This window comes from Cervus canadensis, chromosome 21 (assembly GCF_019320065.1).
Source record: "Cervus canadensis isolate Bull #8, Minnesota chromosome 21, ASM1932006v1, whole genome shotgun sequence".
NCBI classification, from domain to species: Eukaryota; Metazoa; Chordata; class Mammalia; order Artiodactyla; family Cervidae; genus Cervus; species Cervus canadensis.
The window spans coordinates 49,124,100-49,268,278 of NC_057406.1; the positions used below are offsets into that span (position 1 = coordinate 49,124,100).

Consider the following 144,179-nt stretch of genomic DNA (forward strand, 5'->3'; position numbering starts at 1 on the left):
AACCACTTTGTTTTTTTAGGGCGATACGCTGTGCCTGGGTCTGGATCATTTTCATCCAACCCGGAGATAGGAGATGGGTTGGTGATAAAAACACATGGACTGAGAATAAGTCAAGAGGGGGTTCCCTAAAAGAAAATTAAAGTAGTGCTATCAAAAGAATAGATGAATACTATGCATGATCTTGGCTTCCCAGGTGGCACTGATGGTAAAGAACCCACCTGCCAATACAGGACACATAAAAGATGCAGGTTCAATCCCTGGGTCAGGAAGGGACCCTTAGAGGAAGGCATGGCAACCCACTCTAGCAGTCTTGCCTGGAGAAGCCAATGGACAAGGGAGCCTGACAGATTACAGCCCACAGAGTTGCAAAGAGTCGGACACGACTGAAGCGACTTAGTATACATGCGTGCATTGCCTTGGCTCTAGATGACTTGGATACAAGGCTTTCTTCATGTAGTCTCTCATCACCCAAAAAGCTAGCTTGGGCTTTTCGATTGCCCTGGTAGAGGCCTGAGAGAGCCTGGAACAGTGCAAGACCTAGATTCACAACTGTCACATGCTACTTCCACTGTATTCTATTGAATGTACTTCTATACTCGTCTATATTCTTCTATACTCCTTCATATTACTAATGAATTAAAGAAAACGAGAGTGAAGCAATGACTTCTCAGCACTAATTCCTTTGCAGAACATATGTGGTTCACTATCTGTAAAAACTTTTCAACACTGATGCCAAAATAGCTGTAGTTATGCACAAGTTTTCTTCCATCCCACCCAGAAGAATGGTCTACAAATCAAATCTTGATTACATCTATCATATAAGTAGATAATGATCAAGAGGCCATTCACATTAAGGTAGGGCTTAGGACAGTCACTAGAACTATGAGGTATCTTAATTTCATCTCACAGACTCCTGATGTGTGCCCATGAGCTACCTGAATCATAAAATTGCTTCAGAGTCATAACTGAAGAGGTAGCACAGTGCAGTGGCCAAAAGCGCAGGTTCTGGATAGAGTCTACATATGTTTGGGTTCCAGCTCTGACTGCTTTATGAAACTGCGACTTTGGGTAAGTAACTCAGTCTCAGTTTTCCCATCACTAATGGGAATAACAACAGCATTTACCTTGTAAGATGAGTAAATGAGTCATAATATGTAAAACACAGAACAGTACCTGATTCATAGCAAGAGCTATAAAGTATCAGCTATTAATCATCTGGGTGGATGCATGTTGCAAGAAGTCTTTTGAACCTGGAGCGAGAAAATCTGGCATCATCAGTCAGAGATGCATGACCTCAGCTGAGTCACTTCGCATGTTCTGGGATTACTTTATTTCATCTGTAATGTGACAGAACTTATATTTACCCTGTTTACCTTACAGGGATGCTGTAAGGATCAGAGGAGTTGACAGATGTTAAATTCCTTACAAATCTTCAAGTCCTTTATAAATAAAAGGCCTTATTAACACTATCTCCATCAAGATTATCTGACTGTGTGCAATCAAGGCAGTTTTTCATTCCATGGTGCTTTGGACAAAGAATCATTGGGGGAAGAAAATCTGCTGCTGACAAAAGAATGGATCCCTCAACCGAAGTGTTGTTAAATCGCTCGGTTGTGTCCAACTGTTTGTGACCCTATGGACTGAGCCTGCCAAGCCCACCAGGCTCCTCCGTCCATGGGATTTTCCAAGCAAGAATACTGCCAAATCCAGTGGCAAATGTCATTAGGATTGTTTTGTGATTTGAAATACCCACCATCACCTTTTGTAGTTACCATGAAGTAAAGTTAATTGTAATGGGAAGCATACTAAATTGGGGGTCAGGACACCTGGATTCTAGTTCCCAATTCTGCCATCAGTTTCCTGTGTCATCTCAAGTGAGTCATTTGATTTCTCTGGGTTACCCTAGCCTGTAAAATGGGGAATGCCTGTAACACTGTGACTGCATAGTTCTTGTGACAAAGATGTTCCTGGGCATTGGGTTGTGGTTATTCTTGGTGGAAGATTACTCATCACTGAATCTCTGGAAAATGCACCTGCTCAGACAGCATTTGATTACAAATACAGTATCTGTTTAATAGAATACATCCAAGAGTATATACTGAAATCATAATGTCTTTGTCTCTATAATTCCCCATGAATATAAGCATAATCAACTTACAGATGATCGAGAAATGCATAGCAGTCTTCTTTCACTGCTCCTACAAGGCATCTGGTGATTTCCTCTTCCATGGACCTTCTTTCACTGTCCTTGCCCTGGGACCCTGGCCACTCTCTAAGAAGCCATTTCAGCAGTCTCCTAGTATGATCTATAACCCGCTATATGTGATCTGCTCCTCAACTCTCTGACTTCCTCTCCTACCTGCTGTGTTCCTGACATGCTAGACTTCCAGCTATTCCTGGACCAGACTGAAGCTCGATACCACCTCAGGGCCTTTGCACTTGTTGTTCTTCTGCCTGGAGTTATCTTCATGTCCATGGCTCCCTCCCTGTCTTCCTTCAAGCTTGTTTCCCTGATTACCTTATATAACACTGTAAATCCTCCCCACTTTGCTCTGGTGCTCTCCAAATTAAGTACCAGCTAAGCTGCAATGAAAGTGAAAGTGAAAGTTGCTCAGTCATCTCCCACTCTTTGCGACTCCATGGACTATGCAGTCTGTGGAATTCTCCAGGCCAGACTACTGGAGTGGGTAGCTGTTTCCTTCTCTAGGGGATCTTCCCAACCAGGGATTGAACCCAGGTCTCCCACATTGCAGGTGGATTCTTTACCAGCTGAGACACTAGGGAAGACCAAGAATACTGGACTAAGTAATCTGTCCCTTCTCCAGCAGATCTTCCTGACCCAGAAATGAGATCCAAACCCAAAGTGGCTTATGTTAGTTTACTTCCTTCTTGTGTAATAGTCAGTAATTGAGCACTCGAAATCTGCGGGCTCTGTCATCTTCCATACGGGGCTTCCAAGGATGCTCCGGTCAGTGCCATCTCCCAGCCAGCTGGAAGGAGAAAGACAGGATACGAGGAAAGTGGCTTTATCCTTCAGTTAACGACCTGAAAGTTACACAAAACACTTCCACTCATACCCCACTTAACTGAACTTGGTCACAGCACTATATATCCAGATGCAAAATGAAGGCTGACTAATGCCATGGGCATGTTATCAGTTAAAAGCTGAGACAGGGGTTCTTTTTCTAAAAAATGAAAAGGGGAATGAACTCTGTGGAATAATAGTTAAAAGTTTCTGCCACACTCTTCACTTGGTATATTCATCTCCATAGCATTTATTGCCATCTGATAATCTACTATTTTTTATTTCCCCACACTGGAACACGAGCCCCATGAAGACAGGGAATTCATTTGTTTACTGTTGTCTCTTAAGCTTTTAGATCAGTTTCTGACATATAGCTGGCACTCAATAGAAATTCACTGAGTATGTAAATAGACTTTTTTCCATATTTGGCATCGTGAGTCACTTGCTTCTCTTTCATTCTGAATCACACAGATCCAAATTTTCTTGGTTTCCAGTGTTAATAAGATTCTGGTCCGACTTCCTCTTGGAGTGCCCAGGATTCAAGAGCAGGGTGTTGTCTTTCCAGATTCCATCTCAAGTAGTCATGATGTTCTCCAAAGAACTCTGGGTTTACAAGAAGGAGTTAGGAGGAGATGCAATTTTTTTTTAAGCTAATGGTCTTTATTTTTGGAGCAGCTTTAAGTTTACAGAAAACTTGAACAGAAAGCATAGAGAACTCCTGTATGCCAACTTTCCCTTCCCGTACAATTTTCCCCATTTTTTGTTTTATTTTTATTTATTTATATATTTGGCTACACTGGGTCTTATTTGCAGGCATGCAAGATCTTTGGTTTTTGTTGCAGCATGCAGGTTCTTTTTCTTTCCTAGTTGTGGCACGTGGTATTTTTTATTAATAGTTGCAGCATGCAAACTCTTAGTTGCAATATGTGGGATCTAGTTCCCTGACCAGGGATCAAACCTGGTCCCCTGCACTGGCAGTGCAGTCTTAGCTACTGGGCCATCAGGGAAGTCTGTCCCTGAGTTTTAATTGCACTGCATTACGTGGGATATTTGTTACAATGGATGAGCCAATACTGATACATTATTACTAACTAAAGTCTGTATTTAACCAAGGGCTCACTCTTTGTGTTCTACTGTTCTTTGAGTACTGACAAATGCATAAAGTCATGTACCCACCATCATGGTATGATACAGAATAGATTCACTGCCCTAAACCCCGCTGTGCTTTACCTATTTGGCCCCTCCTCCCAGCCCCTGGCAACCACCAATGTTTTTATTGTTTCTATAATTTTGCCTTTTCCAGAATGTCATAAAGTTGCAGTCACACAGTATGGAGCTTTTTCAAATGGGCTTTTTAAACTTATCAATATGTATCTAAGCTTCTTTCATTTTTTTTTTTAAACAAGATAGCTCATTTTTTTAATTGAATTTTTATTTTATATTGGGGTACAGTTGATTCACAATACTGTGTTATTTTCAGGTGTATAGCAAAGTGCTTCAGTCATATATATACATATATCCATTCTTTTTTAGATTAATTTCCTTTTATCAAAGAACAATACCAGATTTAACGATGTACCATAGTTTGTTCATCCATTCACCAATTGAAGGACATCTTGAATGCATCCAAATTTTGGCAATTATGAGTAAAGCTGTTATAAACATCCATATGCAGGTTTCTGTGTGGACATAAACTTCAAATTCATTTAGATAAATGCCTGGGAGAGTGACAGGTGTATCATATGATAAGCTTACGTTCAGCTTTACAAAAAATACGCAGCTGTCTTCCAAAGTGGCTGTACCACTGTGCATTACCACCAGCAATGAATAAGAGTGTGTGGTGCTCCTCTCCAGGATTTAGTGTTGCCAATGTTTTAGAGCAGTAGTCCCCAACCTTTTTGGCACCAGGGACTGGTTTCGTGGAAGACACTCACTCACTTCCTGTTGTGTGGCCCCATTCCTAACAGGCTACAAACTGGTGCTGGTCTGTGGCATGGGGGCTGGAGACCCCTGTTTTAGAGTTTAGTCAATCTAACACATAGGCAACTGTCTAGTGACATATGATGTTGAACATCTTTCATTCACTTATTTGCATCTGTGTATCTTCTTTGGTGAGGTGTCCACATCTTTTACCCATTTTTTTTCCATTCATTTTTATTAGTTGGAGGCTAATTACTTTACAATATTGTAGTGGGTTTTGTCATACATTGACATGAATCAGCCATGGATTTACATGTGTTCCCCATCTTGATCCCCCCTCCCACTTCCCTCTCCATCCCATCCCTCTGGGTCTTCCCAGTGCACGAGCCCCGAGCACTTGTCTCATGCATCCATCCTGGGCTGGTGATCTGTTTCACCCTTGATAATATACATGTTTCGATGCTGTTCTCTTGAAACATCCCACTCTCGCCTTCTCCCACAGAGTCTAACAGTCTGTTCTGTATTTCTGTGTCTCTTTTTCTGTTTTGCATATAGGGTTATTGTTACCATCTTTCTAAATTCCATATATATGTGTTAGTATACTGTATTGGTCTTTATCTTTCTGGCTTACTTCACTCTGTATAATGGGCTCCAGTTTCATCCATCTCATTAGAACTGGTTCAAATGAATTCTTTTTAATGGCTGAGTAATATTCCATGGTGTATATGTACCACAGCTTCCTTATCCATTCGTCTGCTGATGGGCATCTAGGTTGCTTCCATGTCCTGGCTATTATAAACAGTGCTGCGATGAACATTGGGGTGCATGTGTCTCTTTCAGATCTAGTTTCCTCGGTGTGTATACCCAGAAGTGGGATTGCTGTCTTTTACCCATTTTTAAACTCAGCTCTTTTTATTTCTGAATTTTAAGAGTTCTCTGCACATTTTGGATACACATATTTTTATCAGATATATGTTTTTAAAATATTTTTCCCAGTCTGTGACTTGCCTTTCCAAAGATGTATTTTTAAATGTATCTTTAAAGTATTCTATCACCCAGATCAAAGATCGGTACATAAGAAACCGAGAAGGGTCTCCTTCTCTACCTCCACCACTAAATTAACTGAAAACGTACCATTGTACACATGTAAGAAGTTTAAGGAGAAACTCTAATAATTATTTGACTTAAATGGAACATTCAAAGCACATATGTGTACATTACTTCTTTCAGAGCAGCATTAATTTACAAAGTCACACAGCTGAGTGAATCTCCCAGAATTAGAAACCAGGTTTTATGACTCCTGGTCTGATAGTCTTTCCAGTCCATCACACTGACTCCTATTATCAAGATTTTGTCCTTTTTTTTTTTTTTTTTTTGACTCTGACTCACCATATAAACATTTGTGTTGAGAGGAAGGCTTAAGTTTCCAGTCTTATTTATCAGCAACACAAAAAGTTTAAATCCGATGTGTTAAGTATCATTTTGGGTGAAAGTGACAGAACCTAATTAAAATTGACTTAAGCACACAAAGGGGGAATCTGTGAACCAGGGCAAGTGAAAAGACCAAAAACTGGATAGAGGGATCTGTTGGCTCACATAAGTTCATCTCAATCTCCGTCCCCCACCCCCCCACCCCTTCTCCCTGTCTCTCTCTCCCTCCTTTACTTTCAGCAGAGCTCATTCTCAGGCAGACTTCTCCATGAAGTCACACAATGGCCACCGACAGCTTAAGGCTACTATCATCTTGCAAAATCCAAGAAAAAGAAGCACCTCTTTCCCAACAGCACTAACAAAACTTCCAGATAGGGCCCTTGGCCCAGTTTAGGACACACACTCACCCCTGAAACAGTGAGTTGGTCAAAGAAATACTTCTTAGGACAGGCCCTCCTAGGTGTCTTATCTGAACTTCAAATAGTGAGAATGAGGGAAGAGTGAGTCCTGAAAAGAAAATCAGGATGCTGTTTTCAGAAGAAGAGAGAACAAACATTGTCGCGAAATCTACAAACATCTACCACAACATCCATGCATTTATTTCTCTAAGTCTGTCCCTCCTGGTTCACACCCTTAAGACGTGGGGCAGCAGTGCTCTATTTAAAATAGAAAACACGAACCTACTGTATAGCACAGGGAACTCTGCTCAATACTATACAACAAGGTAAATGGCAAAAATTTGAAAAAGAATAGAGATATGTATAGGTATAACTCTGCTGTACGGAAACTAACACATCATTGTTAATCAACTATATTCCAATATAAAGTAAAAAGTTTAAAAAAATGTGGGGCCGTAAAAAAAAAACAAAAAAACCACTGGAATTGGAAGACCCGAATTCAAATCCTTCCACTGCTTAGAAGTCCTCCGAGCTTCAGATCCCTTATATTTAAAGTGAGGATAATACAACCTACCCTGGTGATATGGATAGGAGAATAAAATAATGACAATAGCAAATATTTAATAGCAAATATCTCCTCCCCAGAGTTTCTGATTCGACACGTTTGGGGTGAAGCCTCAGAATTCACATGTCTAACAAGTTCCCATACAATGCTGATGTTGCTGGTTGGGGACCACAATTTGATAACCAAAGTATTAGGTTACTGACTCTTCACAACAACTGCGTGAGGGGCACTGGTATTACCCCTCACTTGTGGGTGAGTAAACTGAGGTTCACGCAGGTGGGCAAACTCCTTGTGTTCTTGTAGTCCCTGGGCTTTAAATTAGAGGGCACTGAGGAAACAAAGGTTAAAGAGCAAAATTTCCAAGACTTCCCAATCAAACTTATGAAGGAAGAAATGAAAGAATTATTGTCTAAGCAAACTGACTGGAAGGGATGGGGCAGGCAGAACCATTGTGGTAAAAGGAAACAGAGGACGGCATGGGGTATTGAAGACGTTGGCATAGAGGGCAATAGCTGGGGCCAGCAGATTCCAAAGTAAACAGTGGTGCTTTTCAGGGCTGCTTTGGATATTCTATAGAACCTAAAAAACAGCTTTGGGAGAAATATTAAAAATCCTGTGACACAAACCACGTCCAATGTAGGAAGTTACATTACTCTTGAGTTTGTCAGGGTTAAACAAAATGTTGTACACTTTGTTAATTCAACAAACGTTCATTCACCTCAAGTTCAGGGGAGGCACTGGTGATACAAGGTTGGAAAAGTCCATGGTTTCTGCCCTTAAGGAGCTCGTCAGGTTGCAAGTTAGCAGCCCATTCATCCATTCAGCAAACATTCATTCCATCCTCTGCATCAATACAATTCCTTTTAAAAATGGTATCATTATTAATGTAACTTCTTTTTAATAGGTCAGGAAGTTGGGTCTCAGGTTAGGTAATTTGTGAAAGGTTGTGCAGTTATGGTACCTGGTACCTTTCATCCATTAGCTTCTTTACTCTGCACAACAACCCCTATGAAGTATGTATTTTTTGTTAGCTCCATTTTACATAAAAGGAATTGATGCTCAGAGAGGGTAACTTTTCCCCAAACCACACCTGGCATACATGGCAGAGCTAGGATTCAATGAAATCCAGGTAAACTGGTTCTAGCATCTATGCTCTTAACCACCACGGTGTATTAATAAACAGTTCAACCAGAGCTGCTAATATATAAGGATCATATAAGGAGTAATAACACAATATACAACTTGCAAGTGTCAGCTTTTTGATTTTCATGTTTCTCTCTACTCCTTATTGTCCCATTAACTTCATTACAAAAAATAAATAACAAAGAAGGAAAAGGACACAATTATCTGGGGATAATTTTAAAAACAGGTTGAGAACATTGCTTAGAGTATGGGCTTTTACCCTCAGGTAACTGCAGACTTCTAACTCTTTGAAATCATCTATGCAGTTTAGCGTGAATGAGCTTATTAGCATTTTTTCTGAAGAGAAAGTCTACAACTTTCTTAGACTTCCTTAAAGAATCTGTGATCCAACAAAATAAACAACCACCTACAGAAAAAAAAAGTCAATTAGCCTACTAGAAGCCAACCAAACACTGGGTGCTTCTATATTTTATTATTAAAAAGTAAAACTCAATAGCACAGGGAACTCTACTCAATACTCTGTAATTAACTATAGAGGGAGAGAATTTTAAAAAGAGTGAGTATATGTATAACTGATTCACTTTGTTACTCACCTGAAACTAATGCAACATTGTAAATCAACTATACTCCTATAAAAACTTTTTTAAAAAGTCTCATACATGCTATAGAGACATTAAAAAATATTTTTTACAACCCTGTGACAACACAGAAAAACATGGATGCTGTAACATCAACAATATAAAAGTACAGTATCGACTTTATCTCTTTACCATACACATTTTGCTCACTTCCTTTCCTTCCTTTCCTCCATACTGGACAGTACTTCTCAAAGTCACCAGTGACCATAACCTTGTCAGACCCAGCACCTACTTCTCTCTCCTCGGTTTTCACTATAGTTGGTGACCAGCTCTGCTTCTAGGCCAGGACTAGTCTGTTTCTATGTCACTGACTCTCTTTCCTGTCACGCTTCTGGCTGCTGCTAAATGTTGGAGCATTCTATTGCTCAACTTGGGTTCTCTTCTCTTCTTCCTTCTCCTTTAATCATCTCTCTCCCTAAATCATCTTAATCAGTTCCATGGCTTTAAATAACTTCACACTTTCAGTTAAGTGTATTTAAGTCACACCTCCAGCCCTGACCTCTACACTGAGCATCAGGCAGGAATATATTCAGTTTGTCTACTGAATATCTTACATTTACGATGTAAGCACCCCAGAATAAACATTTCCAAACAAAATTATTATTAATAGTAATATTATTCAGTTCAGCTCAGTCGCTCAGTCGTATCTGACTCTTTGCTACACCATGGACTGCAGCACCCCAGGCTTCCCTGTCCATCACCAACTCCTCTGTCCACTACCAATTTCCTGAGCTTTCTCAAAGGTATGTCCACCCAATAGGCAATGCCATCCAACCATCTCACCCTCTGCTGTCCCTTTCTCCTCCTGCCTTCAATCTTTCCCAGCATCAGGGTCTTTTCTGAGTCAGTTCTTCGCATCAGGTGGCCAGAGTATCTGAGCTTCAGCTCCAATGAATATTCAGGGTTGATTTCCTTTGGAATTGACTGTATTCAGCTCCTTGTAATCCAAGGGACTCTCAAGAGTCTTCTCCAACACCACAGTTCAAATAGAACAGAGCACGGGCCATAACAGCCTCTCCAGAAATATTGAATGAAGTGAAAAAACATCTCTCTCTCTCTCTCACACACACACACCCCTGTTTAACAACAGGACATAAAACTGGTAGGAAAATAACAAAAAGCTAATTGGTTGTGCATGAAACCATGAGTTACTGTGCGATGTGTGCGTGCTAAGTCGCTTCAGTTTTGTCCAACTCTTCGCGACCCTACAGACTAGTAGCCCTCGAGGCTTCTCTGTCCATGGCATTCTTCAGGCGAGAATACTGGAGTAGGTTGCCATGCCCTTCTCCAGGCGAACTTCTCAACCCAGGGATTGAACCCGCTACTCTTACATCTCCTGCGTTGGCAGGAGGGTTAAAAATATCAGACTTTTAAGCTGAGTGACCTCTGTCAGACTGCCACTTACCGGCTGCTCGTCCTTGCTTTCTTCGTAGGCCAAAGAAACTTAAAAATATGTACCTCATTTCGAATCATGTAACGTTCACAATGCGTTTTACTGTGAAACCATGAAGGTAAAGAACTTTGCTTGGTGTAGGGTACATAGTGAGGGTTAGTGATGGTCAGCTGTTAATGACGACGGGCGGGTTTTCTTTTATGATAAAAATGCACATTTTTCTTATAAACCTTCGCTCAAGGCAGCTGATAAACTTCCACACCGACCTATTCACTCAGACACTCCGCCGTTCCCAGAAGGCTCTGGGGACTGGCGCGCCTGCTCCGTCCGCCACTTCCGTTCACGTGATCCGCCCAGGCTCCTCCCTGTTTCCAACATGGCGGCTCCCACGGACTCAAGCCGCACGTGAGATAGTCTAAATACGTGGGAGTGCAAGTGTGTGAACCAGTTTTCCTTCTCTACAGCCGGTAGCATCCCTTCGACCCTTCCCGAGATCCTCGCGGGCCGCTGCCCCTCTGCAGCCATGAAGCCAAAGCCGGTTTCCCACAAGACCGAGAACACGTACCGGGTGAGCGAGGGAACTTGCCGGTGGGCCTGATTCTGAGCGGGACTCTAGAAGTACCGTGCTCCGGACCGAGCCGGAGTCTCTTGTCCGCAGGCTCTGGCAAACGAGCCTTCCTCTCTCCTGGCGTAGTAAATAATGGGATGGGGAAGGAAGCCCGAACTTCAGATTTCCGCTGTGGTTTGTGGGGTCTGGCCTGCTTGAGAGGTCCCTTCAGACCAGAATTAAATTCAGTATCACAGACTAACCGGTTAGGAATAATTTTTTTGCTCTTTTATCCTTGAAGACCGAATTGGGGAGGCGGGCCGGTGGAGGAGGTAGGTGTTCTACAGTTTCTGGTTGATACACCACTTTCTGTTTGTTTCTTGAGGGTTTCTTTTGTTACTCCACAGCCATAGGTCTGTGTATATTTAAAAATACAATTGGTGAAACGACTTCGCCAGATTCTCTGCTTGCATTAGGATATGAATGAAACCTAGCAGTAGATCAGGCGAGGCCACATTGCTATCTTTTAACAGTCTAGTATGGGAATTTGATTTTAAACATTTTGCAAATAAACTCATGGAAATATTTCACTTTCTTCCTATGGTAGTGCAGTGCATTTGTTTAACCCTCGTTCCGTTTGTTTAAAGTTGTCTTTTGTGATTCATCAGTGATGTCTACTTCTAGTTGTAAAACTCAGTTATACATTTTATGATTGATTGAAAATACAAGTCTGAAATTGAAAGTAAAGCATATCATCATTTCTAATGATAGAACATGAGGCGGTGTATGGAAGCTTTAAACTTTATACTTTCACAAGGAAATTGTCAACATATGATTATATAACACTAAAACATATTCAAGATGTGAAACGTATAAAATGATAATGTATTTTAAATATACTCCTCCCCTTCAGTTTCTTACATTTGCTGAGCGACTGGGGAATGTGAATATCGACATTATTCACCGGATTGATAGAACTGCAAGCTATGACGAGGTAAGAGAATGTTAAATTAGCTGATCTTCAAGTACTCATAGTTGATTTCTCAGTCTGAGATGTGAATTATTTCTTAAGCAATTCTTTTATGAACGTGAAATGATTAGACTTGTGCTGTCTCAAACAGTAGCCACACTTGACAGATTAGATAGAATTAAATAAAAAATTGTGGTGCTCAGTAGCTGTATGTGGCTAGTTGATACCGTGTTGACCAAATGCAGATATGGAACATTTTCCATCGTTGCAAAAGTTCTATTGGATGATATTAGAAAATTGACTGGATTCTCAGGTGACCTCTGACTCCACTCTCTCCCTTCCCTTGTGCATTCTGAGCCCTGCTGCAGATCTGTATTCTTGAAACCACGGTTTTAAAGAGATTTTGAGCAAGTTACTTTACTGGGGCTTAGTTTCCTCCTTTATTTAAAAAAGGGGGGGGAGGGCCTTGACCATAAAACTTTTTTCCATTTTTGATCATGCTGTAATTCAGCCATAACTCTATTCAAAAAATCACTGCATCAATTTTCTGCCAACATTTTTATAACATGCCATCAACTTGATTCAACCTCAGTTTTTACAGTTTTTCACTTGACCCTAGTCAGGCTCTGCTCACTGTCACTTTGAATGCCTTGTCTTTAATATGTGAATTCAGTGTTATCAATATATGAATTCAGCTAAGTGATGTTATCCAGGTAGGCATATAATGCTTTGGGAGCTCACAGTGAAGGGAGCCTAACCAAGATTCTTCGGGGGTGAAAAGTGAGGTGTCAAAAAAGGTTAAATAGACAAGGTGTTACGTGAATTGAGTCTTGTTTCTACAGATTTTAGCATGGCAAAGAAAGCAAGAAAGGCTGATTCAGGCTGAGAAAGAAACCTTTATAAAGGAATAGAGGCTAAAGAGAGCATGTCACATTCAAGAACCTGCAAAGCATTTTGGTGTGCTCATAATTGGATGTGAGATGTTTGTGTTGATGGTAACTGTGAATGGGTGAAAGAGGTAGCTGGTGAAAGATAATGCTGAAGAGATATTCAAGGACCATGACAGACTTCATATCCAGCTAAGTTTGAATTTATCCTGAAGCTATGAGAAATCATTCTAGTATTATAAGGCAGGGGAGTGTGTGACATGATCCAAATGTAAGTTTTAGATCTCTTTGGCTTTAATGTGGAGGAAAGAGCATGGCTGGAGTCAGGGCAACCATTTTTGAGGATTTGACAGTCATTGAAGAAAGAACTTTAGTTTCATATAAATATGTGCAAACACTTAAAGAGGTTTTTTTTTTTTTCTCTCTCTTAAGAAAAATTGGTTCCTACCATATTCCTCACTATAAAACCTGCTTTTCTCACTTTGAAAGAATACTGTCAACATCCTTCTAATTCAGTAATAGATATAATTTTTTGATAGACACATGGTATATCTTATTATGTATAGACCGTGAGGTATATGTCAACCATTTTCCTATTGTTGGATATTTAGACTTTTTTATATTCCCCCCTACAATAAAGCTGAATGAACATCTTTATACTTATATATTCACAAATTTTATGAGAAAATCTCCAAAAATGGAATCGCTGGGTCAAAGGACATACCTGTTTTTAATTTTAATAGTAATGCCAGATTACTTCTCTGCAAGAGTGTAGCAATTCATATTTCCAAAAGCAGAATGAAAGAACTGTAAGTGAACATTTTTCTTGGCCTAAAATTGTGGAAAAAAAAAAAAATTTTTTTTAATGTGACTATTGCATGTGTTTAAATCTGCTGCCCATATTGTATACTTGATTGCTTCTTAAGGTGTGTTAGTTAATGCCCTTTTCTAAAAAAAAAAAAAAAAACTAAGAGGAGTTTTTCAACTCTTGTCTATCATCATTGTCTTAAAATATTAATATATCTTTGTTCTTATTTACCTTGATTATAGTTTTTCTTTGAGTTGTCTGATGGACTGCTTTAATCTTGGCAGGAAGTTGAAACCTACTTTTTTGAGGGTCTGCTGAAGTGGAGAGAATTGAACCTGACGGAACACTTTGGTATTTTCTGTTTTGTTTCTATTTTATTCATCTGTCATTTGCACTGAAAACGGTCAAAACAGCTAAAGAGTGATGTGATGGAAAAGTAGAACTTTTTTTTTCTTCACCCAGGGAAATTTTACAAAGAAGTTATTGACAAATGCCAGTCATTCAATCAGCTGGTGTATCATCAAAATGAGATAGTTCAGAGTTTGAAGACTCACCTGCAAATCAAGAACAGTTATGCCTATCAACCCCTTTTGGAGTAAGTATACTATAGGCACCTCATGCGAAGAGTTGACTTGTTGGAAAAGACCCTGATGCTGGGTGGGATTGGGGGCAGGAAGAGAAGGGGAAAACAGAGGATGAGATGGCTGGATGGCATCACCGACTCGATGGACGTGAGTTTGAGTAAACTCCGGGAGTTGGTGATGGACAGGGAGGCCTGGCGTGCTGCGATTCATGGGGTTGCAAAGGGTCGGACATGACTGAGCGACTGAACTGAACTGAACTGAGCATGTTGACAGAAAGGTGACAACATTTATCTGATTTTTAAGAAAGATTGCTTTATAGCTACATGTGCTTTAGATCTGGTGTTTGTAATGTAGAAGCAAGAATTTACCTTTTTTTGTTGTTGTTAGATTAAAATACTAGTACATTACTGTAAAGCAGAATCTTAGGGATACATACTCTTTTGCTTTCTCTACTTTTATAAGAACCTGATTTTTGACAGTCTTGGAATGATTGACCGTAACTTGTGATAGAATGTATTTTCTTGCTCTAGCCTGATTTCTTTGCTCAACTCTTAAAACATGAAAAATTTTATACTTCTCTTGAGACTTGGTTTAGAAGGTTCAGTTAATCCTTTCATCATAAGCAATTGGTTATCATTTGTGAACTAGATTTGTAGTGTTCGGTTTTTGGTCTTTATGTCTCAGAATCAGTTACCTCCTTTATTTTTTTCATCCAGTTTGGTTGTACAGTTGGCCCGAGATCTGCAGACAGACTTCTATCCCCATTTTCGGGATTTTTTTCTGACCATCACTTCAATCCTGGAGACCCAGGACACGGAGTTGTTAGAATGGGCTTTCACCTCTCTGTCGTATCTGTACAAGTATCTTTGGAGACTGATGGTGAAGGATATGTCCAGGATATACAGGTAACCCTTTCCTCTCATTCAGGTTTTTCTTTTTGTCCTCTTCTTTTTTTTTTCTTTAAAATTTTATTTTGTATATAATTCAGTGCTATTTAGTAAATTTATAAAGTTATGCAACGATCACCACAATCCAGTTTAAGAACGTTTCCATCAAATCCAAAAGATTTCCCATGCCCTTCTGCAGTCATTCCTGCTCCCCGTCTGTATCAGCTTTGAGAGCAAGAGCAATATGCACTTGTCGAACACAAGATTTCCTCTGTGGAAACAGCTGTGTGCTCAAAGCCCCTCGGAAGAGTGAGCCTCTTCTACAATGATAGTTTTTAGCGTTTCAGTTGTGTTAAGGTTTTATCTTTTGGTCAAGGGAAGTTATTTTTGTAGCTTTTGGCTACACTGGATCTTTGTTACTGCACACAGGCTTTCTCCGGTTGTGGCAAACAGGCAATACCCCTGAGTTGCAGTGTGCGGGCTGCTTTTGTGGACACAGGCTCTAGATGCATGGGCTTCAGTAGTTGTGGCACAGGGGCTAAGTTGCTCCGTAGCATGTGGAATCTTCCCAGATCAGGAGTTGAACCCATGTCCCCTGCTTTGGCAGGCAGATTCTTTATCCACTACACCACCAGGGAAGTCCAGGCAGTTTTTATTGGTACTGACAACAACCAATCCTAGAACTTTTAATGTCTGTTACCTTCAGTCTTCCATTTGACATGTGAGTGTCATGGTAATTGAATGAGATTTTAAACTGCTTATTTTATTATACCTTCCTTGAATTCCTTGCATAGTGTTGAGAACATAATTGACATGTACTATTAATACATCTTTATTAAAATGATTAATTAAATGTCTTATTTTCTCCTTTATAGCATGTATAGTACACTTCTGGCTCATAAAAAGCTACATATAAGAAATTTTGCTGCTGAAAGCTTTACTTTTTTGATGAGAAAGGTTAGTTTGATAATTATATGTTTATTGCTCATTAATCCTCAAGAATCTGATGAACAGAAGGCAATATCTTTTGTAATATGGTTATTACGGACTGACATATATGTAAAAATGGAAACCTATTACTGTTTTGAGGTTATCTAATCATAAGGTGGTTTTTGCTTTACTAATGTGAAATAATCTGGTTGTTTCTTTTATTGTTATTTGGTGTATATACGTTCTCTAATTCATGTCAGTCTAGACATGAACAGTGAGATTAACAGGGATTTTTATAATAGTTTCCTGTAAGCAACTGATTGTATAGGGTCATTTGTTTTTGTTTTTATGAGAGTTTTTATGATAAAATTATCGCTATTACATGTCTCTCACACTCATAAAAGGTCGAGTGTTGCCTTATACAGTGTTCCTCGGTACACACCTTCATACACCAGTGACCTCACCGCGCTCGGGTGATGTCACAGGTGTTGCTGTACTCCTGCAGTGGTTTGGAATCATTGCCAGTGTCTCTGCTTTTCAGAATTTTTGTCCTTATTACATTTAAATAGAAATCTGCAGAATAGCAAATAATAATTCTTCTCTTGGATATGTTTATGTTGTAAATGCAGTTTTCCATTTGCATTTTGTGTTTCAGGTTTCTGATAAAAATGCACTTTTCAATTTAATGTTTCTTGATCTTGATGAACATCCAGAAAAGGTAGAAGGCGTTGGACAGTTGCTGTTTGAAATGTGCAAAGGAGTTAGAAATATGTTTCACTCTTGTACAGAGAAGGTAAATAAGCTAGAGGAGTTCCTTGAGTCTTTGTGAAAAGGATTAAAAAGGAAATGGATGATATATACACAGGTGATTCAGAGAGAGGATTACGTAGAATAAATAGAAAACATTTGGGGAGCATTAGGGCTTTAAAAGCAGTGTTTATCTAATATAGGCCCTGGGTTATTAGGTATTTCTCATGTAAAATATCACTGCTCTCTTTTTCATCCTGCATGCTGGAAAGTAACGTAAATTGATCAGTGAGTGAAGGTGATGGGGGGTGGGCAGTTGTATGATAAAATTCCTAATCCTAGTTTTGAAATTCTTTTGGGACACATAGTTAACCACCCAAACTGTCATATCCTTGATTGTCCTGAATCAGATTTTAAGATAGAGTGGAGAATAATCAAGAGTGGAAATAACAGTGTAATACTTGAGACTAAGAGTGTACATATTCATTTTCATGGCTCTTGAATTTCCACAGGCAATAAAGCTAATTTTGCAAAAGCTCGGACCAGTTACAGAAACAGAAGCTCAACTTCCATGGATTTTAGTTGGAGAAACACTGAAAAACATGGTCAAATCCACTGCACTCTATATCTACAAAGAACATTTTGGAATATTCTTTGAATGTTTGCAAGTGAGTTCTGGTTTTTAAGTATTTGTGTGTAACTAGGAGTCCAAGAGTTGACTGCTGCTGTTCTTAGCTTAGCGGATTGCTGCTGGAGATTATATTTTATAGTTGTCATTACCATAATTTTACACACTTAACTAGGATTTTCATTCCCTCTATCCCCTGTGCTAATATTTTTACTTGCTTTCAGCATCTTGAGATGCATGCAGTAGAGCATAGTGGTTAAGAGCACAGGCTTTGGAGCTATACAGATGGCCTCTTTGCAAACTGGCTTTGTCACTTACTGCTTCTTTGACTTGGGAAGGTTATTTCAGTGTCTAGTCCTCAGTCTTTTCATCTGGTAAATAAGAGTAATAGTATTCTCTACCTGTGAGAATGGTGAGGAAATACTTGGAACAGTGTACTCAGAAACGTTCGTGGTTATGTCTATGGCCAGACCACCCTGAACTCACCCAATCTCATCTGATCTCAGAAGCTAAGCAGGGCCAGCCCTGGTTAGTACTTGGATGGGAGTAACATTCGTGGTTATCATTAGTGATTCCCAGTAAAGGTGTCTTTTTCTTTCATAGCAAAATAACATGAAAATTTGAGTGGCTTCACATAATATTTTCATTATTAACAGATGAGTTTGATAGTTGATAGTTTTTCTCTCTTAAATTCTTTGCAGGAATCACTCCTGGATCTACATACAAAAGTAACCGAAACTAACTGTGGTGAAAGTTCTGAACAGGTTAAAAGGTTGTTAGAAACATACCTGATACTTGTAAAACATGGAAATGGATCAAAGATAACCAAACCTGTTGATGTGTGTAAAGTAAGTTCCCAACTTAATTTGCTTAAAGCATGTTTGTTAGAAGCTGATTGCTAAGTGTGCATCATTTTCCCTTTTGTTTTACAGGTCTTGTCTCAAACATTACAAACAGCCCATCTCTCTACCTCTTGCCGGGAGACGCTCTTGGGTGTAGTTTCTGCTTTGATCCTAGGCGAAAATGTTTCCTTGCCAGAGACCCTCATCAGAGAAACCATAGAAAAAGTAATTTACTTCAGCAAATATTAATCAAGTAGTTAATATTATGTTTAGCATTGAGTAAGCCTTCAGCGGAATACCAGTGAAGCCTGACAAAGGCTCTGCCTTCATGGAATTTGTAATCTTGTTAAGGAGATGTGAATCACATGCTGTATTGGAAATAAAACAAACATGATAAAAGCTAAATCTGCTCAGCAAATATTCACCGAACAAGTATTTACTTAACCAGGTGCAGGCTATGGACTAGATATGGTAGGATGGACACTTTTTTTTTGCCTGTGATTTTTTTATGGTTAGGGAGGTGAGGTCCTGGTAGTATATAGTTCAAATCTGTTGAGTGAGTCTATCGACATTTGTGTCACATTGAAACATAAAGGTTAATTCTGTCTGGGATTGTGGAACAGTAAATGCTTTTCAAAGGACTTATATTTTGGATAGTCCTTAAAGGTTAAATATCAGTCTGCCAGTCAGAGAAGGGATTAAAAACTCTAGGAGAGAGAAGAACAAAGATGTGTTCAAAAATCTATGCCATATGGGCTCATGGGCACAGGAAGTGTGATGCATATCAGCAAGGCTCTGCTTGGCTTTGAAAAGTTAGGTTGGATTTTTTTCCTCTACAAGTAGTGGAGGGTCCTGGAAAAATGATAAACGGAAATAATTGAATGAGATTGGCATTTTAGTGAGTTAAGAAGATGAATTGGAGGGAGGTGGGACTGAAAAGTAAAATCAGTTTGGTTCTTCGTAGGGCAGCAGTATAAAGTTACAAGGAAGGTGTAAAGTGTTGCGCGCCCTTTGATGTTTCTGTGTAGCTGGGAAAGAATGAGCAGGTCTTAGGCAGAGTCCCTGTGTAGATCATTGGGAGAACAGTGCCCTTCGAATCTGTAAGTCCCTGTGGAGAAGGCCGAGCACTTAGAGCGCTGGTGGGAATGTGCCGGCCATTCCTCTACGTGGGTAGTTTCTCTCCTGTGGAGGAGGGCCCAGTGCCTGGGCTCAGACCTGGCATGCAGTGGCAGATTCAGCAAGCCAGTTCTTTCTGCTTCCCATGACTACTTTCACTTATACTGAGCATCCCAGTGCTTCCTATTGCAAGCTAGAGGACCTTGAAGATTTGGGGTGTTTTTATTTTCAGGAATGGGAGAGTACTCTCTTTGTACTTACATTAGTATTCTTTGCCACAGATTTTTGAAAGCAACTTTGAAAGACGCTTAATTTTGGATTTTTCAGAAGTCATGTTTGCTATGAAGCAGTTTGAGCAGGTGAGTGAGATTATTAAGTCTTGGATTTGACTCTGTCATGATGAAATGATCAGTTTTAAAAATCCTGTGATTTTTGTTTTTTTTGAAAGGAACAGAAAAGGATTTGATGTTGTAAGTTTTTTTTTTAAGCAATTATATTCCAGTTCTAGGTCACATGTGAAACTTTATTCCACATGCTAAGCATTTTAAATTATAATAGGCAACCAATTTGGTTTTAATAATCTTTTAGGAAGTTATAGCCTGTAGTGGTGGCCCAGAAGGTAAAGAACTCTGCCTGCAGTGTGGAATGCCTATGTTCAGTCCCTGGGTTGGGAAGATCCCCTGGAGAAGGGAATGGCTACCCACTCCAGTAGCCTGGAGAATCCCATGGACAGAAGAGCCTGGCAGGCTATAGTCCATGGGGTTGCAAAGAGTTGGACACAGCTGAGCGACAAACACTTTCACACTTTTCACTTAGGAAGTTACAAAACCATGTGTCATCAAATCCTGGGTTTATCTTTTCCCCTCACCCGCATCAAACATTTGCCACTCCTTAAAACTGGTGATCCTACTGTGTACTTCATAGAAATCTATCTCTGTATCTGTTCTCTCATTTTCCCCTTTAGTCTTTAATAATATATACTTTTGCTTGTCTCAAAAAAAAAACCACTTCTTTAGACATGTCCTAGCGCGCTCCTTTCCTGCCCAGTGAGGACCCTTTATATCTCTCTGATTTTCTTGGCAGCTGCATCTTTTCCTTCTCCTCTGTTCCTTTTGGTCTTTTTCTTTAAATAACTTATTTTTATCAGAGTATCCTATGCATGTAGTTTGAAAGGTCACACAGGGCTAAAAAACAGTTGCTGATTCCCACCCCCATCTTCCTCACCAGGAACAAGCACACCTAATGATTTTTTTTTTTTAAGCTATTTTTTTTTCTAGTATTTACTTTATATTTTTAAGTCATCTGAATATACTGCTTTTTCTTGACACATTAATTTTAGTCCTCATCTGTAGGCTTCCTCCTGGGTAGGTGGATTCTAGTTCTTTTATACTACTTTTCTCAATAGAGAGTTGACATCACAAAGTTTCGTTGAGGTCATTTTCAGTACTCCTTATAAGCAAGGAGTATTTTATATTTACATTTCCTTTTTTGTGTACTCTTTCATTTTTTCCAGTTGCCTCATTCTTTAAAAACTGGAAATTGCTTTTTTAAAATTGTTCGTCATAGAGCCTTCCAACAGCCTTGTAGGATGCCTTTCACACAGCAAACTAGCAGATCATTTAACAGATCTTTTCTCTTCTGGAGACAGTCTTCCCGGAGCCATTTAACTCTGAACGGGTTGCTTTCTCTGCCCACTGCACAGATGGCATGCTGGGACTTGCCTGTTTCCTGGGTCCCATGTCTTTCTCTTACTACAGCTTGCTTGCTTACGTTGTAGTTTACTTTCTTATTTTGGTGAAACACATCCTCCAGAGGCTCCTGAGAAAAGGTGAACAGTGGTAAAATTCTAGCTTTAGTCCATCTTTAGTCTTGTCTCCTCACTCTACGCCACCAGTTCCCCAGGCACAGCGTTTCAGATTCTTTGATTCTTCCAGTTTCTCAGGCCTTGCTCGATTGTCTTCTTGCCTCCTTTGCTCCTGTGGAGAGGTCTGGTGTCTTTGTTTATGATCTCTTTTTCTTTGTGGAAGTGTTAGAATATTCTCTTCATTAGGTGTTCTGAAATTTACATCTGTTAATAAGTGTGATTTTTCTTTTTTATTTTTAGCTTTTCCTACCCAGCTTTCTCTTGTATATTGAGAATTGCTTCCTGACGAATGATGCTGCAGTCAGAGATGAAGCTCTGGCTATTTTGGCCAAGCTCATTCTTAACAAAGCAGCACCTCCCACCGCTGGCTCCATGGCGATTGAGAAGTACCCTCTGCTTTTCTCCCAGCACACGGTGGGGTAAGTTCTAAAGTCCTAATTTCCTATATTCTTGGTAGGGTTACCCATTTAAAAATAATGCATTCAGAATATTGTAAAAACTGAAGATCTACATGTATTAACTGAAAAAATGTCTGTGATATATTGTTACATGAAAAAAATAAGTTGTAGGAGAGTATGTGTATTACCATCACATTTTGCAAAGTTAGAATCGAAAGTATATATTAGCATAGGAACACATGTGGAGTGGTACAAAAACAGGTTAAATTGTTAACTTCAGTAAGGTGGTAAGTGGAAGAAAGAAGTCACTATTTTCTTAACCTTTTATTTTAAAACAATTGTATGTTAACGTGTGGTTATAATAAACAGGACAGAGAGGTTCCATATACCTTTCCTGTACTTTCCCCCCAGTGGCAACATCTTACATAAACTTATTGTAGTATCACAACCAGAAAATTGACATCAGTACAATCCGCCAACCTTATTCAGGTTTACCAGTTTTACATCACTCATCTCTGTGTGTAAATGTATATGGATATATAGTTCTGTGCAGTTTTATCTCATGTCTGTTCACAACCAGCACCAGAGTCAAGGTACAGAGCTGTTCCATCACTGCAAGGATCTCTGGTGCTACTTTCAGTAGCCACAGTTACCCTGCGGCTCTGCGTTCCATCCCTAATTCTTGGCAACTACTAATCTTACACTCTGTTTTTACACTTTTGTCATTTCAAGAATAATATATAAATGAATTATACTGTACAGCGTTGGAGATGGACTTTTCCACACAACATAATTCCCTTGAGACCCATCTAAGTTGCGTGCATCAGTAACCCGTTCTTTTTTATGTTGAACATATTTCTGTGTGTTGTCCTGAGTAGTATTCCAAGGTAATGGATGAAGCAGTCTGTTTAGTCATTCACTTGTTGAAAGATATTTATGCCATTCCTAGTTTTTGGCTATTATGAATAATGCTCTTATTAACATTCACGTACATAGCTTTCCATTTCTCTGAGATAAATGCCTAAAAGCAGACTTGTTGGATTATATGATAAGGGCATGTTCATGTTGATAAGCTGTCAAATAGTTTTGCAGAGTGGTAGTGCCGTTTTACATTCCCACCAGCAGTATAGGTGATATAGGTGATCCCGTTTCTCTGCATCCTCACATTTGATATTTGATATTATCAAATATAATATCAGCATTTGATATTGTCACTGATTTTTTGGTTTTGCCAGTCCAATAGGATGTAGTGATATCTCATGGTGGTTTTAATTTACATTTCCCAGTGGCTAAGGATGTTGATATGCTTATTTGCCATCTGCATATCATCTTTAGTAAAATATATGTTCATTTCCTTGATCCATTTTCTAACTTGATTGTGATTGTTTCTTTATTGTTGAGTTTCAAGAATGCTTTATATAAAGTCTTTTTATGTTTTACATTTAAGTCCATGATCCATTTTAACTTAATTTTTAGATAAGGTGTGAACTTTAGATCAAGTTTCCTTTTTTGCCTTTAAATGTCCACTGCTCTGGCAAGATTTGTTGAAAAGGCTTTTCTTTCTCATTGAAGCACTTTTGCGTCTGTGTCAAAAATCAGCTGGACATTAATGTGTGGAACTTTCTGGCTGTCTCTTCTATTCCATTGATCTATGTGTCTCTTCTCCTCTGATGCCACACTGTCTTATTACTACAGTAAAATGAATCAGGAAATCTTAAATCCTTCCACTGTGTTCTTCGTTTTCAAAATTGCTTCATCTATTCCTGATCCTTTCTTCTTCTATATAAATTTTTGAAGAAACTTGTCTATGTCTACAAAAATATCCTTGCTGGGATTTTGTTTTGAATTGTATTAAATCTAAAGGTCAGTTTGGGGAGATTTGACAACTCCCTCAAGATACACAAAACCGTTACCTTTATTTATGTCAGAAGGATGGTAAGAGGAAGAAAGAAGTGATTATTAGCTTTTAGATTTACACTTTTGCATTGTTTGAATTGTTAAAAGTGCTGTGGATTACTTTCTCAGTTTTATTAAAAATGATACTCTTTGGAAGTTAAAGCAAAGTTTATGTAGTTACTTGAAAGGATTCTGCTTATTATTTTTTCAAATGGAAATTGTCATTCCTAATAAATGGAAGCATATTAATTTAAAGCAAGTGCCACAGGTTCTGTGTTTTCTTTCTGTAAGAAAACTTCCATCACTAAGAAAATTTCTGTCACCCGGTAGAATAACTTGTCTTTGTCTGAATATTCCTGGTCACACTTCATCCACAAATTTATAGTGGAAATTAAAGAAGATAATAGATGTGAAAAAAGTCATCAGAGATAAATGTATTCTGTCATTTGACAGATACTTATCATATCAGGTACTGTCCTAGGCACTGGCATGTAATAATGAAAAAGGGCTCCTCTGGAGGAGATGACACTCTCAGTGGGGGAAGCTCGTGAAGCAGGTAAATAAACAGGATAATTTTAGATAGTGATAAAAGAAAAATAAAACAGAGTGTTGAGAGAGAGTAGATAGAGAACAGCACTAGTCCTGTCTGGAGGGGGACCTTTGGTCTGATTGTAATGGTAGAAGGATCCAGCCTGGCAGAGAAAGGCTGGATGAAAGGTTTTCCAGACAGAGAGGAGAGTTCCTGCAGAGACTGTAGGATGGGAATAAGCCTGGATGTTTGAGGAACTAAAGGCAAGCCCGGGCAGATAAAGAGCATCGTGAAGGGAGGAGAGTGAAATTAGAGGCAGTGAGAGAAGGAGACGAGGGTCAGATTACCCAGGGCCGCACAGGGTGAGGTGAGAATTGTGGGTTTTATTGGAGGAGCTCATTGGCAGGTGTGATAAAGCAGGGGGATGACATAGCAACTAATGGCTTACCTTTATGAAGCATCTCATTCTTTTTTTATTTGTAAGATTTTTTGCAGATTATTGAGTCATGGTTAGTACTAGAAAGACTGTGTAAACAAGTTCTAAAACAACTTTTAGAAATTACTGATAAAATTAACTTGATTTTTATCTATTGTAGTTTCTAAGCATTCAGTATCCTGATAAGTATGAAACAAAACAGAGTGCAACTTTTTCATTAACTTTGATGATAAAAAGGTATAGGAATAAAAACCTGATATTCTACTTCAATTTCATAACAAGTTTACCAGACTGGTCATGGAAGGATAAATTATAATAGCAGATCATTTTATTTATTGTTTCTTTGACTTTTCTTTCTGTTAGATTCTGTCTTTGAAATAAGACTGAGGTAGAGTTCATTGGTAAACAGGAATACTGCCAAAGTAACAGGTACCTAAAACTGAGTGTCAAGTCAGAAAATATCGTTGAGTAAACCCTTACCAGATTAAAGCAGCAGAGGAAGTAACTTCTAATACTGTCTGAGCTACCAGGGAAGCCCCTTAATTGTTTTATGATGTTAAAAAGGGAAGGAGGGGGGGTGGAAGAAGTCAGTTCATACCAGTAAATTACCTTAAACACTTGTCCATCAGTAGTTCAAATTCAGAAATAATACCTAAAACTGGAAAAGACTTGCTTTGCAAATTATGAAGCAAATTAAAATAGAAAAAGAAAGCAGAACCAATGGATTTGAAAAACCTTGTCACTGAAAATCAGTAAATGAGTCACATGTATTTAGTTATTTGTATTCAACCATCAGCACCAATTCCTTCCTCCCTGCTCGTCTCCACACATGGGAAGGAACCAGTTTTTAAAAATCAATTTAACTGAAGTGTAGTTGTTTCACAGCGTCGTTAGTTTCTGCTGTAGAGCAGAGTGAATCGGCTGTGTGTACGCGTATACTCCCTGTTTTGGACATCCTTCCTGGTTAGTCACTGCAGGGCGCTGAGTAGAGTTCCGTATCCTGTGCAGGAGGTCCTCACTAGTTGTCTATTTTATACATGGTGTCAGGGGAGGAACCAATTTTATTTCAAACTTCAGAGGGCAAAAGCAATTACCTCCTTTCTTATTTTAAATATTCATCTTTTCTTCTTTCAGATCCCATATAAGGCAGAAGACGACGAAATCCAAGGGAGGAAAGGAACAGATCTCAGTGTTGGAGCATCTTTTATCTATAATTCAGTCACCCCCGAATCAAGATACTACTTACCTTTCATGTTCTTGGGCAGCCCTTGTCGTGTTACCTCATGTTAGGTGAGAAAATCAACGGTGTTTAATTGTGAAAAGTATTTTAGCAAACTGGTGAAAATATTTATTACTCATTTTTTTTTTTTTTGCTATTTCACGAAAAAGTTGTTGAATGCCAGTTTGAGTGTTTCCCTTTTTCTCTCCACTTCCTGGACAGGCCCCTGGAGAAAGAGAAGGTGATACCACTAGTCACCTACTTCATCGAGTCACTCTTCATGACTGTTGACAGAGGGAGCTTTGGAAAAGGTCAGTTACAATCACCATTTGTTCTCTTGTCTGTCTTTCCTGGCACACCCAGAAGAACTGTAAACACATGGGTACCAGAGAACAGTACCACTGTTGTATTCTGGCAGAACCCCGTGAGTGTAAATGGGGAAGAAAGAGGCTGAGATATAATTACAAGGTCACCACCTCGTACTGTGGTCACCAGGTCAGGATGGTCTGAACATCTGCCTGAGTCTGCAGGTAAAGCAGCAGAATGCTACTATTGTCAAAGAAACGAGATACAACTGCGAGTACCAGCTTGTGTCTTCTTCGCATCTTCTGTGCCCAGGCCAGCCCCAGTGTACACTTGTCCTCCAGTGTTTACTTCTTCCAAGCAAGACACTCTCTTGTTCCCCCCCAGCTACCCTCACCCATGTGTCCCTTCCACCTGGAGTCCTTTCTAGGTCTGTCATTGTTCACTGAACTCGTACTTAGCTTTCAAAACAACTCCAGCACAGTATCTCTAGGAAGGCCTTTGACTCATCCAGGCAGCATTAGATTGCCCTATCCCAGACACCATTCCTGTTGTATACTTGTCCATCTCTCCCCACTCCCTGATAACAGCAGTTTAAAAGTAGGCATTTTGAACAAAATAAGTATTAAAATTTTGCTGCAATTAAGAAATAAATAAAAGTACGTATTTTGTTTTATTCTAGCTCAGTATTTTTTTTTCCTACTCTGTATATATGGTAATCACTCATTTAAATATTAATGTACTGGGTTCTGTGTTAAATACTAAGCAGACATGTTTAGAGAGTTTCCAGTGCTCAGTAGCCACGTGTGGCTAGTGACTGCTATATTGGATTGTGACTGCACATTGGCACAAGTATAGAGCATTTCTACCATTGCAGAAAGTTCTGTTGGATAGCCTTGTTGTAAGGTCTAGAGCAGACGTCAGCAATTTTTTTGTGTAAAGGACCAGACAGTAAAGATTTTAGCTTTTGTGGGCCACATTCAGTCTTCAGTCTTTGTGGCATATTCTGTTTGTTTGTTGTTTTAAACAACCCTTTAAAAATGGGAAAAGTATTCTCATTTTGTTGCCCATATAAAACCAGACTACCTACAAAATCTGACTTGTGGGTCATAGTTTGCCAACCTTTGATCTAGGATTAGATGATTATCTAATTAACATAAATTGAGTGGATTATAGATGGTAGCCATTAGATATGTGATTTCTTATAAATTGGAGTCATAAAATCAACTCAAGTTTCATACAAAGATAATTTCTTAGCTTTTGGAAAGTCTAAGTCTGTTCTCCTCAAAAGTTCTAATTTTGTAACGCCAGTCAGAACCATTGAATTTTCTCATCTCAGTTGAAGGGAGCATACATTTTTACTCTGTATTTCTGAATATATTTTTCTCTTAAGAAAGTTAAAGTATAAGACTTGAAACCTCTTTCAGTTCCTTTCTGTTACATTCTGACATTTGACAGAAAATCCTTTAGAAGGCACAGATTCACTTTAATTTAGGAATTCTCTATAAATACCAAGTGGTAGATAAATGAGAGGTCTGATAGTTATTGTATCAAAGAAATAAATAATGTGGTCTCTCCTGTTTTTCTGCCTTTAGGAAACTTATTTGTTCTTTGTCAAGCTGTAAATACTCTGCTAAGTTTGGAAGAATCTTCCGAACTTCTTCATTTGGTTCCTGTGGAACGTGTGAAGAACTTACTATTGTGAGTAGACATACCTTCCATTCAGCTTAATGATGAATCAAGATATAAAGGCTTCTGTGTTTGTGAAATCTTGGGTCTATTTTTTACCTGAGCTGTATTCACATAGCAAATTTATTATCGATTTAAATACTTCAGTTAAAATAAGAACATTTCAGATACAGTCTTAAGAGACGATTCATCTTTGTAAAAGGTATTGTACTGTGCATGTAAATTTATAGTGTCACAGAGGGTAGTGGGTTAAATGTCAGTCACGACGTTGCACAGTGGTTCCAGCACATACATTTCTGCTTCTTTCACCACCTCTCTCAGCTTTACACATTTAGCAAACTCCCCTGTGGTCCTTCACTGTATACCAAACAATTCAGTTTTTGATCTCTTAAGTTTATTTTGATTTGAGTCGTAACACAGGGCCGTTACTGGGAGCCATTCAGCTTAGCACCCCTTCTAAAGATCAGGCCATTTGAAAATCTTGTAGTTTGCTTCTGGTTCCGAAGTCTAATCCAATTTATCTCCATGCTTTTAAAAATATATTTGTTCATTTACTTCATTCAATAAATAGTTACTGCTTTTCTCATATACCAGACCCTATTCTAGGCACTGGGAGAAACAGTACATGAAACACAAAATTCCCTGCCTTCATGGAGCTAATACACTAGCAAGAAGATATACTAAACAAAATAAACAACTACATATTTTAAAATATGTAGCCTGTTGGACAGTAGTGAAGTCGGGATAGGGCGAGTCTGGAGGTTGGGAACAATAGGATTTTTAACTAGGGAAGTCCTTACAAAGAAGGGGACATTTGAGCAGAATCACAGAAGCAGTGAGGGAGTAAGCCATGGGGATGTCAGGTGCCTTACTAGAGCCTCAGGGAGCCACTGTCCCTGAGCGGAGCTGGGGGTGGGTGGTAGGAGAGTGGAGGGGGCAGGCGGAGTTTGACCTCTGGCCATCGCAGGGCCTTGGCTTTTACTCGTGAGTAAAAGGGGAAGCCATGGGGGGGTTTTTTTTTGATAGGGAAGTGACTCAGGCTGAAGCAGGATCATTCCAGCTGCTGTATTGAGAAGAGACTGAAGGAGGATAAAGGAGACTAGTTTGGAGACTTACTGCAATAATACAATCGGGGCAAGGCAGCCCTGTCTCTGTTGTTAATTGAATTGCCTTAAATTCCTTTAAGGAGAGAATTCGCTATCATCCTACTTATCATATTACATATGTTGCCCCCTGGTTTTTTAAAAAATCATCAAACTTCTCACACTCTGTTCTTTGGAGGGAAGAATTGAAGCATCTGTGGAGGTTTTGAAACAGAAAGGCACTCATAACAGAGTAGCGTTTGTCTGTCCCTGCAGAAGGCCCGCTGGCCTCCCAGGCAGGTGCCCGTAGCCTTGGAGGCCTGGAGCCTCTGACAGGAGTGGACCAGTTTGGAGGGTGTTGGCGAAAGCTCTAGTGGTAAAGGTTGTAGGTGGAGGCCTCTGTGCTGGGTGTGGGCTGGTTATTGGTTAAGCCAGAGGCTTCACAGCCAGGACAACCTAGATTTCAACCTTGTCTCTACTACTTACCAGCTCGATAGCCTTGAGTAAGTTAGTTCATCTCCACTTTATTCTCAAAAAGGAATAGCAGTATTTCCTTCCTAGAGATTGAATCAAACCGTGAGTGCAGTGATAACTGTGCAAATTGTATTTATTCTGAGTACTTTCTGTATGTTAATGTAATCTTCACAACTCCCTGAACTAGAGGTACTGTTCACATTATAAAAGGGAGAACTAAAGCTCTCAAATAAATTCAGGGGCTTCCCTGGTAGATCAGCGATAAAGAATGGGCCTGCCAATACAGGAGACATGGGTTTGATCCCCTGATTTGGGGATGTCCCAGATGCTGTGGAGCAACTCAGCCCATGAGCCACAGCTACTGAGCCTGTGCTCTGGAGCCTGGGAACTGCGGTTACTGAAGCCCGCATGCCCTAGAGCCCATCCTCCACAGGAGCAGCCACCGTAATGAGAAGCCTGCACGCCACAACTAGGGTAGGCCTCTTTTCCGCAACTAGAGAAAAGCCCATGCAGTAGTGAAGACCCAACACAACCCATAAAGTGTTCTTAAGTAAATCCGGAATCCTCGGTGTGCAGTACCCGCTGCTGCCCCGCTGGGAACCGCTGTCTCTCATCTGATGAAGACAGTAGCTTCCTGCAAGGTTCCTTGCTTCCATACGGGCCCTGCTGTCCATTTTGTACCCATCAACAGCGATTCTTTTCAGTTGAAAGAGCACATGTCACTTTTGCCAACAGCCCTCTGACACTGAATTTCAGCCAGGGGTGCTTCTGGAGACTTTTTGATTGTCACAGCTAGGGGCTGCCAGTGGAGTCTGGTGGGTGGAGGAGCGTCCTGCAGCGCACGGGACGGGCCTACAGCGAAGTCCCTGGTCCCCGTGACCGGGGAGCCACTGCTGAGAAACCCTGCTTGTGTGGCACCCAGCTCCCGCAGGGTGATGCCCACAGTGCTTGTGTGTTCCTTGGGGCTCTGTAGTCTTAGCCCTGGCTTCTGACCTCATCGCCCGTCACGCCTCCTCCCACAGTCCGTCCAGCTGGGGTGGCTGCCTCAATTCTGCTCACGTAGGCAGGCTCACCTCTCTGGGAATTGGCATTGTTGTTCCCTGTGCCTGGAATGCTTTTCTTCCAGGTGTCCTGCAGCTCCCTTCTTGACTTCTTCAGTTTCTGCCTTCTGTGACCACCTCTCACCCTCCCCCTCTCCCCCACACCAGTCTTCTCAGTCCAGCTTCCTTTCCCCAATTTGTTTTTGTCCACCATCCTCACCACTGTCATTAATTATTTACTTGTGGGCTACGTTCTGCTATTAGAATAAGGGACTTTTTCCGTGGTTTCCTGCTCTATCTAGGAAAAGTCACTGGTACATGGTAGACACTCAGTAGATACTTGGAGGATAGCACACAGTGGTTAAGTGCTTATTCGGGGTTCCTTCGCTGATGCGGATGGGCTGACTACCCTGCCCCAGAGCTGGTGTGCCGGCCCCTGCTCTTCCCTCACTGCTCAGTGCCTGGCACGTGGAAAACAGCCCACAAATGTTACATATCCTCTCATATGTTATTGTCATTTATTGCTGAAAAGACAGCATTGGACTTTAGTCACAATACAGTATTATAATCCTGTCTCTGCCTCCGCTTGGCTGTGTGTCTGTCCTTGAGCGTGTGATTCACTATTGCTGAGCCTCACATTCTTCATGTCTTAAGTGATGCTAAATGTCCACATAGAACTTTTACCTGTTCGGTCTTACATTTCTGTCATCAGTGATAATCTTCTGTGGTTTCTAGTATAGCCTGACTTCTTTGGGGTGTGTGGCACACTTGGGGTCTAATAAATATCTCATTGCAGAACGTTTCCTTTGGAGCCATCTGTGTTGCTGTTGGCTGATCTCTATTATCAGAGATTATCCTTATGTGGCTGCAGGGGGCCACTTTCAGAGGAGGCTTTAATGGAATTTTTTCCCAAGTTACAAGCAAACATTTCAACTGGTATATCCAAGGTACTGCATCTTTTGTTTTTATTTGTATTGCCAAGGGTTGTCAGAGCTCCCCAATCAGAAAATGGTGCTTTGAGGTGGTTTCTGTTTAAAGCCATGGTTCCTAAACACTGACCTACAAGCTGATTACAGCAGGATTAATTGGGGAGCTTACTAAAAATACAGATTCTGGGTCCCCACAGCCCCAGGTTCTGATTCATCAGCCATAGGGGTGGAAGTAAAATATCTACATGATTTTTCAAAGACTTCTAGGTAATTCTGCTGCTCATTCAGGTGTATAGAAATACCTGAACATGTTATTTGTAAATAAGGATCACTAATTTCAGTGGAATTAGAAGTTCAGTCAGAATCTTTGCACTTATTTATAGAGATGCTTATAGTGTTGTAGTTCAAAGAAACAACATGGTTTTATGGTTTCGTTATCTTCTCAGTCTAGTCTGGTCATTAATTGTCCCATGGACCATTTGAGTAAGGTGTCGGTTGGTGTTAGAATATGAAATAAGAAATAGAATAAACATGTATTACTCTTGACAAGTGGTAGGTATATTGTTTATAATTCCATGAAACTTAACTCTAGCTGTCATTTACTTTGTCAGTTTCTTCTTGCATTTCAACTTTGGAGTTTGAAACATGCGTTTTAATTTCTGTAGATTCGACTTTTGACAATAAGGATCCTAAACCACTTTGAGGTTCGGCTTCCGGAATTAATGGAGGTATTTTAACTGTTCATTTTGGATAACTTAAGAAAATGTAATATGATATATTTTTTCCTAAAATTAATTTTGCAGAAAATTAAAATACTAGGTAAATATCTATCACAAAATTTGAAGGGAAAAAATTGTAATTCTTTTTCCCGCCCCTTCAGTAAGGCCATCACTGAAAATCCAGTTACTTGGTGACTGTTAGACTTTTTGTACATACGTATATAATTTAGTACATACTTACATAATTTAAACAAATGGTGTCACGCAGGAATTTCCGTACCAGTTCCTCCAGCCCTACCTCATTTCTTTTGAAGTTTGAACACTGCCCCACAGTTTAAAATGTTGTATTTAACCAGTTCTGTCTCGGTGGATGCTGAGGTGGGTTATTGGTAGTTTTAATCATTTCCAGTAATACTGCTGTATGCATTCTCGCACAGATATCTGTACAGTGATGCAAATGACTGCTTCCAGAAGTAGAATTGTACAGTGAAAGTATATATACATTTGCTTTATTTTGACAAATGTTGCCAGTCTAGAGATTTTTAACTTTTCATGCCTGTGCTAGACCTTAAACATAAATTACTGACCAGAAAGTAGGTAGTGTGAAGAAGAAAGAATCATTTACTCCAAAAATGTGTTACTTATTTAATTTAAAACATTAATATATGCCAGTTTTTATCTTTTAGACTTCTGCGCACATTTGATGCTCTTTTTGGAAAAATAAAAGCTCTGACCTTCCTCTTGGTTTCCTGTGGTTGTTCAGGAGGATGGACTTGCAGAGCGTCAGTCTGTGTTTGCTATCCTGCGCCAGGCGGAACTCGTGCCAGCCACTGTGAACGACTACAGAGAGAAGCTTCTTCATTTGAGGAAACTCAGGCATGATGTAGTGCAGTCTGCGGTCCCTGATGGGCCGTTGCAGGAGGTAAAATACTTTTTTTTTTAAATTATTTCTACTTTAAGGTCTGCCTAGCTAGCTTTTTTTTTTATAAAAGGGAAGTATACCAAATAATCTTCAAAAGAAAAGTGGAGAGAATTTTTAAAAAAGAATTTAATTAAATTCCTAGCTCTGTTCAATGTTTTGAGTTAAATGACTCTGCAGCCTTTTCAATAGTAACAATAGTCTATTATCCTCCCTTCTCCTGAGTATGTGTATAGTATGTGAGAATAAGGGAGCTTCCCTGGTGGCTCAGACGGTAAAGAATCCGCCTGCAATGTAGGAGACCTGGGTTCGATCTCTGGGTTGGGAAGATCCCCTGGAGGAGGGCATGGCAACCCACTCCAGTATTCTTGCCTGGAGAATCCCCATGAACAGAGGAGCCTGGTGGGCTACAGTCCATGGGGTCTCAAAGAGTCAGACACGACTGAGTGACTAAGTACATACACGTGTGAGGATAAATAGTCGGTGGCCACAGGAGCAGCAAGGTCAAGTTAACAGCCACATACAAAGAATTAATGCTTTCAAATTGTGGTGCTGGAGACTTGTGAGTCTCTTGGTTGGATGGCATCACCAACTCAATGGTCATGAGTTTGAGTAAACTCCAGGAGATAGTGAAGGACAGGGAAGCCTGATGTGCTGCAATTCATGGAGTTGCAGAGAGTTGGACACAACTTAGCGACTGAATAGCAACTCACCTCCAGATTTTTTCGATGCAGCAGGATGTCTGCACTCTACCTGTTCTATAAGGCATTTTCTGTCCATGACCCTTGATGATATATCATGCTCCCTTTGGGAAGAAGGCCAAGTGGAGGCATTCCCGTTTCTGTCAGAGCAGTTCTATTCTTGTTTTGTATGTCCTATGTTATGTTTCACTTGGAAAAGGGTTCTGCTGCAAAAGAGATAGAAACACCACCCCCAAATAACAGTGAAACTACTGTGTTGCATGATGCTTCCAGAGCACATGGGGATGCTGGTGACAATGGTTGTCATTCAAAAAGGGACTGAGAAGACTTTAGATCCTCTGAACTAAACTCTTGATGTATAGTCTTAAGAACTCACATATCAGAAAAAAAAAAAAAAAGAAAAGAACTCACATATCTGCTCAAGAAGCCTCGGCTGCCACTCACAGAGTACTGTGCTGGGTTCTAAGGCACCTCTACTTTCCTGATTACTGTTCACGTTTTGTCTTGTCAGGTGATGGCAGTGTTTGTTAGGAGCGAGTTTAATCATGAGTCAAATCTGTTGATGCAGATACATTCTTCCTGCATAAACATCTGGAGTGAGTTCGAATACTGTGTTTGCTTTAGTGATTCTTTTCTGTTGAATAGCCAGTGACATTTTGGGGAGAGGAGGAAAATTCCTGTAACTGAAATCTGAATTGGTACCTAGAAGTTTTTTTCTTAAAACACAAGCTTCCTTCCAAACCTCAGGTTGTCCTAAGTCAGGATATATGCATTTTGATGCTGATCTGAACTTGTTCTCTATGATTGCAGGTGCCACTTCGTTATTTATTAGGCATGTTGTATGTAAACTTCAGTGCTCTCTGGGATCCTGTTATTGAACTCATAAGGTAAGCCTGGGTGAAATGGATAAGCTGCTGTGCTTTCCTGACTGCAGAATGATGGAGCCAGTATTATACTCCAGGGTGTGATTTAAATGATTGCATGTGTATAGTATTTATAGTTACCTTAAAGACAAGGTAACTTGTGGGACAAGGTGAAGAAAAGATAAACATTAATTACTCTGTCTGATACCAGGTGTTTGACAAGTCAAGTGTTTTATATATGTTTCTCTGTGCTTTGAAATCACTTTGAAGAACTTTCTCTTTTTCCTTTATGTTGCATGTCTGTATTATTGAATTTTTTTATAGTAACAGTAAAATTATAATAATAAAAGTAGATATTATAATAATTACATAATTTTATTTATATATATATATTAAATCATTGAGCCAAACTTTAATTTAAAAATAAGGACTTCTTAAAACCTTCGCTATCTAGTATCTAAAACCCTTTAATTCCAAAAAGGACTGTCATAATCACATGAAAAATGCATATTTTGTTTTGTAGAAATCTATTCTTTTGTAGGCATTTGTCTTCAGGTGGTCTACTCTGACTTTTTGTCAGATTGGAAATATTATGTGTGCCCTCTCAAAACCCTATTAGTTCTAAGTAGTGCAAGCATTTTGAAAAATAAGAAGTACAAAAGTTGCTTATGACCCACATTCAGGAATAACTTAATATTTTAATTGTATCCTTTTTTACTTTTTTTTTCCTATGAAATCTCTCAAAATAAGACCTATACCACATATCTGTTTTATGATCTTTATTTTAGTTCTCATGCACATGAAATGGAAAATAAGCAGTTTTGGAAAGTCTACTATGAGCATCTAGAAAAAGCAGCTACACATGCTGGTATGTAAAGGAATTTAAAGGAGAGAACTGAGGAGTGGGGGGAATGATTGTTTATTTTAATTATTTTTTGGCCGTGCTGTGGGGCTTGCAAGATCTTCGTTCCTGAACCAGGGGCTGAACCTGTTCCCCCTGCAGTGAAAGGGCAGAGTCCTGATCATTAGACAGCCAGGGAATTCTCTCATTTCTTTTGCTTAATTACACATGAAATTGGGAAGCAGAATGAGAAATATATTATCTTTAGTAACCTTTGGATACGGTTTATTGTTTGCTTGTATTACTAGAGAAGGAAATTCCCCCACTGGAAGACATACATAGAGCAGATGTTATTAGTAACATTTCTCTAGTGGTTATGATGACCTTTTTTCTTTCAGAGAGAGAATTGCAGAATGACACAAGAGATGAGGAGAAGTCTATTGGAGATGCAAATTGGGAGCAGACTCAGGAAGGAAACGTTGGAGCTCTTTATCACAAGCAGTTGACATTGAAAACTGACCTTCAGGAAAGACTGGACCACACCAATTTCCGTTTTTTGCTCTGGCGCGCTCTGGTGAAGTTCCCAGAAAGGGTGGAGCCACGGTCCAGGGAACTTTCCCCTCTTTTCTTGAGATTTATCAAGTAAGTGTTCTTTCCTAGGAATGTGTCCCTAGTAGGGTGTGAGGAAGAGAAGGTACAAAGTGAAATTCCCAGGTTGGCTGAGTTCTTACGTCTGTCATCTTTTCAAATCACTAGCGTATCTCTAAAGCACTGGCTCTATGGGTAACAAATAAACTTGTTTTGTTCACTTGTTCTTACATGAATCAAAATCTAACCAGCTCATAAATGGTGTTAATAAAAAATTCCAGGTTGCAAAGTAAGAAAGGCCATACTGACTTAGATCAGTGCATAATGGCCTTGTGATTTCTTGCCCCATTGTTCGTTGTTTTTTGCCTGCCTCGGGCTTAAACCTACTTTCAGGTAACTCAACCCCAGCCACTCTGTTTCAAAGCTCTTGAATGTTTCTCATGATGCTGAGGAATGTGCTCTCGAAGAATAACAAGAACTTCCTGGAGCACTGTTTTACTTTGACTAGATATGCTCTGTGAGAGTCAGATTGCTTTAAAACGCTAAAGATAAGGGGTGCGGAATATAGAACAGTACTAGTCAGTCAAAGGTAAATTTTCCATTATCATTTTGTTACATGGGAAAATGGTGTAGAGTTGGGTTAGGCAGGCCGCAGACCACACAGCCTGCCAGCCTTTTCAAGGAACAGCAGGGTGATCCAGGAAGAAAGTAGTTGGAGGTGAGAGCAAACAATTTAACAGGAGAAGGAATTTGTGTAGGGGCTTTGAAGTGACAGTCAAGACTTTGGTTTTTATTGTCAGTGAAATAGAAAACCTTTGGGAAGGTTAAACAAGGCTTACACAACTAAAGTTTTCTCTAGAATTTTTCTGGCTTCTGTTTTGAGAATGGACTGTGGGACAGAAGTGAGAGAGCAGAGGGACTGGGGAGGAGAGTTGGAGGAGATGGCAAAAATCTGTGCAAGAAATGATGGTGGCTTGACCATCGTGGGAGTAATGCAGACGGTGAGAAGTAGTTGAATTCTGGACACTTCTCAGGTTTCAGTTTTAAAAGATACGTTTTTGAAGAATTGCGACTAGATTAACCTGAGGCACTTTGTAACATTACATGTAGGATGGGGGTTGTGAGTGGTGGGGGGTATGCAGGAAGGAAAAAAGGGAGAAATTAAGGATATCTATAAGGTTTTTTTGGGCCTGAGCAACTGGAAGAAGAAAGTTAACCATTGACTGAGATTGGAAGAAATGCAGAAGTTTACCAATTTGTGGGGAAGATCAAGAGTTGTTTTGTTCTGTTTTTTTAAAAGAAATATTAAGTTTGGGATACTAAACAGACATCTAAGTAGAGATTTCAAGTTGAATGTGGAGTTTAAAGTTCAAAGGAAAGATTTGGTTTTAAGATATTAAATTTGAGACTCATCAGTATATGGGTGGATTTTAACATTATGAGATAGGGAGTGAAGTCACACCTAGAGTGTAGATGTAGGGAGAAAAGGTTTCCAAGGACCAATTGCAACAGAGGTTAAGGAACCAGCGAAGGAGGCCAGGAAAGAGTAATAGAAGAGCTAAGACCACTCAGTATTCCTTAAAGTAATCAGTGGAATCAGATCTCTAAGACATCAATTAGATGAAGAATAAGAATTGACTTGTCTTTAGAATTGACCTTAACAAGAGTTGTTTTGGTTAATCTGATAGGGATGAAAGTATGATTAAAATGGGCTTAAGAGAAAATGGAGAAGGAAAATGGAAACAGCAAGTATGGGCAGTTCTTGTAGAAGGGACGCAGGCATAGGCCGTGTGGGAACGGAAAGGGCCTTTGGCGGCATTGCTGTCCAGCCTAGACAGTCTCTGTGTATGTAATGCTGGTGTGAGTGAACCAGGAGGGAGAGGGAGTTAGTCACGCCAGAGGGGGTGAGGTCGCCAGAGCCCTGTCTTTGAATAGGCAAGAGGAGAAAGGAAACCATGCGTAAATAAAAAGGTTTGCATGAATAATTCATTCTGGGAAAGGTTACAAGCAAAGATGCACACAGGTCAATAGATACGGCGGTAGTAGTGTAATGATTTTCTCTTTTTCACTCTTTGGGCTTTAATTTATTTCTAGAATGAGAACAGTGACATCCTTGTTTTGAAGATCATGTAATGTTTTATCAGTTGTTTTATGAATTTCAAGGAGCTGTACCTATGTAAGCTGGTATTAAAGGTGTTAGTAAGATGTTCCTGTCATGTTGATTTTTTAAGTTTTTCCGTAAAGAAATAAATTACTCCTTAGCCTCATGTAAACATCTACCTCTAGTAGGACTAGGTACTGTGGGGGTGGGGATGGAGAGAGGAGGCTGTAGTAGGAAGTGAGTCTCTGAGTTTAAAAAGACAATGACTAAAAAGATACAATTTTTAAAAAATGTTTTAAGATTAATTGGCACTTACTGCCTATAACCAATATCTTGGTAGATGATCCAAACTAATGGAAAACCCAAGAGTCACCTTTAAGTCTGGCTTTGAAATACATTATGGGCTTTTACTTTGGGGGGGGTTATACATTTACACTTCTAAATATGTTCCAAATAATTTGATATTAGTACTAACTGTGAATCCCTTGTAAACATTTTCTAAGAAGCCCCAAACCAGCAGCAAGAATGAATGACTAACAGTAGAAACAGTATCTTAATAATAGGTGACATATAATGACTACTCGCTGTGGCTTAGACACTCTTATAAGTGCTTTGTATGAATTGTCTTATTTAGTAAATGAATGAGTGAGCATGCTGTGCTTGGAGGTAAAGGTTAAAAATACGTCATTTGGTTAATTGAGCGTTGAGAGTATAATACAGATGTTTTTAAATAGTGATGGTACAGTTTGTAAAGGACAGAGCAACTTTGTTCATTTCATTCATTCACTTTTTTTTTAAATTTATTAAGGGGAAGACCCTGCTAGCTAAGAATACAGCATTGAGCATGGTAGTGTCTCAACCCTCCAGGCGTGGTGTAGTGTATTAACCTGTAGTATATTTTTTTTAAGGTGTGTCTGTAAGATGCTATCCTCAAACATGTGTCAGTATATTTTTGAGTGAGGACTTTAAAGTCAGTCTGATCAGTTTCCTCACATCTATAACCCAGCGTCATGCACAGAATAGACAACATAGTAATAATTGTTAGATGAGTGAACCAAAGTGACCCAAAAGTAATGCACTGAGCAATAGCCTTCAAGGTAGTATTAGTTACGTACAACAGTGGACCAAAATTTAAGGGATGGAATTCAATAAGAACCCATAGGAATACCAACTGCACAAGCTTAGAGGAGCCAAAACATGAAGCATTACTGATTTTCATTGCTGGACATTCCATTCGAGTCTGTGTCATATTGTGACTTCCCTCAAAAGCAACAGAATTGATAGTCGTCCCCCCCCCACCCCGTCTTACCAGGCCATACCTGGAGGACTGGAATTTGTTGTGACATTTCTTTTTGAAAGGACATCTCAAAACAATGTATCTGGGATACACATACAGCGTGGTCTAAATACTGTAATGTAATCTGCCCCTACGCACTCCTCCCCGAGTTGTGGTTCCAGAAACAGGGAACCACAACTGGATTGTCCAGAGACAATTTCAGCCTAGTCCAAAATAGACATTTCAGTTATTCTCAACAGTGTAGCAATGAAGCGGGCTCTCTTCTGCAATTAGTGATTGACTTGTCAAATAAGGTCCTTAAGAGAGGCTGACTTTAAATGTTGTAGAAGACCTCTACTAAGGGGCCTCTGGCGTCTCTTCTGTGTGAGAGTCTAGGAGCTGGGGGCACACATCTGTCACGAGCATTTAGGATATCTGTCTCTATCACTCTCTTTCCACTGTAGCAATGAGTATTACCCAGCAGATCTGCAGGTTGCACCAACCCAGGATCTGCGAAGAAAAGGCAGAGGGCTGGTGGTGGAGGAACCAGAAGAGGAAACTGCCGCCAGAGATGATGAAGAGTTGGAGGAAGAGCTGGGGCCCCAGGAGGAACCCTCACAGAAGAAAAAGACAAGAAGAGCTGCGGCAAAGTAGGTGGAGCATTGCTGAAAGATCTCGGGTCCAGGGCTCAGGGCGGGGCAGGAGGAGACCTCGTGTGACCGCCTGTGACGTAGCCAGGAATGAGATGAAATTGCTCAGATAATTATTTACCAAACTGCTGCATCTTCCCAGGATTTTCTTTTACAGCCTAAAGAAAACTGCCAGCCTTCTGAGTTTTTTTTCTTTGCTTGCTTATTTTTTATTTTTTCTTGTTTAGCTGCAGTGTGTTAGAGTTGAGGGACTTTGGAATCATCTGCTCATAGCACCTTTTTATAGATGAGAGCCCTGGGGCCTGTAGCAGTTAAATGGCCTTGACCTTTACCGTTCACTTCATAGCACTGGGGCATTATGTTTGTGTGCTCGGGGAACACAGAATGGAACATCTTTTCTCTTACAAATAAGGGCGTCAGCACTCTCAGCTTTGTCTTTTGACTTCTGTCTTGATTACTTCTGGCTTTCTTCACTTTTTCATGTTGTTATATTCTCTTTCTGGCTCTCTGGATTATTCATTTACCGAAACTGTTAGAAATCTTAGAAAAATGAAGAGCCTGTGCTTTCAGCTTACTTAAAGATTGTCTGAGTTGAGGTGTCAGGGATTCAGCAGACGGTGCAGCTGTGTGACTGTAACACTCTGCGTCTCAGTCCCACGTGCCCACTTGTTGAGACTTTCCCATGAGTCGTCTATTAGCCCGTCATTCAGCAGCTGGATTGAGGTTCTTCTGTTAAGTGCAGAGCCACAGAGATGAACGGTCTTCAGCCTCTGCAGAGCTGGAAGCAGTCTCATGCCTGGTGAAATATTTTAATAGAAGAAATGTTTTTAAAGAAGTTACAGGAGCACAGTAAAAAAAATAATAATAATAATTCTACCACAAAGGGAAGACTTTAATAAAGAGGAGATCACCTTTGAAGCTGAAAAATAAGTGTACCAGGCCCAGAAGGACTTGCTGGCTGATGGAGATAGTGTATGAAGCACAGGGGCGAGAAGGGTCACGGCCCAGCCTCTGTTCCTACCTGTCGCCTACTGCTTCCCTTAAGATGGAGATCGCTGTGTTTGTCTTTGTATGCTTCAGCGTAACAGCTGGCCAAAGGTTTGTCCTAATATTTGTTTGCTGAGTGAATGAATAAGCTACTCAGGCACTCATGCATCTTTTGTCTTATCCTTGGACCTTTGCTGTAGCATTCTTTTTGCAGTACCTTTGCCTCATTGCTGCCAAGGGAAATTCTAGTCATAACTTCAAGGCCCAGTTCTCAATGCCTCTTCAATGAAACTCTTCCTGTCTTTTAAACTGGATTTATCTAGTTATCTACCCACCTTCAAACTTTGATCACAGCTCCTCTGATCAGATGCTGTTCCTTGCCTTGGATATTAATTTTTTTAAAATAAATCTTCCATGTAAATTTAAAGCTCTTTAAAGACAAGTTCCATGTCTTGATTAATTTCCCTGCCCCCTGTAGCCAAACCTAAAATGTTGCTAGCATTCACCATCATTGAAAGTGTAAGTAAATGGATAATCACATTCTTCTGGGGGCCATCTCAGTATATTCATAGTCCAATTTTATTAACCCATGGAACACACCCCTCACTGGTAGGTATTTAATGGGAACCTGTAAATTAACTTATGTTTGCCTCTTGAAGGCTACATGGCACATAAAAAATACTTAGTAAATGTTGAGGGAAGGAATGTATGTTTCAGTAGATTTTAAAATCGTGTTTTGTAAAACTGCAAAGGCTCAGTGTTAAGTAATTCCAGGGACATTGTATCAGTCAGAGCTTACCAGAGAATTTGCTGGGCAGGCTGGAAACTGGGGCAGGATTTGATGCTGTAGTCTTAAACGTGGAATTCATAGGGTAGGATTTCTATGTGACAGCCTTATGGCAGAATTCCTTTTCTGAGAAACATCAGTTTTTATTCTTCCAGCTTTCAGTTGACTCGATGAGGCCCACCCACATTATTAAGGGTCATCTCCTTTATTTAAAGTCCGCAGGTTGTGGATGTTAACCACATGTACAAAAATATTTTCATCACAACACCTAAATTAGTGTTTTGTTATATAACTAGGACGGTAACTTAGATTGACACATAAGACTAATCATCACAGGCATTTAGGCTAAATATAATAATAGTGCTTCCCTTACCCCTGTTTTTCTACAGTGTCTAAAGAGGTCATAATTTCCAGCTGTTTTTCTCTGTATTAACTAGTAAGACTTTCAGTTTTGCTTTTTTTGCCTAAGAACAAAGAAATGCGTTGTTCACTAAGCTCTTAGGAACTGAAGTGCCACAGCTTGTTTTCTTTAATTCAGTCCTGCAGAAAAGCTGGAAGTCTTGCTCTTTGCTGAGATGAGGAATGAGTCGCTGAAACATTCTGTGGCTCTCCCCAGAGTCAGCAGCTCAGAATGGTAGAACCACGCATGCGGCTTGGGTTCCCCTCTCTTCACTTCTCCCCGCTTAGGCTCTTGAAAGAGGCAAATGATATCTCTCCTGATCTTAATTTATTCATTCAGAGTTTTGGGGGGGGGGGGGTTAAGTTTTAATACCTCTTTTAAATTATACACAGAGAGAAAACAGTTTTCTCAAGTGTTTTTAAAGCTTCACAGAGTCTTAAGTATTAGGAAGTTGAACATGTAAATGCAGTGGAAGCTCTCTGCTCATTCTGTTTTGATGGTACCACTTATTTGAAGGCATCCCCATCTTCAAATTTAAATTCCAACCACAGAACATTGTTCCATCTTTCTGTTTCTTGGTAAGCAAGAGCCATGGTTATCCAAACTTGGACCTCTGCTGCCTGACGTCAGTTTTTATGTTATATGAAAGTGAGGAAGTGTAGTATGTTCCACTTTCCTGTCTACTGCATAAAAACTAGACAGAAAAAAAAGGATCATTCCAAAAATCATCTGTGTTCAATTTTGGAATATGTTAAAGTGTTTTGATTACTTTCTTTCTATATTTGGCTTCATTTAAACCATTCTAAGCACATCCTGAATGATTTTCTGAGGTTGGGAGCCTGAATTTCAGGGAAAGGCCTGCCTGAGATTTGGAATTTCTGGAGAATGATTTCCTAAATTCAAGTAGTTAAAACTTGCTAGTGTAATTAACAGTGAAACTGTATTTGAGATGTTTAGAGTACTTGTCAGAGAAAACTGGTAGATACTATCATCTTAAGAAAATAATGTCTGTTTTTATTTCTGGTTTTTCTTTTTTCTGTTTTTCTCTCTGTATATTTTGTTTGTTTGTTTTTTGCATTTTAGGCACTTAATTGCACATTTGCAAGTTTTCTCTAAGTTTTCAAATCCACGAGCCTTATATCTGGAATCCAAATTATATGAGCTGTATCTTCAGGTAAGTAAAATTAATTCTTGTCACTGTAGTTAGTTGTGAACTTTTCTCTACCATTTTCTTTACCCAAGTAACTTGTAGGATTTCAGTAATTGTTGACTAGGGCTGATTTCTACATTTTAAGTATATATTTTTTAACTAACAGATACTGTCTGTACCTTGAGGAACAGTTTTAGACAGTACTGATTTAGTGGATTTTAAAGAAATTGAGGGTGACTAAACATTGATTGGCTGTGTTAACAATGGGTGTAGCAAAGTGTTGGTTGTCTCATGAGAATTAGGTTTTAGAAGGGAGTAGGGGTTTGTGCCAAGAGAGCTGCTGCTTTTCACTGCTAGGCGAGTTAGCCTTATGGAGCCCTAGCGTTTCAGGATCCGGTAGACTGAATGAAAGTAGGTGCAGTAGTAGTCTGTTGCAGTTATGGTATATGACCTTGAATTCCAGAAAAGGTTGCAGAAGAAAAAAACTGATGTGAGAAGCAGAGTAAGCATGGGATGTCATTCTAAGCCATCTGGGGAAGTAAGATTTTCTCTTTTCACTTGGAGGTTTTTTAAATGAAACACTATTTTGGCAGAATTTATCCTTATTTTGTCTGTAATTCAGATATAACTTGTTTATAGAATCAGAAGTCCAAACTCTCAGTTGTCAACAGGAAGCAAAAATCTGGACTGATCAGAGAGGCCTCAGAGCTGGGTCTTTCCTGGCATCTTACTGGCTGTGGTTATCAGCAAAGAGCTTTCCCCCATCACAGGACCAATCCAGTTGGTGTCAACCTGAAGTCGTGTAGGGAACTGGCCTTGGCCAAAAGACAGACCTGAGAGTCTGGCATGTGGGACGCCGGTGTCAGAGTTGTGTTTCTGTTTTGTTCTCTGCATACATTCTGTTCATCTTCCGTTACCTCCAGGACAATGTAAAGCTATTGTCATGAATCATCTTTAACCCACATCTAAAAATTTAGATTCTAAGAATTTTAATTTAGCAAATTAGTAAAAGTAAATTGCTGTCTGATGGCATGTGTATATCTGACTTCATTAATTTATTTTATAAAATATCATTCCTAGTTGTTGCTACATCAGGATCAGATGGTACAAAAAATAACACTGGATTGCATAATGACATATAAACATCCACATATTCTCCCTTACAGGTAAGTTATTTGAAGCTAAAGAAATGCTGTTTTTACTCTTTTTACCAGAGAGCCTCTTATAAAGTAATTTTTTAAAGGCCCCAGGAAATTACCTTCTTTTCTAAGGTAATCATAGTGCTATTTTCAGGTAAGAAGTGAAAACTAGAAGTATATTTGTTAAGAGTGCTTCTTCATAGGTAATAAGGTAGGAGAGAGAATATTGATTGAAAAATATGTGTTGAGAAGGTTATGTCATTTCTTCTTGCTTATATGATGGCATTAAAATCTTGGTGATTACTTAAGGAATCATCGTAATTACACTCCAAGAACTGAAGAAAGCTTTCATATTATGCTTTTTTATTTTTTTTTTCAGTGGGTTTTGTCATACATTGATATGAATCAGCCATAGAGTTACACGTAGTCCCCATCCCGATCCCCCCATATTATGCTTTTTTAAACAGCTGCATTACTGACTAAACCCTTATGATCCCTCTTGGGCTTCCTTTGTGGCTTGGCTGGTAAAGAACCCGCTGCAGTGCGGGAGACCAGGGTTTGATCCCTGGGTTGGGAAGATCCCCTGGAGAAGGGAAAGGCTTCCCATTCCAGTATTCTGGCCTGGAGAATTCCAGGGACCACACAGTCTATGGGGTCACAACGAGTCAGACACGACTGAGCCACTTTGACTTTCACTATGATCCCTCTTACCTTTTAAAATTTGAAACTTGCCATTTTGGAAAGTATTTATGTAAAGACTTTCTTTTATGGATGTCAGCTACAATATAAAATATTCTTAATGCCTATTTCTTTTATGTATATATTTATCACTCAATTATATTTTCAAAAAGTATTTTTGATTAAGTGATGATTTGTGCTAAATTCCATTTTTAAAGGGAAAACCTACAAAGACTGCTTGAAGACAGAAACTTTAAGGAAGAGATAGTGCATTTTAGCATTTCTGAAGATAATACAGTGGTGAAAGCAGCCCACCGAATAGAACTGTTTCCTATTCTGATGAGGTAATTTATACTCTTTCAAAACTGATATTTTAAAGATTGATCACAAAAACAGTTGTGAAATTCTTTCAGCAATTGTAATGGAATATTTCATCTTGAATTTTATTTATTTTTATAATTGGTTCTTTTGGGAAAGTCAAATTGTTATAGAGACTTATTTTAAATATTTTGTCCCTAATATGAGGAAAGATCTTGACATTGTGTTATTTTAATAGTGACATTAAAATTAAATCCAGTATTTCTCTAAGGTTTAAGCCATTGAGAAATAGTAAAAAATAATGCATTTGTTTGATAGGTAACTATGAGATATAAAAACTAACCATCCATGTATAAAACTTTATTATAGTTTTTATAGTTTTCATTGTATTTTTCTGGGTCAAAAAATAATTGTAAATAACAGTCATCAGTCAGCTTGTTAGTCCCTGTTTAAAAACCTTTTGAGGTCCCATTTTACTGAGAACAACAAATGGAGTCCTTACTACTCCTTTAAGGGCCTGGTATGACCTAGCCTAGACCTGCTTCTCTAACATCTCTTTGATTTACCACCCCTCTCAGAGCCCACACCACAATCTTTCATCACAATACTTAATCATCCAACATGGCCTCTTATTATCCATCTTCTCTACCAGAAGACAAACTCCATGCCTCTTAGTCAGTAGTGATCAGATGAAGTTTGTCTTCCCTTTTCTGGTATAAATACCCCCTTCACTGTTTTGTTGTTTGATCTGCATGTTCCCTACAGAGCCTCGATGAATTAACTGAAGTGGTGGTAGTCGTGGTTGTCCTTGTCTTGCTACTGTATTTAACAGTGATGTTTCTAGAACAGTTGTTCTTGTCTTAAAGTGTGGTCTGCTCCTTCTTGGTGGGGGCTGTCCCAGAGATGCTTTTAGGACATCCACGCGGTTAAAACTTTATTCATAAAGACGTTACTTTTTCTCGTTGTGCTCCTGATTGTGCTGACCAGACAAAAGCAGTGATACATAAAACTCCAGGCGCTTAATGAATCAAGACAGTGGCTCCAAACTGTGCTAGTCGTTCTTCATTCCCACAGGCCTAGAGTTTAAAAAAAAAATAAACAAAAGCTGGTTTCACTCACTGCCCTTATTGACTCTTGAGCCTTGAGTACTTGTCTTTTTATTATTCTGTATGAATTGAGAGGTATGCATAAAACACTCCTTCAGCTCACTAGTTTCCATGGAATTTTTTTTCAGGTTTTCCAAGTAACTGATGCATATTACAGAATCATTCATGGGTAAAGATCTGTTCATAGTGCAAAGTAGACAGATGGATTTTAATGTAACAGAGTTTACAGAGTTCACTGATAATGGTTTTAGATTCCACCTTGCAGCTAGCCTTTGAGAAACTGCCTTTTCTTGAGCTTTGGTGTAGAATCAAAGTGGAATATTCACAATTATCTGAGAAGAATTATCTGAAAGTTTACAAAATATATTTCCCTTCTCCAGTTGCATATCTGTGTAAGGCTGGATTTTCTTCAACCACAGTATATTGCAACAGATTGAATGTAGAAGCAGATATGAGGATTCATTTATCTTCTAATAAGCCAGGCAATAAAGAAATTTGGAGCTGAAAAAAATGTGCAACAATGCCTCTGATCTCTCTAATTTGGGGAGGGGCAGGTTTGGAAAATACAATTTTTATTAAAAATGTTAGTTATGCTAACTTGTTTTAACTTGTACTATGATAAATACTAATAGATAGAAGACATATGTACAAAAGCTCTTCAGTAATTTTTAAGAGTAAAAAGGGATCCCAATATCAAAAAGTTTGAAAACCATTGTGTTTAAATTTTGAAAGTTAAGTCAGTAGTTCTATCATGCTAAGAAGGTAGCTTTTATTACTATGTTATTTAGTTTTTTTACTAAATGGATGTTGAATTTTATTAGAATGACTATTGACATGTATTTAAATGATCATATTAGCTTTTTTCTATGAGCCATTGATCTGTATCAGTAGATTTTACTGGTGATTCTTTCTTGCATTCCTGGAATAATCCTTGTTCAGCTCTAACACCATTTTAATGCAGCACTGGGTACTGTTTTCAGCAATGTTGTGGACTTCCCCCACCCCCTGGTTGTGTATTTTTATTATTGACGCATTTACAGTATTGTGTTACTTCCAAGTATGCAGCAGAGTGATTGTTATCTGTGTGTATTTTTCAGATTATTTTACAGTTTAGGTTGTTGTGAGATACTGAATATAGTTGTTCCCTGTGCTATACAGTAGATCCTTACTGCTTATCTATTTTATGCATAATAGTTTGTATCTGTTAATCCCATACTTCTAATTTATCCCTTTCCCCATCTCTTTCCCCTTTGGTAATCATAGTTTGTTTTCCATGCCTGTGAGTCAGTTTTTATATATAGATTCATTTGTATTATTTTTTAGATTCCACATATAATTGATATCATATAATATTTGTCTTTGACTTAACTTCACTTTAGTGTGATAATCTCTAGATCCATCCCTGAAAAAGGGCTATTTCCTTCTTTCTCCCTGCTGTGGAACTATATCATGGGGATTGTTTTTCCTTGAAAGTTTTAACAATTCATCTGTAAAACTGTGTTGACTCCAAGTTTACTCATGGTTACTGATCTCTTCAGGTTTTGTTAGGTTCCTTTTGACTATTTATAGATGTCAGTTTTTTCCCAGAAGATTACCCATTTCATTGAAATCTTTCCAGTTTCCTTGTTTTACTTACAGTTGTACTCTCTTATTTCACTTCCTTCTAATCTATATATTCCTGTTTTCATTTTTCCTTGTTGAGACTTATCTCTGGCTTGCCTGTTGTATTTATTTTTTTCTCTCCTCCAAAGAACCAGCTTCCAATCAATGTCTTTATCATTTTCTTCTTCCTGCTTCCCTTTGCCTTATTTGTTGTTACTTTTAAATCTCCATGTTAAAAATTTAATTTTTATTTCATTCTTCCCTGTTTTAGAATACATTCATTTAAATCTGTTGAGCTGCTATTCCAGCCTCCTAGGAAAACAAAACAACTCTGTTTTAGGATTAATGTGCAAACAAATAACCTTCTTTGGATATTTTAGAATTTTGTATGGTCGAATGAAGAATAAGACTGGAAGTAAAACTCAGGGGAAATCTGCTTCTGGTACCCGCATGTCCATCGTCCTGAGGTTCCTGGCTGGGAGCCAGCCAGAAGAGATGGAGATATTCTTAGACCTGCTCTTTGAGCCTGTGAAGCACTTCAGGAACGGTAGGTACCAGCCGCCTGCTGCGCTCTGAATGCGCGTTCTCTGCTCACACCTCTGCTGTCTCAGGCTGCAGTGGTGGTCTTTTTGCTGACATGCTGACGTTTACATTTGACTGAATTAGGTGGACCTCACACATGATCTTGGGATTATCGTCAGCCTTGTGCTAATAAGCCCCTGGTTAGAAAACGTGTCTTCTGCTTCTGTTGTACATTTCGGCCGTTTGAGAAGCGGTGCCAGGTTAGAGCATGTGCCAAGCGCTTAGTCGCTCAGTCGCGTCCGACTCTTTGCGACCCCATTGGCTGTAGCCCGCCAGGCGCCTCTCTCCCTGGGAATTCTCCAGGCACAGATACTGGAGTGGGTTGCCTTTCCCTTCTCCGGAGGATCTTCCCAACCCAGGGATCGAACCCAAGTCTCCCACATTGCGAGGGTATTCTTTACCATCTGAGCCACCAGGGAAGCCCTTGGAAAGTGGTACTTCTCCATATACGATGAATTCCTTAGAAATGAATCCTAATTGTCCTGGCATGTATTCTTTCACTGAGTCATTCACCTACTAAATAACGATTTGTCAAATACCTCCTGTGCCATGGACACTGTTGAAAATAGAAAACTGAGCATTTATAACCTCTGCTCTTAACCTCACAGTCTAAACAAAGTGGGTTAGTAACTGTATACAATGTGATGTTCTGTCATATGTTCTCCAGTAAGCAAGGTTAGCAATTAAAAGTAATAATGGCTAACATTTATTGAGCATCTACTTCGTGCCAGAATTAGTGACAGGCTGCTTTACCTACAACTCAGTTGACCCTTAAAGCAGCCACTTTAGGGTTCAGTATTTATTTGTTGCCATTTTACAAGTAGGAAACAGGCTTAGAGAGATAAGTGCTTTGCCCTGGGATTTGAATCCAGATGAAGCTGGGATTCAAACCCAGATCTTCCTGACTACAATACCTCTGTTCCAGTTTTATAATTGCTTTGCTTTAGGCAAACATAGATTTATTTGTAGGGTAATGTGTTGCTTTTTGTTTTTTTTAATAATAGGTATAGCTATTTTAAAAGTTTTCATTCAGTGTAATATTGCCCTGCAAAGAATGTTGGCTGTTAACGAATACAGTTTTTGTTCAGTGCAATGGCCTCTGTTGTAAGAGGGTAGCTATAAATGATACCCTTATGGATAAACCACTTAGGTGTATGAATCAGCAAGCTCATGATCTCATACCAGTTGGTCTGAAGTAAAGCTCAAGCAATAACTATTCAAGTCATTTAAGTAAATTATGAAATCAGTTTGGCACCCGTTTATAAAGGACTACTGTTTTATTTATTTGCAAGCAGCTGCAGGAGAAATAAAACATTTGATTCTCAGCCTTAAAAGAGCTTATCACATAGCAAGGTATTTTCTTTGAAACTGCTGAAATTAGCATAGTCCATGAAAGCTCAGAGGGAAAAATGTGGGAAGTTGATAGACAGAATATTGATAAAATGGAATTCCTCAGGTTTTGAGGAATTGTATAAATAGGGGAAGAATTGGGCTTAGAGACTTAGTTCTTCCACAGATTTCTTACTCTCTCCTATTCCTCAGTTTCCTCATCTGTAAAGTGATAATAGTAAAACCTACTCTATCTAGCTCATTTAATGTTTGGTGAGAATCAAAAGCAGAAAAAAAATAAGTAAAATATATTATGATCTGTAAATTATAGCAGTAGGAAGTGCTGTGTTATTGGGAGAAATTGAAAGGCAGCTGTAATTGTAAATAGGAGCGAGCTCGCATTTCACTGCACGTGCTGTCTCTGCTCTCTGTGTTTCACCAGGAGAGTGCCATTCCGCCGTCATTCAAGCAGTAGAAGATTTAGATTTGTCTAAAGTTCTTCCTTTGGGTCGTCAGCACGGCATATTAAATAGCCTTGAGATAGTCTTGAAGAACATTAGTCACCTGATCAATGCATATTTACCAAAGATTCTGCAGCTGCTGCTCTGCATAACTGCAACTGTATCACACATCCTTGACCAACGAGAAAAGGTGAGCAAGATTCACTGTAAACTTTGGCTTTCTTCGTGGGCACATAGGATTTCCTTGGTAGCTCAGCTGGTAAAGAATCTGTCTGCAATCCAGGAGATCCCAGTTTGATTCCTGGGTCTGGAAGAGCCGCTGGAGAAGGGAACGGCTACCCACTCCAGTGTTCTTGCCTGGAGAATTCCATGCACAGAGGAGCCTGGCGGGCCCCAGCCCATGGGGTCGCAAAGAGTCAGACACGACTGAGCGACTTCTATCACTTTCTTCTGGGGCTCATACAGGTTGGTGTTTTACTTGGAAAGTTGGCTGGAGCCTGAATAGCTGACATCATTCTAGGCTAAATCTTATGTAAGGTGTGTCTCTAAAATGACCTTTCCTGTTAATGGGAATCTTCACTGTTATAAGTACTTATGAATAGCTAGAAAATGCAGGTTATATCAAGTGTCTATTTAAAAAGGAGGTGAAACAGTAGGGAGGCATTTAGTTCTATCTATGTCTCAGAGACCAAAGTCTGGGATAGTTAAACTGATGTTTCTTAGATTTTTAATTTCGGAAGCCTGAAAGTGTGAGAGATGTCTTCTAACTCTCATTCATTCAGTGTTTGGAGAATGAAGAGAACACGGTTGGCATTGTCCTTATTGAGGCAGAGTTGCCCATAGCTCTTGTAAAAGTAAATGCTTACCTACTCTAAATGCAATGTATTAAGTGAAGGTAAGTAGCAAGATTGGGCATGACAAGCCAAATAGCTAACTGCCTAGAGGCTTCATGAGATGGTGCTTAGGAAATGTTTTCTGAATGATTTTGAAGATGATATATTTATGCTCTGTTGAAACAGGTGTGTGAACATAAGTTTACTCTGTGGAATTTAGGGGAACTTAAAATGTTTTTATGGACTAAAGACTTCTTGAAGGAGATAGGACTTGAAGTGAAAATCCACACTCAGATTTCTGCTATTGATTTTTATCTCATTTCTGCTGTTGTTAATGACAAATAGGCACAATTTTAATTTGGCTAAAAATCATTTGTTTTATCGATGTGCCTGGTGAACTGCCTCTGAGATACAGCCAGAATTTTACGCTGCCTTATTCATTGAGCCCCTACTGTGTGTCAGACACTGTACTAAGCACTGGGGTGAGGATCAAACAAAACTTCCTGTCCATTTAATTATTTAGTAAATACTTACTTCACACCTGCTGTCTGCCAGACAGCGTTGTAGATGGGAAATGAAATGGTAAGGACTCGGTACCTTGGGGAGACTATAGATAAACAGACAGATGATCAGAAGACCATCAGTTGGTAAGTTCTAAGAGGAAGATAAACTCAGGCGGTCCCTCTGCAGATGTCTGTAAGTCATCCTCTGTGTCCCTGTTTTCTCTCCAGGCCTCTGTTTGTGACTTCCAGCCACCTTGGCCTCCCCAAGCTGCACAATTGTCCCCTCATTTTAGGAGGATTGTCGGACTCTTCCTGGGCACTTCCTTCCCATACCAAGGTCTGAAAGTCTGCAGGCAGGAAGCCAAGGAATGTGTAGGATTCATCTCCACTGTTTCTCCTCTCTTGGGGATGACTGTCCTCTGTTGCCTGCTGTCCAGTGTCCAAAAAATCATTGTTTCATATATATTCTTCAGTGTCTTGAGAGGGGAGGCTAAATCTTGTCCCTGTTATTTTATCATGTCTGGAAGCAGTAAAACCACCTAAGGGAGCAGGCAGAGCAGCCCTGCAGCTAACACAGGGCTGGGAGTAGCTCATGTTTCCCAACAGCCAGAGCAGAAACCTCATGAGATGTGGCATCAAGGAGTGTCCTTGGAAGGGGATTGTCTCTGTAGTGGAGCCAGATTAGCCCAGGCATAAAGGCTCCACCTAACAGAGCCTAAAAAGATCAAACTTTTCCTGAGTATATCAGCTGCATCCCAGAATAAAGCTCAAAACCTCTTGGGTGATTTAAATGAAATTAGATTTCACAGTGTCTGACAGTCAGGTATTAAGCAGGCAAGAGGAGGATTTTGCCTGTAATGAAAAAAAAAAAAAAACCAGTGGATAGAATCAGTCCCAGAAATGACACAGGTGATAGAATTAGACAAGGACGTTAAGACAACTGTTAGAAATACGGGCCATACATTCACAAAAGTAGAGGAAAGCATGAGTGTGTTAGGGAAAGACATGAAGATGTAAAGAATTTAAAATAAAATGAGGGAATGTGGTAGGAAGTGACCAAACTAGAGGTAGATGGGTGCTGCTTTTAGTAGGGTGTTCAGGGTCACCTCTCAAGAGCTGATATTTGAGCTTACACCTACCCAGCCACTGGAAGAACATTTCAGGCAGAGAAAGTGACTAGTAGCACAAAGTCCTGGAGTGGAACAGTATTCACATCCCAGGAAGAAACAATTCTAGTTTTTGTCTTATAGTGAGTTACAGTGACTGCCTGTACGTGGACATTTTAAATCATGAAAGTCCTCTGACTTTTTGGTTAACTTGGAAGATGTTACTCAGTAATGCAGCCTTACTCCTGAGTCAACAGTCAGTAATTCAAAGGATCATTTATACAATTTCACAGTTCATTAGACAGTGAGGTGCTAGCCTTCCTGACAGATAAGAGCCTTCTTTTCTTCTTTCTTGTTAATTCTTGGACAAGTCCAAGGAATTCCTTGAGTTTCTGTAATGAATTATTGCACAATAATATGCTCAAGTGAGTTAAAGTTCTGCACTTGCGTGTTTGAGTGAAGTCAAACATTGACTTTTTTGTATTTTTCAGATCCTTCAGGGCATTGACTGACACTGAAATGGTGTCTTGAAGGTTGTTTTGATTTGGTTTTCATTTTTTGTGTTTGTTTTGTTTTGGTGTATTTAAGCAAGGAAGTAACTTGTAAATGTCCATAAACTCCGTCATATGGAGTATTCCTCTAGGAATTAAAGTCTGCAATTGCTCACTGTTAGGATTTTTCTCCAGTTTAATTTCTCAACAATCACTGAGAAGCCTGGGCAGTTGGCCCTGTAGTTACAAAAGAGAATAGAACATACAGATTCTACTTGATGGGGGCCTTGGGGGGCTGATGGGCAGGGGAAATGGGGCCTCTGATTTGGTGTCATGTTTGCAAGGTTAGTTTCTTACTGCTCCAGGGGATCGTGATAGCATGCTTCTTCAAATATCAGTCATAGTTTTTATCTTTGGCCAGATGTGATCCTGAGAATAATGGAAATACTGTCAGTGGACTGAGGCAAAACAGAGTGACTTGTCACAGTGTCGCCGCCTTGTCTGCCATGCCCTCTCTTTGTAACTTGGGTGATGAGATAGTTAGCTAAAAGTGAGTGGCAGAAACTTGATGGGTGTGTCAGCCATCATGATTCCTCAGGTTTACATAGCAAATTAATGGCATCTTCATACTCTCTTGAATTTAAAATGCTCAGTTTCATATGCAGATACTTCCATTCATCAGATTATCAGATTCTTATGACAAGTAACTTAAGAGTTTTTTCCGTGTTATCGTGGCCACACGACTTGATGTTCATTATGTTAGGTTACTTGTGCAGTCTTCATACATTTTAGTGTGCTTTAAATGTCACTAATTAAAGTCAAGTGTAGAAAATAAGTTGCCACTTACATATCCAGAGCTCACAATGTGTTAATCAAGTGGAAAAACAATTAAGGTTTGAATCTTCTCCCATTTATTTGGTTTTACAACATTCTGTGCTTGGGAGAAATCTCTCTGAGGCTTTTTTTTTTCCCTCTCCCTGACCTAAATCTCTTCATCTTTTAAGATCCAGTGGAAATTCTGCCTGAAATTAACCTTTCTCTAATTTATAGTAATTCTTGTCCTAAGTCGAATATCTTTGGTATTTTTCATCTCTCATGTAGTTTAGTAAATGTTCAGGAAGATTATAAGTTGAGGTCAGGACTATGGCTAGCATACCATTGGACTCATTAGTATAGGCTCAGTATATTTTTCTACTCTGAGCCTAAAAATTTGGCTGCATTATTTATATTTTATAACTCGTAGGGAAGGAGATGCCAGTGGAAGTAGCAATACCTGTTAATAAAAGAAATTTGCTATTAATTTAAACATCTGCCGACTCTAGCTTCTATGCCTCTAAACAGACTAATCTTATTTTTCTCCAAATTGTGTTTTCCTTTGAGCTGTATATTTTGAGATCTTTGCAGGCCTTAATTCAGTCACTTCATTCTCCTTTACTGCACAAAGTATTTCACTGTTTGAAGAAACTATAAGTTCTTCAGTCCCGTGGACTAATTTTAACAAGAATAACCAAAAACTCATAGTCTTTAAAAAAATAATAATAATAATACAAATATAAAAAAAACAGAAAAATGGCTTTCATTTGAAATGAACATTTAGATATTATTTTTCCTAACCTGAAGCATTATAATGGCAGAAAAAGTTTTGTTTAGAGTGTTCTATTTGTGGGAAGAAAGCAGAATTTTACTTGAGACAATTGCTTGAATAAAAAAGTAAAACAATGTAGAATGCAAAACAGATGTTCCCACTGAGATTTTGTTTTGCCTTAAGGACACTTCGTGTGATTTTGCTGGACATTGATAATAGAACACATCTCACCATTTGATTTTCTTTTTTTTTTTTTAAGTCTGTATTCCCTTCTTGTTCAGTGAGAAAAGCAATATGACTTCCTGATGTTTCCATGTGAATCAGAATCAGAGTCAACGGACTTAATAGCAGGATTTCTAGCTTGATTCTTAGCTGTCTGAGCAGGAGTGCCTCCCTGAGGAGTCAAAGATAAAAACAATATTTTTTTTTAATAGAAGATCTTTATTTTACAGATTCAGCTGAGGTTTATTAACCCACTGAAAAATTTAAGACGTCTTGGAATCAAAATGGTAACTGATATCTTTTTGGATTGGGAGTCCTATCCGTTCAGAACAGAAGAAATTGACGCAGTGTTTCATGGTGTAGTTTGGCCCCAGGTAAACCTCGATGCCCGCCTTCTGCCCAGATGCTGTCTGCTTTCTCCTTTGTTACTGCTTTACCCACACAGTCTACCCCCGGCACAAATGCTTATCCTGGCCTTTTCTGTCATGTCAAGCCGTTCTTTGTTTCTGGAAGTTTTAGAACACTTTTCTTTGCTTCCACTACCACCAAAAGCTCAAGAGCTAGTTTCTGTGGTGTAGTAGCATTTATACTTAAGGCTAATTTGAATATGACTGTGTCTCTTAAGCAAATGCCATATAACTTTTGTAGCACCTCACATGGTATGCCTCTGGGTTTTGACAAGCATGAGGAAAAAATACACCGGGATTTTTGTTGCATGTTTCCTTGTTTGATTTCTGTGGTTGTCCCCACTTGGTGATGATAACTGGTGTAGTTACAGCTAAGACTGTAGCAGAGACTTGATCTTAGGCACAGTTGCTCACAGTTCAGTTTGTCCTTTAAATATTAATCTCTGTCTCTTGGCTCTTGTATCCTCGTGTGGCTTCTGTTCTTGTTCTGCTTTTCAGTTTGATTTTTTCCTTCAAGTCTGCATATGTTCTTATCTTGTCTTGTTTTTATTTTGTATCTAGATCAGCAGGCTTGGATCTGAAAGTCAGTATTCTCCTACTCCTCTACTGAAACTAATTAGTATCTGGTGCAGAAATGCAAGGTAAAAATTTTTTTTTGTACCTTTAAAAATGGTGGTGTCTTAGACTAACCTAGTCAGAACTAATAAAGGGAACTAATGGTGTCATTTATGCTCTTTCCACATAGTGAACTATGTATAGTGCAGTTAAAGAGAATAAAATAATTGAATCTCAAAATCCGTAGTTTAAAGAAAAGTGCAATTTGCTGAATAATAGGTGTAGTGTGATCCAGGAAAAATGCTTTTACATGTGTATCTATGTATAAATATGAAATGAAATAGGAAATCAGTAAAAGCTAATTTGTAATTGGCATTCTAATCTTTTTCTCAATTCCCACTTAAAAAATTTCATAGGCTCCCTGGATTCTCTAGGTCATTTTCTTCTATTCTTTATAAAATGCCATCTAAATTTGCACACAGCACTCATGGTCGCAATTCAGTATCCCTTTATGGACATTATGAGCCATTAACAGAACCTTCATCGACTGATGGTTCAGAGATGCTATGTTACAAACTAAATGCATATTTACTGAAGAGTGATGGAAGCAGACTTAAGTTTGTTCTATCTATTTTGAAGAACAAAAGATAGAATAAAGGAAAATGTGTTTTATCATTGATTCAGTGATGTTAAAATCTTGGCATCAGTTTTTACAAAATTGGGATCATACTGTATAGCAATTTTTTTATTTTGTTTTTTCTTGTATATTTTGTCATGAACATTTCCCCATGTCATTAAGTAGTCTTCAAAAACAAACTGTACACCTTGACATTGTCTTCTTCAGGAAAGCCTGTTTTGTCTTTACTGTCAGAAGGGCTCTTTTAATTCCCAGTTGGATAAAGCGATTTCATATCTTGTTTTTTCATTGGATGTTTATAAGCAGCACTTCATAGGCATACTTGAGAAATGTTTTATAGTTGTATCATTGTTACACAAATAAGGTATGAAGGACTTTCACTGAAGAAGACTTTACAATAGTGATTCCGTTTTTATGTTAATTAGGTCCTCATCAAGGATAGAGCCACATCACTGGATGCCATTTCATCCTTTTCTACAGTTTCTCTCTCGTTGACAGTAGAGATGATAATATGTAAACTGTCTTGTTTGGTGCCTGCCCACACTGTCCCCAGTATCTATTGGACAAACTTGTATGAATATAACCTCTTAGAACTTTTCTTTGAGTTTGTCAGGACTAAACATGTTCAAGTGCTTGAGCTCTTTTTCCAGTGATGATGAATTGGTAAAGCCAAACGATCTGAATTTTTTCAGTTTGACCTTCCTACTGATTTTTAGGAACGCATCTCTGGCTGTAAAACAACTGCTGGTTTACGTGTAGCTAGAAAGTTTTTGTGTTCCCTGCTCTTTGGGGCATTGTTTGTCTGAGGCTTTCATTACTGGGGATGGGTTCATCACCTTTCCTATCACAAATGATCCTAGTCTGAATGTTGCATATCCTAGATCAGCAAATGTTGGTTTGACCTGTGGTCTGTACTCCTAACTTTCATGTTGTAGTACATTGGTTTTTATGTGAGTGTATAAACATTCACATCCTAGAAGGCTTATAATTGAAAAATAGCCTGTCTTTAGTACATTTCTCTTAGAACTAGCAGTTCAGAGCTCAGTTTTACCACTTACTAGCTCAGTGGCTTTGGACAATTCTGTTTCTGCATCTGTAATGTAGAGATAAGCATACCACCATAACATAGAGATGTTATGAAGATTAACATATACATAAAAAGAGAAATATACATAAAATGCCAAGATAATATGAGAAATATACATAAAGTGCCAAGATAATATGAGAAATGTACATAAAGCGCCCAGATAATATGAGAGATGTACATAAAGCACCCAGATAATATGAGAGATACACATAAACCACCCAGATAATATGAGAGATACACATACGCCCAGATAATATGAGAGATACACATAAAGTGCCATCAAATTTTAAAGTAATTTCCCTGCTGAGTAACCTTATTAGCTAGCATTCATCTGCACACATACACATATATCTTCATTAAACTCTGAAAATCCACAAGGAACATGTTTTTAGAAACAAACGTGTTGAGAAAGGTGACTGTTTCCATGTTTCCTCTTGCAGATATTTCTGTTTCCTGGCTAAACAGAAACCTGGGCACCCAGAATGTGATATCCTGACCAATGTTTTTGCGATTCTCTCAGCAAAGAACCTCTCTGAAGCCACAGCTAGTCTTGTGATGGAAATAGCCGACGACCTTCTTAGCCTTCCAGATTTTGAACCCTCAGAAGCAGTTTTGAGCTTGCCAGTGACAGGATGTGTATACACAGAAAGTGCAGATGGTATGTAAGCTGTACAGAGCAAAGGGTTCTTCTACTTTAGAGGTATCATTTGTACCCTCAGAATGAAAAAGTCAATAGAATCTGACTCTTCAGATAATCTAGGCTATTAAGAGAGTTTCTATTCTCTAGGAATCAATACCTAGATTAATTAAATGCCTAATAATTCAGTTTATATAAACTGAATTTTCTTTGCAGTAGTTAGAAATTCAGATTATTTACACTTCAGAAAGCTCAACTGTCCTCTAGGACATTATCGAATGATTCCCACTATCATGCCTCTGAATTGTTCTTACCATATTATCCTAACAGTTCTTTTAGTGCTACTGAAAGTGGTTTAAATAAAACCTCAAAGGTCTCATATCGGATTTTTAATTTAGATAATGATTAAGCCTGGCATGCCGCAGTCAATGGGGTCGCAAAGGGTCAGACATGACTTAGTGGCTGAACAACAACATAGATGTTTTAACTGAGAAGAAATTTATTTAATCTTGGAGGTTGAAATGTATGAAATTTTCATGCTAATTGAGTTCCTGCCTTTTCTGGCATTGAGAAGATATTGTACAGTTATCTTTTAAGAGTGTAGTTAAAAAAAAAAGAGTGTAGTTAATTAAAATCAGTACATTTATCTTTATTTCAGAGTCTATCACAATAGGAGGACGATTAATTCTACCTCATGTACCTGCTATTCTCCAGTATCTCAGCAAAACCACAATAAGTGCAGAAAAGTTGAAAAAGAAGAAGAATAGAGCACAAGTCAGCAAGGAACTTGGCATTCTTTCAAAGTAAGTGGTCTGTTGGTCCTTAAAAGGTAATGTTACAACTTGGGATTTTAATTTTTTAAAATTATATGTGGTTTTTCATTTGCTTTAGCAAGGTAAAGGTTAAAGGTTTAGGTTAAAGGTTTTAGGTTAAACCTAAAAAGGTTTTCAGTATTTTAAATGTCCTCCAGTTTTAAGTTTATATAGAATTCTTTTTCTTTGCTTGAATAGACCTTTTATGGCATCTGCCTTTATTATAAAAGATAACAGAATTTTCAAAATTCTAAGGTAGACTAATAGATTTGCTTTATTAGCCTTTGCATATTTTGTTCAGTTAGAATTTTGAATTATGTGAGATCATAAAGTTGTAGTTTTTTAGTGGGATTGATGAAAATAACTAACTTAAAAGAACAGGTTGCTGTGTTTTTTTTTTAAGAGTCAAGATCTTGCAAGGGTTTTTAAAGATTTTCTTAAAAATTCTGTATATACTACTAGACCTGATAGTAGGTAACTGTGATTTCGATAAAGTGTCTGGTTGGTAAATCTGAGTGCAAGGATGATTCTGCCTTTTTTGTGGGGGGATAGACCATGCCATGTGGTTCCCTGACCAGGGATCAAACCTTTGCCCCCTGCAGTGGAGGCATAGAGTCATAACCATTAGACCGCCAGGCAATTCCCCCAGAATGGTTATATTTTAAACTCTAAATTGTTACAGGACTTAGTTGTTGAAAGTTTATTTTTTCTGTTACTTTCAGCAACAACAGAAAATGATGTGTTAAATCTTCCAAGAACTTCTTTTAAATGTTTTGTTTATACTAGTGTATTTCTAACTTATGCAGAACGGGAAACCACACCAAATATACTTAAAATATTTTATCATAGGCCATGTGGTAGTGAGATGATGATGATGATTAGTGCCAGAAAGACCAGGCTTTAAGAGACCTTCTCTGCCACTGCCTTTTTGGTGACATCAGTTTCTCTGAGCCTCAATTTTCTCTGGGCAAAGTGGGGTTAATAATTCCTACATTATACAGCTTTTGTGGAAGTTAAATTGAAATGTATATAAAGCCTAAAACAAATCTCGACACTTAAAAATGTTGTTTCCTTGCAAAATAAGCAATTACCAATGCACAGTCAGATGTCACAAAGACAGTGGAATGGCAGCCACCAGCCTGAAGGTGGAGGGAGAGTGGGCGCTGTTCAGAAACTGTTCACACAGTTACAGGCTGCCTGGGTCTTTCCTCACTGATGTTCTTCTACGAAAAGTTTAACTTCTTGGGAAATATTCTTATGTTACACGTCTTCCTTACCTGTCCCGTTTGTTTTTCCTTCTCCAGGATCAGCAAGTTTGTGAAGGAGAAAGAGCAGAGCTCTCTGCTCATCACACTGCTCCTGCCCTCCCTGTGCCGCGGCGGTGTTGCTCAGGTGTGAATTCACAGCAGTGACTTGCTCTCGAAGTGACAGTTTACTAGGTTTATTTGTGAAAAAATTGGTTAGAGTCTGTGAGATATTTGTCTCAGAGTATTTGTGAGAAGACTTCATAAAGAAATATAAAACTGAAAACAGGGGAGAAAAATTGGGACAGAAAGGAATGAGGGCAGGCCAGAAAGTGAAGACTTCATCACCTGCTGTCACAGTAAAAGTCTCACCTCTTTGTTTGCCTTTGTTTAGCTTCTAATCCATTTCAGGGTTTCTTTCCCCCCCTCTGACTTTCATCAATAACAAATCTGGAACCTGAGGTGTGCATTGATCTTAAATGTGAATGATAGTGATCTTAAATATGAATGGCAAACGATGAGTGAAAAGTCAAACTGTTTTCATATTCACACATTGCTGAGAGTCTCTGGTATGATTTTCAAACCCTAGTTTAGTCTTTATTTTTTAAAAGAGTCTCCCCATTTCTCACCCTCATTTATAAAGCCTTAGTAGTTATACTAAATGACTCTTACCATGTAGTAATTTAGTTTAAGAAGACCATTTCTGCACAACCAAAAGTGTGTTTTTTGTCAGCAAGTTCATTTTCTTTGTTTCTTTTTTGACTAGAAAATAGAAGAAATTATGTTTTAAAACCGTGCATATTTTCTATTAGAACTAAAGGAAGAAACTGTTGATGGACACTATTATGGGTTTTTGGTCAAGTTAAAATGTTAAGAACTTTTAAAAGACCATAAAAATAACTTCTTAATTACTACTACTTTTACTTGTTACACATATTTATTTGTGTTCTGTGCAGTAATATATTAAAAACAACATGACCAGTTTTCTGAAGTACTGAAATACGATTTCTCTCCATGTTATTACTTCTTAAGGATACAGAAATCGACATTCTGGTGACAATACAAAACCTGTTGAAACACTGTCTGGAGCCTACAAGCTTCCTCAAGCCTCTAGCAAAACTCTTCTCAGTTATTAAGAACAAGATGTCAAGACAATTGCTTTGTACAGTTTTCCAGGTCTGTAATATTCATTTCTATCCTAAATCCCTCCTTTTTCAAAAGATAACTATGACATGGAATGCATATTAGCAGCTTTCTTGGTGCCAGTATGATGTTTCCATATATTTTTGAGTGCAGGCAGGGAATCAGAGGGGATGGTGAGCAGAGAAGCTAAGGTTGTATTCACTAATAATATACTGCTTTCATTCCTTTTAGACCCTTTCTGATTTTAAGAGTGGATTAACATATATTACTGATGTTGTCAAGGTAAGAAAGAAAATCTTAAGTCTCTTTTGCTTCAAAACTATTATTATTTTCCTTATTTAAGATTTATATACCTTCATTTATATGGTTTCACTGGCATTTTTTGTAGCTTAGCGCCTTTGATCAAAGACATCTTGATGATATCAACTTTGATGTTCGCTTCTCGGCGTTCCAGAGCATTACCTCTTACATTAAAGAGATGCAAACTGTGGACATTAACTACCTAATTCCAGTTATGCATAATTGTTTCTATAACATGGAGGTAGGTTTTTTATAGTAAAACTTTGTGGATTGTTTTTTATTATTTTGACAGTACAACCGTATAACCTAATTTCTTAATTTGGTTTTTGAGGGCAGTGGGATTTTTAGTAGAAAATTTCTTTTAGTTGCATAATATTTAGCAGAGACCATACTGTTATTCTCATGATATGAAAGGCAGATATTTTGAAAAAAATAATATATGTGGAAGCACTTTGAAAAGTCAAAAGCTGTGTATTAGAATGGGAAAATTCACAGAGACAGAAGATAAATTAGTGGTTATCAGGAGCTGTGAGGGGAAAAAGAAATGAAGAATGAGTGATTATATTATAATGGGTACAAAATTTCCTTTGGGGATGGTAAAAATTTTCTAAAATTAGATGGTGGTCATGGTTATAAAACCTTTGGAATATACTGAAAACCATTGAATTATACAACTTAAAAGGGTAAATTTCATAGTGTGTCAGTTAAATATCAATTTTTTTAAGTTAAATAGCTATATTATTTGACAGTTGCCCTCTTTTATTGATACAGTAGAAATAAAAAGGTTTGGAGCTATAAAGTGCCGTGTTGCTAAAATGAATTAAATTTCAAAATTAGGGAAAATGAAGCCCTTGCTTAATAGTTAACTATGTAGTGGTATCAGTAATCTTTTGTGATATTTTATAGTTGTTTGTCAAATATTAAGGATTAAGTAATAGAGGAAAAAGGAATCTCCCCATTTGGGGCTCATTCTTCATATATCTTATCAAAGTTCAACATGAGGGATTCTGAATCACTGCCTGGTTGGCGTAGTTGAGAATACTTTTCTACACTTACAACCCACCTTCTTTATAAATGAGGAACTCTGGAGCAGCTCACCAGAATTATACCAGCCAGCTCTGTCCTTCTGAGTGAGCAGCTGGTTTTGAATATTGAAACTGGCTTTAGGGAACCTTTTATTCTCTTTGCTTTGAAAAATAAAGTTAATTAAAAAGTGTATCTCATACTTCAATTAAAAGGAGGGGGGAGGGGGGAGAGAAAGAAAAACAACCCATGATGTATAAAATACCAAATTTCAAAAGACAAAAGCAGTAATTTTACAAAAGTACATCTCATAGTATTTTCTCAAATAATCAACCCTTCTCGGTAAGCATGATTTTTCCAAGTCACTTACTGTGTTCCTCACACCCCTATATTTGTTCTTCCTTAAGTGTGAAGTACCTGTGGGACATTTCTTAGTAGAGAGTTTTATACAGAACAGTGGCTAAATCTTATTTGGGAAATAATAGTCCATGTTACAGTTATTGCACAGTATAATTTGGGCTTTTTCCTGTGTCCAGTTAGGAGACATGTCTTTAAGTGATAATGCAAGCATGTGCTTGATGAATATCATCAAAAAGCTTGCTGCTTTGAATGCCACAGAGAAAGAATATAGAGAAGTCATTCATCGTTCTCTCCTGGAGAAACTGAGGAAAGGATTGAAGAGCCAGACAGAGGTACTGGGGTTTGCAATTAAGTACTTGTTATCTGTGGGTTTTTGTTTTGTTTTCCTGCAGTTCTGCTGTAATTTGTGGAAAAGCAGTCAGCCTCAGTACACTTAATTAAAATACCTAATTGTATAAATACTTACCAGACTTTTAACAGGGGAGTGGAAACAGAGAAGAGAGCAATCATTTCTGATTTTATGTAGTTTGTTTTTACATTGGGAATGTTTTACTTTTAAAAAAAATTTAATGACTTTTTGGTGTTTTCTTTGTATTAATCAAATTCTTTAAAAAAAAATTTTTTTTTTTCTTAACTTGATATTTGCAGAGTATTCAACAGGATTATACCACAGTGCTTTCCTGTTTAATTCAAACCTTTCCAAATCAACCAGAATTTAAAGACTTGGTTCAGCTTACTAATTGCCATGATCCAGAAATGGACTTCTTTGAGAATATGAAGCACATTCAGGTAGAAGACAGTTCTTTTTTTTTCCCCCTTGTCTTTGAAACAAACATTTCAATGGTTCTCATTTTAAAAGATATATTTTAATTTTCCAAAAAGTTTTGAGCTTCTCATTTCTTGGTCTTTGTGGTCATCAGCTTTGCAAAGGACATGCTTCTTTACTTGGTGGTGTCACAAGCCATAATAAGAGTGTCACCTTTCTTTGCCATTTGCTAAGAAGTTTAAATGCTCTCGGATCCACTGGTAAAGAAACGCTATGCATTATGTCTCTGGAAACAAATCAAGGCACAGGTGTTTGCTCATGTAACACTTGGACTGTATTTCACTCTTTTAATCTTTTCATCGAAGAGGAATATGACACTGAAATGGAGCTGGTGGGTGGTGAGCTCATTCAGTAACTAATTTATATTTTATCTAACTCATAGATCCACAGAAGAGCAAGAGCCTTGAAGAAACTGGCAAAACAACTAGTGGAAGGCAAAGTCGTGCTGTCTTCTAAGTCTCTGCAGAATTACATCATGCCTTATGCTATGGCGCCAGTTTTTGATGAGAAAATGCTCAAGGTAGGGCTTTAGCTGTAGAAGCCAGTACATTTTTCCCTGTACCATGACAACTTCTGCAAAGTATACGTGGGATTTGTGGCATCCATACTGATGTTGTTCACCATAATTAGAGACTTAAAATAGTTCTTTAAAAAAAAAGATCTTATAAAAACCCTTAAAATTGTGCCAGGCACATGCTCTAAAAACGGTGTCTATTATTTTATGTTCACTCTTATTAGCTCACAAAGGCTAACCACAGAATATTTCCTTTCACAGAAATGATCACGTCACCAAGATGTCATACTTTTATTTTTGTATTATAGGCCTTAATTCTCATTATTTTCCCAAATGGCTCATAAGAAATGAAATAAAACAATAGCTGCCTTTCTTCAGCACTATACCAGATACAGGCACAATTCTGATTTAATCCTCACAGCAACTCAACCCTATGGTGTGGGGACTGTTACCGCTGTTTTATAAGAGAATAAACTGAGAATCAGTGAGGTTACATAACTTTCTCAGAGACATACAGTCAGAACCTGTATTTGAACTCAGAATGTCTTCAGTTTTATACTACATATGCCTAAGAATGGGTTTCCCTGGTAGCTCAGACAGTAAAGCATCTGCCTGCAATGCAGGAGAACCAGGTCAGGAAGATCCCCTGAGAAGGAGATGGCAACCCACTCCAGTATTCTTGCCTGGAGAATTCCATGGACAGAGGAGCCGGGCAGGCTACAGTCCACGGGGTCACAAAGAGTCAGATACAGCTGAGCAACTGACACAGTGCCTAAGAACAGTGCCTGCACATGGTAAAGACTTGATAAATATTTAGTCTAATGGACCTAATAGCAGGATTTGTGACTTGATTATATGATTTTGTTCAAGGATAGGTTTTCTGTGTATTTTCAGGATGTTTAAAGGATTTTAAAAAATTTCCTAAGTAGGTAAAAGAATGTGTCCCTAAATTCCGGTTTAAGGAGCCAGTAAGCACCTCAGAGTTAGATGGCAGTAAAACAGGAAAGAGGTGTAGGTGGAAAAAATAAACTGTTTAGCTTTGGTTGGTATTGGTTTGGTATACCTTTCTATTATTTTTAACCTATTTGTGATTTTTACTTTTCTTTTTAAAGTTGGTTTCTTGTAGGTAACATATATAGCTGAATATTGCTTTTTTACTTAATCAGACAGTCTCTGCGTTTTGATGAGTTTTTTAGTGATTTCATTTTATCTCTGTTGGCCTGTTAGTTATCTTTGTGCTGTTTTTGTTTCATAAGTTTTACCTGTATGTTAGCTTTAAACCACATAATACACTGTTGTTTTTGCTTCAAACCATCAGCTATCTTCCAAAGAGATCTTTAAAACTAAAGAAAAGATCTTTTGTATTTGTTTCCATGTTTATAATTCCAAGTATTCTTCATTCCATTGTGTAGGTCCAGATGCTCACCCTGTATCATTTTACTGACAGGAAGACTTTCTTTAAATTTTTTGTAGTGCAGGTCTACTGGTAATGAATTCTTTCAGCTCTTGTTTGTCTTTTCTCATCTTTGTTTTTGAAAGATAATGTTTCTAGGTATGGAATTCTAGTTTGACAGGTTTTGGATTTTTTTCCGCAATACTTTAAGAATACTTGGAACTGACTTCTTGTTTATACTGTTTGCAAAAGAAGTCATCCTTTGTTCTGAGTGGCCCATGTCTCTCCCCCTCCCACCCCCCACCCTTTTTCTCTTTATCACTAGTTTTAAGCCATTTGATTATCAGGTGCCTTCCTGCCTTCCTGTTTTGTGCTTGGAGTTCCTTGAGCTTCTTGGATATATACATTTGTAGTCTTTGTCAAACTTTGAATCTTTTGGCCATTACTTTTTCAAAGATATTTTTGGTTCCCCTTCTTGTCTTTGGAGATTACATCATATATTAGGCTATTCCAAATTGTCCCATATCCCATAACTCACTGAGGCTTTTTTTTTCCTTTTGGGTTTTATTTGGTTTCATTTTTCTATTACTGTGTCTTCAAATTCACTAGTGTTTCCTTCTGCCTTGTGTAATCTACTGTTAATCCCATCCAGTATATCTTCCCTCAGAGTTTTCTTTTCCGTCTCTGTAGTTCAGTTTGGGCCTTTTTTATGCCTCGCATGTGTCTCCTTAACATGCTCATGCTTGCGTCTCCCTTCTTGATCATTTGCAGTACAGTTATATCGTGGTTTTCTGTGTCATTTCTGTGCTTCTGTTTGATTTGTCTTCTCATTAGATTTATTTTTCAGCTTCTTTGTATGCCTGGTAATTATTTATCAGACGCCAGACATCATAAATTTGCCTTTGCTAGGTGCTGGGTGTTTCTGGGATTGTTTTCAGACGCAGTTAGGCTGCTTGTGAGTAGCCTGGTCCTTTTGAGGCTCACTTTTAAGCTTGTAGGCACGAGTAGCCCTTGGTGCGACGCTCGTATGAACCTACCACTGAGGTACTAACCTGAGTGCCCGAATGCCCAGTACTCCAGGTATCGGGAGCTTTGTCACCCTGGCCGCGAGGAGCGTGAGCTGCTCTTGTCCTTGTGTGGTCTTTGACGACTGCTGCATGTCTCCCTTTCTGGTAGTTCTCTCCTCATCTCTTCCTCACTCAGCGTGTATGGGTCAATTCGCAGCTGAAGCTTAAGGGGCTCTTGGGCGGCTTTTCTCTCTGTGTAACTCTCTTCTCTCTGGTACTCTGCCCTATGAACTCAGGCTCCACAGCCTCAACTCTGACCCCTTAGCTCAGGGAGATGCAGGTCTCTCTTGGGGTTTCTTCTCCTGTGCTATGGCCTGACAGTTATCCCCACACAATCAGCTGAGGGGAGTTATAAGGCTCATTTCATTTGTTTCCTTTCTCTCAGGGGTCACTGTCCTACACTGATGTCCAAAGTCTGAAAACTGTTTGATATATTTTTCTCTGCTTTCCTAGTTAAGGTATGAGAGTGAATCCAGCTTCTCTTCTTCATGAGGTCTGAAAGAGTTGTCTCCAAAGCATCATGCTGATGAGTGTTCACCAGTGCAATCTAGAGTTAGCTTTGACATATATCAACTTTTACACCTTGAATTTACTTCACAGTTGTAGGCTTGAACCTGTAAAGGAGGTCTGAATGAAATAGAGTCTAAAATGTGTTAAATCCTTTAATGAAAGGAAGATATCATTTGAAATTGACAGAGGCTTTTCCAGAGCTAGAGGAAAACTATTTAACATAGTTTGGGCACTCTTTCCTTTCTATAATTTCTGATCACCTACTATCTAAGATTTTTACTGTACCAAGTTAGCTATGTATGTGTATTTTATTTGCAGATACTTATTCTTACTGATGCTCTTGATTTGTTTTACAGCATGAAAATATAACCATTGCTGCCACAGAAGTTATTGGAGCTGTTTGCAAACATCTCTCTTGGTCAGCATATGTATACTACTTGAAACATTTCATTCATGTCTTACAGGCGGGACAGATCAATCAAAAGTTGGGTGTCAGGTATGGCCAAACTTCTTAATTTTGTTTTGTTTTTGAAATGTAAAATTTGGATTATTTTCTGAAATAACCTTTCTGTAATCCCAATTTATTTTTAATTTGTATCAATGAGGTGATACTAAGATTTGTTAAAGTAAAAAAATACCTAAAATAGGTAAAAGTAATTTTTATAAGTCTAACTTTCCTTTTAAGAGTCAAATGATATTATTAATCAAATGAATGTTTCTGTGAAAATTTTTTTAACAGTTTGCTAGTGATAGTGTTAGAAGCATTTCACTTTGACCACAAAACTCTTGAAGAACAAATGAGAAAACTTCAGAATGAAGAGGGTAAGTTTTTTAAACTTTCTTAAACCAGATTTCCTTCCTATTCTTCTATTATTTATTATTATGAATTAAAGATGGCAGAATTCAGCTTAACTTCCTTTTTCTGCTCTTGTAGTAGTGACCAGTGAATGAGTCAGGAGGAAGTTAAAATGAATGGCTTGAGTATTATTCTGAAAACTTGTTTAACAATAGAGAAGTCCAGTCTAAAATGTACGGGGCAAAAATCCGAGCTATAGATTATTTACACAGAAATTCTCATTTGTCCTCATAAGAATCATACTAGAACCTTAGGTGTTAGTTACTCCATATTTTTTATATGAGAAATTGAGATTTCAGATGTAAAGTAACTTTCCTAAAGCTTCACAGTCCATAAACAAAACAAAGACTAATGGATAGCTGTCATTTATTAAGGTCAGTGAAGTGTCAGAAATGAGACTTTATCGCATTTAATCCTTATAATAGCCTTACAAGTAAACCATTTCCAGTTTACTGGTGAAGAATCCAAAGCTCACAAGAGTTAAATTAATGGACTGTAGTCTTGGCTTGTTAGCAGAGCCAGGTCTGGACTTGCCCCACCACACTGCCCAGTTTGCATCCTGTAATAAGGGACATTTCTGCATGAGCCCTGTTGGCTGCCATTATGATGTTCATGAACAAGAATGTAGGTTTTTGCCAACATCCGTTGGATCATCGAAAAACTAAGAGAGTTCCAAAAAAATATCTACTTCTGCTTTATTGATTACGCCAGAGCCTTTGACTGTGTAGATCACAACAAACTGCGGAAAATTCTTAAAGAGATGGGACTACCAGACCACCTGACCAGCCTCCTGAGAAATCTGTATGCAGGTCAAGAAACAACAGTTAGAACTGGACATGGAACAATAGACTGGTTGCAAATCAGAAAAGGAGTATTTCATGGCTGTGTATTGTCACCCTGCTTATTTAACTTATATGCAGAGTACATCATGCGAAATGCTGGGTTGGATGAAGCACAAACTGGAACCAAGATTGCCAGGCGAAATATCAGTAACCTCAGATATGTAGATGACACCATCCTTATGGCAGAAAGCAAAGAAGAACTAAAGAGCCTCTTGATGAAAGTGAAAGAGGAGAGTGAAAAAGTTGACTTAAAACTCAACATTCAGAAAACTAAGATCATGGCATACAGTCCCACCACTTGATGGCAAGTAGATGGGGAAACGAAACAGTGACAGACTTTATTTCTTGGGGCTCCAAAATCACTGCAGATGGTGACTGCAGCCATGAAATTAAAAGATGCTTGCTCCTTGGGAGAAAAGCTATGATCAACCTAGACAGCATATTAAAAAGCAGAGACAAAAAAAAAAAGCAGAGACATTACTTTACCAACAAAGGTCTGTCTAGTCAAAGCTATGGTTTTTCCAGTAGTCATGTATGGATGTGAGAATTGGACTATAAAAAAGCTGAGTGCCGAAGAATTGATGCTTTTGAACTGTGGTGTTGGAGAATACTCTTGAAAGTCCCTTGGACTGCAAGGAGATCCAACCAGTCCATCCCAAAGGAAGTCAGTCCTAAATATTCATTGGAGGGACTGATGCTGAAGCTGAAACTCCAATACTTCGGCCACCTGATGTGAAGAGCTGACTCATTTTTTTTTTTTTTTTTTTAAGAAAATGAAACTTTATTGACAGAACTTTAACAGTCAAATATAGAGCATAAGAACAGCATAGATAGTTTCAGTTTATCTTCTTTCAAGCAAATGGTTGCCCTTCACCTATAATATAAACATTAAAGTTACTTAGCAGAACTTTATTTCGATGATAGGAGAGGTATACAAAGTTCACTGCAGTTGTAGTTCTATAAAATCGACTAAAACAAGAACACTAAGGGCGACCCTTTGGCTTACCTTCAGTTTATCCTCTCTAGAGATTTTATAGACTTTTCAGGCACATTATGAGTATTTTTAAAAACACACTACTCTTCCTAGTTATACAAGAAAACAAGGACACTGAGTTCAGAACAAATCAATGGAACCTATCAGAAGGTAGTTTTCAGTAGAAGGCAAAACTGTGTACACATTCAGTAAAATATCTAACAACAAACAACACCCTAAGGAAAACAAAACACACAAAAAATGAAACAAAAAAATCCCCCCAAAGTATCATTTACATGTATTGATTTGAAGTAATATTCCGAATATAGGATAGCTAAACAGTTGTTACCTCTGTTACTGCTTAAGTGAAGTAAATAAAAAGGCCAGTATTACATTTGTTTCTTCTCTACTGTGGAAAAGTATAGAAATTTTCATTTGTTTTAGTTTATCCCTGATATGGTTGTTTTAAGTTGCTTCAACATTTGTCCCCCTCTTTCCTTGTGGTCCTCATATAATTCTAAATGTTTCTTTTCACCCTGGAAAGCATTCCAGTTGGTATAATAAATTATATGGCGACACTAATTTTAAGTCATTACTATCACTGGCGACATGGTGACATCGAAATGTGAAGCAGAAATAGAACTGTTTCTCCTAGCCACACCAAAAAAAGAAAGAAAAAAAGGAGAGAAGAGAAGAAAAGGGAGAGCAAGAGGGAGTATGAGTGAGACAGAAAAGCAAGATGGAAGACAGAAAGAAAGTCTGGAAAAGCAGATATTTTTCCTTGTTTCTAAATGATAATGGCTTTTAAGACACAACTCTGACCAATTTCAAAAATTCATCTACGGTATCAGTGATGTTTAGTTATTTAGTCACTGTGGGGTATGTTAAATGATATTTGTTTTTCTATCCTATTAGCCATTTCATCAATATTCTGAAAATATCTGAGTTCCAGATTATACTGTTTTAATTCTGTAATATACTAACTGTTAGTGTCTTGTTCATATTTCTTATTATGTATATTTGGGCTTTGTCCATTTTCTTCACAATTATGTAAACTGAGAGGAATGGACTGGGAATTTGGGGTTGGCAGATACAAACTATTACACTCAAAACGGATAAACAACAAGGTCCTACTATACCGCACAGGGAATTATGTCCAATCTCCTGTGATAAATCACAACGGAAAAGAATATTAAAAAAATGTATATATGTGTATTAAAAAATTATGTAAACTAGCACATTGTCTTTATTAGTTGAATTTATTTTCCTCTTCCTAACAATCCATACCTGTCTTTTATTAAGTATCTTTTTCTTTTTCCCTTAGGTTTATTCTGTTGCTCTTTTTCTTACCTTTTATATTGGATGTAGGATTTTATATTTATGTACTTTGTAATTTATGTATTGCTCTTTTCGAGTACCACACATATTTAGGGCAAAGATTTTTCTATGAGAACATTTTAATTATGTTCTGTAGTTACTTGAAGTAGTCTGAAAGTGGTATTTTCATCTAAATGTTCTAATGGAATGGAACAAAAATGTAAAGTGAAAATATTTAGAAGGCAAATACACAGTAAATTCTTCCCTAACCATGAAGTTCTTCCTTTAAAATCGGAACCATGCAATTAATTGTCAGCAATTTGGAAAACATGTATATGAAAGATACTGAGTTGATTACCCAGGAAGAACTAGAGACTTTGACCTTCAAAACTTTTTAAACTGATGCAACAAAGAGGAAAAATAACATATTTGATATGGTTAGAGACGATTATATCATGAGGCTCAGATTTTTATTAGTTCTTTAAGAGTGACAGTGGGATGTATGGCAAAAACCATCACAGTATTGCAAAGTAATTATCCTCCAGTTAAAATAAGCAAGTGAAATGAAGTCGCTCAGTCGTGTCTGAGTCTTTGGACCCCGTGGATTGTAGCCTGCCAGGCTCCTCCTTCCATGGGATTCGCCAGGCAAGAATACTGAAGTGGGTTGCCGTTTCCTTCTCCAAAAGAGCTGACTCATTTGAAAAGATCCTGATGCTGGGAAAGATTAAAGGCAGGAGAAGAAGGGGACGACAGAGGATGAGATGGTTCCATGGCAACACCGACTCAATGGACATGAGTTTGAGTAAGCTCTAGGAGTTGATGCTGGACAGGCAAGCCTGGTTTTCTGCAGTCCATGAGGTGGCAAAGAGTTGGGCACGACTGAGCAACTGAACTGAACTGAACTGAACTGAACCACAGTACTTTGGAAGCTTTCTTTCGTTTAAGGACCCTCCTTTTTCACAGCCTCCCCATGTGTTCCTCAAGTACCCTGTACTTGCTGTTCCACTCTTTTTTATAATTATCAGTTTACCTGTGTCTCTTCCTCATTAAGAGAAAGTGAAAGTGAAAGTAAGAAAGTGAAGAGCCACAACACTCACTTACTTCTGTTTTCTCAGTCTTTATTGTGCCCTTGTAGTTGCTGATTTTTTTTTTATTATGTTGCTAGAAAAGACTACTTAATACACCTGTGTTGTTTCCTCATTTAAGCTGACTTGTGTTGTTACTAAACACAGACACCACAGCAGTGACTGAGTCGCCAGAGCATGGAGCCCTGGAACTGGAGCCCATGGATGAGGACGAGGAGGGCGAATGTGATAAGACTTCGTCGGGCAGGAACGAAGAGCCAGAAAACCCTGACCCAGCTGATTATGAAGGGGCGGTAGCTGAGGAATCTGACTGTATCACAAAGTCCATCTCCTTCCTTCCTCAGAATAAGGAAGAATTGGAGAGAACAATTAAAAATATCCAAGGAACCATAACAGGGGACATCCTGCCCAGGCTTCACAAATGCCTGGCATCTACGGTAATCATTCTTTCCGGGACCCAGCAGCCTTTGTGAACTCGGGTGTCTGTGGGACCCATGTCAGACTGAGGCTCCTAACTGCGTGGGTTGACATCAGCTTTTGGATTTTCTTTTTTTCTACATTTCACGTTTCACTTTTCCTTCTGTGGTCTCCTCATCTTCAGATTCCTCTCCTGCAGCCAAGGGAGTAATGATCCTTCTTCTTTATTTTTTTTCCCATTTATTTTTATTAGTGGAGGCTAATTACTTTACTTTACAATATTGTAGTGGTTTTTGTCATACATTGACATGAATCAGCCATGGATTTACATGTATTCCCCATCCCGATCCCCCCTCCCACCTCCCTCTCCACCCGATCCCTCTGGGTCTTCCCAGTGCACCAGGCCCAAGCCCTTGTCTCATGCATCCAACCTGGGCTGGTGATCTGTTTCACCATAGATAATACACATGTTTCGATGCTGTTCTCTCGAAACATCCCACCCTCGCCTTCTCTCACAGAGTCCAAAAGTCTGTTCTGTACATCTGTGTCTCTTTTTCTGTCTTGCATATAGGGTCATCATTACCATCTTTCTAAATTCCCTATATATGTGTTAGTATACTGTAATGGTCTTTATCTTTCTGGCTTACTTCACTCTGTATAATGGGCTCCAGTTTCATCCATCTCATTAGAACTGATTCAAATGAATTCTTTTTAATGGCTGAGTAATATTCCATGGTGTATATGTACCACAGCTTCCTTATCCATTCATCTGCTGATGGGCATCTAGGTTGCTTGCATGTCCTGGCTATTATAAACAGTGCTGCGATGAACATTGGGGTGCACGTGTCTCTTTCAGATCTGGTTTCCTCAGTGTGTATGCCCAGAAGTGGGATTGTTGGGTCATATGGCAGTTTTTTTTTGGTTTTTTTTTTTGGTTTTTTTATTAGTTGGAGGCTAATTACTTCACAACATTTCAGTGGCATATGGCAGTTCTAATTCCAGTTTTTTAAGAAATCTCCACACTGTTCTCCATAGTGGCTGTACTAGTTTGCATTCCCACCAGCAGTGTAAGAGGGTTCCCTTTTCTCCACACCGTCTCCAGCATTTATTGCTTGCAGACTTTTGGATAGCAGCCATTCTGACTGGCATGTAATGGTACCTCGTTGTGGTTTTGATTTGCATTTCTCTGATAATGAGTGATGTTGAGCATCTTTTCATGTGTTTGTTAGCCATCTGTATGTCTTCTTTGGAGAAATGTCTGTTTAGTTCATTGGCCCATTTTTTGATTGGGTCATTTACTTTTCTGGAATTGAGCTGCAGGAGTTGCTTCTATATTTTTGAGATTAATTCTTTATCTGTTGCTTCATTTGCTATTATTTTCTCCCAATCTGAGGGCTGTCTTTTCACCTTGCTTATAGTTTCCTTTGTTGTGTAAAAGCTTTTAAGTTTCATTAGGCCCCATTTGTTTATTTTTTATTTTATTTCCAATATTCTGAGAGGTGGGTCATAGAGGATCCTGTGATTTATGTCAGAGAGTGTTTTGCCTATGTTCTCCTCTAGGAGTTTTATAGTCTCTGGTCTTACATTTAGATCTTTAATCCATTTTGAGTTTATTTTTGTGTATGGTGTTAGAAAGTGTTCTGGTTTCATTCTTTTACAAGTGGTTGACCAGTTTTCCCAGCACCACTTGTTAAAGAGGTTGTCTTTTTTCCATTGTATATTCTTGCCTCCTTTGTTGAAGATAAGGTGTCCATAGGTTCGTGGATTTATCTCTGAGCTTTCTATTCTGTTCCATTGATCTATATTTCTGTCTTTGTGCCAGTACCATACTGTCTTGATGACTGTGGCTTTGTAGTAGAGTCTGAAGGCAGGCAGGTTGATTCCTCCAGTTCCATTCTTCTTTCTCAAGATTACTTTGGCTATTTGAGGGTTTTTGTATTTCCATACAAATTGTGAAATTATTTGTTCTAGTTCTGTGAAAAATACTGTTGGTAGCTTGATAGGGATTGCATTGAATCTATAGATTGCTTTGGGTAGAATAGCCATTTTGACAATATTGATTCTTCCAATCCATGAACACGGTATGTTTCTCCATCTGTTTGTGTCCTCTTTGATTTCTTTCATCAGTGTTTTATAGTTTTCTATGTATAGGTCTTTTGTTTCTTTAGGTAGATATACTCCTAAGTATTTTATTCTTTTTGTTGCAATGGTGAATGGTATTGTTTCCTTAATTTCTCTTTCTGTTTTCTCATTGTTAATGTATAGGAATGCAAGGGATTTCTGTGTGTTAATTTTATATCCTGCAACTTTACTATATTCATTGATTAGCTCTAGTAAATTTTCTGGTAGAGTCTTTAGGGTTTTCTATGTAGAGGATCATGTCATCTGCAAACAGAGTTTCACTTCTTCTTTTCCTATCTGGATTCCTTTTACTTCTTTTTCTGCTCTGATTGCTGTGGCCAAAACTATGTTGAATAGTAGTGGTGAGAGTGGGCACCCTTGTCTTGTTCCTGATTTCAGGGGAAATGCTTTCAGTTTCTCACCATTGAGGGTAATGCTTGCTGTGGGTTTGTCATATATAGCTTTTATTATGTTGAGGTATGTTCCTTCTATTCCTGCTTTCTGGAGAGTTTTAATCATAAAAGGATGTTGACTTTTGTCAAAGGCTTTTTCTGCATCTATTGAGATAATCATATGGTTTTTATCTTTCAATTTGTTAATGTGGTGTATTACATTGATTGATTTGCGGATATTAAAGAATCCTTGCATTCCTGGGATAAATCCCACTTGGTCATGATGTATGATTTTTTTAATATGTTCTTGGATTCTGTTTGCTAGAATTTTGTTAAGGATTTTTGCATCTATGTTCATCAGTGATATTGGCCTGTAGTTTTCTTTTTTTGTGGCCTCTTTGTCTGGTTTTGGAATCAGGGTGATGGTGGCCTCATAGAATGAGTTTGAAAGTTTACCTTCTTCTGCAATTTTCTGGAAGAGTTTGAGTAAGATAGGTGTTAGCTCTTCTCTAAATTTTTGGTAGAATTCAGCTTTGAAGCCATCTGGTCCTGGGCTTTTTTTTGCTGGAAGATTTCTGATTACAGTTTTGATTTCCTTGCTTGTGATGGCTCTGTTAAGATCTTCTATTTCTTTCTGGTTCCGTTTTGGAAAGTTATACTTTTCTAAGAATTTGTCCATTTCTTCCAAGTTGTCCATTTTATTGGCGTAGAGCTGCTGGTAGTAGTCTCTAATGATCCTTTGTATTTCAGTGTTGTCTGTTGTGATCTCTCCGTTTTCATTTCTAATTTTGTTAATTTGGTTCTTCTCCCTTTGTTTCTTAATGAGTCTTGCTAATAGTTTGTCAATTTTGTTTATTTTTTCAAAAAACCAGCTTTTAGCTTTGTTGATTTTTGCTATGGTCTCTTTAGTTTCTTTTGCATTTATTTCTGCCCTAATTTTTAAGATTTCTTTCCTTCTACTAACCCTGGGGTTCTTCATTTCTTCCTTCTCTAGTTGCTTTACGTGTAGAGTTAGGTTATTTATTTGACTTTTTTCTTGTTTCTTGAGGTGAGCCTGTACTGATACGAACCTTCCCCTTAGCACTGCTTTTTCAGTGTCCCATAGGTTTTGGGTTGTTGTGTTTTAATTTTCATTTGTTTCTATGCATATTTTGATTTCTTTTTTGATTTCTTCTATGATTTGTTGGTTATTCAGAAGCGTGCCTCCTGCCTCTGGCAGGGATGGGTCGGTCTGCCGCCAGCTAGCTCTTCTCTGGAATTGCTCAGTCCCTTTGTTCTGCGAATGGCCGGCAGTGTGTTCGGCCGGTTAATTTTCTCTCTCTCTCTTGCTATCCCACAGTTTAAGTTGCTATCTCACCATAGCTCCCTCTGATTGCCCTCAGGGCATTTGGGCCCAGCCCTTACCCTAAGCAATGCCGCCCGCTCCTCTCCGTTCCGCCCCCACTTGCTGGTGGCGGATGCAGGCGTCTGGGGTACTTTTCTGCTGGGAGTTGCTTTTAGGCATGTAATCTGTGGGTTTTATTTATTTTTCCTCCCAGTTAGGTTGCCCTCTGAGATTCGAAACCTTCCCGTAGACCCGCCCATGAGAGGGTTTCCTGGTGTTTGGAAACTTCCTCTATTATGACTCCCTTCCCAGGACGGGTCTCCGTCCCTAGCTCTTTTGTCTCTCTTTTTATCTTTTATATTTTGTCCTACCTCCTTTCAAAGACAATGGGCTGCTTTTCTGGGTGCCTGATGTCTTCTGCTAGCGGTCGAAAGTGAGGTTTGCTCAGCATTCAAATGTTTTTTCGATGAATTTGTAGGGGAGAAAGTGGTCTCCCCGTCCTATTCCTCCGCCATCTTGGCTCCTCCCTCATGATCCTTCTTCTTGATCATTTTGATACCAGTAGATAATTTTTCAGCTGCAAGGTTGTAGTGTTGCTGGGTCCCTAATCCATTTACTTTTGTTTCAGTTTATTTATTTATTTTCTTACAGACTAAAAGAGACGAAGAACACAAACTCATAAGATCAAAGGTTGTGAATGATGAGGAAGTAGTTCGAGTCCCTTTAGCTTTTGCCATGGTTAAACTAATGCAGTCCCTTCCAAGAGAAGTCATGAAAACTAATCTGCCAAGGTATGTTATGTGATAAGTCAGAAATTGGTTCTTTGTTAGAAAGAGAAGCACTGTCACAGTTTGCTATAGTTTAGAATCCTAACTGGAATAATTTGGTGTTGTGAATAATTAAGAAACAAAAGGATATTTGTATTTTTGTTTCTGCTAATTAGATTTTCAACTCATGTTCTAGTATTTTGCTGAAAGTGTGTGCCCTCCTCAAGAACAGAGCACAGGAAATCAGAGACATTGCACGCAGCACCCTCGCAAAAATAATAGAGGATCTGGGTGTGCATTATCTACAATATATTTTAAAAGAATTACAGACTACGCTTGTGCGTGGCTATCAGGTAAATGGCATCATGCATTTTATATTCAAATTGGGTTGGAATTCACATAGTTGCACTTTAAACACTAAGTCATGGTACTTTGGGTCTGTCTTTTGCAAAGTTGATCTACTAAGAGTGCAGGCAAGAATATTTTAAAATTTCTAATCCATGTTTTTTAAAAATCTAGTTTTTAAAAAGCCTTATTTTTTGGAAGAATCTTATAGACCTACATTTCATAACCTGTGATTTTCTCTCAAATCACTTGATATTAGGTTTTGTGTTCCGTGAGTTCTTAATAAACTTATTGTTGAATGTATCGCCACAAATGTGAACAATAAAAATTTGTTTTGAGTTGAAACATATATGTTGTAAAGTTAGTAACAGCACCAGGTGGAATGCAGAGCTCTTTGAGTAGTTTCCTGGCTGTTTTGCTGCTCCCAAATGTGGGCCTTGGACACATGCCATCAGCAGCACCTGGGAACTTGTTAGGAGAACTATCAGGGCCTTAGCCCTGACCTACGCAATCTGCATTTTTAAAGATCTCCAAGTGATTGAAAGTTTGAGAAACACTACAGCTTGTTTTTCTGAGGTAACCAGCCAAGACTCCTGGGAGAATGGTTGCTCTAGGTTACCATAACCATACTTAATTTTTAATCATCTGTTTAGAATCAATATTTTACCACTTCAGGTGGAATGTAAAAGTACAGATCCCTTCACCCTTCCTTTGTTTAATAGTTGTTTATGTGTTACTTCAACATATGTTGAAAACTTTTCAGGCAGTGTTAGAGTTGTTTTGCTTTGTTTTGATAGGTAAGAAGTAGACTTACTCAGATTCAGAGAAGCATGCTCTGCAGACAGAGTGCAGTGCAGAGTTTTGTTTTTAATCCTCAGATACTTATCATTTCTACTGCTTTTTCTTCATCTCTGAATTTCCAGATTTCTCCCTGGTATCATTCCCTTTGGTCTAGGCAAGCATGTAGAGCACTGTGGTGGCAGCAGGCCCTGTTTGTTTTCTTTCCCTTGTGACTGTCTTTGTTTCACCTTCTTCCCTGAAGGACGTCCTTTCAGCACTGTAAAAATGTCATGCCCCTTTTCTGGCCTTTCTGATGAATTGTTCTTCCCCTCTGAGTAACACGTTATTTTTCTCTGGCAGCTATAAAGACTTTTTCTTTTTCAGCAGTTGGATTGTGAGCACAGATCTCTTTGGTTTTACCCTATTTGAGGTTTGTTGAGCTTCTTGGTCACTTTGGAAAGTTTTCAGCTGTTGTTTCTTCAAATACTTTTCTGCACTGCACTCTCTCATCTTCTGGGACTTGAGTGAACTGTATATTAGACTTTTTTGAAGGGTCCCATCCATCCCTGGGGGCTTCCCTGATGGCTCAGCAATAAAGACTCTGCCCACAATGCAGGAGACCCAGATTGGATCCCTGGGTCAGGAAGATCCCCTGGAGGAGGCATGGCAGTCCACTCTAGTACTCTTGCCTGAGAGTGTCCATGGGGTCACAGAGTTGGACCCGCTGAAGCGACTGAGCGGCAGCAGCCGTCCCTGATGCGCGGTTCATGTTTATTTTTCAGTCTCCTTGCTTTCTGTTTGGATTACATCATTTCTGTTGATTCACATTCAGGTTCACCGACTCCTTCCTCTTTAGTCTCCTTCCTACTGTTGGACCCACCCAGTCAATTTTCTTACCTCAGTTATTTTTCTTTTCACTTCTGAAGTTTCCTTAGTTCCTTATATCTTCTGATTCTTTGTTAACACTTTATTTTTCCATGTTTCAGATCTCCTGCTACAAAGCTGGGGCTGTTTCTCCTACTTTGCCACACACTTCCCACAGCTGTAACCACACAGAGGCCAGGCAGTGGCAAGCTGCAGAGGAGAAAAGCAGCTCGTGGGCCCACCCTTTCCAAACTGCAGTCCCACTGAGGGAGAGGAAGGTCTCCCTGCAGAGTTGTGGCTGCTGCAGCCCCTGTGTCTAGGCCACTGCCACGACCACCACAGGATCCTTGGGGTGTAGGAAATGGAGGAAAGAAAAAATAAAAAATAGGTTTCCTTATTCTCTTGGAACATTCTTGAGTTTTCTCTCCTATTCCTAAAGCCCCAGGACTTCTCATAGAATTCTCTGAATCCTAGCACGGTTTCCATGTTGGCTGGGGGACAGCCATGTAGAAAACAGGGGTAAACTCACTGGAAGTTTGGTGGTTCTTCCCAGTAGCGGTTCCATGCATCCAGTGTCCCCAGCAAACACTTTAAATGTATAAAGGTACTTAAAGATCGTAAGTGGATATATATGAAATTATGCCTTTAGAATCCAATCTGTATATTGACAGCCAAGTGTATTTTCTTAGCACTCGGTCATTACCTGTTTACCTTGATAACTTACGGCACTGGAAGCGGTGTAGAGAACATACTCTGTTGGTACTCTGGCACCATCTGCTTTCAGACCCTGACTTCACCACTTCCTGTTCCTGTAACCTAGGGCAAGTTGCTTGACCTTTTTGTGTCTCAGCTTCCTCAAGTGAAAGCTCTGATGATATTTCTCCCACACCATAGATAGAGTGAGTGAGGATTAAACGATATAGTACATGTGAGTAGTAATACAGTGTCTTGCCCATAGTAAGCTCTAAGGAATGCTAGGTGTGATCACTGTTAAGGGCAGAAACTTGTTTTCTTCATGTAGGCTCCTTAATTCAGAGGTTGGTTTTTAAAAGTTCAAGACTTGTGCTATTCTTTATGAACTTCCTAGGTGGTGCTAATAGTAAAGAACCCTCCTACCAATGCAGGAGACATTAGAGACCCGGGTTCAAGCCCTGGGTTGGGAAGATCCCCTGGAGGAGGGCCTGGCAACCCACTCCAGTATTCTGGCCTGGAGAATCCCATGGACAGAGGAGCCCGCTGGGCTCCATAGGGTCATGAAGAGTCTGACACGACTGAAGCGTATTATCATGCATGCTCTTCTTTATAAATGATTGACCTGATTTAGTCACAGTGATAGACCCTGTGCAAGTGATGTGTTTCTGAGCATCTTTTCTACAAAAAGACCATTCGGCTAAAGGACTTTAGACACTGATATACGTATGTGTTGTTTAGCAAAGCTTCCTGCAGTGCTGACAGGTATATAATCAGAGTGTACCCTTTGCAGTCCTCCTGGATCTTGTTCTTCCTACTGTGGTGTTCCTGACCATCCATACTCTTCTCATACATCTCACTTCAGGTCCATGTGCTGACTTTCACTGTCTATATGTTGCTGCAAGGCCTCACCAACAAGCTACAAGTCGGGAGTTTGGACTCTTGTTTGGATATAATGATTGAGGTAAGATTTAGAGAAAGGAATTCTAATTTTTTTTTTTTTAAGAGTTCAAAGAACACAAATCATTTCATAAAATGACACACAATAATAGCCTATAAACAAACATATAAACATATATTAATAAATATAAAACATAAATATGAAACATGAAAATAATATACTATCTCATCTCTTCGGCTGGCAGAGGTTTAAAAAGCTAAGTTTCAAGTGACATGAGATGGGTGCCCTGCTGTAGGTCCTGAGTTGATATAATCAGGTGTGTGATCTGGGGTTTGTACAAATGTATACTCACCAGAACTGTATGTATAATTGTGGAAAAAAGGGAAATTAAGCTACTTTCGGTAATATCAAAAAAGTCCCTGTATGTGTATTATATAATTATATATGTAAATCTATGTAGTATTCTTTTGTTTTTCATTGGTATAAACCTCGAAGTGTTTCTGTAATTGGTCTCCAAGCTACATTGAAAAAAGTGAAATCTAATAGAAATTTCTATTGTCTAATTTTAATCCAGTCCAATATGCTTTCCTTGACTTCAACAGACCATGCATTTTTGAGACTGCTTATGTTGGCATATCTTGCTTGAGTGTACATAATTACCATTTAGCTTTTTTCTTTTAAAGATTTTTTATTTTTTTCCTTTTAAAGGTTTTTAACCACGAGTTGTTTGGTGCTGTTGCTGAAGAGAAGGAAGTAAAGCAGATCCTCTCCAAAGTCATGGAGGCACGAAGAAGCAAGAGTTATGATTCTTACGAAATCTTGGGCAAGTTTGTAGGAAAAGATCAGGTTACCAAACTTATCCTTCCACTAAAAGAGGTAAGGACTTGAATGTAATATAGGAAATCACCACCTTTCAGTATCTTGAGTTCTTGAAAAGAGCCTTGAACATCATGATTCACTTCAGTACTAAGAACACCCGTACCATGTGTCTGGCAGCCCTGAGATGGGCATTCTGATCCAGGAGCCAGATGTAAACCATGAGATGCAAAAGAAAAGGCAACAAGAATTGAATTATAGGTGAATTACACAGCTGAGTCCCATCAGTAACTAAGAATAGCCTTTGGAGTGAGACTGCTGCTCCCAGACTGCCAAGAGCACGCGCACTGGCGTTTTTGGAACACATCAGTGCTCTTAGCACTGTGCTTCATTACTTCTGATCTGCACAGCCATCCCTGAGATTGACCGTGCTTCCGTCTGACAGATGAGAAAGTTCAGGCTCAAACAGGTAGAAGGAACATGAATAAGGAGAAAAGCCAGGGTTTCATGCCAGATCTTTCTGAAGCTGGAATTTCAAAGCTCACATTCTTTCCATTTTCATTCTGCCTCCTACTGGGCAGGGACTGTAATTTACCTGCCTTCAGAGTGCTCGCTATGCCTGTTGCAAGGGTGAACATTCAGCAAGCATTATTAATTCACTTTATTACAGTTTTACATACTAAATCTAGAGCAAAAAACCCTATCTAATGACGTAAATTAACTAATTCCATGTAAGTCCTAATTGTTCCTAAGGTACATTTAGCTTATCTGAGTCTGATCTAAGAATGTTAGATATGTTTTTAAGATGAAAGAAAGTCAACAAAGCACATGTGTTTCCCATGTAAATTATCAAGTCCCTGCAAGGTAATGAAAGTTCCTAATACCTTGTCCTGTGCAGAGGACTAGCTGTGAGGCGCTGAGGATTTTCCTGGGGTGATGGTGCTGAGTGCCCATTAAGTTCCTCTGATTTGGCCCAGTACCTGATACCCAGCCCTGTGGCTTGGCCGTCATGTGTCTTCATTAGCGCGGTTTCCTGCGAGGAGTGACTGCATGGTGTTGGTATGTTGTGCTTGTCTGTAAACCACCCCACCTAATGCACTTGGAAGGCTGGCACCTTCCAAGTGTCACATCCTATCTCCAGCCCTGTGCCCAGACCTCAACAACAAAGAGAAGACAGAGGAGGCCCAAAATCTCCAGAGGCATACACTAATGGCAATGATTATTTCTGGGGTTGAGGTCATGGGTAAATTTGATTTTATGTTATTCTTATATTTGAAATTTCATTAAGAATGCGTCTTTTTTAATTAGGAAAAACCATATTTTAGAAATAATATATAAAAGAAAATACTGTTATAACAAATCAAAATGCAGTTCTGTCACCTCAGCATGTATTTGTGTTTGCCTTTAGATCTTGCAAAATACCACAAGCTTAAAACTGGCCCGGAAAGTTCACGAAACCTTACGCCGAATCATAGCAGGATTACTTGTAAACCAGGAAATGACAGCAGAATCCATTCTGTTGCTTAGTTATGGTTTGGTCAGCGAAAATCTCCCCCTGTTAACACAGAAAGAAAAGTAAGTTTGAAAAAAGCAACTATCCTTAGGTCCTCACTTCAAATAAGCCATTCAATCCTCAGCATCTTAAGTGGGTTCTTAACTGGCTTTAGTAAAAGAAAAAGAGTATATTTATCTGAGCTGTGAGATGGTACTACTTTGTGGTATTCGGACTGAGGTCCTTCCAAGTGATACATGTCAACACAAGATTATTTTTCTGCTGAATGAAGTAGCTGTGAAGGCAACCGATTATTTTAACATTTCTCTGACACCACTTTTTAGATATTTATTCAATCCAAGTTAGAGTAGATTTTAAATATATACTTCTTGTTCTGACCAAACAGAGTCTTAGACCTCCAGAGATTTTTAAATACCTTATTTGTGAACTTTTTTTGGATTTTGCTTCTGGGGTGCTCTAAGAAAGACTCCTTGGCGTTTGTTTTCAGAAATCAAAGGGAGCATCCCTTTGCTGTTCATTTTAACTTAGACGTGCGTTCAGCCCTCTGACCTCTGCTTCTGGGGCTCTAGAAACTTTGATCAGCAACCTGATCATCCCTTCTGTGTCTCGTGGTTAAGGGAGAAAAGCCTCACAGCGCATTATTTGGTGCTGGACACTCCTCACAAGAAGGAGACACAGTAGCTTCTGGGGATGCAGCTTACAATGTGTTTGTCTCCACTGGTTTTCATCATTTGATTGACAGAAATCCAGCAACCCCTGCACCAGATCCACGCCTGCCACCCCAGAGCTGTCTTCTGCTCCCCCCAGCTCCAGTTCGAGGCGGACAGAAAGCTGTCGTGAGCAAGAAGACCAACATGCACATATTTGTTGAGTCTGGGCTTCGGGTAAGAATGAACCTTAAGTGAGCCTTGCTGCCCACAGGGAGTCTGTGCCCTTTAATCTTCTGCTGAGTCCCCAGTGCTGCTCATTTCCACTGGACACGCTTTTTACCATCGGTTACGGAATTCGTTTTAAGGTGCATTGGTGCATTTACTGTTTGTTACTTACTTTGATGATAGAACTTTCTCAGAATTAGTGATTCTGACCTAATACAGTGCTTTCACTGTTGCTTTGCCTATGAGTTTGTACCTCTGAACTACTCTTAAATCTTTTTAAAAGATGGTGAGGTTTTAAAAACACAAATTTGATCATTTTATTGTATGTATTTTTTTTCATCCTTTATTGGCTCCCCTTTTCCCAGGAGAGAGCCGTGTCTTTCCTTTGGGCCACAGGGCAATAATAGCCTCACACTGGATGCAGGGCTTCCCTTCAGTTCTCCAGAGTCCCTACACTTTTCCCATCCCAGTACCTCACCATCTATTCCTCCCTCTGCCCAGGTCCCCACAGAACTCTCAAAGCACCCTCCTTTTATAGTGAATTATTCGCTAGAGTCTGTCATCCTGGCCAAGAGCCATCAGGGCAAGAACTCTGCCCATCTTGGTTTATTGCCACATCCTTCATGCTGGGCCAGTGCATAGAATCAAAGTGGATGCTGAGCAATAACCATTTGGTAAATGAACTTCGAATCTCAGCTGCAGGGTGAGCTCCCACCTTCTCCATTTACTGAGACTCTCTCCCAGGTGGTTCCCTTTTCTTTGCACTTTTTATGATTTCAGATAGAAGTGTCTTAACTTTTCACATTAGTCCCTCAAAATCATTTCACCTTAACCTCATTCTTATGCCCAACTAACATGAAGTATTTTTTTAAAACTTCTAGCTGTTGCACCTTAGTCTGAAGACCTCCAAGATCAAGTCTTCAGGTGAAAATGTCATGGAGATGTTGGACCCCTTTGTGTCTCTCCTGGTAGACTGCCTGGGCTCCGTGGACGTGAAGGTGAGAGTCTGTTGCGTCACAGGGCCCGTGTCCTGCAGAATACAAAGCTTATTTCTAGGCTCATGCTTCTCTGGGTGGTTAAGTGTTTAAAGAGGTTTACAACAACATGAACCACCTCTGTTCCCTGCATTGAATCGCTCCCTTAACAGCAACTTAGTAACAATGGAGAGCCCTTAATAATTACAAAAGCCCTTCTAAGGCACTTCCCTGGTGGTTCAGTGGTTAAGACCCTGTGCTTCCAGTGCAAGGGTCACAGGTTCAATCCCTGGTTGGGAAGGTCCGCATGCCATTCAGTGAGGCCAAAAAAAGCCCTTCTAGGTACATTAGTTGTTTCGTTTGATCCTCACAGCTTCCTGAGGGCAAGAGGTGCTGTCCCCATGGCAGTGATCATCTCCTTCTCCTTGTCACTACTGCTCACTGCCGTGATTCCTCATAACAGCCCATGAAGCCGTATATTATTAATGCTTCTACTTCAAAGATGAGAACTCCAGGCCTTTAGCTAAGTGACTTGTCACCTATGACAGATCTAGGATGTGAGCCTCAGTCTGTCAGACTCCAAAGCCCACACCTTGCCAACCTTGTCAGATGGCGTGTTTCACAGTAAAGGTGCCAGGAGGTAAAGGAACATCTCTGCAGTCAAACAGGTAATAAGCTGCAGATCTGGGATTGAAGCCCTGGTTTTGTGACTCTTAAGCTCTTTCCTTTGTCTTCATCTGATCCAGACCCATAAGGCCATTCCAGCAATCAGAGTGTAGGTGTCTATTGGGTAGAGCTGAGCCAAGTGAACCAGCTGGTCTAGATAATCTCCAAGGCTCAGGGATCCTTTTGTAGTCACTTGATCCCAGCACATTTCTCTTATCTTTGGCACTCCACATAACTATATCAAATTATAGGTCACAGTTCCCATGCTTAATTTCTGAGTCAGCATCCTTTTTATTGTATTTCTAACACTCTGTAGAGTGTCTTGTGACATAATATAAGCTCAATAAGAATGGATTACATGAAAGAACCATTCTAGAAAATTGGAAAGGCATTTATAATGTGATTTTCAAAAAAAGAAATGCTAAAATTAGCCAGCCCATCTAATCATTTACATAGTAGGTTAAGAATGTGATAAGTGAGCACCTTTTCTCACTTGTTTGGGCTGTACCTTCCATTGTGTGGAGAAGCACTTAAGCTTCTCCAACAGGAAAGAGGAAACTTCCTTATCTTACTCTTACACTTCGGGCATAGTGCTTCCCGAATAGACTGACAGAGCACTTCATTCCTTCAACTCGATTGCCCAGAGTCTGCACAGCCTTGGGTGCTGGATTATTGAGTTTGGTCACTTCATCAGTTGATTGGCTTTTTCTGTTTTTTGTTTTTCAGGTGATCACAGGTGCTTTGCAGTGCCTGATCTGGATCTTGAGGTTCCCCCTGCCGTCTATAGGCACAAAAGCAGAACAGCTGACAAAACACCTTTTCATTCTGCTGAAGGACTATGCAAAGCTTGGGGCAGCCAGGGGCCAGAACTTCCACCTGGTGGTAAATTGTTTCAAGGTGAGATGTTTTCACATGCACTCAGAAAAAGCTGGGACCAAGACTAGCAACATAGTGAATTTTCCTCATCATTTTTATGGTCTTGGTCAAAATTTCTTCCAGATTAGTTTGGTAAGGCCAGAGTGTTAGTATACTGTGTGAAAAAACATTGCTGTTGTATTGAGTCCTCCTCATTCCACTGGATGCTGGTCTGTGAGGTGCTCTGTTAACCTCACTGTTGTTGCCTTGCAGTGTGTGACCATACTTGTGAAGAAAGTGAAGTCGTACCAGATAACTCAAAAGCAGCTTCAGGTTCTACTAGCATATGCTGAGGAGGACATCTATGACACTACAAGACAAGCCACTGCATTTGGTCTTCTGAAGGTATGGCATCACCAGATTGTTGGGCTGTGCAGTGTACGAGCCTCATGTCAGGTATTTAGAACTACATGGAACATAGTGCCCTGACTAGCTGTAGATAGTTCTTATAAAGGTTATTATTTTTTGATTAATTATAAGCTAACATATCTACTTACTAAAATTTTTTTTCCATTTATTTTTATTAGTTGGAGGCTAATTACTTTACAATATTGTAGTGGTTTTTGCCATACATTGACATGAATCAGCTATGGATTTACATGTGTTCCCCATCCCGATCTCCCCTCCCGCCTCCCTGCCCATCCCATCCCTCTGGGTCTTCCCAGTGCACCAGCCCCGAGCACTTGTCTCATGCATCCAACCTGGGCTGGTGATCTGTTTCACCCTAGATAATATACATGTTTCGATGCTATTCTCTCTAAACATCCCACCCTCACTAAAATGTTTGAATGTGAGCTCTATACAAAGGCAGGTACTTTACTTGTACATTTCATAAAATTGACCATTATAACCACTTTTTTAAGCTTATATTCTTTTCCTTTTGGAGATACTTTCATTATATTTGAAAACTGCCTGAGGCTACTTGAACATCAGGTCGGCTTAGTAAACAAGAGGCCATTTGCAGTAAAACATGAAATGAGTATGTCTTCTCATTTTGTGTTTCAGGCCATTTTATCAAGAAAGTTGTTGGTCCCAGAAATTGATGATGTCATGCGGAAAGTATCCAAGCTGGCAATCTCTGCACAGAGCGAACCTGCCAGAGTCCAGTGCAGACAGGTTTGTGGAGAGAAGTTTTTCCCATGGCGAGGGTCGGGCCAGCCTTCTCTGTTTGGTTTTTAGGTAGAGATGTCAGCACTGCTTGAATTCTGAGGACTTTGTGTCATGCTGTTGTTTGAGACGCAGGAGCCCATTCACATACCAAGTACAGGCCATTCTTCAGTGTAAGGAGCATTTTGAGTATAGCCCTTATGTGGCATATATCAGATGGATGAAGAAATACGTTTGTCTCTGCAGCATGATAACCTGCAAGAAAGATTTCCATATGGTGGTCCACTCAGAGTCCCTATCTGTCCTATAGCAGACACGCACAAAGCAGAAATCCCACGAATGAAAAAAAAAAAAAAGAAATCCCATGAATGATTATTTAATTACAGTCATTGTAAGTTCCATGAGGAAAACAATACTGTCATATTTCTATTTCATCACTTAAAGACACACCATTACTTATATACCTCAGAGAAAGAAAAAACTTTGACATAGTGGTATGATGCCATTCATTGTAAGATATCTCAATTTCAGTCTGATACGTTAAAATGTAGAAAACTGTGCTTCTTAAAATCTACAAAATATGGAAGAACATATGACACAGTGGAAGACCATCTTAGTGGGACAGTGAGGGAAAGCTTTCCTGAGGATTGGCATGTAAGCAGAATTTGAAGGAAGAAATAAGGCTTAGCCTTGCAGGCTGGAAGATGAGCCTTAAGGTAGGTAAGAGCTTAGCTTGTTGAAGGTGAATGAGAGGGGAGGGTGCCAGATATGGCAAGACCTTGTAGTCTTGTTAAATATTTAGGGCTTTGTTCTAAGAATAACAAAAAGTCATTGAAATCAGTAGGCCGAGGAATGACATTAGCAGGTTTGTTTTCATAAAAATCTGTCCTGATATATGACCACGTATCAACACAGGAAATAGAAGGTTCTCAATTGGAAATACGAACTCGGAGTTAAAGGAGGGCCTGGGCTGCCGAGGCTATATTCAGAGGAAGTTAACTTATCTAGGAGGCAGGAGGGCCAGGTGCAGTTTATTAAGCACTAGCTGCACGCCCAGCACTTTACGTACGAAGCCTCTATTTGTAACTTTCCTTCAAAGGAAACAGCACCACCGGTTTATGGTCGAGGGAAAAACAGGCTTTGGAAAGGTTAATGATGTGCCTAGTTCTCACAGCTTATTAATAAAGGAAGTGGAATGATGCAGCAGTTTGGAGGCTCTGAAAGGAGAGCCTTTGGATGTGGACACCCTAGGCATGGGGTTCCGGGACCACCACCTGCGCAAGTTACTTAGCTTCTGTGCCTGTTCCATTCTCTTCATCTGTAAAAGGGGTCGCCTCTGCTGCCCAAGGGAGCATGAGAACCAGCTGAGCAACACTTCACCCCATGCGTGGCACACAGAGGGCATTCAGTGAGTGCAGTGGTTATTAGCACTGTTTCTATTGCTGTTACTGCCCTTCTCACTTCAGGGGAAATGTAGGGTGAGCCACAGTCCATACTCAGCTCACCAAAGCCTCCTTCCAGAGTGAGGAGCTGCCAGGGTGTGAGCTGGAGTTTGGAGCTCTAAGCAGCCAGGCTGACGGTGGGCCAGGACTTGGCTCTTCACCAGGCGGGACCTGAGGAAGTGAGGTGGGCAGAGGGGAGAGGCACAGTTACTGACTCAGGAGGTGGACTTCACCTAATGATCACCCTGCTATTTGTAGCCTACCAGTGTGTCCCAGAAAGCAGGTCAGGAAAAAGGAATCCTGGAGAGACGGGCTCCAAGTACTCTCTTGTGTGATTTCTGTCTCTAGGTTTTTCTGAAATACATTCTTGACTATCCTCTGGGTGACAAACTGCGACCAAACTTGGAATTCATGCTCGCTCAGCTGAAGTAAGTTGGAGTCATAAACCATGCAAGGTAGTGGCGGGGTAGTTCCTTCTCCTTTTAATGTGTGGGCTGTCTTGAAAAGGGCAAGGTCAGAACATAATGGCACATTTTCCCAGGGTGTTATCCTGTGAGCCACTGGCTTGACTGCCAAGCACTGTACATGGCTTCATAGAGCAATTCTGTAAGCTGCTTTTCAGTTCAGTCTGATCATCAGTTGTCCTTAAAGTCTGCTTAGGAGAACACTAAAAATCTAACAATTATATTTTAAACTGCAAAGTAGTCTGATAAGTACCTGTATTAAAGTTGGGAAAATGGAGGTTTTTCCCACTTTTTAAGAAATAGACTGGCACCTTGAGGCAATATTTTAAATTCTTAAAAATAATTATTGGTCAATTTTAAAGTTACTAACAAGTCCTTCTGATGTTCTTACCCTAGTTATGAACATGAGACCGGGAGAGAGTCCGCCTTGGAAATGATTGCTTATCTCTTTGACACGTTCCCTCAGGTACTGTGAATCAGGGAGACAGACTCTTAGCTGTGGCTTCTGGGAGCCATGGGCCTCCTTTGGTAGGACATACGTGAGAACTCTGGTCTCACTGTGCTCATAAGTGTCTGTTTTCTTTTAGGGACTGCTCCATGAGAACTGTGGGATGTTCTTTATTCCTCTCTGTCTCATGATGGTGAACGATGACTCTGCCATGTGTAAGAAGATGGCGTCCATGGCAATCAAATCCTTACTCAGTAAAATCAGCCTTGAGAAGAAAGATTGGCTCTTCGATATGGTTACCACCTGGTTTGGGGCAAAGAAGGTCAGGGTTGCTTATAGTCAAACTGCAAAGAAAATGCTGAGCTTTTGGTGTTTATACTTTAAGAATGCATATTATACATTGTTGAATTAGTTTTTCCCAAGTAGCTTTATTGTTTTTATTTGATTATGGTAATAATATATGCTTGTAGGAAAATTTTAGAAAATATAAGAAGTTATAGAGAGTAACAACAAATAGAGAATAACATAAAAATCACCTGTATTCCTACAACATGGTCAGTGTTGCCCAGTTAACTCCACTACATGAATGTATTATAATTTACATAACCAATCTCCATTGATATCTTTGTTTCCAATTCATCCCCATTGATGAATATCTGCTTATACAATTTATAGAATGTATTTCTTGCCAATAATTGTATCAACTTGCTAAATTTAGCACCATCATCACTGGCCCATCTTTGTGGAATACAAACAACACATCATAACTTAACACTGGCTTTAAAATCAGAATGTGATTTTGGGCAGGGGGCCTAGAACGCTTTTCAGTGGATAATCATGAATACCAATTTTTAAAAATTTTGTTCTAGGGAGATGAAGATTTCTTTGTATTTTTCATGTTAGCTACCAAAAATCCACATCCTGTTGACTTCTGGTATCATAAAGAACTATTGAGGACAGAGTCATAACCACCTTCATTTCACTTTTGGAAACAGCCTCCCAAGTTTATTGTCTTGTGATGGTTTTATTTTCTGTAGCGCTTAAATCGACAACTAGCTGCCCTGATCTGTGGCTTCTTTGTGGAAAGTGAAGGAGTCAATTTTGAGAGAAGACTTGGAATTGTTCTCCCTGTGATTGAAAAGGAGGTTGATCCTGAAAACTTTACAGATGTAAGTTATTTGTTACGGAGTAAAAGTGTTGCTTATTTTTGTAGTTTTACTTGAGGTAGTATAGCTAACAGGTTAAGTATTTGTGTCAAAAATTTTTTTTTATTACTAAAAGTAAGAACTCAGTGCAGTTCTATCTTCTTTTATGAAATGAAGATTAAAGTAAGTTATCTTCCATAGTGTATGATGATCAAAATCCCATAAGCCCCTCGGGGACATTTAGCAATGTTTGGAGACAGTTTTGGTTGTCACAGCTGGAGGACAGAAGGGCATTACTGTCATCTAATGGGTAGATGCCAGGAGTATTGGTAAACATCCTCTAATGCACAGCACAGTCCCCCAAAGCAAAGAATTACCTGACCAAAATGTCAGCAGTGTTGTGCTTAAGAAACCCTGCTATAGATGTACATCCTGGAGTAAAAATGTCCATAAAATACTTTGAAATTATTGTCTTAATTAATTTAACATTCTTCCTACTTTTAGATCATGGAAGAGACTGAAGAAAAAGCTGCAGATCGCCTTCTGTTCAGCTTTCTTGTACTGATAAGTAAACTCATCAAGGAATGTAATATCATTCAGTTTACCAAGCCCTCTGAAACTCTGAGTAAAATCTGGAGTGAGTATTTCCTTTTTCTTTAAAAATAAACACATTAGAAATATGTAATATCAGGGGGAAAGTTCATAAGAAAAAGATTTAAAAGGCCTTTCAGATTGATTACAGTGAAAGTATTTTTTCCTGGGAGAAAAAGCAAATTATATAATCTCATAAATAATATATTTCATTTATAAATAAAAAAATTAATTATGTTAATTATTGTTTAGTTGCTAAGTATTGTCTGACTCTTGTGACCCCATGGACTGTAGCCCTCCAGGCTGCAACTCTGTCTATGAGATTTCCCAGGCAAGAATACTGGAGAGGGTTGCCATTTTCTTCTCCAGGGGATCTTCCTGACCCAGGGATCAAACCTGTATCTCCTGCATCACACGTGGATTCCTTACCACTGGGCCACCAATTTATGTTAATTATGGAGGAGTAAAAGAAAGGAAGAAGTTTCCCAAAGTCCTCCTTGCTACTTACTTGTTACACATTTCCATCCAGTCTTCCTTTTGTCAAATAGCCATAGGGTTTTTTTGAGGTTGCCTAATTCCATATAAACTTTTATATCCTGTTTATATTTAAGTAAGCATATTATATATATAACATATTTAGTATATATCCTTCTAATTGGCTATAAATAATCCATTGTGTGTAAATGTGCCCTAATTTACAAAATCATTTCATTGCTATAGGAATATTTGTTATGTAACACTCTTTAAATAAAAAATAAGATCCTAGAATTATTAACATTTTAGCTTTGATTAATCAAAACTAAATACTAGGAAAAAGACACTGCAGTGAATGCTTTAAATAACCATTTGTTTCAAGAGAACTCATGATTTTATGAGAAAGACAATCCAGTTACTAAGTTACTGTATAACCTACTCTGGTATGGCTCCTTTGAGGTATTGCAAAGGTTCATATAAAAAAAAAATGAAAAAAAAAATAATAATAATAAAATAAGCAAAAAAACACAAAGTGAATTTTGCTTGAATAAAAAAAAGTAAAACCATCTTTATGAAATATAGCATAGACTAAAATTCAGATATGACATGGATCATTCAAAATTTTAGTCCTGTTCCCCAACACAAGGCTTTTCTATTGTAATTCCCAAGTGTGGTACATGGAGAGTGGCCCTGAGAGGCGCGTAAGGGTATGAGCTTTAAGGGTGCACAGTGAAGATCCTTTAAGAGGTCATGTTGAAGGATATGAGCTTTGGGGCCAGGCTTGGTTCTGCCTGTTACAGCTTGGCATATTACTTAGCCCCCTCTGGAACTATAAACTGGGAATGACAATTCCAACCTCACAGAACTGTTGTGAGGTCTAAATGAGCTAATATGTGTAACACCCTTAGCCTATGGCTGGCACACAGAATGCCTCAATAAATGATACCTTTCCAGTCAAATACTTGATGCCACTGATTTCAGCAGTTAGGAGAAATGAGTGTGTACCCATATATATATTTATATTAATTTTAACTTGAAATTGCAGTTGTTAATGCTACCTTACCTCCTTGAATCTGAAGCTAAGTTCTTATGAAACTGACCTGTTTTTAGGCTTACTCAGATCTCTCTTCTCATGTCATTTCCCATGGTAGGAGTTGGTTCTCTAGTTATTTCAGTCTCCACCTCACTTCTGAGAAGCAGGGACTATTTTGTTCATCTTTGGTTCCTAAATTCAGGCACATAATAGATACTCAAGAAATGCCGACATTAGTCGTGCTCACCACCACAGAGTCAGGAAAGCCTTGAGACGCCTGAGAATGTGTTTTGGCTCCGTCAGGTCACGTGCACGCCCACTTGAGATACCCACACAGCTGGGTGTGGCTCACAGCAGCCCAGATTTTTGGATTGCTCTTTGCCTCCTGCCAACCTGAGGAACTTATCAGGAAACGGCGTGTCAAAAAAACTAAAAAGAAAGTCTCGGAACCTGTCGCAATCCGCTTCCTAACAACTGACCTTGAGCAAAAGGTAAGTTTCCTCTAACACCTTTTCCTTCCCTCATCTTCGTGAGGTATTCATTCTGGTTCATGTTACTATCTTGGGGTTGGCCCTTGGGAGGAACTCTTCATCAACAACCTGATGCACATGTGGATCCACACGAGTGTTAGTAACTAGAGAGGGGTCACCCTCAAGGCCAAAGTTTTTTGAAGAAAAATTTTAGACCACTAATCAGATTTTTTATTTGCTTATTTAGCATATTTATTCTCCATTACATATTTAAGTTCTTTATCAGTGCTGGAAAGTAAGATATTGTCTGTCGTGCCTCCTTCATAACCTTGTTGGTGCCTCAGTGAGATCATCATGTTCATGAAAATGTTAGGCAGGGACCATGTTATATCTGTCTCCCATGTCTTAGGGCCTAGCACGACACCTGGCTTATAGTGGGAACGCCATAAACATTAAATGAGTGGAGGATCAGTTCAGTTCAGTCAGTCAGTTGTGTCAGACTCTTTGTGACCCCATGGACTGCAGCACGCCAGGCCCCCCTGTCCATCACCAACTCCCAGAGTTTACTCACACTCATGTCCATTGAGTTGGTGATGCCATCCAGCCATCTCATCCTCTGCGTCCCCTTTTCCTCCGGCCTTCAGTCTTTTCCAGCATCAGAGTCTTTTCAAATGAGTCAGTTCTTCATATCAGGTGGCCAAAGTACTGGAGTTTCAGCTTCAGCATTACTCCTTCCAATGAATATTCAGGACTGATTTCCTTTAGGATGGATTGGTTGGATCTCCTTGCAGTCCAAGGGACTCTCAAGAGTCTTCTCCAACACCACAATTCAAAAGCATCAATTCTTCAGCTCTTGGCTTTCTTTATAGTCCAACTCTCACATGACTCCTGGAAAAACCATAGCTTTGACAAGATGGACCTTTGTTGGCAAAGTAATGTCTCTGCTTTTTGATATGCTCTCTAGGTTGGTCTTAGTTTTTCTTCCAAGAAGCAAGTGTCTTTTAATTTCATGGCTGCAGTCACCATCTGCAGTGATTTTGGAGCTCCAAGAAGTAAAGTCTGCCACTGTTTCCAGTTTCCCCATCTATTTGCCATGAAGTGATGGGACCGGATGCCATGATCTTAGTTTTCTGAATGTTGACCTTTAAGCCAACTTTTTCACTCTCCTCTTCACTTTCATCAAGAGGCTCTTTAGTTCTTCTTCCCTTTCTGCCATAAGGGTGGTGTCATCTGCATATCTGAAGTTATTGAGATTTCTCCTAGCAAACTTGATTCCAGCTTGTGCTTCATCCAGCCCAGCGTTTCTCATGATGTACTCTGCATATAAGTTAAATAAGCAGGGTGACAATATACAGCCTTGACGTACTCCTTTCCCAATTTGGAACCAGTCTGTTGTTCCATATCTGGTTCTAACTGTTGCTTCTTGACCTGCATACAGATTTCTCAAGAGGTCAGGTGGTCTGGTATTCCCATCTCTTGAGTTTTCCACAGTTTATTGTGATCCACACAGTCAAAGGCTTTGGCATAGTCAATAAAGCAGAAATAGTTTTTCTGGAATTCTGTTGCTTTTTCTGTGATCCAGCAGATGTTGGCAATTGGATCTCTGGTTCCTCTGCCTTTTCTAAATCCAGCTTGAACATCTGGAAGTTCATGGTTCACGTGTTGTTGAAGCCTGGCTTGGAGAATTTTGAGCATTACTTTGCTAGCATGTGAGATGAGTGCAATTGTGCGGTAGTCTGAACATTCTTTGGCATTGCCTTTCTTTGGGATTGGAATGAAAACTGACCTTTTCCAGTTCTGTGGCCACTGCTGAGTTTTCCAAGTTTGCTGGTATATTGAGTGCAGCACTTTCACAGCATCATCTTTCAGGATTTCAAAGAGCTCAACTGGAATTCCATCACCTCCACTAGCTTTGTTCATAGTGATGCTTCCTAAGGCCCACTTGACTTCGCATTCCAGGATATCTGGCTCTAAGTGAGTGATCACACCATCATCATTATCTGGGCCATGAAGGTGTTTTTTGTACAGTTCTTCTGTGTATTCTTGCCACTTCTTCTTAATCTCTTCTGCTTCTGTTAGGTCCATACCATTTCTGTCCTTTATTGAGGCCATCTTTGCATGAAATGTTCCCTTGGTACATTTCAAGTAACTATAATAGTGCAACTAAGGTAGCAGATTTTTCTTAGGGGAGGTAGAGGGGAGGATGGAAGAAAAGAAAAGAGGAAGGGAAAGTATTTGAAGGTTGTTAAGTTGTCTACCAGTAATCTAAAGATTATGATTTATCTCTCCCCATGTCCTTTAGCTAAAATGCTTATGACAGATAGAAGGGAACATCTAATTTCTGCTCATGAACCTTTCTTCTCCAGATCTATGCAGGTGGTCATTCAGAGAAAAATCTGCTACCTTAGTTGCATTATTACAGTTACTTAAAGTTTTTCAAAAACAATCAGGAATACCCTGTGTTGTGTCTGCCAATGTCCATTTTCTTTTCACAGATGAAAAGTATCTCCCTAGCCTCTTGCCATCAGTTGCACTCCAAATTCTTGGACCAGTCTCTAGGAGAGCAGGTGAGTATTATAATCCTTCCAGTTAAATATAAGGGACCTATGCCACCAGCAGTATAGCAGTAAGCTCACATTTGGTTTTTGTTTTTCCTAGTTAAGTCTTGGGGAATTAAATGAAATATAAATGAACAATTATATACATGATCAATTAGGCACACATATTTAATCGACTCGAGTCCATACTGGGATTACTCCTGGCTCTGTTTAAAATTACCAGTAAAAATGGTACATTTGGGGGCTTTGCTGGTGGTCCAGTGATTAAGACTGTGCTCCCAATGCAGGGGGAATGGATAGCAAAGTGAGGCCAAAGAACTCATGCCAGGGTGGACAGTGGGTGGGGTCTCACACAGTGTATTTTAGTAGAGGCTGATAAACCATACATACTCAGGACAGGTAGGAAGAGATTGACTAATACTGACCCAGGATGAACGAAATTATGGATTTTAGTTCACCTTAATCTTGTAGTTAACAATGTGGAGTGGTTGTTAAGGGGGAAAAGGCCTCCCAATCTGGTACTGTCCTCACAAAGGCCCAGCTTCCAGAAGGAAGTGATACTCTTGATGGCCAGGCTAGTCTTGGACAGCGTGTAGTATCTGAGTGCCACGTTTGGGGGAACTTCAGGCACATAGCCCCTCTAGAGGCACACAGCAGCCTCTCCTGGCTACTCCTCTGTTGAGTGGCCAGGATGGCGAAGGAGTTCAAAACCGACTTGATTTCCTCCTCCACACAACAGGTGTGAAATACCCACACCAGAGATTTCATAGATGTCCCAAGATTAGGATTTGATAAATGGGTCCATTATTACAAGACTGAAAGTACCACCCCTGGGCAGTTTAGTTTAATGGGATATGTGGGAAAGAAGAGGCTCAGTATACAAGAACTTGGGCTTGAATTCCAAAGACCTTTGACTTCTGGCTGACCACTTTGTCTTTGGGTGAGATTCAGCAACTCTGTGCCTGCCTTGGTTTTCTCTGCTGATAACAGTACTTGATGTGCTCAGTTGTGTCTGACTTTTTGCAACCCCATGGACTGTAGCCTGCTAAGTTCCTCTGCCCATAGATTCTCCAGGCAAGAATACTAGAGCGGGTCGCATCTCCTGCTCCAGGGGATCTTCCTGACCCATGGATCAAACCCATGTCTGTTGCGTCTCCGCATTGGCAGGCAGACTCTAGTGCCACCTGGAAAGCCCAGCAGTACCTGATAGGGGTATTTTAAAGTTGAATTGGAATGTATACAAAGCAACTAGTCAGTGCTCAAAAAATGAAAATTGTTACTTCTGTGAAGACTAGAGGAAGGAATTTAATGGAATGAGGATGAAAGCCTCTTGAAAAATAGTAAATGGATGGTCCAGAATGAAATTACTCAGTGGGACCTTAAAGAACAAAAGTAGGCCAAATGGATAAAAGTTACATGGAAGTAGATTTGGACACACTGTAGGGTAAACTGAATTTTTACAAAACGGGACTGCTCAAGAATATTGGAATACCAGTTTTTTATTGTCTAATTGTAGGATAGCTGTTTTAGCTTCTGCTTTACCAAGCCATATTTACTGCAAAATCAGAATCTAATTCTTACCTTTCCCCTCTCCCCCCCTCCCCACACCCCTTTTTTCTAAGGTTGTTAAGAATTTGTTGTTTGTAGCCAAAGTCTTATATTTACTGGAACCTGATTCTGGGGATAAGCAAGGGGACATAAAAGAAGACATGGAAGAACAGGAAGTTTTCGGTGATGGCACGGCCAGAGAGGGTGTGGAAGAACACAAGGCGTGTGCAGATGAGAAGGAAGAGCACGGCAAGCCAGCCACACTGCTCTGGCTGATCCAGAAACTGTCCCGGATCGCAACAGTGGAAGCTGCTTATTCACCTAGAAACCCCTTAAAGGTGTGGTGCATATGCAAAATGCCTGAAAGCAGTCTTTTTTTTCTTTTTTTTTTTTTTAATTTTAATGATACTAGCTATCCTCCCAAGTCCCTAGAACCTTTTGAACCCAGAACTGTAGCATAATATCTGCTCCTAAATAGACCTTGTTTTCTAAGTTAACTCTGTAGCTACAAGTACAAAAGAAAAATGATCTGTACTTTCAGAGAACATGCATCTTTAAATTTCTCGGAGCCATAGCAATGGACCTTGGAATAGACAAGGTGAAGCCGTACCTCCCAGTGATCATAGCGCCTTTGTTCCGGGAACTGAACAGCACCTATTCAGAGCAGGGTAATTCTGCGTCCTTTTCTACATGTTAAAATACCTATCTTCTCTCCTGAATGCTTCCTTCTTCTTTTCTGTCCTCCCTTTCTGCCAGAGTTTAACAAAGAAAACTTGCCTAGGTATCAAGGCAACAGCAAACAAATAAGGCATATTTGTGTTATTTTTCACTATCTTCTATATGCTTTCTTGTGTCTAAGAGTGAAGGTTTCTCTCCTAAAGGATGATGTTTTTAACTCCTAAGTGTAGATTAAATATTAAAAGAAAACCAATTTGGGGTGGTTCTAAACCTCACAGTGCTGTGAACAATAATGAACAAATTTCACTATAGTCTCTTAAGAATTATAAGGCAGAACTATCAAATAGTTTTTAGTTCAGATGTTTTCATTTTTCCCAGGATATTTTCTTGCCTGGTTCATTTGGTACCTTTCCCTCAGTGATCCTTAAGTTATCTCTTTTGGTAACAGGACTAGTGGAAAGCAAGGGAGTAAAGTGAATGTTAAGAGTTTTAAAGTATTAACAAATGAAGTAAATGTCAAAACAGGAGCTGTCTTATTCCTACAACCCTGAGAGTTTCCTTAGAGTAGGTCAGGTTGGCTTTGGCTCTCAACCAGCACTCACTGAGCACCGAATATTTGTCAGGCACTGGTGGTTAACAGAGTCTTTGATTCCGTGCCCCCACCCCACCCCCCGCCCCAAAAAGAAGAGGTTACAGCCAGAGCCAAGCCTCTGTGACCCATGAATTAGAGAGGACCTAGAGATACATGCTTACCTTTCTTTGCCACCATCTGCACAGACCTGAGCAGGCTAATAAAGGTAACACAAAACATTTGTCCAGTTCTCAAATTACTTGAATGTCTTCTGAGCCAGGATCCCCGTGGGAAAGTGTTTCATGGTCTCTGATCTCTTGCCGCATCCTTGAGGAGGAGGTGCCTTGGAACGCTGTGTCCAACATTTCTGCTTATTCCCCTATCTCAGGAACTCAGAGACAAAGAGACTAGCTTTTAGATCAGTGTTTAATGCTGAAGTAATGCATGTTAATTTTGTAGATGTTCAAATATGTCCTTTCCTGTGTGTTCCTGATTGTTACTCTCTGTGTGTCATTAGACCCTTCACTGAAGAATCTATCCCAGGAAATCATAGAACTACTGAAAAAGCTGGTCGGGCTCGAGAGTTTCTCATTAGCCTTTGCCTCTGTACAGAAACAGGCTACTGAGAAAAGGGCACTCCGGAAAAAGAGAAAGGCTTTGGAGGTAGGCTTGCTGCTTGAAATCGACCTGTTCATTGGACTTAACTATTTTTAACCAGGCGTGTGTGCATGTGTGTGTCATACTTGCTCAGGGGGGGAAGAGAAATTGGCTGTGTTTGAGAGGTGGGACTTTATAGCTGGGGCTCCAGATTTTGTGATTTTCAAAAATGGTCCATTTCTGCATTTGATTTTTATTGGTTTAACATTTACTTTAAAAGTAATACAAAATTTCTATTCTCTTTTCAAGTTTGTAACTAATCCTGATATTGCTGCCAAGAAAAAGCTGAAGAAACACAAAAACAAAAGTGAAGCAAAGAAGAGAAAGATTGAGTTCCTGCGTCCAGGCTATAAGGCCAAAAGACAAAAGAGCCACAGCCTGAAAGATTTAGCAATGGTGGAGTAAAGTGTTCCCTGTGCTAACAGTGTCCTGTGCTAACAGTGTCCAAATTTACCCTAAACATGAACTTTCTGGTCTACCTGCTGGTCCAAAATCATAGCAGGTTTTATTATTTAAACTTTGGCATAGATTGTATAATATTATACAGTTTAATATAATTCGTTTGTTTTTAATTAAAATATTTCATACTACTACTGTATCTTCACTGTCTAAAAAGCATTTGACACTAATGATAGTTTTAAAATGTACTTTTCTTTTTAAAAATACCCATTAAAATAGCAAGACAACAGGTAGAAGAAGTTAGGAGTAAATCAAGCAGATGATTTGCAAAATTACAAAATTTTATATAGATATATACAGATATATATACCCATTTGAATGCAGAGTTCCAGAGAATAGCAAGGAGACACAAAAAAGCCTTCCTCAGTGATCAGTGCAAAGAAAAAGAGGAAAACAGTAGAATGGGAAAGACCAGAGCTCTCTTCAAGAAAATAAGAGATACCAAGGGAGCATTTCATGCAAAGATGGCCTCAATAAAGGACAGAAATAGTATGGACCTAACAGAAGCAGAAGATATTAAGAAGAGGTGGTAAGAATACACAGAAGAACTATACAAAAAAGATCTTAATGACTCAGATAACCATGATGGTGTGATCACTCACCTACAGCCAGACGTCCTGGAATGCAAAGTCAAGTGGGCCTTAGGAAGCATCACTATGAACAAAGCATCACTATGAATTCCAGCTGAGCTATTTCAAATCCTAAAAGATGATGCTTTGAAAGTGCTGCACTCAATATGCCAGCAAATTTGGAAAACTCAGCAGTGGCCACAGGACTGGAAAAGGTCAGTTTTCATTCCAATCCCAAAGAAAGGCAATGCCAAAGAATGCTCAAACTACCACACAACTGCACTCATCTCACACGCTAGCAAAGTAATGCTCAAAATTCTCCAAGCCAGGCTTCAGCAATACGTGAACCATGAACTTCCAGATGTTCAAGCCAGATTTAGGAAAGGCAGGGGAACCAGAGATCAGATAGCCAGCATCCATTGGATCATAGAAAAACCAAGAGAATTCCATGTAAACATCTGCTTTATTGATTAAGCCAAAGCCTTTGACTGTATAGATCACAATAAACTATGGAAAATTCTGAAAGAGATGGGAATACTAGACCACCTGACCTGCCTCTTGAGAAATCTGTATGCAGGTCAAGAAGCAACAGTTAGAACCGGACATGGAACAACAGATTGGTTTCAAATTGGGAAAGGAGTACGTCAAGGCTGTATATTGTCACCCTGCTTATTTAACTGATACACAGAGTACATCGTGTGAAATGCTGGGCTGGATGAAGCACAAGCTGGAATCAAGATAGCTGGGAAAAATCTTGATAACCTCAGATATGTAGATGACACCACTCTTATGGCAGAGAGGGAGGAAGAACTAAAGAGCCTCTTGATGAAAGTGAAGAGGAGAGTGAAAAAGTTGGCTTAAAGGTCAACATTCAGAAAACTAAGATCATGGCATCTGATCCCATCACTTCATGACAAATAGATGGGGCAACAATGGAAACAGTGACAGACTTTATTTTGGGGGGCTCCAAAGTCACTGCAGATGGTGACTGCAGCCATGAAATTAAGACACTTGCTCCTTGGAAGAAAAACTATGACCAACCTAGACAGCATATTAAAAAGCAGAGACATTACTTTGCCAACAAAGGTCTGTCTAGTCAAAGCTATTTTTTTCCAGTAGTCATGTGTGGATGTGAGAAGTTGGACTATAAAGAAAGCTGAGGGCCAAAGAATTGATGCTTTTGAACTGTGATATTGGAGAAGACTCTTGAGAGTCCCTTGGACTACAAGGAGATCTAGTCAGTCCATCCTAAAGGAAGTCAGTCCTGAATATTCATTGGAAGGACTGATGCTGAAGCTGAAACTCCAGTACTGATGTGAAGAACTGACTCACCAGAAAAGACCCTGATGCTGGGAAAGATTGAAGGCAGGAGGAGAAGGGAACGACAGGATGAGATGGCTGGATGGCATCACCGACTCAATGGACATGAATGTGAGCAAGCTCTGGGAGTTGGTGATGGACGGGGAGGCCTGGTGTGCTGCTGTCCATGGGGTTGCAAAGAGTCAGACACAACTGAGCGACTGCTGAGCTGAAAACGTGAGCATTAAGAAAGACCTGGACAAATGGAGAAGTTTCACTACATTCATGGGTAGGAAGATTTAGTATCATAAGTTGCTAGTTCTTCCCCAGTTGGAAACCTGTAGTTGAATACAAATCGGAGCAAAATCCCAAAGAAGTTCTTCATATTATCCCAACAAGCTGATTCTGAAATGTACATGGAAGAATAGTAAGTCGAAAATAGCCATGATACTCTTAAAAAAGGAAAATAGGGTGAGGGGCTTGCCCTGTCAGATGATGAAAAATAAGACAAAAAGTGCTATCTAGAGAGGGATGATGTGATAAAAATTAAGAACTTCTATTTACAAGAAGACACAACTGGGACGTGGTATGTACCCTGTACTGATAAAGGATTAATAGTACCCAGGCTATATAAGAAATACCTATAATCAACGAAGATAACACAGTTGAAAAAGTGGCAAAATATAGAAATAGGCGTTGCAGAGGAAATGTAAGTGGCCCTCTAGCCCAGTTAGCAAATAGGCTCTTAAGGTACTTCTGTACTGGTTAGCAAGTCCTTGCCGTGAGACCACCTGGTGGTGGCGCTCATGAGCTTCAGAACGGCCACCCTGGCTTGGCGAGGGCCTGGACACCACTGTCTCCCCAACCAGAGATGAAAGGGCTACAGCCTGCACCAGTAGGGTCAGAGTATCAGCTGTGTCTGCTAGTTACTTTTTTTGAGTCACTCCTGTATTAACCTTGTTAGTAATCAGGAAAATGCAGATTAACATGTAAATGAAACTCCATTTTGAACCCTTCAGATTAACAAGGCTGACACCACCAAATGTTGACAAGCGTGGTGGAGGAAAGGGAACTTTTTTTATAAAACACTTTGGAAAACAGTCTGGCATTATCTTGTTCAACCATATGGTATCTTTTGCCTCTCTACACTTGATGTATTAAACAGAAGCAATATACTTTAGTATCCAATACATTTGGAAGGGTAGGGGGAGGAAAAAGCATCCTACACTTTACGTTTTATTTAACTCATATTTATTTAAGTCTTTCTGACAGCTTCCTTAAACTCATTATTTTACAGATAAGGAATCTCCTCTCGGGTTAAATAATCTACCTAAGGGTGACACAGGTTGAATGCAGAAGTCAAGATTAAACCTGGGACTGAAAGCCCACGCTCTTTATGGTGACGGGGTTAGAATATTACAGCATGTAGCATAGGAATCAAATGTTCAAACATTCATGAACTTCACAATTTGTGTTATGGTGCAGTTTGTATCTCAAACAGGAGTTCTCACACTTCCAAGGTGTTTGTAATATCCCAAAAGAATAAACATGGGGCATCCTGGAAAGCAGACCCAATTCTAAGTGATTTAAAGTGCAGGTATTTGCTTTTATAAAAAATTTCTAAATCAAAAAAGTTATTAATACTAAAGGCAAAGTCAGGAAAAATAAATATCTGAAGTATATTGAGCACGGCTTTGTTTTCATCAATATTTAATCATTTTAATCAGTATTTAATCAATATTTATTCCAGTAAATATTTATTGAGAGCCCAGTACCAAGTATGTGCCAGGTGCACCACACTAGATGCAAGGGGTTCTAACCGTAAGTAAGGTATGGTCCCTGCCCTCAAGGAGCTTACATGTCCACGATTTAAAGTGCATCTCAGGTATTCTGATAATAGAACTCCACTCTCGATTTGTCTTTAAATCTGATCACATGACACAGTACCACTACCAAACAATCATAAAATAGAATGTGAGCACTAAGACACCTTTGATATTATTTGTACAAAAAAGAAAAACCAAACAGAAATTGATGGAGTGGCCCTTTGCGCCTAGAACTCATATGCTCTGATTTCAAGTTTGGTCCTTTTCAGGCTTCTCATGAAACAAGACTCAGTAGATTTTTATAAATACAAACATTCAACCTCCTATACCACACCTGTACAGCTATTCCTACTACACAAGGACCTTCTCATTTATACCAGCTTAATGTCAGTGCATGCTCTATTTACCCCATCCTATTCTTTGTGGCAAATCAGGGGGATCAGGATCACCCAAGTGCAGGCCTTTGCTACCACGGCTATTTGTCAGGCACTGTTTGCCTGCCAGGGTTGCACCTCCCCACACTTCTATTTTCACAGTGTTCCTGAACCACTGGGGAGTGCTTATCCATTTGGGTCCAAGTCTAACACTAGCTATGTGCCACTGACCAGAAAGGGACCCAAGTGTAAAGTGCTGGTGTACTATCTTCCTAGCTGACAAACACAGCCTACCATTTTTAACCATGAACATATTCTGAGGTGCCATAATGTGCCAGGCATCATACTGGACGTTAGGGATAAGAACATGAAAAAGACAGTTTGCCCATCAGGAGTGCCTGGCAAACTATGACACAATGTCAGTTATATGCTGTTAGTACTAATGGGTACACTGGGAACACATGCTCCTGGAAGAAGGCCTGAAAAAAATTGCTCCCAATTTTAGTAATTATTAAGGTCTCTATTTATTTCTGTCTCACTGTAGACTGGGTTGTTTGTAAAGTTCCTTTTAAAAGTCCATTAGGAAATAATTGTTTTTGATAGTCTAGCAGCAGTAAGCCTAATTTTTAAAATCAGGAATACTTAGTTTCTCTCCCTCTAGAATCAATAAGATTTTGACTTTTCACCATTCAAAGTTACATGTTCAATTACAGGTAGACAGAAGGAACCAAAGGCAGTAAAAAATCCTTTACAATGCTTCTTAAAATAAGTCTTGTTTTCAAAAAATTTCCTTTAATGTGAAATTTTGTTTACTGTGTTGTGAATTCAATCAAATATAACCATTTAGGACTATTTCTACTACCTCTACTAGTATGGAAAATTTTATAGACATTATTTTGAATCTACTATGTCTACTTCTATTAGCTTAATTTTACATAAGGAATTAAGTTGTGTTGTCAATGTTGGCACTTCCAGGAATTTATAGTATAGTTCATGGGACAAGCTTCTGACCCTGAAATCTCTCTGTAAGCCCTGTTCCCACCTCCCTTGCAGGTGACTTTAGTCAAGCCAGTCTATCAGCATTTTGGGTCCATGTCCATAAAAATGAAGATGTAAAAATGATGTCCTAGCAACATGGCAGGATTCCTGTACAAATTGACTGAGTAGGTCCAAATCTGAAAAAAATTTCCAAACAGCTAAAAATACTATAAAATAATAATTACAGATAAGTCAGTGAAGTTAGCCACCAAAATAATTATTTCATGCCTATAACCAAAAGCTTTTAAATGAAACAGCTTAGATCAAATGGTCATTAAGCAAATGAAGACTATAATTACCCACGCTAGGTTCTTGGCCTACTCTATTGAGCCTAATCTTTTGGATTAGGAAATTTGGAAAAACCTAATTCATTTTAGAGGGAAAAATCTGAATTAAGATATAAATTGGTGTGAATACAAACAGGATGGAACCACTAATTTAAAAACCGGAGGGCTTTTTCCTCATTAAGAGAACATTCTTTAATAGGACTGTATCTGAATAAGAATTGCATACAAATAGAATATATACCTTAACACAAGATAACAAGGAAGGAATATTTTACATTATATAGGACAGACATTCAGTTGGTTCAATCACAATGAGTTACCCTTCCAACCAAATACTTAGTTTTAACATGTATTATAAATGTTCCAGTCAGTTCGGTATATGCCGACAATCAGACAGCTTTAGCATTTAGTAGTGTGGAGCACACTTCACTGTTTCCAAAGGGATATGTGATGCGGTCTCGTTTCAGAGGAGCGAAAGTGACTGAATTACTGTCTGCTCTTTAATGTTTCAACTAACCTGTGAAGAGAAAATGAACAGTTTCACAAAATTAACTTCAAATGTTCAGGTATAGAGAATGACTGTTTATAACATAAATTTCATGCTGAAGATGAATTCCAAAGCACTTTAAATGATGAAAGTGAAGATGGTTATATTAGAAGAATGAGGTTATGGACTCAATTTCCACAAGGGTGTATCTTAGCTCTCACTTTGTCTATGCTTTGAATGAAAAATCAAAAACAACCAAATAGCCACTTTCCAGGCTGCTACCTACTATAGCCAGGCCAGATGTGGATAATTCAGAGATGAAAACTAGCCTCAGTCCTCAAGATGATAATTTAATAAGCAAATGCACAAACCAACTACAAGACAGTGTAACAAGTACTATTATATCACTGATCTCTGACAAGGACATCTGTGTGTGTGGTAAGGCAGTGGGCCCGGAGGTATGGAAGGCTCTTGAGAAGCAGAGAGCCTCAACCTAAGTCCTGGAGGATAAGGAACTGGAGGGTGAGGTGAGTAAGGGAAAAAGCTAGAAATGTAGCAGATAGGTGGTTTACCTAACTAAAATTAGTACCTGTGGCTAAAACAAAAGCAGATGTAGATGAAAACCAGTGGAAGAAAAGGGTGGAGGAACTTAATATGATAAACTGCAAAGTAATCTGATTTCATCCTTAAGACCAAAGGGAAATTACAAATGCATGGACACACAAATCCACAAATGGCTTCTGGAAACATGACACTTACCATTCCATTGCCTCATCAAGGCCAGTGCCTTTGGTTGCTGAAGTTTTGAATATTTGCCATTTTCGGTCCTTCAAGGCAGGTAACCCAAGTGAATTTGCCATTTCTGAGGGAGTCATTGCCTGTTCCATGTCCTGCTTATTTGCAAACACCACTAAAATGGCTTTTCTCAGCTCTTCTTCCTAAATAAAACAAAAAAATATTTCCTCTAATCAATTTGCTCCTGAGTTTAGGAAGAAACGCCAAAAAAAAAAAAAAATCGTTATTTTAAAAGCATATTTTCTAGCTCCTTTTTTTATTTCTTTACTCCACTTAGAAGTTTTTATGTACAAAGGTAAAACAAATTGGTTTTATGTCTGTAAGTTTTAATAGGTCCTGATTCAACCTCCACATATACTTTATATCACTAATAAATAAATATTGATTGAATCAAATAAAAGTTAATTCCTAAAGAATGAATACAATTTTTAGTTTTCTATGGAGAAAGATTACACAAGTCAAATCCTAATACCACAAATAACATAACAACAATCCAATACAATTTGAGAACTGTGAACTGAAGTTAATAATCCATTTCTTTTATGCCATACTTTATATAATAAAAATTTATTATACCATGTGAATTACAGCTAAATAAAGCTTATATTTTAAAAATATGTTATACCCAAGGCAATTAACCAGTCCCTTAAAATTCCTTATACTTTAAATTTGGTCTAAGACACTCTTATGATAAATGTGATGCTATGTTGTTTAAAAAAAAAATTTAGGCAAAACTTTAAAACTTTAGGTTGAAATTTATAATTGGAAGCTACTAAGAAGTTCATCATCCAAGAACTCAGAAGTCCAAAATAGTCTAAGTCTTGCTTCTAACTAGGAATCAAGTTGTCTAGAACTTAAACATTCAATAATTGAGTAAGTCAGAATCATTGTTTCAGTGGGAAAAGGAAACCTATACATCTAATTTTCTCAAGCAAAGGCAATTTCATTATTAAGTTAATCACTAGTACATTTGAGAAGCTTATGTAACAATTTTAAAATCTTTTAAATGACTACTGAATGTACCCTCTACATTCAGTTAGCTTATCAGTGTCTTACAAACCTCAGTGAATATAATGTATTGGGTTCTCAGTTAAGAGCTATTATACACTGTTCCACACATCAGGGGTACAAGGTAATGCAAAGAACTTTACACTTTAGGGTGGGAAGCATATATAAGTAAACAAATATGTTTAAAATAATGGAAAGAAATGAAAGAATAAAGTAAGATAAAGGGTTAGAAGATAACTGAGACCTCCTCTCTGAGGAAGAAACATGTGAGATAAAACATGTCATGAAGACAGCCACACAAAGATTTGGGGAAAGAGAATTCCAAGCAGGAGAAGCAAGTGCAAAACCCTAAACCAGGTGTCAGGCACACAAACTCAGTGAGCACAGAAAAGAAATATCGGTATGGCTGAGGTACTGTAAACGCAGGGAAGAGTGAAAAAATGATACAGCTGGGAGAGGTAAACAGGCCAGAACTGTGCCAGAAATCCAGACTTTTCTGAGCTTCAGTGTTTCTAAAACAAATATACTTTATTATTTATATACTTATATAATAAATCTGCTTCCATATGCTAATTTATACAACCAGAAATAAAGGCATTAAAGAAATAATCACTTCACAGGAGTGACTTAGAATGGTCACTTCAGTTTAGATAGGGTTTAGCTCTGAATTTTCTGGAAGTTAAGGAATTTAAAGGAAGTTATAGGACTGCAATTTTTTTTTTGTCTTCAACTCTCTCCCCAACAGTATTTTTGGAATAGAAAGTAATTTGCATAAAAGAACATGATACTAAAGACGTGGGTGTGGGGGAGACCCCTGTTGTTTCCCTTTTAATTATTTCTGCATGTGACAATAAATAATAAAAAGAGCAAGGAAATATAAATGACTTACCCACATTTTAATAAAGTTTTCTTACCTCCAACATAGCAACTAACTCTGATTTGGAAATGCCAATTCGGTCTCGGTCACAACTGTCTACTACGTAAATGACTGCATCTGTGTTTGAGTAATAACATCTCCAGTATGGCCTAAAGAAAATTCAGAAAGGGAGAATATATTATTATTTGAAAATGAAACTGATAGGTTAATTTATATGCTAGGACTTGGCTATGGTGGGGTGAAGGGTGTTACTTGCCAATCCTTTCCCACCCATATCAGTATCAATGCCATAATGATTGTTTCTGATGGACATGTATCATATGCCTCAGATGGGGATGGGTAGAAAGAATATTGATAGAACACAGGATCAAGGAGCTTCAGAGTGAGTTTAGACTACAGGCTGAGAGAAGAATCTATAAAATCACTAAATGTACTGATGAAAAAATGTTTCATACAGACCTGATCACTGTATCTTATAAATCTTTAACTAGAAACTCCTTAAGAGAAATGGGTTCTTTAAAAATAATTTTAGTCACAGACTTTAAATTGATCACTGAAGACACGAAGTAGAAATGGCTAAAATTAACAAATGACTCCAAAGTAGTTCAACAAATAAAATGAGTTAAAAGGCAGCAGAATGCTTGGGGAATGCATCCAGTCCTAAATGGTGGGCCCAAAAGGTATTTTCATGAAATCCAAAACAGTCTGTTTCACAGAGGAAGGGACTGACAAGAATTAACTAGAGGATTGTTTTTATTTAAAAACTACACCCTTACGGCAGAAAGTGAAGAACTAAAGAGCCTCTTGATGAAAGTGAAAGGAGAGTGAAAAAGTTGGCTTAAAGCTCAACATTCAGAAAACTAAGATCATGGCATCCGGTCCCATCACTTCACGGCAGATAGATGGGGAAACAGTGGAAACAGCGGCTGACTTTATTTTTCTGGGCTCTAAAATCACTGCAGAGGGTGACTGCAGCCATGAAATTAAAAGATGCTTACTCCTTGGAAGGAAAGTTATGACCAACCTAGACAGCATATTAAAAAGCAGAGACATTACTTTGCCAACAAAGGTCCGTCTAGTCAAGGCTATGGTTTTTCCAGTGGTCATGTATGGATGTGAGAGTTGGACTATAAAGAAAGCTGAGCACCGAAGAATTGATGCTTTTGAACTGTGGTGTTGGAGAAGACTCTTGAGAGTCCCTTGGACTGCAAGGAGATCCAACCAATCCATCCTTAAGGAGATCAGTCCTGGGTGTTCATTGGAAGGACTGATGCTGAAGCTGAAACTCCAGGACTTAGGCCACCTGATGCGAAGAGCTGACTCATTTGAAAAGACCCTGATTCTGGGAAAGATTGAGGGCAGGAGGAGAAGGGAACGACAGAGGATGAGATGGCTGGATGGCATCATCGACTCGATGGACGTGGGTTTGGGTGGACTCCGGGAGTTGGTGATGGACAGGGAGGCCTGGCATGCTGCGGTTCAGAGGGTCGCAAAGAGTCGGATATGACTGAGCGACTGAACTGAACTGACTGAAGTAATCAGGTCTTGAGACTTGCATGGAAAAAATTTTCATCCAAGTGATATAGGAAAAACTGACTTCTGTAGATTTTAATTTTTTAGTTAAAAATCTTTAATTCTCAGATTTAATTGAGAGAATAAGGCGGTTTTACCTCATTTTAAACTAGGTGGCACCCATTACATTACAAAAGAAGACATATTTTGGTTTACTGCTGCTAACCCTAAAAGAGCAATAAAGATCCCAGTACTACAAAATGGTCTGGCCTTTGTACCATACCTGATGCTTGTCTGTCCTCCCAAATCCCAGACTTGGAATTTAAGGTTCTTGTATGTTACTGTCTCAACATTAAATCCAATGGCTGGAAAAGAAAGCAAATTAACAGTATATGTAGACTGATACATTCTGTCTTCAAAGTGCCCTGGGTTTCAGCAATTAGTGGTAACTGTTGAATCACATTATTAGTTCAAATATTATTCCATTTACGACAGTATGCTGTGCTATACAACACACACACCTCCCCCCCACAATAAGCAAGATCAATCCCACTTTCAGGGTATAGAAGAACCCCCAGCCACCTCTGCAATTAGATATTCTTAGCTAAATGGAAATCCTATTATGTTAAACACTGGCATACAAAAGCATTCAGAAAGTTATACTTAGAAAGGACAGTTGTAAACACATTACAAAAAATGGAATTTTGGTAGGTAGCAAATAGGACAAAAGCCTAGATTCTAAACTTCAGTAAGGCACAGCAATGGCTGTATACCTCTTTATGGAAGCTGAGTTCACTAAGGCAGGGAATCTCACAGGCCCTCTGAAGACTTCCTCAAGAATTCATCCACAGTAAGGTCACAGCTAGATGGTCAAAGGGGAGGAGTCTCAACCCCTTCCCCTGCCATCCTTCTTAGGTGGGGCTTGGCATCACATGCCTAAGGCAAGATACTATTATTTTCAATGAAAGGAATCCAGAGGAGCTGGAGAGGATGCTGAAAAAACTTAGGAGCTATACATATAAAAATTAATAAAATTTTACAAACAAAAAAAATCAAAGTAAAATATAACATAGCTATAATTGGACAATTAATTTTTTAGATTTAAGTTTATACTGGTAAACAATGCTGAAGAGTATATATGGCAAGTATAAAAAAATTACTATAGCAAATCTGAGTGAAAAAGTAAAAACCAAGTTCATGATGTCTCCCTTAGAATTAGGTAGCAGTGTAATCACCATATTCAACCTCAATTACAAATGTTGTTTATTTGCACAGCAGAAGGACGTGGTATAAACCACATTTGCTGAAACGCAATCCACTGAGCTGTGGGTACCGCAGGGGCCACCATGACTCAACTGCAGCACAGACGGGCGATTTGAGAAACAAAAACCAAAGAAGCTGAAATTTCTTGAAGGTGGTAGCAAGAACTAACAGATGACACGGCTCGAAAAGTTCTTTTGTAAAAGCTAGACTTTTCTTTTTTAATCTGGAAATGTAAATAGTACTAAACAGAAATACCTTGAGTGATGGAGTAACTTAAAGACATAAGTATTCTTGAGCAAAGTCTACAAACTATTGAACTTAGTTTAAGTATACTAATCTTCAGGGCAAGTAACAGAACAGTCTTCTTATGTAGTAAATTAGGACTACTGAAGAATATTTTTCTAAGATATCAATTGATTTAAAGGTGTTACTTTTCTGGATATTTTTAAATTCCAGATTAATTCAACACTCAGTCTCTTCAACTCAGATTTTTAAAAATAATCAATAGAATTACTAAAAAAAAAAACTAATCTTAATCAAATAACAACAAGTACAGAAAAAAAAACACTGCACATGTAATAGTATGACTTAGTATCAACATACTGGTAATTCTTTACTCAGATTTACAAAGTATTTTATATACCTGATTCATTTTCCTTACTCACTGGCTTTATTTTCAAAGCCAATGAATATTTATTATCTTCATTTTATCAATAAAGATACTGGCTCTCAATGATACTATGTGGCTTAACTCTACCCAACTTTTACAACAGCTCTAAACAGCAGAACTCAGCCATGCACAGGGTTTCATAAATTAAGCCAAACTGTCTGTAAATTTATGAAAAAAATGTTGTCAATATTATGCTCATAGAAGTCTACAAATCTTATTAATTACATTACATATGTATTCAGAAATAAATTTTTTTCAATGGAAAACAAAAGCCCCTATAATTAGTTTATCATACCAACACTTACTAGGAATAGTAGTCACAACTTCTCCAACCTGTAATCTGTACAAAATTGTAGTTTTTCCTGCTCCATCTAATCCCAAAATTAAAATCCTCATTTCCCGAGTTCCAAACAGACTGGAAAAAATGCTTGAGAAAAAGCCACCTTAGAAAATAACAAAAATGTATTTCAATATCATTTCAAGAACTAAATCCACAAAACATTTAATCTTGCTCTTTAAAAGCTATACTAAATTCAGTAACATTGTAATATTTTCCTCCATTCATAGGTGCATTGCTTCCAGTGAAATACATCATTCAACATCACACTAGTAATTACTGATTGTTACCATGTCCTGGATACTATGTTAGGCAGGCTCAGAAGATATCCTCAAAAATAAGAGAAATATGACTCCCCTCATGGAGCTCACTTTCTAAACAAGAGAATGTGGATAGCTTCACATGATATCCTCATCACCCCTAGAAATTAAAGGGCAAATTAGAATGGTAGTGGGACAATGAAGTCCTTGAACACGAGCAGCAGTTATTATTGCTGAACCACAGCAGTACCATAAGTACTTTCAATCACTGAGAATTCTCTGTAAGGAATGTAACTTGCAAAGAAATTGAGACAGAAGCCAAAAATAACAAAAATTGTTTCTGATGGAAAACATTTAAAAAAATAATAAAAAGCTACATTCAACATATCATGAACTATTACCAGAAAGCTTCCTATATACAAAGTATTGTGTAATATAAAAGCACTTGTGAACAGAGAATAGAATCGTGGCTACCAGATGCTAGGAAAGTGGGGAAAATGACACAGTCAGTGTTAGTCAAAGGATATACACATTGATTAGAAGATTCGTTCTGGAGATCTAATGAACATCATGGTAACTATGTTTAATAAATAATGTATTGTACACTTGAAATTTTCCAAGACAGCAGATCTCAAAGTGTTCTCATCCCACACACAAAAAGGGTAACTGTAAGGTGATGGACATGTTAATCAGCTTGAATGTGGTAATCATTTCACAGTGTATCAAAATATCATGCTGTACACCTTAAATATACATAATTTTTGTCATTCATACCTCAATACAGCTGAAAAAAAGTTAAAATTTAAAATCATCCTCTGTCTCAGCAGGGCCTCCCAGTACTAGATTAAATTGTTGATGTGTGTTTAAATAAAATAACCCCTAAGAGTAACAGAGGTGGAAATTCAGAATCTTTACTATTTCTACAATCAAACAAGAAGCTCTTTTAAAATAAGTTCTTTCTTTAATGATTACCCCTCCCTACCCAATAAAAGCACTCTGGCCCTTTCTTACCAAAAGACAATTGAAAAGATTAGAAAAAAGTTACACTAACAATATAAAAAAAGCTGACAACAGAAATGATGCTCACAAACAACATCTGGTTATTTTACAAAGAAATGACAAAATTAAAAACAAGTCTGGAAAAAGAATCCACCACGGGCTAGAGAACCTTGAAAGTTTGTAACATAAGGAGTGTGACTTGACAAAATCCTTTCTTATAGGTTAAAAACAGGCAGTAGGAAAAAAAACTGACAGGGTTATGCAAAAAGACAAGAAGGCACTTCTGATGTTTCAGAGCAATATGGAAACTCCCCAGAAAATAGCTGAGGTATTTAAATAACCCAAAGAATCTGCATCACTTGGAGAGTTGTGAGCAAGTTAAAAATGTGCACCTTCATTTGGGCTCCAGTGGGGAGCGAAGCTCTCTACCTGCTGCTTTTCACGACAATGTAGATCTCTCAATTAGCACTCCAAAAATTGAGTTTAAAACGTCATCACTGACCCGTAATACCTTCCCTGCCCACTAGCCCCTCCACATTCCTCTCTTACAGGAAAAGTTACAGGCAAGCAGATAAATGCCGTGTTGGCAATAAAAGATTACGAGCAACACCTTTTGGATTTTAAACTGACGCTGTCCCAGCGACCAGGGAGAGAATATCAAGCTGCCACTACAAGGTCAGAGCTCATCTTTCACCCAAGAAACCTTCGTGAACTTGCGACTGACATGTTGCCAAGCTTCGCAGACCAGCTCCGTCCAGCAAGCGGCGCTGGGTCCGAGGAGGTAAGGAAAAAGTTCACCGACCCGCGGTGACCCACCCCTGACGCCGCGGGGAGACAGGAAGCGAAGGTTGCAGTCGGAGTCCATGCACACTGGTGAAAAGCCAAGGTGAGTGAAGTCCTCAGCAACCAGCTCCCTGAGGCGCCGGTTACTCTGGGCTTCCCAGGCCTGCCCCTCTGTTCCTCCTCTCCCCAACCCCAGCCCCCTCGGCCTCGGCCTCTCAGTGCGCCCAGACTCCCTTCTCAGATCTCTCACCCATGATGAACCGCCTGTCCGCCCTCGTCGACTGTCAGAGACTGGCCCCGACCTCGGCAGCGACTCCTATTCGAGTCTTGGCGCCGCCACCTCCCCTCGCCTAGGCCTGCGCTCCGGCTCCGGCTCGGACTCAGCTCCCAGACAGTTTCTTTGGAAGCTTGGTCAGCCAGCAACTTCCACGTCGGACCTCCCGGCAAGGGCGGGAGCGAGGGGCCGCCGCGACTGCGCGCTGGAAACCGAGGCCTGAACGTCCGCGTCGTCACTTTCGACGCAAGTCCCCGGCAGACAGGGTGTAGATATTGTGGAAGCCACGAGAGAAAAAAAAAAAAGATTCAAGGACTCAGAGTTGCTCTTGCTTCTGTTTTCTTGGACAAGAAGGGCTTCCGAAGTAGGGAAATTTGAATTTTCATTTTAACTTCTGACACCAAGAACTGACGAATCCGCCAACCAGGAATGCGCGTCGGACCTGGATGCGGCTGTCTGACTGGACACGGGCGCAGGTTGCGGCGTCGCAGAAATTCCTGGTCCAGAAGCACCCTGCGGAGTTTACCTGATTTTCCCCCGTTCCTTTCTTGGATCAGGAAATAGAACTACATAGTAATGATAGGAAGAGCCCTGCGTCACCATTGCGGAGCAGCCTTACAGTGAGACCGCTATCGAGATTTCAGGCGTCGCAGTGGTCTGTAGGGTCAGCGTTAGAGCCCTTCCTTTCTTCACCTGTACCTTTCCTGATACTAAAGTCATTACTCTAGGAAAGGTATGTATCTTTAGGGCAGCGTCATTTTTCAAAATGCAGTCCTTCTTGTTAATATTTTATTATCCTGTTAATATGTTAATATCCTTCTTTTTAATATTGACCTGGTATTGCAGTCCCTGCTTACTAGAAAGGAACATTTGAGGAAGCAGAATTATAGCAGCACGCTAGAATTAAAGCTAGATACTTAGATTGTAAGTCAGTGGAATTTTATTCTTGAGACAAGCGTGTAGAATTGACGTCACCTCTTTCAAGTCTTTGCTCAGATTTTATTTGAAATTGCAACCTATCCTACATCCCCCTTATCCTGATATTTGATAGAACTTATCAGTTAACATAATTTACTTATTATGCTTATCTGTCTACTCTCTCTCACTAGACTATTACATCTATGAATGCAAGTATTTTTGTTTGCTCTTTTGTTCTTACACTTGGGCACTAAACAAATACTTGTTGAGAGAATGTGTTGAATTACAAGTTTTTAAGACCAATTACATAAGCATTAGTTAACTTAAACATATGCAACATTATTAAATTTGTTTCCTAAAATAGGCATATCTAAACTTGATGAGAGGTCAAACCGTCTTCTAGAAAATTATGTTTGAAGAGACACCACCAGATGGTGCTATTGCCTCAGGCCAGTTCTCAGCGGAATGCAATCAGTTGGTCTAATTGATTTAATCCCTTTCAAATGTTACAATAATAATTTGTTAAATTTTAAAATGTGAATGCTTTAATGCCCAAGCAAGGAAAACACTTCCAAAATTCTTTTGACTGTAAAGCCACAATAGGATGGAGTAAGTTTAAAATTTTAAAGCTAGAAGGAACTTCAATTCCACCTATCTCAGTCACAGATGAAGAAGTGGGAAAGAGCTAAGCGATAGAGCTACAACATCTACTGTGATCGTTTGACTTCCAGACCTAAAGTAACTACATTATGATGCCTTCTATAACTGTACGTTTGGTAAATTGATTTGCGAACTACCATGCTGTAGTTTCTGTAGTTTCTGAAGTTAGAAACTTAAGATTTAAGTGCGTTCCATTGCTAGTGAAAGTTACATTCTTTGCTTAGATTTTATTCCACGCAGAATAAAATTCCAAGCAGAATGAAGCAGAACCTATGAAATATGATAAATCTAAAAGTGTAGTAAATATAAGCTTCAGAAGGGCTTCTCATACTGTGCATTTATAATTGTCTTTTAAACTAAGCAACATTTTGAAATCATAACTAGATGTGTGATTTTCACATAATAGATATGTGTTATATTTCAAATGTTTCTTTGCGATAATATGTACTTTGTCAGAGAATTTCTCGTTGGACTATGTGGTATTTTTTTTTTTGTGGTATTTTTTTAAATTGAGAAATCATCCACGTACAATAGCATCATTTTTTAGCATCATTGAGTCATTTCAATTCAGTGGTTTTTCGTATATTCATGAAGTTTGCAGCTATCACCACTATCAAATCCCAGAATATTTTCATCACCCCAAACAGAAATTATATACCCATTAAGCAATAACTCCCCACTGCTCCCCCCAGGAAACTGCCCTGGATGCTTCCCTCAAACCAACATTTGAGGGTTCTTATTTCACCACTTCCTCACCAACACTAATTTTTGACTTTTAACTTATAGCCATCCTATAGGTAATGGAATGGTATCTCTTTGTGGATTTGATTTGAATTTTCCTGGTGACTAATGATGTTGAACATCTTTTCATGTGCTTATTGGCTATGTGTTTATCTTCTTTGGAGAGATGTCTACTCAAATCCTTTACTTATTTTTTAATGAATCATTTGTCATCTTATTGTTGAGTTGTAAAAGTTCCCTATATATTTTGGAAACTAGACCTTTATCCAGTATATGATTCACAAGTACTTTCTCCAGTTCTGTGAATTGTGTTTTAACTTTGTTGATAGTATCCATTAATGCACAAACTTAAAATCTGATGAAGCCCAATTTATGTATTTTTATTTTTCAGCTTGTGCTCTTTGTGTCATATCTAAAAAAATATTGCCTAATCCAGGCTCACATCGATTTACACCCATATTCTAAGAGTTTTATAGATTTGGCTTTTAGATTTATGTCTCTGATCCATTTTTAATTGTTTTTGGTGTAATTTATGAGGTAGGAGTCCAGATTCATTTTTTACTTGTGCATACTCAGCTGTTCCAACACCATTTTTGAATCTGATTTTTCCATTAAATGGTCGTGTCACTCTGTTGAAAACCAGTTGACCATAAATGTACAGATTTGTGGACTTTTCAGTTGTTTGTGGACTTTTCAGTTCTAGTCCAGGGATGTTTATGTCGGTTCTCATGTATTGTTCTCATACAATACCATCATGTAGCTTTGTGATAGATTTTGAAATCAGGAAGTATGAATTCTTTAACTTTGTCCTTTTCCAAGATTGTCTTGGCTGTTCTAGATCTCGCATTTCTATATGAATTTTAGGGTCAGTTGTTAATGCAAAGAAAGGCAATTAGAATTTCAGTAAGGATTACACTGACTCTGTAGGTTAATTTGAGAAATTTTGCCATCATAATAGTGAGTCTTCCCCATTCACAAACATGGGATGTTTTCCCATTTATTAGGGTCTTTACTTGTTTTCAGCAATATTTTCTAGTTTTCAGTGTACAGGTCTTACACTTCTTTGGTTAAACTTATTCCTGAATATTTTGAGCTTTTTTGAGACTAAGGGTTCTTAACCTGGCATCATACAAATCCATAGATAGACTTGTGGGAGGATATAAACCTACTGAAATTATCTCTAGAATTTTATCTCTCTGTGTACATGCATTTTTTCCCAGAAAGACAATCTAGCACTTCCATCATACTCTCATTTGATACACAATTTCAAAATACTCTTGAGAGAATAGTTACAAAGAACACCCATGCACTTAACACCCATCTGTAATAATCATCAATTTATGGCCATACTTCAGAGTCACTCTTGCTTCATAATTATCCCTACCATTTGCACCCACTCTCGGCACACCCGCACACTAAATTCTTTGTAAGGAGGCTGCCCACACTTGGACCTGTCAGCTGTGGTTAGGGGAACAGTTCATTTCTGTTCAGTCACTCAATCATGTCCAACTCTTTGTGACTCCTGGACTGCAGCACGCCAGGCCTCCCTGTCTATCACCAACTCCCGGAGTTTACTCAAATTCGTGTCCATTGAGTCAGTGATGCCATCGAACCATCTCATCCTCTATCGTCCCCTTCTCCTTCTGCCCCCAATCCCTCCTAACATCAGAGTCTTTTCCAATGAGTCAACTCTTTGCATGAGGTGGCCAAAGTATTGGAGTTTCAGCTTCAGCATCAGTCCTTCCAATGAACACCCAGGACTCATCTCCTTTAGGATGGACTGGTTGGATCTCCTTGCAGTCCAAGGGACTCTCAAGAGTCTTCTCCAACACCACAGTTCAAAAGCATCAATTCTTCGACGCTCAGAACAGCGCCCACTGGAAAATCATATTTGCTTTCATATGCACCATGTGGATGAATAAGGGTGCAGGAATGGGGAAGTTATAGAAGGTGGATACAATAGGTATTCACTCTAGTTCTTTTTTAATACCAGCATTTGTCCTTTTGGGGTGGATGTGGCTGGCGTTAGATAAAGTCTTAACGGCTCTTCCTAAACTATGCCTTGCTGTGATTGTCCTCTGTTCCAGAGGACACAACACACGCCCCAGTAGCACAGGACCTGTGGTCTCTTTTGTAGACTGCCCTCTTGACCAAGCCTACCCCCTCCTCCCACCTTCCCCTTTTCCCCAAGGGCAAAACTGGCTTGTCTCTCTATCAAAGTTATCATACCAGAAGTGAGAGCTGTTCTCTCATTGCTTTATTTCCTCTCAAATCTCATTATAGAATGGGGGATATTTCTTATTTTGAAATTCTTGCCAGCTGGAGAAACTTGGGATACGGAACAGTTTTACTTTCTGACCCAGGACGTCTGGACTCTCGGTATTTCCTCCAAATTCTTCTTACATACTGAAAAGCCCTCTAGTGCCTTTCTCTCTTCCCATACCTTATCATACTCAGCTCTAAGAAGCCAGATGACACTATCAGTATTCTTCCTGGAAGTGTATCAGTTCAGCAAGTTCATTTATCTCTATTTCAAGTTACCACAGGCAGCGTTTTTATCCACTGTTCCACAATTGTTTACCACAGTTCAGTCTTTTCCAAGCCTTCGTTAATATTTTCTCACCACCTTTCTACCCTTTCCTAAAACAGTTTTCGCCAGTCCTCCAGCTCTCGCTAACAGCCTCTTCATTTTTCCAGCCTTCACTCACAGTATGGTTCCTAAGTCAGTGTGTGTACATGGGAAAATGCAATTTTTATGTACCGTCTCTCTGTGGTACCGATTTCCAGGTCAGTTATTTATTGCTGGGTAACAAACTGCTCTGAAATGTAGGGACTTAAACCAGCAGTAAGTATTATTTATCACAGTGATATGGATTGGCTAAGCAGTTCTTTTCCTGATCTTGCTGGAGGTTATTCACACAGCTGTATGCACCTGGTGAGTTGGCTGGCTTCTCTCTGTGTGTGGTGGATCATCTTCACAAAGGCTAGACTGATCTTGACATGGCTGTGACAGTGCCTTAGTCCCGGGCATAGACCTAACAGAAGTGCATGCACGTGCACCAAGTGACATGTACAAAAACATCTATGTAGCATTATTCTTAAAAAATAAAAAACTAAACACCCAAGTATCTGTCAGCAGTAGAAGAATTCATAAACTGCCACGTATTTACATAATGGAAATCTATATAACAAAACAAATGAAAGAACTAGAGTTGTATACTGGAGAAATCTCATAAACACATTACTGAGCAAAAGCAGCAGACACCAAAGAAAGCATATTATGTATGATTCCACTGATATAAATTCAAAATCAGGCAAAGCTATCGTGACTGAACCATAATGTTAATTTTTGGAAAGAAATGAGGTAGGAGGAAGCATGAGGAAAGTTTCTGGAATGTTTAGATATTCTCTTTCTTGAACTGACTTTTTTGCTTCTTTAATAATTCACTGAATGGCATATTTATATTTTGTGTGTTTTCCTGTCTATGTGTTATATTTTAAAAATAATTTGAAGGAAACACATTAGGATGACATTCACCTATCTAATTGGTAAAATTTTTAAGTAGTTCTGTGTGAGAAAATTGTCACTCTCAACCACAGTGTATTTACCATTAGGCAGCATCTACATACAAAATTTTAAATATACATACCCCTGACCAAAATGTCACTTTTAGGAATTAATATACATATGCATGCACATTTGCACAGCCACATTTGTACTATGCCTTGCTTGCAAATGCATGACATTCTGAACATTTACACGAGAAACCCTTAAGAATGGTTGTTCTGCACAGAAGGCCACAGACTTGAAGTGCAGGGAGACGTTTTTTATTGTATACCCTTTGTAAGGTTTGAATTTTATACCATGCACATGGATTACCCTTTTAATAAAAGTAAACCAGCTGACTTGTTGTTTGTTTTTACTTGTCCAAGGTCATCTAGGTAAAAGTGACAGAGCCTAGATTTAAGTCCTAATCTATCTAACACCAAAGCCCATACCATCAGCCATAACTCTGAATTTCCTCATGTGGAGTCTCAGTTTTCTCCCCTATAAAGTGAATGTATTTGTCTGCATTGCAAGGGTGTCTCCAGAAACCAACATGGAAGCTCTGTTATATGAACTAAATCAACACCACAGGTATGTAGGAGAGATCTACCGCTGAGTCATGGCATCAGTGCTCAGAAATCCACCCCGGGACACTCCATCCACCAAGGCTACCACAATAAGACTCAGTCCCTAGCAAGTGAGAATACTGCATAGAAGTTGGTAGTTGGAATAGTCAATAAATGCCAGAAGCTGGGGGAGAGCAAGAGCATAATAGGTAAATATAGCATTAAATCTGCATGTTAAAATTAAATTGCACAATTAACTTTTGAGAAATTTAAGTCACTCAGCTGTGCATTAACTGTAATAACCATTGATACAGTTGCTCACATTTTGTAGGATACAAGACAGCTGTGGTTTCCGAAGTTAGCTAACACATTTAAAAAGTGAACACAGGCGAAATGTACTAGAATAGGACTTTGCAAATGGAATTTAAAGAAAAACTTGTAATTTTTTTTGCTGTTACAGTTGACTAGCAGGAAAAGGAAATAAAGTGATGTTAGTGAACATAATAGTTGTGATTGAGATCACTGAACTAGCTTGTGTTGTTCTCAGCTAAGAAAGCAAAATTTGAAGATTTATTTTAAAATAAAGTGTAATTTAAAAAAATAAATAAATAAAATAAAGTGTAATTAACCTGCAACAGAAAACTTCAAGATGCACAATCAGTCCTATTTACTGTCCAATGATTCAAATGATCTGTTAGGAAGAAAAAACACCTGATCAATCATTTCTCCAGCTCTGTTTTTCTCTTAAGCTCCAGTTCTGAACCTCCCATTCCTTACTAGAAAGTTCTCTTTGAACATGCATTCAAGATTCACATATCTAAAATCGAACATATCTGTCTCCCAGCTAAAAAGTAAAACAAACAACCCCCCCAAAATATGATTCACTCTCTCCACTTCCCTGTTTCTCTGCTCAATGATCCAAATTCTACCTCACCCTACCACCTCTGAGTTACTGAAGACTTGCTTCTCTGACCTTCCATCAGATTCACAGGAACCAAACCTTACTTATTCTTCCTTTACTACCTACTCTGAGATGGTAGCCACTTAACTGATGCATCTGTCTTTCTCCCCAATCCCAAATACACTTGATGGTACTTCCCTACCATCATTTTGCATATACTAGGCACTGAGTAAATGTTAACTGAATAAATCATTAATTTCTCAGTTATAAATCTTTAAAACTCATTTGCACAGTGGTATTTGTGGTTGCTGGTTACTTGGATTTCCATAAGCCTGGGAGCTCCTTCAGGGCAGGGCTCTTCTTATTCTGTGTATCCCCAGTGCTGTCACAACGGAGTTCAGTAAATGTTTATTGAATTCATGAGTGGATGGGACCTGAGTTTCCTAGCTTGGCAGTCAAATACTTTCACAATCGTATCTGACTGACTTCCTCTCTCCAAACTAGCCACACTTGGTGGAATTGGGGGTGGAAACTCACTATTTCCGGGAATGGCTAGATTTTGATTCTAGAGTGCAGTTTGCCTTTTCATCAGGGAAAACATCCAATTGCTCTGGCGTTCAGATTCCTCCATGAAATGAAGAATCTGTAGACTGGAGCTTCTCAGACTTTAATATAGATACAGAGCACTCAGAGACCTTGAAGATGTGGAATTAGGTTCTGGTTCTGTAGATCTACAAGTTCCCAGGGGATGCTAATGCTACTGGTCCACAAACCACCCTTAAGTTCTATGCTTTGTGACCTATTTATTATCTTCAGGACATGCCTTTTGCCTGACTAATACTATAACGTCTTATATATTGCCTCTTGTCCCTGGGATAATTCCTCCATTGATTTCCCCCTATTTGAATCCAATATATCTTTTCCAGCTCTTTGTGCTGGGCAAAGCCTTCCCTGGCTGACCTAGTGCTTCTGCTCCCAATGTTTTTTTTTTATCTATTAGAGTATCCATTTTTGGTACTTGGAGTTTGAAACCATCATCTACAAACAGTTAATGATTATCATTGTGTATGTGCAAGTACACAGTTATATACTTCTTTTTCTTTCCTGTGAGGAAAGAAATTGTAAATACATAATAAAGTGTTGTTGAATGACTGAATGACTCACTTCAGCATTATTATCCCAAAGCTAAATCAAATGATTTACTTGTCTATACTGTCATTTTCCAGAACATGGAGGAGAGGCATTGTGGAATTTCCCCGTAATTTGATCTATTCTAAAATTAATGATATTAAAATTCCTAAAATGAGTTTACAAAATTTTCTTTTTGGTGTTTGAAGCAATGAAATTTGCTACTGCTGTTTCTGTCCCAACTTCCAAAACCAAAAACACATAGTTTGTATGAGAACTTTGGCGTTATAGAGAATAAAAGATTCGTCCTATAGCATATGAATTAGTATCATAGCATGATTTTAGTAGCCTGGTTAAACAACACGCTTTATACCAAATACCATGTTGCATATCAAACAATGAAGTGAACTCCCTGCCTGTTGAAAAACAAAGAAACTTTATTATTGATATAGAGAAGTTGTTTTAAATTTTAAAGTTAAAATAAGGAAGTTCTTTGAATATTGCCTAACTCACTATTGTGGGAAAAAAGAAGCATTCCAGAACATACCACCCTATTTTGCATTTCTATTGAACAGCTTTTTTCCAACCAATTTGCAATATTTGCTTTATAAAATAAAATAAACCCTAACTCAAATATCAATTTATCATTTTGACAAGAGAAAAGAGCTATGTTGTAAATTGTCAAATTCGTGATCAGACAGGTGTTTTGATAGTAAATTATTAAACTGTAAAAATCTCTTGGTAAACTATGAGACACCAGTTCCACAAATGTAAAGCATTTAATCATTATTATGCATAATTTATAACATTTCTACAAAATGCTAGAAAATATGAGCTAAATGAGTACACCTGTTAAAAGTACTGTGTCCCTTGAATAGGATATATAAAACAAAATGATTCTTAGTAGATTTTAGTCATTTAAATCTGTTTCTTCTATTTAAACTCTGAAGGATTTTCATTCTTAGTTTCTGGTGGAAACTTTTCTTCACAAAATGAATAACAAAGTGAAAATTCTCAGAAAACGGACATTAATACTGATCTTTAATTATGTTTATTTTATTCAGCTCTCTAGCTTTTGATAAAAATATTTATGGGAAGAAGTTATTTTTAGCTCCCGCTTTACAAAGCTTTCTGTCACCTCATAACCTGAGTTCATCAGAATGGAGTAACACAGGATATAGAATCGGTAGAGACCAGAAGAGCTTAAGCAGGTATGGCGTTTTTTTTGTTTTTTTTCAGGCATGGCATTTTTGTAGAACTGTTAGAGCCAGAAGAACCTCAGAGATCATCTGGGCCAGTCTCCTTGTTTTGCAAGTGGGGCCAGTGGGGCCTTGAGGTTGCCCAGCTCATTAGTTACCGTCAGGCTTGGACTGTTCTCTTTCTCTTTGTTCCCTGGTTCTATCCACCTTGTTAAGTGACACATGGGGAAACTAGGAATAGTGAGAACACAGGTAATACAGTCTCTTCTAAACTGACTGAGCCCTGCCATTTAATCCACATCCAAAACTTCAGGCAGGGACCGGAAATTACCAGATTATTAATCACACAATGGAATGTCCCTTAAAGTGTTTCATTATCGATATTTGTCACTGGATGTCCACATTTTTCAAAAAGGAAAACAGATGTTGACTTCCCACAAGTCCTCACTGCTGCGTGCCCTTCATTTTCATCATGCATTTTCTCATACTGCTTATCAAGTGCCTACTTTGGGTCAGCCAATATGCTAACCACTTCAAGTTCATTACTTCATGTAGTCTTCATTAACAAACATATAAAGTAGGTACTATTATTCTCCCACATTTAAAAGGCAAAGAAACTGAAGCTTAGACAGGTTAAGTTACCCAAGGTGCATAGCTAAGGCTAAATCTCAAGCTGTTTGATGTTAGAGCTAGACCTCTTAAGCAGTATCGCTATGTTCTGTTCTACCCTACCCAAAATAAGAAAGTTCCTTATTAAAAAATAATAATAATATATATATATGTATGTGTATATATATACATATATATATACACATATAGAGTTGGATATGACTTAGTGACTGAACATATATGTGTAACTGAAAATATTTCTCATTTATATGAAAACTGACAATGTTTACATATTATTTTCTGAATGGTATGTTCTTTTCCTTTTATTTAGGCTAGATAGTAATAGTCAATATGAGAAAGTTCAGACTAACTTATCAGTTCAGTTCAGTTGCTCAGTCGTGTCCGACTCTGCAACCCCATGAGCTGCAGCACGCCAGCCCTCCCTGTCCAACACCAACTCCCGGAGTTTACTCAGACTAATGTCCATTGAGTCGGTGATGCCATCCAACCACCTCATCCTCTGTCGTCCCCTTCTCCTCCTGCCTTCAATCTTTCCTGGCATCAGAGTCTTTTCAAATGAGTCAGTTCTTCTCATCAGGTGGCCAAAGTATTGAAGTTTCAGCTTCAACATCAGACCTTCCAATGAACACCCAGGACTGATCTCCTTTAGGAAGGATTGGTTGGATCTCCTTGCAGTCCAAGGGACTCTCAAGAGTCTTCTCCAACACCACAGTTCAAAAGCATCAATTCTTCAGTGCTCAGCTTTCTTTATAGTCCAACTCTCACATCCATACATGACCACTGGAAAAACCATAGCCTTGACTAGATGGACCTTTGTTGGCAAAGTAATGTCTCCGCTTTTTAATATGCTGTCTAGCTTGGTCATAACTTTCCTTCCAAGGAGTAAGTGTCTTTTAATTTCATTGCTGCAATCACCATCTGCAGTGATTTTGAAGCCCAAAAAAAATAATAAATAAAGTCTCTAACTATTTGCCATGAAGTGATGGGACCAGATGCCATCTTAGTTTTCTGAATGTTGAGCTTTAAGCCAACTTTTTCGCTCTCCTTATCAGTTATTTTTAATTTTGTATTTTGCAATGCATAGTTTTTAAAAGTTATATGTATATAAGATATGTGACAATATATATATATGTAGATATGTTTGAAAAAGAAATAATAAAAAAGTCTCTCTCTCCCAGATTTCCACACCTAGAGTCACCTTCTCAGAATTAATCACTACAAATTAAGAGCCTTTTGGGCTCCAAAATCACTGTATATGATGAGTACAGCCATAAAATTAAAAGACGCTTGCTCCTTGGAAGAAAAGCTATGACAAACCTAGACAGCCTATTAAAAAGCAGAGACATTGCCAACAAAGGTCTGTCTAATCAAAGCTATGGTTTTTCCAGTGGTCATGTATGAATGTGAGAGTTGGACTATAAAGAAAGCTGAGCACTGAAGAATTGATGCTTTTGAACTGTGGTGTTGAAGAAGACTCTTGAGAGTCCCTTGGACTGCAAGGAGATCAAACCAGTCCGTCCTAAAGGAAATCAATCCTGAATATTCATTGGAAGGACTGATGCTGAAGCTGAAGCTCCAATACTTTGGCCACCTGATTCGAAGAACTGACTCATTTGAAAAGACCCTGATGCCGGGAAAGATTGAAGGCAGGAGGAGAAGGGGACGACAGAAGATGAGATGGTTGAATGGCATCACCAACTCGATGGACATGAGTTTGAGTAAACTCCGGGAGTTGGTGATGGACAGGGAAGCCTGGCGTGCTGCAGTCCATGGGGTCCCAAAGAGTCAGACATGACTGAGAGGCTGAACTGAACTGAACTGAGTGGTCTTGTGTATCCTTCCAATGTCTTCTATGCATTATATGTATATTTCCTTTATTATCAGTTGTAGCATAATATTTACATTGTTCTGTACTTTTTTACACTTAATATACCTTGGCCTCTACTCAGTACTCTGTAATAACCTATGTGAAAAAAGAATCTAGAAAAGAGTGGGTGTGTGTATACGTATAACTGATTTGCTTTGCCATACAGCAGAAAGTAGCCCAACATTGTAAATCAACTGTACTCCAATAAAAAATTTTTAACTGATATATCTTGGAGAAATATTCTTTATCAATACACATATATTTACTTCCTTCTCTTTAACACTGGCAAAATGTTCTGTTGGGGAGACATGGAGGAATAAAGTGAAATGAAAAGCTGGAAACTGAGTAACAGTAATAAAGAGCATCTCTTAGGTTCCACCTTCTGGATGTGACTAGAAGATTCCTAGGCCCCCTGCAAAGTCCACAGATATGTCCTCTCAACCTCCCATCTATTAATGGGAATAGATACAGGTGGATACTGGTGCCATCATACAGGGGGTTCACACCGTGCTCTTATAAGTAGATTTTGTAAAGACAGCTCTCTGCAGGAGGTCTCCATGTCTTGTTACTGACCCAAAACCAGGCACCCCCACACTCTACTCATCTCTGGCCTCAGGACACATTTCAGATCTTTTTGACCACACAATACCTCACCTAATCTGTTGATTCTTTCTGTAGATCGAAGAAGTAGAAATGAAGAATAAATAATTAACAGATGACCGGATCTCTTCCCTAGCTTCCCCTTCAGTAACCTCATCAACAAACTGTGTGAACAAGAGAGCATCTGAAGTCGACAAGCCTGCAAACAGTGGGGGATGGTGACGACTCTGACCCCCCATCTCAATGATTAACTGAGATTATTTCCCTTTAAAGATTTTCATGGCTGAGCAGAATCTTTGGAGCTGGTTTTGAGAAGGGGGGGTGCACTGAGTCCACCATCTCTCCAGATTGCTGGCATTCTGATTACAAGTAACTTTCCTTTCTACCGAGATTTGTCTATCTCATGAGTGTTGATTTTTGAGCACTAGGCAGCTGGACCTGATGCGGTAACCCTATCACTGCACTACAGAGAGCAACGGCATGTTCCTTCCCCCACTATGTCCTACCGAAACCTTTGTGTCAAAACAGCTTGTCCAGTTCTTGCTTTTGACACGATGCACAAGCTCTTCAATCTGACTGATAAACAATAGGCAACACTCGAAATTGGCTTTCTTCTCCAGTAACTAATTCCCTTGAAATAAGAGCCTTTTAGGAAGCTCCTGAGTCTTTCATACAAACTGGTAGACCCTCTCTAACTAAAGTCCAACTATTCCCAGTTGGATCTCAATCTACGTAATAAAACTCTGCTCATTGGCTCAAAATGAGTCATCCCACCCCCTACTTCCCATCTCCAAATATACACGATGAGGCACTCCCATAGATTTGCCTTGCCTCATTCAAAACTAATCAGTATGCATGGAGAAGAAAAGGTTTTTATCAATAGACATCAAATTTGATGTTATTGTTTTCATTTACAGTTGAAGAAAGTGAGGTTCAGTACCATGGATGGAAAGAAGTTGGTCTGGGGTGTTCAAATAGGGGGCTGATATTAATTAATTGATATTAAAGTCTTCTGTCCCTCCAGACTGCCTCCCCAGGGCTGGGGAACCCCTCCATCCACAGCCATTCCAATCACAAACTGTTTTCAAACTCCTATTAAATTCTAAGCTCATCATAGACAGCTATGTGCTTTGGGGCACTACATGTTTGATTCTTTACTCATTGAGCCCTGACAATAAGCCAGCCACTGTGCCTAGCCCTGGGCCTTGCCTGCAAAGGAGGCAGAACATGTCACTTTAAACACATAAACAAAAAAATGAACAAGGTACATATAGATTGCAGCAAATTCTGTGGAGGAAATTGGTAGGGTAGTGTGATACAATGTAACTGGGGGAAAAGGCTTGTTTTAGATAGAAGGATCCCTGAAAGCCTGGAAGAAAGTAACATCTTAGCTGAAGCCTAAAAGGTGAAAGAGAAGAAGCGGCCAGTCATGTGAAGACCAGAGAAGAGTGTCCAGGCAAAGTGGACACCAGTTACCTGAGCTCTTCAGTTCATTGTAGCATTTGAGAGGGGCTTCCCAGGTGGCGCCAGTGGTAAAGAACCAGCCTGCCAATGCAGGAGACATAAGGGACGTGGGTTCGATCCCTGGGTTGGGAAAATCCTCTGGAGGAGGGCATGGCAACCCACTCCAGTATTCTTGCCTGGAAAATACCACAGACAGAGGAGCCTGGTAGGCTACAGCCCATAGGGTTGCAAAGAATCAGACACAACAGAAGCGACTTAGCACACACTCACATACCCTATTGAGCTCAAAATATATTTCTCTAATGAAAATGAATTCATGTTGCTTTGCCAAGAACTAAAATGTACTCAAAGGCTGTTACCTGGCTAATTACTATTATTAAAAAGAATATGCTAAATGGTAGTTTCTGTTATTACATTATTTTTTAATTTGTTTTTTCTATAGTAAAGTATATTTGCTATTCAATATTATATATCATAAATGTACAATATAGTGATTCACAATTTTTAAAGGTTATACTCCATTTATAGTTACAAAATACTGGTTACAGTCTCTATGTTGCATAATATATCCTTGTGGCTTATTTTATACCTAATAGTTTGTATCTCTTAAGCCCCTGCTCCTATGTTCCCCTTCCCTCTTCCCTCTCATCACTGGTAACCACTAGTTTGTTCTCTGTATCTGTGAATCTGCTTCTTTATTGTTATACTCACTAGTCTGTTGTATTTTTTAGATTCCACATATAAGTGATATCATACAGTATTTGTCTTTCTCTCTCTGACATTTTACTAAGTATACTACCCTCCAAGTTCATCCATGTTGCTGAAAATGACAAAATTCCATTCTTTTTATGGCTGAGTAATGGTCCGTTGCACATATAAAATACATATATATGTAATATTTTTATCCATTCATCTGTTGATGAATACTTGGGGGTTATTTATTTTTATAATTCTAATATGTATTATAAGTGATGATCTCTATTTGATATTGACTGAAACGGTATAACATATTCTTTCAACAAACATTTGTGCCAGATACTTTGTTGGTTTCTGGTGATAAAGTAGTGAAATGAAGTTTATTTGACCTGAATATTGGATTGAGTTTGAGGTGGGTTTTCAATCATCTCTCCCATCAAAGTGGACTTCATATGCTTCATATGTTGACATTTCCCATGAGACACTAGTTCCACTGATTAAAATAGAAAAGGATTTGAAAGTCAGTGAGTCCCCAAAGTCCCCATACAATCTTAGATATGTGTATTATCATAAAGAACTTTATGTGGACATAATGTTGGAGACAACTCAAGAATATGAAGTAAAGTAAATTTCTTTGCTTGAATGAATCAAAACAACCATATTTACTTTGAACAAAATATCGTATTTTCCCTCAGAGATACAGAATATTAACCAAAGTTCCTTGCCTTCTCAAAAAATAAACTCCTCATATTTAATCGTTTTTGATATTTTAAATTCTCCTTGTCCTGTTAGAATTTTAAAGAACAGTCTAAATGTATTTTAATTGACTTCTTCTCTCCTTTCAAAAATGTCTGACAATCTTTTAAGCAATAAAGGAAGGAAATACCAAACTGGCAAGATGTGGGATGTGAAAATGGTTCTATGGGCATGAGAAAACTGCTCCTATTATGTTAGCAAGTTTCGAGTCCTTTATAAAAAGAAGAACTGGCTTATTAAGACAAGTTTTGCTTAGTCATGTAATTTTTTTAAAGTTATTTTGCAGTTATGTATTGGCTTTTTCGCTTCCATCAACGTGGGAATCAAAGTCACATGAACTGAAGTTTGTGCTAATTTTTTTCTGTCGTTTTTTCCTCTTTGACACCTATCTAGGGTAGACAAGTGTTCTGAAACTCATAGCAAAGACCTCCAGTCATTACCGGGGAGGCGGGGGGACATCATGCCCTTTACTTTTCTTACTCAGAGGACTTTGCTTCTTTCTTTAGATTGCGTTAAGTCCACTATTTCATGTTATCATGGTACTTGGTATGAGGTAGTGAGCTTGGATGATAAACAAGCCAGGTACTCATTGTTGGCCCTTGGCAGCATTGTGAGGTAGGATTGTTGTCCCTGGATCCCTCACTGTGGGTTGTCTCTTCAGCCTGATAGCCAGGGCCTTCCTAGAGCATATGACCTCTGCACACAGACTCAAATCTGCATTCTCTGGCCAAGTCCCTCAGTGACTGAGCTACCATAAACTCAGTTTTCCTGAGCTCTTTCTCTTTTTTGTCCCTCAGTGACTTCGAGCTACCATAAAACATTGACACTGAAGCATTAGAAAAAAAGAACTATGATGTTTCTGAGAAAACTCTTTCATTACTATTTTAAGATTTTCTGAAGTTATGAGTAATATGGGAATTCAGGTAGCCAAAGGGTGAAATATTGTCTCCACCCTCAGATTTCTTCAAGGACTTTTCGAATTCTACCCCAGAGAATTTGCTAAATGGATGTCAGCCTCCTGCCTTTGTCACTCAATGAAACTGCTTACTCATGGCTCACAAGGTTCCCCTGCAGATGATTAGTAAGCATTATTTCAAAGTTTCAGCAAAAACATTAAGGGAGGCTGCCTAACACTATTGTATTTATGTTAGCTATAAGGAAAGAAGTCACATTGTCTCATGTGCTAGCCAAATTTTCTGCTAAATTTGTTTTTTTTTTTAATTAAAAAGTGCTCACACAAACAAGGAAAAAAGAGGAATCCACACAAAAATATAGAATATGAGAGTTAAAAAAGAAGGGACCTTCAGGATCAACGAGGCCAATGTACTCATTTTATAGAGAAACTACTGAGCATACTAAGCCAGGTTGCTTCCCTGGTGGCTCAGTGGTAAAGAATCTGCCACCAAGGCAGGAGACTCAGGTTCGACCCCTGAGTCGGGAAGATCCCCTGGAGAAGGAAATGGCAACCCATTCCAGTATTCCTGCCTGGGGAATTCCACAGACCGAGGAGCCTGGTGGGCTACAGGTCATGAGGTTGCAAAAGAGTCGGATACGATTTAGCAGGAAAACAACAAGCCGGGATACCCAAGATGACATTGCTAGTGTCAGATCTCATTTCTCAATCATAGCCTCTTATAGCACTATGATCCTCTCCCTTCTTCATAGCATAAGCTGGTTACATTTTTGCATTGGCTTATGCCATTATTTGATTAATGCCTGTCTTCCCCACTAGACTATTACACTCAGATTACAGGAACTCTGGTTTTGCTTTGCCACTTGGCGGGACAGTCAGGCAGGCTCAATAAACATTTAAATGAGTATCGGTAAACATAGAGTCAACCAGCAGTAAAGACAGAATTAACAGTATGTTTTAGTCTTTTGAATAATTGTCAAATTATTGTTCACATATTATGTGGACATGCTACCTAATCAAGGAAATGTTAAGTGTTACTATAGTAAAATGTAATATCAGTGGCTTAAGACAAAAAAGTTTACTTCTTATTTATCTAAATTCAGTTTCCCACCTGTGTGTTTCTTCTCCTTTACTACTCATATAGAACACCCCACTTAAGACACTTTTGGTCACCAAGAGAGTTTTTTCCAACACCAGCTTAAATAGGCAGCCTATTAAACCTTGTAGCTACCCCATCTGGAACACAAAGCCTCCAGGGTCACTGTGGCAGGGGAAGAGCCCCAGCTTATAAGGTTCTCCCTCAGCCCAGAAGTGGCACATGGCTCTTCCACCTATAGTCCTGTGGCCAGACTGGATTATATGGCCCCATCCCAATGGCAAAAGAAGTTGAGAAAATTTTAAGAACTAGCTGTCTCTGCCTGCCATTGTACAGCTTGATGATAATAGTAACAATCACTAATTTTTATTGAGCACTTACTTTGTGCCAAGCCAAGGGCTAAGTGCTTTATTACAAAACCTCATTACAGATAAATGAACTACATATACTCTCACTATGATCAATTTCCAAATGAGGGGATTGGGAACAATTGGTGAAATTCAAATATGAACAATATATTAAGTATTATAAAAACAATAAATTTCCCAAACTTTATAATTACACCATGATTATTAAAAATGAAACAACTCAGTTTTCCACCTTTATGTTTTTCCCCTATGAGTCTCCTTTACTACTTAACTAAAACACTTCACTTTTTAAAATTTAATATTTATTTGCCTGTGCTGGGTCATAGTTGCGGGGATGCAGGATCTTTGATCTTGGATGCAGCATGCAGGATCTTCAGTTGTGGCATGTGGGATCGTTAGTTGCAGCATGTGGGATCGTTAGTTGCAGCATGTGGGAATCTGTTCCCTGACCAGGGATTGAACCAATGCCCCTTGCATTGGGAGCATGAAGTCTTAGCCACTGGACAACCAGAGAAGTCCCAAACATTCCATTTCTGGTCACCAAGAATTTTTTTTTCCCCCACACTAAGCAATTCTCTGACACCACCTGGGTGTCGTGCAATTTAACTCAATTCTGCAACTGTACATCAGATTCCACAGGTTAAGGGCTCAGTTCCATAAGACTGCCCCTCACCCCTTGAGCTAACATACTAATTTCTTACACCAGTTGTACCTCTCACTATTGGCTGTAGGTGGGAGGTTCCAAAGACCCCCTCCTTGGAGTCCATTAATTTGCAAGAGTAGCTCACAGAACTCAGGAGGGTATTTACTTATGTTTATTAGTTTATTAAAGGACATGATAATAGATATAGGTAAACAGACAGATGAAGAGTATAGAGCAAGGTCCAGAAGGATCCTGAATGCAGAAGCTTCTGGCCCCGTGGAGATGGGGTGTGTCACCCTCCCAGTGTGGACCTGCCTGGAAGCTCACCAAACCACACACTATCAGGATTTTATGGAGGCTTGCTTGTGTAGGCATGATCAGTTATTAACTTTGTTAATAACTTCCTCTCTCTGGAGGATGGAGACTGGGTCTGAAAATTCCAAGCCTCTAATCACAGTTTGGTCTTTCTGGTGACCACCCCGCACCTACAAGCCATCCAGGGAGGTCATCCAGTTACATCAACAGAACAAAAGATGTACCTAGTACTCCCTCTTATCATGAAGGAATTTACAAAGATTTCAGGAACTGGGGGCAGAGATCAATATATGTTTTCTGTTGCCTCACAGCTATATAAGAGAATGTCCTTGTTTATAGGACATAGATACCAAACTATTTAGACATAAAGGATCATGATATTTGTTGATTTATTAAAAATTTATGCATAAATAATAAACAGATCTCAGTGGGGCCTCCAAAAATAAAAAGTCAGACAAGCAAATGTAGCAAATCATTAGTAATTGCTGAATCTGTACTATTCTTGCAACTCTTTAAAGTTTGAAATTATTTTAAAACAGAAAGTTGTGAGACTTCTCTGGTGATCCAGAGGCTAAGACTCAAAACTGCCAATCCAGGGGGCCCAGGTTTGATCCAAAGTCAGGGAACTAGATCCTGCATGTTGCAACTAAAAAATTCCACATGCCTCAGACCTGGCACAGCCAAATAAATAAATGTTAAAGAAAAAAAGCATTTATTTGTTGGTGGCAGGCACTGCTCTAGACATAGGACAGTACTTTTTTGGCAAGAATGTATACAAAATGCTATAAATATAATTCACCATTGATGAGACTAAGGGGCAAATCCAAGCTGTGACTGCCTTTCCTGACCATAAAGGCTTTGATTCACTAGTCTGGGTTTTCAAAGGAAAGTTTTGGTCTCTCCCTCCTTGGAGGGTTTTTCTTTAAAGGTCTGTTAAGATGTGATTGGTTTATTTATCTGGTTGCTCTGGTCCTTGCTGCTTCCGCTGGCGTTCTCTAACTGTGGAAGGCAGACGCTGCTCCTCGTCGGCGTGCGCGGGCTCCTGACGGCAGTGGGAGCGCAGTGGCTTCCCTTACCGCAACATGGGCCTGGGCACTGGGGCTTCAGTACTTGCAGCACACCAGTTTAGTTGCTTTTTGGCAAGTGGAATCTTCCCGAACCAGGGATCCAACCCACATCCCCTGCATTGGCAGGCAGATTCTTATCCACTGCACCAGCAGGAAAGTCCTCCTTGGAGGTGTTGAAGGAGGAAAGAAATGAAGATTCTGAGTGAGGTGGTTGTAAGGGGACATGGATTTTTATGACTGTTAGTCCTATGGCAACATAAAAATTGAGAAGTGGAAATCCCACTTGAAAGCAAGACTATTCTGGCAACAGAAATCCAAGGCTCTGGTAGAGTGGTTGAGAATTAGGGGGGAGAAAAGCCCCCTCCATTCAAATCCATTCTCCCCCAAGTATTAGCGCTCTAAGTCAAATCACTCAACAAATTCCACGGATGCTGGTGGTTTCTCTTTCTCCCCTAAAGCATGGGGGCAAATAAACTGCCTGATAAAACCTTTAAGAACAAGCAAACCAACATTTCCAAAGCTCCTTAATACCAAGATCATGAGTTGATAAATCACCAAGAACACTTCTATAGAACTTTGATGGGGAGAATTAAATTGTGTTTAAAAGGAAAACAAATAGGTTATAACTCAGAATATTGCAAAAGCAGAGATTAGCTGTGAGAAGACAAAATTACTTATATACTAGGAGAAATACTAATTGGAGTACCAACATGTTCCATTCCCCATCGATTTATTTTATCCAACTAGCCAGCATCAATTTTATTTTTTTCTTTCTAATTTTTTAAATTTATATTTTAATTGGAGGATAATTGCTTTACAAAGTCGCTTTAGCTTCTGCTGTGTGACGTGAGCCACCTGTAAGTGTACACATTTCCCCTCCCTCACGAGCCGTCGGCGATTTTAAAAGAGGGTAAAGCCATAACTTTCTAATTTCTCTTCTGCAGGCGTGCATACGACTAATTACAAGAAATAAGGATTAAATGATTTAATATAGGCAAGGTATTCAGAACAATTCCAGGCACACAGTACATTCTCAACTAATGATAACTTATTTTTTAAAAGAGAAAAATATTGGCTAAGCAGTATTGAGACTGAGTCCCATTTAAACCATTGTTGTCTGGGAACAAGTCAGAACCCATAAGAACCAACTGCACAGTATCCGAAGGACCTAGAACTTCATCCAAAGCAGAAGGAATTTTGCCCTAGAGAGTCATGGACTTGGGAGTCTAGCAGCCCTGGGTTCAAATTAAGAGACATTTTCAATGCTTTGGTTCTCAAGTCTGACCTTTCTTCTGATCCGTAGTCAGACGCATTATCCATTGTAATACTAGCCCCCTGCAAGTCTGACCTTTCTGCTTTTCCTGGGGATCCAAGATCTTCAGACATAAAGCACAGCTGGATATTTGGATGTTTGTCCAGGACAGAACAATGTGAAGGTCGACCCCAGAAGGACAATGTCTGGGTTTGGTCCCAATACTTTCCGGAACCATGACCTTGAGCATCTGTGTCCTTCATTGCCTAATGGAGCTAATTGTTGTTTAGTCTCCAAGTCGTGTCCGACTCTTTGCATCCCCATGAACTGTAGCCCACCAGGCTCCTCTGTCCATGGAATTTTCCTCACAAGGATACTGGAGTGGGTTGTCATTTTCTCCTCCAGGGGTCGAGCCCGCATCTCCTGCGTCTCCTGCATTGGCGGGGGGATTCTTTATCACTGAGCCACCTGAGAAGTGCCTAACACAGTGCATATAATCAACAGATGCTAGCAAGCATTGTTTTAGTTTACTTCTGCAGTGGCAACTAACTCTTCCAGTTTGACCAGGGTTGCTTTAATTCTTGTTTCAAAACTGAAAGTCCCACATCATGGGAGACCATTCAGTCCCAGGTAAACAGCTTGGAACCCTGTGTTCACCAGACTGGCTTTGTCAATTCACTTTGGAAGAACCACTACAAAAATTGCGTTAGCAGACATTGGCAGAATCTGTAAGTTCAAGGTGATTCTGTGCTCAGTTGCTTCAGCCACATTCGAGTCTTTGCGACCCTATGGACTGTAGCCCACCAGGCTCCTCTGTCCATGGGATTCTTCAAACAAGAATACTGGATTGGGTTGCTGTGCCCTCCTCCAGGGTATCTTCCTGATCCAGGGACTGAACCCTCATCTCTTATGTCTCCTGCAGTGGTAGGCAGGTTCTTTTACCACTAGCGCCACCTAGGAAGCCCCAAGATGATTCTAAAGAACACGTTTGAAGGCTGCCTTTCAAATGTCCCGTGGCTTTTCCTGATTTATTCTAGGACCCCATATCCATACTTAAATCAACTCCCCAATTTTTTTCCCATGTCTGTTTCTCACACATGACTGTTTGGGCCATCTCCTCATTCACCTCCCCTTGAAATGACCTAAGGTTGTAAGCCTTGTCTTGTTTCCCTGCCTGCTCAATCAACAACGGTGGGTTGAAGGAATTTTGCTTTCCCGGACTTGAATGGGAGTGTCTAGATTAATTTGCCTCTACATAGAATTTCCATAAAGGTGAGGCTTTTCCCAGGTAGTGAGTGCTATGTGACCTTGGCCAAGTTACTTAACTGCTCTATGCCATATAGTAAGTCTCAGTGATGTTGTTATTATTATTAATATTAGGCATAGGAAAATTTGAATTTGGAAAATGGAAGAGCTGGGATTTTGACCCAAGGAATCTGTCTCCAGCTTTAGGAGTCTTGTGCTCTTGACAATTTTTCTTGATTTATTAAATTGAGAAGAAAAAAAAGAGCAAAAATAGATGAGAAGATATCCAGGAGGCAGTACACTATGTAAATGAACCTGAATGAGTGCAGATACACAAAAGCAAGGTCAATAACTTACAGATTCGACTGTAACTTTATCTTTTTTTAAGGGTAAGAAAAATGGGGGGAGGAATAATCTCTTTGTTTTCTGTTTAAAGAAAGCAAAAATTCAATCCAGAGACCTACCTTCCTCTCCCACCCACTACCAGATGTTCATAAAGACATGTTAAGTAAGATTTTATTTTCTACCAAAACCAAATTGGGAATTACAAAGACAGGATAAAAGGGGAAAAAAATTATTTCTACCATAATTTTTTTAATATCCTGAGTTACATATGTCTTTAATATATTTAATCATTTGTTTTTCTTTTGTGGTTTTCACAATTAACTTTAACAACACATATCTCCAGGTTTCTGGTAAACAAATATAGTTGAATTTTTTTTTTCTGAAAGCAATATAGTATTCATTGATAAAGTTCCTAAGAAAATGGAGGGATAATGAGTTCCTTAGTGAGCTAGTGGTTAGGATTCAGGCACTTTCACTGCTGTGGCCAGAGTTCAATCCCTGGCCAGGGAACTGAGATCCCACAAGCCTTTTGGTGCAGGGGAAAAAAAAAAGCAAACAGAAAAAAGAGGGATTAAATATGGTTTCAACATACTAGTTCAAAACAAAGCAAATAAAACAGCAGCAATAAAAAAAAAATAACAAGTCATAATTGCATCCTCTACATGCTCCCGACAACTATGATGCTGGTTTGCTTCTTTTTCAACTATGATGCCGGTATTAGCTTCTTTTTCACAAACAGGCTTAGTTTAGAAAACCTGCCTATTTGTGTCACCTCAGTAAGATGTTTTTCAAAGAATTTGCTCATTTCATCTAAACTTACATTTTGGACATAAGGTTGTTCATTATATCTTCTATCATTAGTTTTTTAAAAATCAGCCTTATCCAAGTATAATTTACACACATTAAAATTCACCAGTTTTAAATGTGCAAAGAGTTTTGACAAATGTATACAGCTATGTGGGCTTCCCAGGTAGCGCTAGTGGTAAAGAACCCACCTACCAGTGCAGGAGGTGTAAACAATGTGGATTTGATCCCTGTGTCAGGAAGATCCCCTACAAGAGGGCATGGCAATCCACCGCAGTATTCTTGCTTGGAGAATCCCCTGGACAGAGGAGCCAGAAGGGCTACAGATCATAAAGTCACCAGACATGACTGAAGCAACTTAGCACTCATACAGTTGTGCAGCCATCACCATAATTACAATATAGAATATTTCCAGCATCCCCTCCCCCCAGATTTTTCTTGTGCTCCTTTACAGCCAGTCCCTTCCCCCAGTCCCCAACCCTAGACACCTGTTGATCTGGTCTCTGACACTATCATTTTGCCTATTCTGGTATTTCATATAAATTGAACCTTACAGTTTGTAGTCTTTTGTGTCTGGATTCTTTCAGTTAGCATAATGCTTTTCAGATTTATCCATGTTGAATGAATGTGTATCAATAATTTGTTCCTTTTTCTTTCGCATAAAATTCCATTGCATGGCTATACAGCAAACTGTTTACTTATTCATGAGCTGATAGAAATTTGGGTTTTTCCAGTTTGGAGCTATTATGAATAAAGCTGCTATGGTCATTTTCATACAAGTGTTTATTTGAACATGTTTTCACTCCCTGATGGCTCAGAGGTTAAAGTGTCTGCCTGCAATGCGTGAGACCCCGGTTCAATCCCTGGGTCGGGAAGATTCCCTGGAGAAGGAAATGGCAATCCACTCCAGTATTCTTGCCTGGAGAATCTCATGGACGGAGGAGCCAGGTAGGCTACAGTCCACATGGTCGCAAAGAGTCGGACACAACTGAGGGACTTCACTTTCACTTTCATTTCTCTTAGGCAACTATCTAGGAGTGAAATGGCTGGGTCATAACAGGAGGTACACATGTTCAGTTTTATAAGAAACTAACAAATTATTTTCCAAATGGCTATACCATTTTACATTCCCACCAGCAACTTATGAAAGTTCCAGTTGCTGCATATCCTTGCTGACACTTGGTAATTATCAATCTTTTTAATTATAGTCATTCTAGTATGTGTGTAGATGTAGCTCATTGTGGTTTTTAATTTGTATTTTTCCAATGACAATGATACTGATGAGCAACATTTCATATGTTTATCATTCATATATTTTCTTTAGTGTTACTTTATAATTTTCTTCTTATTATAAAAAAAAAGTCATGAAAAAAAAAAAAAAAAGTCAAAGCAGCATTTGTATCATCATAATTCCTTCTATGTGACAATATACCAAGGGAAGAGAGAGAAAACCAACTCTTGTTCAATACTCCATCTCTGGGATGTGTGTTCTCAGTTGATCCAGAACAGCCAAGGAGTCAGGTAGTTGATAAACTTTACAAATAAGAAAAGGAACCAATAGGTAAGCCATTATTCAAATTTTTGTAGCTATTACATGGTGAAAGATTTTCAAAGTTTATGCTCTTGCTGTGCCCTCTGCTACTTCTTACATAAGGCTTTTGAAATTTAACTTTCCTAACTCATATTAAGTTCTATGACTCTCAGACTTTTTCTGCTAGATTTTAACTTTTGTCAGTTCAGCTTTTTAAAGAGCTAAACTTGGGACTTTCCTGGTGGTCCAGCAGTTAAGATTCTGCTTCCAATGCAGGTGAGGTGGGTTTGATCCCTGAGATCCCTAGCCAGGAAAGTAAGGTCCCACATGCTGCATGCTGGGCCCAAAAAATTAAAAAAAAAAATTTTTTTTAATAGCACAGGGAACTATGGTCAATATCTTGTAATAACCTATAATGGAAAATAATTTTTAAATAACACGTGTATATGTATAACTGAATCACCTTGCTGCATACCTGAAACATTGTAAGTCAACTATACTTCAATAAAATATATATATTAAGGAAAAAAAAGAGCTAAACTCTTCTGTAATCTTAACAATAGACTTGGGACAAGAGGTAATTCTGTTTAAAATATAATTTTTAAAGGTCACAAACAGCCAGTTTTTAAATGCATGCTTAAGGTTTTTTGGTTTTCTTTTGTCAACATTTAAGAAGATTTCTTTATTCTACTGAGATGAAATGTTAATAAAATATTTTTACCTGTTTTCACAGTAACTTTTATTTCTAATTGTGACATTTCTTCTGGACAAGGGAGGAAAGTATATATTAAATAGTATTATAAGATAAAATGCCAGCCTATAATTTTTTAAAGGTTTAATGCTTTTTATACTAGATAATACAAGTTAGAAAAAAGAAATTCAGAATATCAAAAAGTATTTAGTGAAAAGTAAGTCTCGCATCTTTCGTATCCAATCCCCAGTTTTCTCCAGACACTCATTTTTAACAATTTCCTATATATCCTTCCAGGATATTCCATGCATATGTAAGCACATATATTTAATATATTCTTTAAAATACAAATAGAATTATCATATATACACTAGATCTGGCATTCTCTATTTTATAATGTAACTTAGAGTTCCATATTGATATTTTAAAAATGCCTCATTGAAGACGGCGGGCCCGGGCGGCGGCGTGAGGAGGCCAGCGCGGCTGCTTCGTGCCCAGGCTCGGGCCCGAGCCCGTTGGCGCTGAGGACAGATCACGCTAGCGGCTGCGGCAGGGGCGGCGGCGGCGATGACTTCTCCCTGGACCCGGTGGGTGGAGACGTAGATACCGCGGGCGCTGGCCAGGCCACAGGGCCCGTGGGGAGGGAGGAGGCCGCGCTGGGCCCAAGGCTCCTGGGGGGCGAAAGCGGCGCGAACCCCGAGGGCCGCCCTGCGCTGGGCCCCAGCTGCCTGTCGGCTATCCCCGCCCCAGGCCCGGCCCGGGCCCGCTCCCCGCTCCGGGCCTGGGCCCTGCCGCGGCCTTCGCAGGCACAGCCACCATTCACGGCCAAGACCTGCCGTTGCGCTCGGAGAACGGCGTCCTCGCGCTAGCCACGCCCCCACCGCAGCCCGGGGTCTCGTCGCCCCGCAGGCCGGGATCCCGCACGCCGCGCAGCCTGGAGACTGCCCGGAGCTGCCGCCCGGAGACTGCCCGGAGCTGCCGCCCGACCTCCTGCTGGCGGAGCGCGCAGAACCTGCGCCTGCCCCAGCGCCCGAGCAGGCGGCGGAGGGCCGGCTGCTGTTGAGAGCCCCCGCGGGCTTTAGCAGGATGTGGACACTTGAAAAGCCGATGCCCAGTCGCCACTTGTAATAAACTCTTCACGTCCAAGCACAGCATGAAGACCCACATGGCCAAAAGGCACAAACTGCGCCAGGATCTCTTAGCTCAGCTGGAAGCTGCAAATTCTCTTACACCCAGCAGTGAACTTAGCAGCCAGGGGCAGGGTGACCTCAGTGATGCTGGGCTTGTGTTTCTCTTCTCTGATGTGCCTGGTGATATTTCTGCTGCAGTGCTGGACACGGCATTGGCGAACTCTGGGATCTTGACTATTGATGTGGCTTCTGTGAACTCAGCTCTGGCAGGAAACCTCCCTGCTAATAATAATAATTCCTTAGGGCAGGCGGTGGACCCTCAGGCCTTGATGGCCACCAGTGACCTTCCTCAAAGTTTGGATACCTCACTCTTCTTTGGAACGACAGCAGCAGGTTTTCAGCAGGGTCCCTTAGATATGGATGATGTCTCAAGTCTAAGTGCGGGGCCGTTGGCATCTCTGAGCTCTTTGGCTGTGAAAAACTCAAGTCAAGAGCCCCAAGATTTGACCCCTAGTAATAAGCTAACAGTAGACACAGATGCTCTGACTCCTTCAAGCACCCTTTGTGAAAACAGTGTCTCAGAACTACTGCCACCAACCAAAACGGAATGGAATGTACATCCTGACTCTGACTTCTTTGCACAGGAGGAAGAAACCCAGTTTGGATTCTCCAATCCAGCAGGAAACCATGGGTCTCAGAAAGAAACAGATCTTATCATAGTGACTGGCAGCTCATTTTTGGTATGAACTCAACTCTGTTCATTCCTTGCCACGTGGCTTACTTTTACTGATGACTCTCAATTTGGAGAATATTCTGGACTGAATGCTTAAATACAGTCATTTCTTATAGGTCTGAAGAAGAGCAGAGCCCTGGGCTACAAGTTTGGAGATTTAAATCCTGATCTTGAGTCTGGAACTTATGGTTGTGTGACCTTGAACAAGTCACTTATCCTATCTGAGCCTTAATTGCCTTATTTATACGATGAGGTGGTTTGAATAGATTGTTTCTAAGGTCTTTTCAACTCTATGATTCCTTGATAATATGCTTCTTTCCTTAGGAAAAATTAGAACATTTTTTCAGTGAAAAAAAAAAAGCCTCATTGTAATGGCTACATAACAGTCCATTAAAGAATATGCCACAGAAATTCCCGGGCAGTCCAGTGGTTAGAACTCAGCACTTTCACCGCAGTGGGCTTGGGTTAGATTCCTGGTCTGGGATCTTGCCTGGAAAACTCCTTGCATGGAGGAGCCTGGTGGGCTCCTCCTGTGGGGTCAGAAGAAGTCGGACACGACTGAGCACAGGCCACTGCACCACTGCCCTGGGAACTAAGATCCAGGAAGCCACGTGGTGAGGCAAAAACAGAAGATGCCACAGAAACTATTATATATTGTGCAAAGCCTAAAATATTTACTACCTGGCCTTTTACAGAGGAAGTTTTTTGGGTTCTCTTTTTGTGGCTAATTCTTAACTTAATAGTGAGTGATTAGAGAACATGGTCTCAGGATTAAAAATTAATAACAAAAAAATATTAAAAGCCCTTTGAGATACTGTACTTAGAAATTTAAAATATACATTACTCCAGGGTAAAAAAGAAATAATA

At 39.2% G+C, this 144,179-nt stretch overlaps 2 protein-coding genes and 1 pseudogene across 2 annotated transcripts; 2 read left to right on the forward strand and 1 right to left on the reverse strand.

Annotated features, from left to right (window-relative positions):
* The first annotated feature begins 10,882 nt into the window (after window positions 1–10,882).
* Window positions 10,883–100,979, forward strand: UTP20 (UTP20 small subunit processome component). The gene is made up of 62 exons (XM_043439872.1): window positions 10,883–11,081; window positions 11,974–12,054; window positions 14,010–14,076; window positions 14,188–14,320; window positions 15,026–15,214; window positions 16,072–16,153; window positions 16,782–16,919; window positions 17,386–17,541; window positions 18,203–18,349; window positions 18,434–18,568; window positions 19,741–19,818; window positions 21,564–21,742; window positions 25,717–25,872; window positions 26,024–26,112; window positions 27,700–27,805; window positions 31,186–31,336; window positions 31,984–32,046; window positions 32,801–32,959; window positions 34,468–34,544; window positions 35,309–35,388; window positions 35,760–36,003; window positions 39,791–39,976; window positions 43,234–43,324; window positions 44,381–44,466; window positions 45,336–45,461; window positions 48,524–48,690; window positions 50,497–50,705; window positions 55,486–55,629; window positions 56,224–56,303; window positions 58,382–58,599; window positions 59,237–59,381; window positions 60,695–60,782; window positions 61,667–61,810; window positions 62,009–62,059; window positions 62,166–62,318; window positions 63,637–63,792; window positions 64,109–64,249; window positions 64,669–64,806; window positions 68,127–68,266; window positions 68,510–68,592; window positions 72,991–73,280; window positions 77,749–77,888; window positions 78,061–78,217; window positions 81,409–81,507; window positions 82,153–82,320; window positions 83,669–83,835; window positions 84,516–84,657; window positions 85,530–85,646; window positions 87,015–87,185; window positions 87,417–87,548; window positions 88,209–88,319; window positions 90,101–90,180; window positions 90,613–90,682; window positions 90,804–90,986; window positions 91,702–91,833; window positions 92,314–92,446; window positions 94,211–94,398; window positions 96,873–96,944; window positions 98,558–98,821; window positions 99,025–99,151; window positions 100,250–100,395; window positions 100,639–100,979. Exons 1-62 carry the CDS (start codon window positions 11,037–11,039, stop codon window positions 100,792–100,794), a joined length of 8,346 nt encoding a protein of 2,781 aa, XP_043295807.1. The 5' UTR covers window positions 10,883–11,036; the 3' UTR covers window positions 100,795–100,979.
* A 3,430-nt stretch (window positions 100,980–104,409) lies between these two features.
* ARL1 (ADP ribosylation factor like GTPase 1) lies at window positions 104,410–116,271 on the reverse strand. Its single transcript, XM_043439873.1, has 6 exons — window positions 115,483–116,271; window positions 113,159–113,296; window positions 111,204–111,285; window positions 109,446–109,557; window positions 107,488–107,666; window positions 104,410–106,758 (listed from the first exon to the last, which is right to left on the reverse strand). The coding sequence occupies exons 1-6, from the start codon at window positions 115,484–115,486 to the stop codon at window positions 106,728–106,730; spliced, it is 546 nt and encodes a 181-aa protein (XP_043295808.1). The 5' UTR covers window positions 115,487–116,271; the 3' UTR covers window positions 104,410–106,727.
* Window positions 116,272–137,441: 21,170 nt separating this feature from the next.
* LOC122423200 lies at window positions 137,442–143,502 on the forward strand (annotated as a pseudogene).
* Window positions 143,503–144,179: the final 677 nt, after the last annotated feature.

Excerpts from the sequence above, each read along its gene's own strand:
- ARL1 (XM_043439873.1), bottom strand. Across the intron at positions 107,667-109,445 it reads AGTTAGTTGCTATGTTGGAG|GAAGAAGAGCTGAGAAAAGC; the intron begins GTAAGAAAACTT and ends TGTTTTATTTAG. Across the intron at positions 106,759-107,487 it reads CTTGATGAGGCAATGGAATG|GTTAGTTGAAACATTAAAGA; the intron begins GTAAGTGTCATG and ends TTCTCTTCACAG.
- UTP20 (XM_043439872.1), top strand. The coding sequence starts at position 11,037 with ATGAAGCCAAAGCCGGTTTCCCACAAGACCGAGAACACGTACCGG. Across the intron at positions 31,337-31,983 it reads TTTCAACTGGTATATCCAAG|ATTCGACTTTTGACAATAAG; the intron begins GTACTGCATCTT and ends TAATTTCTGTAG. Across the intron at positions 48,691-50,496 it reads TGTGAAGCACTTCAGGAACG|GAGAGTGCCATTCCGCCGTC; the intron begins GTAGGTACCAGC and ends GTGTTTCACCAG.